We start from the raw sequence: 144,179 nt of genomic DNA on the forward strand, positions 1-144,179 counted from the left end.
CTTACAGGGAACTGTGGATGAAATTAATTTGAATAGTTAGATCCCTGTTTGAGGCCTTAAACTAAAGGAAAGGTTAAGTTGACACTCCTATGTTATATGCCAATAAGGTAGGGGCTCAGTAATTCATTCCACCATGTCCCCCTTTGGTTGCTTTCAGATTCAGAACTGATACATTTAATGTTACACGTTTTTGTCGTGTGTTTTCATGTTGTGCATATTAATTCACTCTTGTGTCAATGCACTGAAGTTTATTTGATGTGGGATATGTAATATATGACATTATATTTGTTACATGAAGATGTTGTTCCTCTGTCATTGACAGTTGCATGCAATATGGAATAATACTTTATGTACAATGAAAAATTAAAGGGTGATACCAATAATCAAGTTATGTGAGCAATAATTGAAATCATTGTGCTGTCAAATCAGAGTCCAACAATGAAAGGAAATGCCAGTACTGATACTCTACTTAAAACCAAAAAGTTAACACAAATGCATAGACTACAGTTCAATGCATCCAAGTGCTATTCAATAGCTTGTTTATTTGGAGATACTTGTGATAAATAATTTGAAGTTCAATCACAATTCAAACACAGTTGTGTAGCAACAATGAAAATGGACACAAAATGAACCAAAAAATCTCACATACCATCATACATAGATCTTCAACCGTTTCACAATCATACCTCACACATTCATTCAACCATGCACTCAAACAAATGGAGAATATATGCACCAATTTGTAGAGTACTAGGTCTGCCAACAAAAATGAAAATGAATGAATTACAATGTGTACTGTTAAAGAAAATACACCGTATCCATTTCAAATGAATGATTGCATTCAAACAATATACAACAAAAGTTCGGTGTATTATTGCCAACAAAATTGCAAAAACAAATTAGCAAAAGGGCAAATAGGCAGACCGAATGGCCTACGCGTTTCGAATCCCTTTGGATCTTGGGATTCTCCTCAGGACCAACCAAAGTCTGCAAAGGAAAAAAGAAGAAGACACTATATTTCTGACTAATCTTCAAACATAAACCTGAGAGCACTACTACACCAAAAAAAACACTCTAGCTTACCAGTGAATAACGATCAAGCCTTGTTAGCATTAAGCATGAAATGTCAAATCCTCCTATGCAGAAATAGAGGAAAGAAAAGACAAAAGAAATGGGGACAACCAATAAGTGTACCTATACCACAGACTGTTATCATCCAAGTCCTGTAATGGCAGCAAGGGCTTACCTCATAAAAGTCCAAAAAGATGTCCTAGTAGGGCTGATGGTTCAGGAATGGCACGGGCCCATTGTCCAGGGGGGAAGCAGATGGCCTGTCAAGTATTGTAAACAAAAGGAATTTATGAAATACAACTGGTACTAGACTAAAGGGAAAAAGACCTGTTAATAGCGACCAAACAGTCATAAAAAAAGGGGGGCAGAGGGGTGGGAAAGGGCTGGGGGTGCTTGAAGTCTCTTGCCAGAAAGGGCACCAAGTAAAGCTGGGGGAATGAATCGAGCTGCCAAGTCAGAGAACACGATAGACGGGGCTCTAATCGCCGCACTGTAAAAAGACGAAAAAATGTGAAGGAGAGCTGTCCATGTAGAAGAATGGGACCAAAGGTAGAATACCACAATGCTTCGGAAATCTTACCGGTTTCCTAACGAGTATAGGACGCGGTCGCAGAGTCAAACAGGACCGGGAGCACAGTGACGCTGCGTCGGTTTGCGTACAGGCCCCTCAGAGGATGCTGGGTAATGAAGTCCAAGTCATGCGCGTGCATGGAAGTGGTTCGCTATTCGAGAATTACGAAATCCAAATATCCCAAAGTGAATGAAGTTTAAACTGTGAATAACTGAAATGACTACCATTGGCAGGAAAAAACGAACAAACATAGTCCACCCAGTCAAAAATTGCCAGGCAGAATTCCCGGAACCATGGGAATTGTAGTTTCTTAATGGGGGCCCCAGGCACTTATTAAACGCGTGGTTGGAAAGGCAATAAACACATCAAACGTGATGCGGACTGGTTAATAGCACGACCACAAGTGGTGCTGGGAACAAATGGGTAAATATCGGGTTATAATGGAGGGAGCCCGATTCTTTAATAACTATTTTTTTTAAACATTTATTGAGCACAAAGAAAACCATACAGTGGTGTACAGACAGATCGGGTACAAGATTAAAAGGCACAATGCTAGAGTAAAATATTAAAGGAGATCGTTCTTCACTCTGGGCGGTATACATTACAATCGGGAATACTGGTCAGCATATATGGCAGGTAGCATCTCAAATCAGCGCTACGGATCATAAAAGGAAGGAATAGTACAGCCAATAGGATCCCAGCATAGCGCATCACACAATGCACATCATCAGTAGATAACGACAGACATCTTCAGCCAGCAGATATCTTTGAAAGGTACATAGTAAACGTGACATAGTACGCAGCAGTAGTCCATTACATCTCCAGATTTCAGCCAACAGTACTTATCACACATCCAGTAAGGCAATACGGATTATACAAAGTGCATATTGACAGTGCATGCCAGTCATTCACAGCAATACAAATTCAGCAAGAAAGGATAGCCCTCACACCAGGCCATCAGGACCCTCACTGTCCGAGTCTGCATGCAGCGCAACTCTGGTCAGCCAGTAAACCTGCAGCGGGCTCCAGAAATCCTTAGGCCTGCACCGCACAGGCATCATGTCAGCATACACATTATATTGATCTTGACAATACATCGTATCGTCCAGCCAGTCCTTACATTTCGGAGCCCTGCCTCTGCCCCAACTACAGGCTATCCTTCTTTTCGCTAGCAGCAAAGCCACATCTGCAAACCTGCGATAAGGTACCGGCACCTCCTTCGTGTATCCCAACAGCATCACCATGGGATCAAACGTCACTGCCTCCTCAGTCATGGTTTGTAGGGCATCGTGAACCTGAACCCAACAGTCCTGTATCGCACTGCACTCCCATGCCAAATGAAGAAAGCCAGCCCCCTGCGCCCGACAACGAGCACATCTATCATCTTCCGCCAGGCGGAATCTGAGTTTCCTAGCTGGAGTGTAGTAAAACCTCTGTACAAATTTATAATGAATTATCTTCAGCCGGCAGCTAGATGATATATTGGCAGTAACGCCACAACAATAGGCCCATTGCTCATCAGGAATATCGACGCCAAGCTCAAGAGTCCACTGTTCGCGCGCATGACTAGCTGGCACCTCTCGTTGCTCCCTAATGGTGTTGTACAACTTCGAGATCAAATGTCGACCATCAGACACCAGTAAAGCATGTAGCGGTAAATCCACCTCAGGTTCACCCGGGAACTGAGGCAGCAAAGCACGGAGCCCCTGTCGAAGCCGCACGTAATAGAAAACATCTAAGGGAGAGGGATTTTCCTCACGGAAGAATTGATCTCTCGCACGAAAATTACCTTCAAGAAACAGATCCCCCCGTGTGAACAACTTGTTCCGTTTGCACATGTTTTGGAATCCCGTTTCCCGCAGCAGTGACAATGTAGGGTGGTACACAAGCGGCAGCGCCGGTGAGTAAAGTAACTTTAGTCCCAACATCTTTGCAATACGAGTCCATGCATCTATCGTGCACGTGACCGTGGTGGGCTGCGTATCCACATCACTGACTCTCCCCAGTACCATAGCGTCAAGTGGGAGGGGATGAACAATCCATTCCTCAGCCGCTATCTGCGGCATAAACGGCGTGGGCCGCATCCAATGATAGGCATAGTGCGCCTGAGCACTCAGATAGTATACCTCGAAATCCTGGACATCAAACCCCCCTTTGTCATAAGGTAATGTTAAAGTGGACCACTTCAACCGCGGTTGCTTGCCCCCCCAGAACAATCGAAGGAGTTCCGACCTAAGGCGTTTAAAAAAATATGCGCCGGGGTGATATGGAATATTTTGGAACAAATACAAGAAGCGCGGGAGTACCACCATTTTCACCAACGAGGCTCTACCCGCCATAGAAAGCGGCAAGGACATCCATCGCGTAACATTGTCCGCCAACTTGGAAATAGCAACACCGTAATTGAGCCTAATCGTCTCTTCCCTATCAAGGGATATCACAATACCTAAATAGCGAAGATCAGTGTCGCACCACTCTAGGGGATAGTCCAGCGGAAACCTCTCAACAGCCGCAGTAAGCGGGAAGAATTGAGATTTTTTCCAGTTCATGTGTATGCCAGAAATCCCGCCAAAAACGATAAGCTCCCGCAATATCGGGTTGAGATTCGCCTGCGGGTCCTTCACATATACTGTGATGTCGTCCGCATACAGTGATACCTCTATTTGGCGTTGGAAGCATTTAAACGCACTGTGTTTATGCAATTGCCGGATGCGGCAGGCCAGCGGCTCTATGGCGATAGCAAATAAAAGTGGGGAAAGAGGACAGCCCTGCCTAGTACCTCTCGTTATAGGCAATTGAGGGGAGAGAATCCCATTAACTATCACTCTGGCCACGGGTTGGGTGTACAATAATTTTACCCACAAGATAAATATTTTAGGAAAGCCCATTCTACACAGTATATCGATGAGGTAATTCCATTCCACCGAGTCGAATGCTTTCGTAGCATCCAGAAAAACTGCGGCAACAGGGAGTTCAGGAGCTATAGTCGGAAGTATAGAGAAGAGAGTACGAAGGTTATGGGAGGTCGCGCGCCCCGGTACGAAGCCGGACTGATCCGGTAGCACTATAGTGGGCATAAGCAAAGACAGCCACGCAGCTAGGACTTTCGCTAAAATTTTTGCGTCGCAATTAAGCAGCGACAGGAGACGGTAGGAATCTGTTTCCAGGGGATCCTTGCCAGGTTTTAGTAGGGACATAATCGCCACCTCCCTCATGGATCCCGGCAGAATCCCTACCTCCAGGGACTCCTCAAAGACCTCTTTAAGCACCGGGGCCATAATATCAACATAACATTTGAACTCGGCAGGGAGTCCGTCCAACCCCGTCGCCTTTCCATTATTCAGAGACATAATGGCGTCTCTGATTTCCTCCACTTCCAGGGGTCTAGCAAGAAATGCCCTGTGGTCATCAGATAGCCAACACAATGCAAGATCGTCAAGAAAGCCCCCATACCTGACCTCCCCCGTCTGTTGTGTAGTGTATAGTTGTTCATAGTGGTGCATGAAGCCTTCTGAATCCCCGTCGCATCCTGACACCGGGGGCCGTCTTTTAGTACCAGTTCAAGAACCCCAGTGCTAAAGCGTTGGTGTCTCGTGAGTGCAGCAAGTACCTTACCCGGTCTCTCGCCCTCGTAGTATCTTCTCGCAGTCCAGTACTTCCCTCTATACTTCACTTCCCTAGCAGCCTCCTCTTCAAAGTCCGACAGTTTGCCCCTAAACTTATGAGTGAGCTCTGGGTCCGAATCAGCAATCATTCTATTCTCCAACTCTTTTAAGTCAGCCTCCAATTTCGTAATGGTCTTAACAATATCTCTGAGTACCCCACAGCATTTGGAGATTGTAATCCCCCGAATCGTCACCTTAAAGGCCTCCCAAATCATTTCCACACTGTCCACTGAACCCTTATTCCTGGTAAAGAACGCCTCTATTTCCTCCCCAAGTTCTGCCTTGAAGATGGGATCCAGCAGCACTGAGGGAAACAATCTCCAGGGAGGGCGTGGCTTATTGAGACCCGGCATCGACACAGCAACCCTAACCGGGCAGTGATCTGAGTAGGTTCTGGGGAGATGTTCCACTCTGTGTAGTCTCACGGCAAGCCCCCGAGACAGAAAAACATAATCCAACCGCGCCCAAGTGCGTGCATGTGTCGTGAAGTGTGTGCCCTCTCTGCCACCAGGATGAGTAAACCTCCAACTATCCACCAACCCTGCTTCCTCCAGAATGCCCCACAATACATCCCTCGCTTGAGTGTTATATTGATGGCTCCCATCAGACCTATCCTCCACAGCTCTCAGCGCTACGTTAAAATCACCGCCCCATATAACATGCGTGGCGTCCACGGCAATGACGTGGCCCCAGAGCGTAATAAAGAAGTCAGGCGTGTCCACATTAGGCGCATGACAGTTCACAAGCACAACAATATCCAAACCAATTCTTCCCCATAAAATCGCATACCGCCCATCAGGATCCACTCTCACCCCTAGCTCCTGAAAAGGGAGCATTTTCTTGATCAACACAGCAGTCCCACGAGCATAGGACGAGTATGATGAAAATTTCCGAACGGTGGCCCAATGACTAGCAAATTTAGGGTCATGTTTTGGGCGCAGATGCGTCTCCTGTAGGAAAGCGATCTGCACCTGATGTCTATAAAAGTATGCCAGCACATTCCTACACTTTCTGGCATCATTAAGACCCCGCACATTAAAGGACATAATCGATATTTTATCCAGCGCACCATCAGCCATAATTCGTGCAGAAGACCATCCACTCAGACACACCCACGCGCCAAAGTCGCCTCCCAGGCGAAGAACAGCGTAGTATAAAAACATTATGCACTCGCTTCCGCACCCAGTCTACACTACAAACACCCCTCTTACTCCCTCCCCCCTCAACTCGACAATCCCCACCCAGCACATACCAGTTACACACTGCCGTAGAACACAAGGCCGGAATTAGGAATATTGCAATCACTGCAGGGTCCTTAGGGCAAGTACCTACATCAAACCAAACACTAGGCACCCGACAGTGCCCCACCCCCCTCTGGCAGCAGGGTCAGGTACGAGCGCCAGGTACAGTGCCATCCCACAGCATATCATAACAAGAAAGGCTTGTCACGGCACTTGTATGTTCACACCCTCGGTCCAAAGAAGCAGTCAAAACCATAGCAGTGCAGCAACCAATGAAACAGCAAAAAACAGTCCCAAGAGTCCATCGCACTTCAGTACAAGTGCATCCCCCCACCACCCACCTGAGCAACCCCAACCTGCCAGGACCCCATGCCCCCCCCCACCCACATCAAAACCAACCCAACTAAACATCTGCATCAGAAACACCAAGGTCATTGGGGAATACCCTTCAGGGTGTAATCTAGAGGCGCACATATACACCCCCCACAACTCGCCTTTGGCCCTCATGTCACCAGCAAGCACGGCCCAGGTAGTGGGGGGGGGTGCCTGGAGTACATTACCACCGTAGTCCAACGCTCCTCCAGTGTCCTTCGTCCGCATGCATGAAAGCCATCTCACAGTTCTCCACAGCGGGATCAGACAACAAAAATGGGAAGGAGAAAAATTAAATAAATTGCGGGCACTGCGGCGCAGCCCCAGAAGTCCAAGTTACAAACGTAGCCCAGTCTGTGGCCAGCATCACTCATCTTCATTGGCCGAGTGGAATCCTTCCTGCCCCTCATCTCCGTGGCGTCGGTCCGCAGCACGCTCCCTCCTGAGTCGCTTCACAAAGTCCTCCGCCTGTTGCGGGTTCGTAAAGAAGTGTTGTTTCGCCTGATGCGTCACTCTCAACTTCGCAGGATACAGTATGGCATAGTCCACATGCAGCTCCCTAAGCTTCTTCTTGACATCTAGGAACTTACGCCTTTGTTCCTGCACCACAGGCGTGAAATCCGGATAGATGGAAAAATTGACCCCGTCATAAGAGAGTGTACGGGCGGTGCGGGCCGCACGAAGAGCCGCGTCCCGGTCCCGATAGTTCAGGAGACGGGCGATGATCGGTCGCAGCGGGGTTCCAGTGGCAGGTCGTGGCCCAAGAGATCGGTGTGCCCGTTCCACAATAAATTGCTTGGAGAAGGCCTCCGAGCCAATCGCGCCAATCAGAATCTTTTCCACATAGGTCTCCATCTTACCCACATTGGTCGTCTCCGGTACACCTACCACGCATATATTATTGCGCCGACTTCTGGCCTCCAACTCCTCATTCTTTGCATCAATGACCCGGAGCACATTGTCCATTCGGGCCAGTTGTGTTGTGTGGGTAGCCGCCGTATCATCATGGTCAGAAATACGCTGTTCTGCCGCCGTGAACGTCCATCTTTTGCACCACAGCATCCATCCGTGAAGACAGTTTATCCACCTTGTCCACAATGGTAGCAAACCCCTGTCTCATTTCTTGCATCATTTGCTGAAAGTCAGGGGTAACATGTTGGGGGACAGCGTCAGTTACAACAGGGGTGGAGCGGGAGCTTCCCGCGTCTTGCACAAGGCGCGAACCTCTCTTGGCCGCCATCGAATCAAAGGACAGCTTCGGCTGTTTGTTGTCCGGTTTACCCATATCAAATTGCCTGCGGTCGTTCACGGCAAGCACTGGGGCATTAAGGATGCACAAATTAGCCAGCAACCACAAGGCAGCGCAAGCCAAAAGGAGCTACCCAGTACTCACTGTCCGTAGGAGGTGTAAGGAAAGTCGCAGCACGCAGGCACCACCACCCTCACAGACGGAGCGTCCAGTCCACAGCGCAGTCCAGGAGCAGCAGAAGGATGCGGGCCACTATTACCAGCAGCAGGCTCCCCCTCACGCACACCTCTAACATCAGTAGGAGACCACCAGCACTATGGTCCAGGAGCCAAGTGGCGAGCACACCAATTTTCCTCCGCAGTCCGCTCCACAAGTGATAGAAAGAGAAAGCTCAGGGCCACAGGCCGTACACCCCAAGCACCAGCACTGTAACCAGCAGGTCCATCAAGCGAGACAGTGCCCCGCAGCATCGCCGCAGTACCCCCATGTGAGACGAGAGATAACGAAATACAGCAGAATGTACAGTCCTACACATGCCAATTGCGTCCCCCGCTAGCTCCGATAATCAAGGCCAGGAATGGCACCCTCCGCGGTGAGCGTCCCCGGACTCACGCAGCCCACAAGCATAGGCACTCCAATGCACAGGGGTCCCGCACCAGGAACACAAGAGAGTGTAGGCCCGCACAGATCGCCAAGGAAGGCAGGGCCGGTAGTCTCAGGTCATCTAGCAAGCAGGGGGAGCGGTGAGAGACACTGCAAACAGGGGCACGAGCAGGCAAGACACCCCGCCTCACCCGTCTACATAACAGCCGCCTCCTCTCACGGCCGTCGGCTCCGAGGGCAGCAACGCGGCTCCATAGGCTTTGATCCCTGCACTGCGGCACAGCGTAGCACCAAGTGCCCAGCGAGGGTCCCAGACAGCCGTCCCTCCGCTCCGGCGATGGTCGCCTCAGGGCAGCACCGGACCGGGAGGCCCCCGCCGAGGGGTGTGCGCGAAGGCCCTCTCACCTCGTGGTGCGCCGCGGGCTAAAGTAAAGCTGCAGTCCGGCCAGCAGAGCCAGGCGTCTCCAGGGCACCACACGGGGAGATCTTCAACCGGCTGTAACTTTGGCCAGGAATACCAAAACCGGCTGAAACTTGAACCGGAGGTGTATCAGGCCAGTCTCACCAAGGATTCATGGACAAAGGAAGAGCAGGCGATGGTAAAACAGTATAAATAATGGATTAGATCTCCAGGCTGCAGGAGCCTCACATTAGTGCGGCCATGCTGCTAGTGCGCCCTCTAGCGCCCGATCGATTCTTTAATAACTATGAGTGTAAGCATGTAATACAAGGCACTCATATCTATAGATGGCCCAAGCCACAGAGAAATCAAGTCACTCAATGAAGAGCGGGGGAGGGGGGATGTGAATAACGGGGGACATGAATGCTATGTGAATGGCAGGATCCAACCCTGGAGGGAAAATTGAAAGATGAAAAAGTCCATTTGAAGGTTTAAACGCTGGAGTAGCTAGGCAAGGACTGAATCTACGACAAAATTAGACCACAGACACAAAGACAAGTCTGTGTCACCACATTCTGCCCTAATTCAACCAAACTAAAAAAAGTCATCACACAAAACTGGCATTTAGTTAAGAATCTGGAAACCAGTTTAAAGTCACCACCATTGTTTGCATTTAAAAAGGAGAGCAGCATTTCCTACTATATTGTAATAGCAGCAGTTCCAAAAGAGGCGCAACCATCACTAAGACAATTAATGGGTCTTACTCCCATCACTGGCCATCACAAATGTGGCACATGTGTCTGCTGCGATCTAACAATGGAAGGATCACTGTTTCAACATAGAGGAATATTTTGGAAACACGAATCCTTTAGTAATTGCAAATCTAAATACGTCATCTATGGTATAACATGCCTGTGTGGACAACTATACATCGGCAAAACCAATCAGGAAGTCTGCCAAAGAATCACTCAACATAAATCTCGGGTTAAAAACAAGGTTGAGACTGCACCATTAGTAAACCACTGGAGTAGGAATAACCATTTGATCAGTGACCTCAAATGGACGGTCATAGCCAAAGTCAAACAAGATCCTCGGGGAGGGCACTTGGAGTTGAAATTATCCAAAAGAGATGCTCTTTTGATTGTTAAATTCGACACGGCTGTGTCAGGTCTTAATGAGTTGTCAGAAATATACAAACTGTGAACACTGAACCTTCTATACCCTTTAGTGCCCTTTGCTCTTCTGTTCTTGTATGATTACACTGATTTTATACCTACCTTTGTCGTAGATTCAGTCCTTGCCTAGCTACTCCAGCTTTTAAACCTTCAAATGGACTTTTTAATCTTTCAGTTTTCCCTCCAGGGTTGGATCCTGCCATTCACATAACATTCATGTCCCCCGTTATTCACAGCCCCCCTCCCCCGCTCTCTATTGAGTGACTTGATTTCTCTGTGGTTTGGGCCATCCATAGATATGAGTCCCTTGTACTACATGCTTACACTCATAGTTATTAAAGAATCGGGCTCCCCTCCGGTATAACCCGATATTTACCCATGTGTTCCCAGCACCACTTTTGGTAGTGCTATTAACCAGTCCGCATCACCTTTGATGTGTTTATTGCCTTTCCAACCACGCGTTTAATAAGTGCCTGAGGTCCCCCATTAAGAAACTACAATTCCCATGGTTCCGGGAATTCTAGGACATATTTTTTGACTTTTATGAGGTAAGCCCTCGTTGCCATTACAGGACTTGGATGATAACAGTCTGTGGTATAGGTACACTCATTGGTTGTCCCCATTTCTTTTCTTTCTTCTATTTCTGCATAGGAACATTTGAGATTTCACGCTTAATGTTAACAAGGCTTTATCGTTATTCACTGGTAAGCTAGAGTGTTTTTATGGTGTAGTAGTGCTCTCAGGTTTTTGTTTTAAGATTAGTCAGAAATATAGTTTCTTCTTCTTTTTTCCTTTGCAGACTTTGGTTGGTCCTGAAGAGAATCCCAAGATCCAAAGGGATTCGAAACGCGTAGGCCATTGGGTCTGCTATTTGCCCTTTTGCAAATTTGTTTTTGCAATTTTGTTGGCAATAATAAACCGAACTTTTGTTGTATATTGTTTGAATGCAGTCATTCATTTTGAATTGAATACGGTGTATTTTCTTTAATAGTACACATTGTAATTCATTCATTTTCATTTTTGTTGGCAGACCTAGTACTCTACAAATTGGTGCATATATTTTCCATTTGTTTGAGTGCATGTTTGAATGAATGTGTGAGTTATGATTGTGAAATGGTTGAAGATCTATGAATGATGGTAAGTGGGATTTTTTGTTCATTTTGGTGTCCATTTTCATTGTTGCTACACAACTGTGTTTGAATTGTGATTGAACTTCAAATTATTTATCACCAGTATCTCCAAATAAACAAGCTATTGAATAGCACTTGGATGCATTGAACTGTAGTCTATGCATTTGTGTTAACTGTTTGGTTTCAAGTATAGTATCAGTACTGGCATTTCCTTTCGTTGTTGAACTATGTTTGGCTCAGCCTTACTGATTAGAGCCTTCCCCATGCTTGTTATTTGTGTCAAATCAGAGTAAGCACTAGCGTTTGTTGGTTCTTTTTATGTTGTAGTGGCCTAGCCTTGCTAACGTTAAAAACAGTCCAACCCCTTGTAAGATTTTGCACTTTCTAAAAGTGGAATGTTCAAACATATTATTTAAAAAACAATTTTACTAAAAGATGTGTTTTTAAATTCTGAGTTCATGGAGCCCAAACTCCAAATCTCTATCTCTTCCCAATTGCAAGTTATACTTGTAAGAGGTTACAATGCAGCTTCACTGATAACCTATGGGAAAGCTAGTTCTTGCAATATTAAAAATCGAAATTAGCAGTATTTCATATCAGGACATGTAAAACATACCTGAACATGCCCTACCTTTCACATACACTGAACCATGCCCATGGAACTACCTTGGGCCTACCTTAGGGGTGTCTTACATGTAGTAAAAAGGAAGGTTTGGTCTTGGCAAATGGAGGCACTTGCCAGGTTGACATGGTAGTTTAAAACTGCACTCACAGACACTGCAGTGGCAGGTCTGAGACATAGTTGCAGAGCTACTCATGTGGGTGGCACAGTCAGTGCTGCAGGCCCACTGTTAGCAGTTGAGTTACGGGCCCTGGGCACAAGCAGTGTACTTTACTAGGAACTTAACAGTAAATCAAATATGCCAATCATGGATAATAAATCACCAATACAATTTAGACAGAGAACAAATGCGCTTTAGCACTGATCAGCAGTGGTAAAGTGCCCAGAGTCCTAAAGCCAACCTAAACAGGTCTGAAAAAACTAGGAGGAAGAAGGCAAAACGTTTGGGGATAACCCTGCAAAAAGGGCTAGGTTCCACATATGATAAATATGCCCCTCAATGTCATACCTGGGCAGGCCTACCCTCAAGGGCAGGATAAGCAACCAGGAACCACTTTGTGCTTTACTTGGAGCATGGAGATATGGACCAATGAGCATGGGACCATTTTCCTATAGGTCTTCGCTCAAAATAAATGCTGAGGGTGCTCACAGCGAGCCCCCAGCTCAAACCTAGTACTGAATCTATATCAGTATGCTGAGAGATTACTTGGAAGTTAATATGTTACCATGGTAGGTAGTTTGCATTCTTTGAAAGAAATGCCATTCAAATTTGCTGAACTCCTGCAAATTAAAGGGTTTGTGAGTATTCATAAACTACTTTTTGGCCCATACTTACCTTTGGTACCTACCCAGGGATTTACTTCTATCAAAGATACAAGTAAATTAAGAGCCTAGTGGGAATAGGGAAATACCCCCGAAAATAGCAGGGGAATGGGGTTCTCCACAGGCAAAAACATTTTCACAATTGAGAAAAAAAATGCCCACGTGCATTTTGCTAAGAATTCACACACATGTAAAATTACACTATATATGTTTGTGAGAACTCCAGGAAAGCTATGACCAATATAGCTTTCCTGGACTGCACATGGACGTTTTTGTGACTTCTAAATGTAGCTGCAAACTTGTAAACATAGATTTAAAGGAGCATATGTACATGTCTTTTGAGGCACAGGAGAAATAAGCAGATAACTAAGTCAGCACTTACTAAGATAAGAAGTGTTTCAGCAGCAGAAGGTGTCTGGCCCAGTTCCAAATTTGACAATCATGGCAACTAGCCTGTATTGCATTCACTATGGACTAGAGGAGTCTCTGGCAAAACTGCAATGTATTTGTGAATTCCAAGTTACCCACATATACAAAGCACTTTCACACGTACAAACAACTCACTCAATAGTATATTTGTGCAAAAACATTTTTTTATTTTGTAACATTATTTAAAAGTTTTCATTGCGATTTAAATGGGTGCCTGCAACGTGTAAAGCTATTTGACCATTTTTTATTTATTTATTTATTTGAGTGCTGGGATTCGGTGATATAGTTTTAACCTCTGCCCACATTGTTTTATAATTCCAGTGAGCACCTGTAAGAGGCCATGTGTGGCATGTGACTTACTACAAGGCTTAGCTACAATACATTTAACCGTGGTTGGGCTTTTGTATTAGATGTGGGTGTTACTTTTGTGAATTGCAACTGACTTAACATTTGATAAATATGTTTCTGTACTACCTCTTTTTCCGTTTTTCGTTTCCCCTTCCCATTTAGGAGAAGATGCTCTATTTTCCAGCAACTCCCTGTTGCCACTCCCACATGTACACTTTAAACTTGGAAATACATGTGCATCAGGGCTCGAGTCGGGGTACCACGCGGGTGGACAGCGTCCCCCCACTAATTTTACCGGGAGCTCGATAACTGGAGCAAATGGAGCCGCACATTCACTCTTTGGCCTCTCTGGGGCGAGATCGGAGCTCATTCAGAACGCTGCTCACGCGCTGGCTTCTCTGATGCAATCGTATCTAAGGGGTGAGCGAAGGGAGGCATTGAGTCTGATGGTGCAAGCCACCTTTCATGACGTCACTTCCTGCTGTGACATGAGCGTCCCCCCACTTCTTTTTTTAGTACTTGTGCCCTGAGGTGCATATTTCTTCAAACTCTCGGCCGAAAACTTGGAACATGAAAGTTTGGACAGGTGTAGGCATATCTTTACACCTGTGCCTAAGCAAATGTAATTTATGAAAAAGTGACATAGTACTTTATGAGTACTACTAGACATACTGTTAAATACCTTTTCAAACCACCCTCATTGTGTTTAAGGCTTTGTTTAAGGTTATATGCTTCAGACACTCGTTATCTTCCATCTATTGTGCCTCTTTACTGATATATGGTAGGACTCGGTGATATTAACAATCGCTACTATTTTGCAGAGTACTGTTTGTACCCAGTACAAACCTCTGTACACCCCCTACTAACACCCAAAGGAATTATCAAACGAATCTCTTTGTTGATTAGTATTAAGGGGGGTGACTGCACTTCTTTGTACCTATCAGTTTAACCTTTTAAATTAATCTGCAGCTGCCTTTGCTCTGGTTAGTAGTATGTGTGACTCAGAGTATTGTCCATCTGTATGTGCAGGGTCGTAGCTACTAGGGGAGGGATGGTGACATTTGAGGGTCCTGTGAGCATATAATAATCTGTGGCTCCCCCAATTGATCGAGACAGCTCGCATATAATAGAGGTACAGGAGTTCAGAAGGTGAATGAACAATAAAAATGTTTTAAATATAGTTGTTTGTCTTGCTACATTTGCTGCATATTCCACGACAGGTTAAATGTCAGGTTGTGCATTCTGACAAACTGCTGCTTGTTCTTTTAACGTGAAGATGCTTTTTAGTTTTTTTCATTGGACTGCAAAGGGAGAATAATTTTGTAACATGAATTATGTGACAATGTCTCTGGGGAACAGACAGGGCCACATGATTATGCACTGAGGAAGGCTTCAAATGTGCGGCAATGTTGCCAAAATTATGTGGCAAGAAAAGACAAATTGTGTGGCCTAATGCGACACATTGATGATATCACTTCATTATTGTCTCATTTCTACACGTTAGCACTGTTTGGGCAAAGGTTTCACTTCATTAGTATAAGTTCCAAATAAAGCTGTAAGTAACTAAACGATGAACAGCCAACCTTTGCAAAGGACCTTCCACTGCACTGAAGCATGTGCTGCAATATTTTAAGTAGGCCTTGATCTATTTAAGATTGAAACAATATTCGTTTTTTGTTAAAATCTACAGATGATGCAGCTGATGATGTATTATGTGTCAAATGTGTCAAATTCATAATTATGTGGAAAATGCCACAACCACAATATCACACAGGGAGGGCTAAAAGAAAAACTTTTGGTTGTCAATTTGTTTCTAAGTCACAAAACAATTAAATATCTGTAAATTAAATGTACACATGTTTCAACATATTCCAGCAGTTATAAAAACACCAATAGGTGCAAATGAAGCACATTTTATTTTAGAATTCTGAAGTGTGATGGAAACAAAGATTTTAATAGGATCAAAACAAATCTTAGTGATGCACAAATGATAAATGATATATTGTATTGCATTGCATTGCACACTTACATATTGCTCAGTACCCCTACATGTGACACTGAACTGCTTACCTATGGGGGAGCAAGCTACGCCATATAGGGTGGTGTGTGGTTGGAAGGGTATTGTCTTTGTTTTGCCATTCTATGTCGGCAGTGTTTCCATGTCCTGTGTGATGACAACTGAGATGCAGTTATCATGTTATGAGAAGCAGCGCTTTGCAATGTGGTGGATGATGAGGTGTGAAAGACAGATCGGCTCAATTTTTGTTTTTTCAGTGGGCGGATAGCTTTGAACAACTCTGAAGGTCCTTTTATCGCATTTCATGTGATTATAATCTGCTTACGTGTTTACCGCACTGCTTTGTCCAATCCCAAATTTGGGGGTAGAATTACTTACATTTCATGCAACGCAGCAGGGCCACTTGCTGTGCAGAGTTGCATGAAAGGCAGTCAGCAGAAATGCCCTATATTTATGAAGATTTGGCTAATTTCTGCAGCCTCCTAGCACTGGTGCACTGTGTGCTGCCTAGCGCCAATGCAGGCAAACTTGCACCATAGTTCATGGGTTCCTGCGTTCTGGGCATGATTGTTTTTGTGCAGGAAGGGACACCTCAGTGAGCAAAAACAATCCTTAGAGGCATGCTACTCATTCCCTGTGTGCTGCATAATGCAGCACACATAGAATGAGGAAGAACAAGAATAAATTAATATATTTCTCCTTGTTATACCTTACTGGGTAAGGTGTAGCATTTTTACGCATTCCTAGATTTTCTAACTTTAGTAAATCTGCGAATGCACCAAAATCCATGGGTGGATGAATGGCAATGCCTATGCTCATCCATGGAAGCCCCTTGTAATGCAAGATAATACAAGGCAGCAATATACACTGCATTGTATTACATTGTATTTTCAAAATCACCAAACATTTGCTTTGCATGGCTTAGTAAATGCCAAAAATGTTTTTGCGTCCCTGCTCCACCTCAAAAGTGATGCAACACCAGCCTTAGTAAATCTTCCCCCAGTGTAAAGTTCTGAGCAAGAGCTGGCTTTGATGGAGGGAGAGAGAAGTAGATAGATCTGCTGGGATGTGCATTGATACTATCATCTCATACCTGAAAGCCATTGAGAGATGTAAAGAAGCAACCATAGCGTATAGACATTTGGGACCTGCAGACAGGGACTAGATTAAAATCCTCTGATTGATCAGCAGTGTGTAACCGATCTATTCAGTTATCCTATACCGTTTCATTTAGTGATGGCTGATTTATTGACTGCACAGTGAAAAGATGCCACATCTGTGCAGGACATGGAGTCATGCTGTTCCTAAGCCAGCAACTATCATAAACTTTACTATTCCAGATAAATAAGTGGTTATCCCTACTTAAATCTACCCGCCAGTCAAAAGCAATGTCCTATCAGGAAAGTCCAGATTCCAATATGCCATGTGCTTTGATTAGATGCAGAGTTATCACAAGTCAGGAACAACTTACATTTGACAGATAGTGCTCTAGCCTACACAGGCCTCTTGTGAAATATAGCCTAGTGAGATATTGTTTCTGCTCCACAGATCGTTATTTTGTTTACAGGAGCCAGATGGTTTGTTAGGTTAATGTGCCTGCTTCCTGCCTCAAAGGGCTACAAATACCTTATCTAGCAGTAGTGTACATCTGAAATTACCCAATATAGCCTACCATGTCACAAAGCGTTGCTGTAACATAATATCTAGATAACCCTGCCAGTGTCAACACGCTGCGGATTCATCTCCTTGAACCAAATATTGTGGAAACTATAAACAGGGCATCTGAGATTGAAAGCATTTGTAGTATAATTGACCTCTCTAGACATCTTTGCAGAACATTGACTAACATTTTCAGATATTTGTATATTGTAATTTAAGATCTGTGTGGCATGAATCTGCTTTTGAAATCTGCAGACGTCTTTGAAATCCCGCCTTTCTTTATCTAATATACGGTCATTGCAAATAAATTGCTGTTATGAGGTCTTATGTATTTAATGTACTATGTGCCAGATATACAAAAATAGGAATAGTGATGACCTAATTGCAATTTTTTGCAAATTGCATTTAGGAAACTGCCATTCTTAATGTATGAAACTCTTTTGAGTTAGTGACTAACTTTGCGTCTGTTACCTTGGCGGTGGCGCTAGAGAGCAGTACGAGAGAGTTCGCAGAGGAGGGGAGGAGTAGAGGAGCAGGCGAGAGCTGCGGCGGCGGCGTTTTCACCGAGAACCGAGAACCGAGAGCTGTAGCCGTAGCCGTAGCCGAGAACCGAAGCCAAAGCTGAATTCAACCCGCTTTCCAAGCCGTAGTATGAGTCGCACTACAAAAGAAAAAAGAGGCCCCAATTAATCAGATCACAGACACCTCTACCAAAGAAGACGGAAACAAAGAAAAAAACACAGACGAAGCAGAAGAACAAACAAATTTTCCAGAGCAGATCAAAATAACAGCAAATACACAAGGAAAATCAAAAGATGAGGAAAAATTAATCACAAACAAAGTTAATGATAAAAGTGAAAAAACAAAAAACACAGGAAAATAAGCCAAAAAGGGAATGTGAAATATTGGCTCATAAAGGAGTACATTGGCACATAGGAGGAAATTCACCACATATCCAGAAAAAAATGGAAATAGAGCAAAGCCAAAAAATACAGGCAGACCAAGCGAGGGAACCAAATATTGGTCTGATTATCACGGTCGGAAATAAAGGACGAACTTGCAGAGACCACCACGAAACTGAGTCAAATGATAAATTAGGACAAAACACAAGCAATATACAAATAGGTCGAGAAGAAAGCCACCTCTTAAAAGAAGCATCCGCGGTAGATTATATCCGACCGGATTTAACAGCCACGGCCTGCCAGAATGATAACATAACTTACATTCGATTTGATCCAACTGAGGGAAAAAGGAGAGTTTATCAAACCCGACATCTCGAAACAGCAAGTATGGAAACAGAATGTAAATTGGTGGAGAAGTGTGGCTCAGGGGTTAGAGGCGGCAGACCCGGAAGCTGAGATCGGCCCTGGACCAGGGTTCAATTCCCTGCCTCGGCGGGTCTTGGGCTAAAAATTCCACGGACTCGATAAATCTCGCTCCGGTGCCTTCTCGACTCACGGGTTCACACTCTGAGACTCTGGGTAATAGCTTGCTTAATCTCCACAACTGCCCCTCGCGGCGGGATGCCTGGCTTTCACCTTGTGGATACCCTGCCGGGGTTATCTCACAGGGGAATACCAGGACTGGTTCCCTAAGCAAGCGCCGGGAAACCCTCTGCGGGTAGCTGTGCGCTATAAAAGCTCAAATACATTTACATTTACATTTAAATTACTATTCAAGCCGGAATTTCAAACAAAAGGAAATTCAGACACGCTGGACAGGGGAAATATTCTACGATTCATCAAAGAGATACCAAAACTAAGGGGAATAACAACAAGCGACCTGAAATCAGTAGAATTCATCCAAGGAAACAAAGATAAGGACACGGAAATAAGCAGTACCACCTGGGCATCTAAAGAAATAGCAGAGCTTATTTTCTCAACTAGGACTCATTTTACAGAATGGGGAATAACTTTAGAGCGTCAAACCCCAATAAAATATCCATTCCCCTTATTAAACAATAATATTCCTCAACCTAACTACGTAAAGGAAAAACTCAAACAATCTTGAAGGGAGCAAGAAAGAAATCAATTTCCGAACAAGACCTGAGTAGTACTAAAACAAAGCAGCAACACCAGGGTCTGAAGGAACACAAAGATTGGTCTTGGTTGGCACAGGCACTGAATTCCCATCGATCCTGACGCAGGTAAATTAGCACAAAAAAAACAAAGACAAAACATCAATTTAACCTCAAAATCAGAGAGGAAAATAAGGATCTGCTCATGGAACGTACACGGTTTTAAAGAAATGTCCCAAGACCAAGAGACAATAGACTACCTGAGTAAATTTGAAATAATACTACTCCAGGAAACATGGAACGTAACCCTGATGCAAATCATGGGTTATGAGGAACATCATATAATGGCAGGAAAATGTGCAAAGTATGGACACCCAAGGGGAGGTCTGTCCATCTTCATTACGAATGATTAAGACTGGAAAACCGAACTGCTCGACTCAGGGGAGAACTGGATACAAGTGATCAAAGTAGAGCCAAAAGCAAGCAAAAAGAGACCCGGATGGAAATGACTAATTATAAATCTATATATCCACCCAGACAAGGCCACAAAAATGAAAAAAGCTTTAACTTTTACAAATTTGATAAAAACCTTACACAAAACTCATCAATACCACGAGATATTTATCTCTGGTGACTTCAACTGTAACCTAATAAAAGCCAATCGGAACAAGGATAAAATCCATAATATTTGGAGCAATCTGGAACCCCTAGGTTTAACAATCCTAAATGGAAACATGGAGGGAGACATACCCGCCAAAACCACTTTCACTAGCGGCAAAAAGAACTCCACAATTGATTTCACCCTAGCAAGTAACGAACTAAAAAAGAACATAGATTATTTTGGAATACAAACTCGACCAGAGAGTGACCACTTCCCACAAGAGACAACAATGAGGAAAAATATCGAAAAGAAAACACAAATAGAATTTCTCACCGCAATCCCGGAAATATACAAACTGAAGAAAATCAAAAGCAAGGGCCCAGTAAAAAAGGAGATATTAGACTCAGTACTGGAACATGGAAATCATATGAAGGGCATTAAAAATCAATCACCCATAACAAAATGGGAGAATTTACATAAATTTGTGTTAGGAAAATTCTCGGTAAACACACCAGTAATCCATGGTCACAAAGCAAATAAAGAGCCTTAGTATAACACCAAACTAAGAGATAAGAAAAGGGAAATTGCGAAAAAATTAAGAATAAATGCAGCAGAAAAAAGGTTAGGAAAAGAAGTAGATAACAACGATATACAAAAAATGAGGAAAGAATACAAAGAGGATTGCAGAAAAGCAAAAAAATCTCACACAGAGGAAATCTGGGAAGATCTTTTAAGAATAAGCAAACTACCAAATAGTGGAGAATTTTGGAACATAATAAATAAATTATCGAAAGGAGCAGGCGGTCAACCTAACATAGGAATAAGTGAAACAACATGGGCCGCTTATATCGACAACCTATATAACATCCAGAGTTACCCAATTAACAAAGAAACATCTAAAAGCCCCAAAAAAGGTCAAGAACAAAATGAAGCAGCTCTTGGACAAAGGAAAAACGACCAGCAGGAAGGCACTGCCCAAGAGGAACAAGCGCCTTTGACAACTATCAAACATTTAACCACCCTAATAAGGAAAATGAAAGCGGAAGGGGCAGCCGGCCCAAATGGAATGCCTAATGCCTTATTCAAACATGACACCGACTTCTGGGCAAAATACCTGACACCACTATTTAATTACATTCATAAAGAAAAAAAGACCCCACTGTCCTGGCAAGGAAACATCTTCCACCCAATACACAAAAGTGGATGCAGAATGGAACCCGGGAATTATAGATTAATAGCTTTAATCGACGTGGAGGCAAAGCTTTTTTCATCTTGCATATTGTCTCTACTACGACAATGGATAAAGGACAATAAAATACTACCCAAATTCCAAACAGGTTTCAGGGAAGGCATGGGCTGCTTAACCCATCTTTCAGCTCTGTCATTATTAATCGAAGGAGCAGGGAAAAGGAAGACCGGATTAATAGCCTGCTACATAGACCTGAAATCCGCCTTCGACCGAGTTCCCAGAAAACGCTTAAAAAAAACTGGAGCTTTGGGGTCTTCCGCAGGCATTAATGGAAACAATAATGGCACTATATAGCGGAACATGGGCAAAAGTAAAATTGGGAGACGGAAGAAGAATATCCGCAGAATTAAGGGCTGCGTGCTCTCCCCAAGCCTTTTCAATATATATCTGGCTGATTTGAAAGACCAGCTCAAGAATGTGAACGGACATCCGCCAAAATTGGCTAATGAAAGCATCCAGTTCCTCCAATATGCGGACAATATTGTAGTCTTAAGCCAAACACCAATAGGCCTACAAAGAACAATATCCGAATTAACAGACTATTTCGAGAGAGAAGGCCTGGAAATAAACATCAAAAAAACAAAAGTGGTGAGATTGGCGGGCACTAGCAGAAGATCTTTTAAGTGGTTTACAAAAGGCAAACACATCGAGGAAACAACTGCTTACAAATATCTGGGGTTCACAATAAGTAAAAACATGTCCCTTTCAGACCAAAAAAGAATTATCGTTGCAAAAGCACAATCACTGAGCTTTGCGTATAAAGTCCTCCAAAATAAACTGCAATGTCCATCATACGACCACCTGCTAAAAGTAATGGCAGCCTAAGTCTTACCATCCCTCTCATATGGACTGGAAATATGGCATGGAAAAGAAGCAGCCATTCTAAACACCCTCCAGACAAAAATATACAAATCTGTGTTTCACCTATATAAAGGATCAGCCCCGGCCCAAATAAGGCTGGAATTTGGCTTGCAAATTCAAATATACCAAAGGAAAGCAGCCCTAGTGAAATGGGGCTGGAAATTGAGATCGGCGGAAACAGGATCTTTAAACAACTTATGTTGGCAAGAAATAAAAAAAAAATATGACCAACAGGAATCCAACTCATGGGGCGATGATCTGCGAGCATCACTAGAAACCCTCAAAATAGAGGAGATCTGGAAGAATCCACCAGAAGAATCATCCTTTAAAAAGATTTGCAATCTAAATGCAAAAGCCCTATCTTTGGTAGAAGATAAAAAGACTTTGGCCAAACGGCGACATGCATGGACCATTCTAAACTCGTACAAACGATTAAAACCTCAACCCTACCTCATGGCGCACTTCCGGCTATCTTTAAAAACAAAATTTATGGCCCTCAGAATGGGTGACCATTTCTCAAAAGACTTGATCCCGTCATGGAAGGACACACACCAGGGACCAAGATGTAGACTATGTGATTACCACAGTGAGACCTTGTGCCACCTCCTGTGCACATGTGAGTCCTCCAAAGAAAAGAGGAAAACTTTACTGAAACCAATTTTTAATATGTTACAGACTCGTACCTGCAGGCAGGCTGTGACCAGCTGGATGGGAGCAGGTTCAAACATCCTAATATGCCGCGGGGTAAAATTCATGAACTTCGTAGAGACTCAGCTTCAAAAAGTAGAAACAGATCACAGATAAGGTCTGGGATAAAGTCTTCAATTAAAGAATGAGAAAACATATTTTAACTAAATGAATTTTTAACCTGTTGATATTTTAAATCGAATTTTTGTATATGTATGCTTCATGGTTGTGACAAACCAAATAAAGTAAATTTTTGACTGTGACTCTGAAACTCTTTTGAGTTTCATTAACGATTTGTAGTGGGCCACAAATAGATCTACCTCATGAATATTAAGGAAGTAGCGTGCAATTTGTGACCCACACTGATTCGCTGCCATCAAAGGGATGGTGGTATGCTAGGGTCAGCAGACCACCATGTCTTATTTATTTTATTTTTTATTTTGAAAGTTTTATATAGCGCGAACAAGATCTTTGCAGATATCAGAGCGCTTTACAAAAACAAGTGGTAAGCACAAGAAAGTGATTAACAGACTTTTGAGCACAGAATAGTTGTAGGTAATAAATGAGTAGCAAAATAGGGTAGGTACATGAGGGAGCATAGGCAATCAGATAAACCAATAATATAAATAAACAATCAGATAAACAAATAGGTGCAAAGTCTCAAATAGATCCAAAGTAAAAGTTCAGGTGAATTTAGCCACGAGGATAGCTTTTACTTCTTTCTTAACAAATGTAGTGGAGGAGATAAGCCTGGTTTCTGGAGGGAGTGAATTCCAGATCCTGGGTGCCATTCCTGAAAAGGAGCGTTTATATGTTTTTTCCTTCCGGAATCTTTGAGGTTTCAGAAGAAGATTTTTGGTGCTTCTAGTGGTTCTTGAGCCACCAGATATTGTCAGCTTCTGAGTGAGGTAGCTGGGTGAGTTGAGGTGTACAGCCCTGTGTGTCATGCAGGCAATTTTCAGATGTATTCTGGCTTCAAAAGGCAGCCAGTTCAGAGATTTTAAGTCAGGGGAAATATGCGAGTGTTTTTTTGATCCAGTGATGAGTCTCGCTGCAGCGTTCAAAGAGGCTCTTAAGGGTGCAGTTGTAGATAGGGGGAGTCCGCAGAGGGCAACGCTACCGTAGTCTATGCGAGGGATGACTAGGGCTTGTACTGCAGTTTGGAAGTCCTTGGTTGGGAGGAAGGGTTTAAGTTTCCTCAAGGTATTGATTTGGAAATTAGCTCCCTTAGTTGCCTTGCTGATATGCTGCTGCATGTTGAGATTGGCGTCAAGTGTTATGCCTAAAGATTTCGCTGAGTCCACGATGGTAGGTTGGACATTGAGTGCAGTTAGGTGCTTAAGCCAAGTTTGAGTGGTGGAGATTTTCGCGGGAGGTGAGATCAGAAGGAACTCAGTTTTCAGAGCATTGAGTTTGAGGTGATTATCGGCAAGCCATGATTGAGTGTTTCTGATCGTTGAGTTCAGAAGTTTGATGTCTTTGGGGGATTGTAATTTGAGATATAGTTGGGTGTCGTCGGTGTACATGTGAAAGTGTACATTAGATCCTTGTAACAAGGTGGTGAGAGGTTCCATGACTAGGTTGAACAATGTTGGGGATAGGGAAGATCCTTGTGGGACGTCTAATGTTACAGGCACTGGTGGGGACATCAAGTTGTTGCTCTTGAATTTCTGAGACCGGTTATGCAGAAAGGAAGTGAACTACTTGAGAACAGTCCCAGATAGACCCATTCTGGTGTTTAAAAGCTCGAGTAAGTTCTCATGTTTGACGGTGTCAAATGCTGAAGAGAGATCAAGAAGGATGAGGAGGCAGGTATCGTTTTGATCTAGGATTTAGAGGGCGTAATCAATTATGTGCGTCATAGCATTTTCAGTACTGTGCCCTGCTCAAAAGCCTGATTGATGAGGGTTGAGGAGGTCAAACTGATCAATGTGTTTTGTCAATTGGAGTTGTATGCATTTTTCCAACAGTTTGGCAAGGGTGGGAATATTGGTAATAGGACGGTAATTGTTTAGGTCCGTAGGGTCAGCTGTTGGTTTCCTGAGTATAGGAGTGACTTGTCCAACTTTGAGGGAGTCGGGGATGAGTCCTTGTTGAAGTGAACTGTTAATAATTTTGGTCCAGAGTGGGAGGAGCAAAGGGATGAAGTATATTACAGCATTAGCAGGAAGGGGGTCTGTGAGGTGATTAGAGTGTCAAGGTGCCGAGCAGTTTGTCAATTGTTTCTTCTGAGTAGGTGTCAAAGGATGACCATGCAGCATTGTTTTTTGGTTCAGTGGGTATTATGCTGTGGGGGTTGGAGTATTCGGCTTGCGTCATTGAGGAGATCGCTCCTTATGTTATCAGTATTTAGATTAAAGAAAGAAGAGAAGTCTTCACAGGAAGGTATATCGCCCATTGTGCTATGTGATTGTTGGGGTTGTTCCTTGGATTGTGTTTTGATTAGTTCAAACAGTTTTCTTAGTCAGTTTTTTGCTTGGTCGAGCTGGAGGCTGAAGAAATCTGATTTTGAGCGCTTGATTTTCCTTAAGTAGGCATTTCTCTTTTTCTTCAGAGTTTTAAGGTGCAGTGCCGAAGGGGCTGATTTCCAGGTGCGCTCTGCCATTCGCATGGCCCGTCTATCTTCGTTGAGTCTACCATCGTACAATGGGTTGGAGTTCTTAGTGGAGACTCTTCAGTCTGTGATTGCTTTTAAATAAAGCAATCTTTTTTTCAAATAGATCCCTTTTTCCTTTGAACAAAACAGGCTGCATTTCAAAAAGAAAAAAGTTAAAACTTTGAAGTTTAATTTTTAAGAGTAGACAGTGGTCCTTTGGCCAAGAATTAGTTACCAAGCCGTTTGAGTTAGCTGTAAATTAGGAATGTTTTGCAAGAGCATTTCCATTACAAAACGTTTGTATGTAACACTCTGATTTGGTATTCGGAAATGATGCCCGCAACACCCCCTCTTCGCAAAACCAAATTGCAAAACCCAAATTGTGATTTAGTAACAAGTTACTGAATCGTGATTTGGATTGTGCACATCTGAAAAGGCATTTTTGCATTCGCAAATGACCTCAGTCCGTGACTAGGGCCATTTGTGAATTCAAAAATCCTTCATAAATCTAGCCTTAAATGTATAATATTTCGTGAACATTAGTAGTAGTACTTATATTGTGAGAAGTGTGGGAACACTGGGTCATAGAAATGTGATGGTTCCTTGCAGATTCCAGAATTTCCTCTGCAGAAATATGAGGAAAATCTGTAATTTAGCCAAAGTTTGGTGTTTGCAGGACATTCTGGGTAAGAAATGATATTGGGATCCATGCAATCTACACCTCCTCAGGCTACCTTAGATACCTTGTTTTCAGAAATGGCTGGGCCTGGCAGGTTTCCCTGGCTACTGACCGAGCCATAGCTCCAACATCGCTAGATGGTCAATTTTCAAAGCAAAATCTTGATCTTTTCTTGTGTGTTAGAGGCCTTAGGGAGGCTTTCCTTTCACAGACGATAGCTCAATCACACAATTTATCAGTAGAAGAGTAGGAACACAGTGTGATAGGATATTTGTAGATACCTGCTGATTCCATTAGCATTGTCTGCTTTCATTTTTGTTTTGCTGAATAACATCAATGCACACAGCGTGCTGTGCAATATAGCAAAACAAAATATCAAACCTGGGACTCATGGAAAGCATTTTCCTCGCATACTGACTTTGATTTTGGAAAAGAAAATGTTTCTGGTGTTTTTACCGGAAGCATTTTCTTTATCCAGTACAGCGGATGAACCATTAAATTCCACCGCACTATGAAAGTAGTGGGTTGGACGTCAACGGGTCGTCGCCTGCCCTCCTAATCCATGTAGTCTGATGTCCTGACCAACAACAATTAATAGCAAGCTGCAAGGATATGATGGCCACATTGCACTTACTTCTATGTTCCATGATGGTAGGGGAGATCTCCACGGCCAGGAAAGCTCCAGGATGTTAGGCTTCTGGGACTGGGTAACAGCAAAAAGAACATTGGTCAAAGAAATGCAGAAGGTGCTGCTAATGGCTATGTACAATCAAGATAAAGTTTCAGTTGCCAAACATGGTCTATGGAGAAGATGGTTAGAGAGAGAATACACATTTTGAGAAGTACAAGGAAGTCAGAAGGGAAGATAGAGAGAACAGGTTCTAAAATAACAGAGAAAATTGATAGAAAGAGGAGAGTAAATTGAAATGGCAACAGGAGACATGGGAATGGGAACATAGACGCAGCAGCAAACAGAAAGGGATAGTGGGGAAAAGGTTGAGAGGCAGCAGATTCAGAGTTTGGGAGATTGGGAAAGAATACAGAAAGTAGGAGAGAGCCTAAAGGAGAAAAATGAGAGCTCGGTACACCTACAGAAATATTTATGGAAGATGTAAGGGAAATGTATAGCTCTTCATGTTTTCCCAACATGATTTCCCAATGTGATTTAAAAGCACAATTTTGCACTTTATTTCTTAAAGGAATTTAATGTAAAATCCAAAAATCCTATTGCATAGGGCCTGATTATGACTTTGGTGGTCTCGCATCAGGCCAACAGGCAAGGGACCTACTACGAGACTGCCAAAGCCATCCGCACACTGCCCGCCAGATTAGGAGTTCCAACATGGTCTCGCGGGCGGTGCTTTGGCAATCCCATGGCTGTGCCTTTCTATGGTTCATATTTGAGCCTTAGAAAGTCCCTTCAATTGGAGTGCCAAAGCTCATTCTTGTATGGCATGGACTGTGTGGTCCAGGCTGCGAAGGAACAGGTGGTGCATACAGACAGTAGCACATATCATGTGCCCCATTGCATACACCCCATGGCCCTCTCTTCTGTCTTCCTTGTACTTCTAAATATTTTTCTTCTCTCTTTAACCATCTTCTCTGCAGACCATGTATCAATCAAGATTTTGTAGAGCGCACTACTTACCCGTGAGGGTCTCAAGGTGCTGGGGGATAAAGGGGGGGCGCTACTGGTTGAACAGCCATGTCTTGAGCAGCCTCCTGAAGGTCACCAGGTCTTGGGTCTGTCGTAGGCTCTGTGGGAGGGTGTTCCAGGTCTTGGCGGCGAGATGGGAGAAGGATCTGCCGCCGGTGGTTGTTCTTCAGATGCGAGGGATTGTGGCGAGGGCGAGGTCGGCGGAATGGGGCTGGCGGTTGGGGATGTAGAAGAAGAGTCGTCTGTTGAGGTAGGCTGGGCAGGTCTTGTGGAGTGCCTTGTGTGCTAAATGAGGAGCTTGAAGCAAATCCTCTTGTTGACGGGAGCCAGTGCTGGTATCTCAAGTGGGGAGTGATGTGGCTGTGGCGTGGAGCATCGAGGAACAGGCTTGCAGTGGAGTTTTGAATGCGTTGCAGTTGCTTGATGAGCTTGGCCGGGGCACCCGCATAGAGGGTGTTTCCATAGTCGAGTCTGCTACTGACGAGGGCCTGGGTGACTGTTCTTCTTGTATCTGTCAGGATCCACCTGTAGATCTTGCGGTGCATGTTGAGGGTTTTGAAGTAGAAGGAGGAGACTGCGTTGATTGGCTTGGTCAGGGAGAGTGTTGAGTCGAGGATGACTGCTAGGTTGTGTGCATGGTCGATGGGTGTGGGGGCAGCTCCCAGTGCCGTAGGCCACTAGGAGTCATCCCAGGCTGAAGGGTTGGAGTAAGTATGGGCGAATTTTGCAAATCAGCGGTTCACGAATTCGTGCAAATTCGCAAACAAATCCGTGAATTCGCGGATATTCCCGCAAAATCGCGGATTTTTTTGTGATTTTGAACCACCGCTAGTGTGTGTGTGGGGGGGCAAACTGGGGGGCTTCTATGCGAGTTCACATGCCTCTTGTGTGTAAAAAAGACAGGCACCAATCAGAGCAGCAGATGAGGAGAAAGAAGCTTGTGGTAACAGGAACTGCACGGGGATAGAGCTTGTGAAAGTCAAGGATGCAAAGGCCTCCTTCAAGCATCATAGCTAATTTTGGAAGGTAGATATGGGGAGAACACACACCTGCCCAGCCTCGACAAAGAGCACATTTTTTTGGGGCTGATTAACTTTGCTGTCGCGCTGAAGGGCGCCGGGGTCCCTCGAGTGAGCTGTCCATCATTGTGGCTAAACGGCGGGAAGACAGTGCACACCGCTAGTGTGTGTGGGGGGGCTTCTATGCAAGTTCACATGCCTCTTGTGTGTATAAAAGGACAGGCACCGATCAGAGCAGCAGATGAGGAGAAAGAAGCTCATGGTCACAGGAACTGCACGGGGATAGAGCTTGTGAAAGTCAAGGATGCAAAGGCCTCCATCAAGCATTATAGCTAATTTTCGACGGTAGATATGGGGAGAACACACACCTGCCCAGCCTCGACAAAACGCAATTTTTTTTGGGGCTGATTAAGGAGTTACTGAATTTGACCTTCAACTGAGGCACCTGCTTTATCTATATCTGTAAGTGCTTCCTGCAGGAGCCTCGTTGTCTACTTGTAACTATTCTCTGACCCTGCTTCGAGGGTCAGAGCAGGGTCAGGGAATAGTTGCAAATAGGCAAGGAGGTGCCGCTCAGGAAGCACTTGCAGGGTTACAGCAGGTGCCCAAGTTGAAGTTAATTTCTTTGTAACCATTTTGTAAATGGTTACAAAGAAATAAGCTTCAACTTGGGCACCTGCTGTAACCCTGTAAGGGCTTCCTGAGCAAAATTCGTCCCGTTCACGAATTTACAGATCGCAAAATCACGGAAAATCCGCAAATTCGCGAGGGGAACAAATTTTCTGCCCATACTTAGGTTGGAGCTGAGGATGAGGACCTCCGTCTTGTCCGTGTTCAGCTTCAGTCGGCTGATCTCCATCCAGTCGGCGACGGCCTTCATTTCGTCATGGAGGTAGGATTTGGTGGTGAGCGGGTCCTTAGTGAGGGAGAGGATCAGTTGAGTCTTGTTGGCATAGGAGATTATGTTGAGGTTGTGCTGTCGGGCGACTTCTGCGTGCGGGCCATTTAGATGTTGAACAGTGTCGGGCTGAGGGATGATCCCTGGGGTATGCCGCAGAGGATCTTGGAGGCTTCGGATCGGAATGGGGGAGGCGGACACTCTGGGTTCTGCCGGAGAGGAAGGAGGTGGTCTATTCCAGGGCCTTGTCTCTGATCCCTGCGTCATGGAGGCGTGTGCGTAGTGTGCGGTGGCAGACTGTGTCGAAGGCAGCAGAGAGGTCCAGGAGGAGGAGGGCCGTGGTCTCACCGTTGTCCAGCAGGGTCCTGATGTCGTCAGTGGAGGCGATGAGGGCAGTCTCGGTGCTGTGTTTGCTGCCGAACCCTGACTGGGATAGGTCCAGGAGGCTGTTTTCTTCAAGGTATCGGGTTAGCTGTCTGTTGACGATCTTCTCGATGGCCTTGGCTGGGAATGGAAGCCGAGAGATGGGCCGGATGTTCTTGATGTCTCTTGGGTCCGCCTTGGGTTTTTTGAGTAGGACGTTGAACTCGGCGTGTTTCCAGTTCTCTGGGAAGGTCACGGTCTCGAAGGAGAGATTGATGACGTAGCGCAGGTGGGGTGCGATGAGCTGATGGCTTTGTTAAAGATGGTGCGGGAGTGGGTCTGACGGGGAGCAGGAGTGGATGGTGCTCATGGTCTTGATGGTGTCATCTATGTTCACGTTGGCCCAGGCTGGCAGGAGGTCGTGGTCGATGGTGTGCGGGGTGTCTGGAGTGTCGATGTCTGTTGGGGCTGTCTGGGCATTGAAGCTGTTGTGGATGTCAGCGATCTAGCTGTGGAGGAAGGTGGCGAGGGAGTCGCACAGGGCTTGTGATGGCGGGAAGTTGTTTGTGTTGGAGCTGGGGTTGGAGAGTTCCTTAACAATGTTGAAGAGCTACTTGCTGTTGTCTCCGTTGTTGTCCAGGTGGTCTTTGAAGGAGGTCTTCTGGGCATACCTGATGAGGTGATGGTGTTTGCGGATGGCGTCTTTGTGGGCTGCGAGGCTGTCTGGTGTCTTTTCATTGTGCTGTTTCTTCTCTAGTTTCCGGCAGGTTTGCTTGGAGGCTAGGAGTTTTGGGGTGAACCAGCTAGCTCTCTTGCAGGTGTCTATGTGGGTGGGTATCTTCAGTGGGGTGAGGGTGTTGGCGCAGTCGTTGATCCAGGTTCTGAAGTTGCAGGCAGCGTCGTCGACGTTGTAGGTGTCGGTGGGTGGGCTGAGAGCGAGGTTTGTGTGAAGTTGGTATTCCGTGATTTTGCTCCAGCAGTGGCGGGGGATCTGTTGGGTGCAGTGGTGTGTGGTGGGTTTCTGGAAGGTGAAGTGGATGCAGCGGTGGTCGGTCAAGAGGAGTTTGGTGGTGTGGCTGAAGGAGACGTGTGAGCTTGAGGTGTAGACGGGGTTGAACGCGTGGCCGGCGGAATGGGTAGGTTTTGTGATGAGCTGCATCAGTTCGAGGTTGGCGAGGTTGTCGATCAGGGTGGTGGAGTTGCTGTCGTTGTTGTTCTCAAAGTAAAAGTTCAGGTCTCTGAGGAGGATGTAGTCGGTGGAGGTCAGGGCGTGCATGCTGATGAAGTTGGCGATGGAGTTGCTGAATCAGGGTCGGGGTCCGGATGGGGTCTGTAGATGAGGGTACCTCTGAGGGTGGTATTGGGATCTGTGTGGATCTGGAAGTGCATGTGTTCGGTGGTGCTGAGAGTGTCATTGGTTTTGGTCGAGACCCTGACGCTGTTCTTGTGGACGATAGGGATTCCTCCTCCAACTCCATTGGTGCAGTCTCTGCGGGTGATCTTGTAGCCGTCTGGGATGGCTATGGCGATGTCGGGTGCAGAGGAGTCATTCATTCAGGTCTCTGTCAGGAAAGTGACGTCAGGGAATGATGTGTCGAGCAGGTCCCAGAGCTCAACTGCGTGCTTGCGTGCGGAGCGGGTGTTCAGTAGGATGCATCGGAGGTGGTTGAGGTTTTTCTTGGCGGTCGGTTCGGCGACACTGAGGCTTGTGTTGCTGCAGTTCTGGTAGGTGAAGGGACCATGTGTGCATTTTGATGAGGCCTTGATGCAGGTGTGGATCCGTCCGGGGTTGAGGGCGTGCAGTGTGCGGGCATCGTGGTGGCAGCGGTTATTGTGGTGGGCGCGGGGGCCTGGGGTTCTGGTACTGGGCGCGGTCCAGGCGTGGATGGGCGCAGACGGGCTTGCCTTAGGAATGCCTTCAGCACGCCCCCGGCGCGCCAGCGGCACGGACGTGCTGCAGCCACTATATGTGGGTAGGTGAGAGGGAGGAGCAGCTGGGAGGCGGGAGGCAGGGGCAGCGAATGGGCAGTCAGGTGGGTGGGGCCACGGGGGACACAGCGGCGGGACAGAAGCAAGGACACAGAATCCTGGGGGCAATAGAGGGGACAGAAGGAGAAAAAGGCACAGAGTCACGGGGAAGTGAAGGGGGCAGAAGGAGAAAAAAGGCACAGAATCACGGGGGCAGCAAAGGGGACAGAAGGAGAAAAAAGGCACAGACTCACGGGGCAGCGAAGGGGACAGTAGGAGAAAAAAGGCACAGAATCATGGGGGCAGCGAAGGGGACAGAAGGAGAAAAAAGGTACAGAATCACCGGGGTACAAAGGGGACAGGAGAAAAAAGGCACAGAATCACGGGGTTAACGAAGGGGAGACAGACAACTGCGGTCACGGACACAAGAGAGTGCAATACAATGGAATGACAAATGACAAACAAACCTAAGGCCTACCCCTGGCCACCAGGGATGAGGCGCAGGTGGTAGCCTGCGGGTGGTGGAGGGCCTCGAACTTCCTCAGCAGCGGCAGCTGGGGCAGGGACACACAGGCGATTGAAGTACTAAAAAATAACATAAAAGGCTATACCTACCAACACCCTCAACCCCATTACCAAATAACCAGTCAGTTGGCAGTGAAGAAAGTTCGAAGAAGACTGTTGGCTTGCATTCAAAAATGAGGTTATATACTTTTCAGTTCAACACATATAATCACTGTAATAGGAAAAACACCAGTTGGCCCTTGAGCTCCAGGAAAGGACCATATATGGCACATATGATTAGTTCAAAGCTTAACTATTTATTACTGAGAAGGTCAGGAGGGGTGACTCCCTTTCGTCTTGGTGCCCGGGAGTTAGGCACGGAGCCTCCAGGAATGTGATTGTCACACCCAAAGCCAGATGCGATCTTAAGTCTCAGGACAGTCGAGTAGACAGCCTACGTTCAGCTGCTCGCAGTATTTCAGATGAACTGGGGCCTGACAATTGCCGGAGACTAACACGTGATCACAGCCCGTGTTCGAGCTTAGGCTCGGAAAATGGCGTCTGTATGGTTCCCGGCCTACTCTGCTAGCAATATATACGCAAGGAGCGAATAAACATTTTCCCCCTTGCAAGCGAATATAGATAAATATATATATATTTGTAAGAGAAAGAGGGGATGCATCATGCTAACATAATATGGGTCAGATACTCTTATGCATGGGAAATCTAATTTTTATCCCTCAGAACGGCCCTTTTAGCATGATGTAGCTAACTAAAAAAACTCAATCTTCAAATATTATCAATCATCATTAAATCTTTGAGCTCCTGCTGAACTAACTGAGCCTTTACTGCTGCTGGGGATGGACTGGCTACGGAGGAGGTGAGTTTAGTTGCAACATTCGCATTCGTATTCTACACAAAGGCAGCACATGAATATGAACGGAGGGGGCGGAGTCAGGAATATAAACGCAGCAGGAACTGCCGATCACACGGCATGCTCCTCCTCGATCTGCCAAGATAACGTCTAAAACCATACGGTTTTGAAGCAAAACGAGTCTCGTCGCTTGTAGCTCTACGGTCAGATTAGTCAATATTCCTGCAGTGGTGTTAATTACCCCTTCAACTACTCTGGATAAACGGCGTACTTCTTTGCTGGTGATTATGGGCCCCCAGATGGGAGATACTCCTTTTATAATGTCCTTAAAATGCTGTTCAGGAGTATCTGTCTGATCTATATCTGTAGTATCTATCATTCTTTTATTTCTCTTAACAGTCATACTTCGTTTATCTAAGCGGTGATCCTTGTGATAATTAGAAGAGGCAATATAGACTGGCGGGTACAGGAAGGACAGGTAGCAACGTCCAACCAACCCTTGTGGAAGCGAAGTATAGGCATTTTCTCCACAAACAATGGAGGGCTGCAAAAAGTACGTAATTGATGAGTGTAATTACATCGGCTTTCTCCTACTGATATGTACCCTACTCCCTGAACACAGAACGCAGAGGTACTATTTAGTATAGGCACTGGAATAGCCCTATCTTCAGTAACATTACGGTTTTGAAAATGTTAAAAATACTGAGTGAAACTAAACTCAACGAAATCTAAAATCTCATTTTTTCAACCAAGTGGTATTTTCATGTGTGTTGTATACATATTCATACATGCATTCAGATCTAATGTTCCCTCTCCATTATTCCCCTCGGGGTCGAATCCCTGATGAACCTCAATATGTGCTAAAATCATTTCATAATCTTTTACCGAAAACCTTTGAGTGTCCACAGTATAATGCATATACATCATTGGCAGTAATTTAAACCAAGCCTCACAACTCCCCAGATGAGACAAGGGTAGGGATATGAATAAGTTGTGCTTGTGCATAACAGATGGTAAAAGACTACAAACCCAAACATTTTGTAGAATTGTTGGCACTGTGCGTTTGGTGAAGCATTTCAACAAATTCATTTTTCACACAAGTCTGACGATGCCTTTCCTTATGTGGGGATAAAGTATGAAACACATGTTCTGGAGGTGGGGCAGTTGTTCCTAAAACAGTATGCATAGGGTGGCGAAATTCTAAATAGATAAATACTCCCATTAGTGTGATTAGTAATATTGCTATAATAACTCTAAATGCAATTTTAACTTGTTGGGCCCAACTAGAAAAAACAGGCATAAATGCAGGGAAATAACTCTTCAGGAACGAAACGAGCAAAGGGATACATTCTAACTAAAAGTCCAAAAATAAATTGGGCGATGCAGTTCGACCTGCCAGAGGGTGCTTCTTTCCTGTGCCCATTTAGAGCCTCACAGGCAGGCTCCTATCGTTCATCAAAGCAAGCTTCTAACGTTGGAGTTATGTTCTCACACAACCCTTGAATAAAACACAACCTGGGCCCTTTTAAACAAGAAATTCAGTCTTTTATTTCTGAACAGAGCAAGCAAATGTTCAAGGCTCTCAGAGCGTTCAGTCCAGTGTCTCGCTCAGTACCCCAGAAGCGCATCTAACAGACATTTGTGGATCAGGTCTGTACCCTATCACTCAAGTCTCTCCCTACCTCCTACCATATTCACCTGGGGTACCACTTTGTTTTCTGGGCCGCAGGTTGTATCGAGCATGGCCAGGCACTTTTTGATCAGAGAACAAAACAGAGGATGATGAATCCAGTGCAATAGGGGTACTGCACGCCTCTCGTTCACTTGTAGTGGCAACAAAACCTGGGGCAATCACTTGTGCTGATGACAGAGCCCCTTCTGAGCCCGAGACACCTTCTCCTTGCCCTTCTCCAATTACCTGGGCATCAGAAAAAGGGACAAAACGAGGAACTCTCTCACTTTCATGGGTCAGAACCCCTTCCTGGTTTCACTGATCATATGGAAGCGGGAGCGGTAGTTTTTCAGATGTGACACATGGATCCAGTGTCGCTTGCCGTTCACCTTTACGGCCGTCAGCGTGGCCAACAAGATTTGAAATGGTTCAGACCAATGGGGATCCAAGCTGGATTTTTGCTGATAATTTCGGACTAGAACCCACTGTCCTGGCTCTAAGCGATGTCTGGGAACCACCGGCAGGGGCTGCAAGACTTCTGAGACCTGCTTATGAATGAAACGAAGATCTTTAGTCAAAGCATACAGATAGTCTGTCAACATAGGATACTCTATATCACGAAACGTTCTGGGTCTCGGGATGCCCCACACATTTGCAGGGCACCCAAAAATGACCTCATATGGAGATGAGCTGCCAGAACGAGAATGTGGAGTAACCTGTATTGCCATTAATGCCAGTGGCAGAGCATCTGGCCACTTCAATCCAATATTTTCTTGAATTTTTGCCAGTTTGAGCTTCAGTATCCCATTATACTTCTCGACCAACCCAGTGGACTGGGGGTGTCGAGCCGCATGGAATTTTTCTCCAATCTGTAGTCCATTACAAATGTGACTGGTGAATTCTGCATTAAAATGTTTTACGTTATCACTCCAGATCATCCGAGGCAATTCATAGCGTGGGAAGTACTCCTTTAATAATGCTTTTGCCGTTGCCAAAGCAGTATTTTCTTTGGTCAGGTAGGCATCCACCCATTTACTGAAAGCGCACACCACAACCAGGACATACTTTAAATTATTTACGCGCTCCAGCTGGATATAATCCATTTGGAGCACCTCAAAAGGCAAAGATGGGGGTGCAAAGTTTCCACTCAGAACAGGCTCCCTGCCCCCAAGATTATTTTGTAAGCAAACCATGCAATATTGCACCAAATGAGCTGCAGTCTTTGGAATATTGAGATTGTACCATACAGGATCTAATAATGCACAAATGCCTTTCGCCCCATTATGAGCTGAACCATGCGCCATTGTTACCACCGCATTCACTAATGCATTGGGCAACAACCACCGTTGTTTTTCTGTCAAATCAATCCAAAAATCATCTGCATCTAATTTCCCCACTTTCTCTTTCCAGTGAACCAGCTCAATAGCGGTAGCTTCTTTCTGTATTTCTCGGACACTCTCCATGGTGTTATTAAAGATCTCTGTTTCAGCCACCCACCTAGCAGAGCTAGTCACAAACATTGAGGTCATTTTGGATTTCGCAGTTTCCTTAGCTACTTGATCAGAAAAGGCATTACCTTCACCCACTGCATAAACCACTGCCTTGTGTGCACTGCATTTAACTACAGCCACCATCTCTGGCAACGTCAATGCTGTCAGCAATCGCAAAATCAAGGGGCCATGCTGTATTCGCTGACCATGGGAGGTGAGAATACCTCTTTCGGCCCAAAGTCGGCCAAAACTATGAGCCACGCCGAAGGCATATTGGCTGTTGGTGTGAATATTTACTCTCAATCCTTCACTTAGCTCACAGGCCCGAAGCAATGCCACTAACTCAGCTGCCTGAGCTGATTGATAGGGTACTCGAGAAGCCTCAACTACAGTGTGAAGAGTAGTTATCGCGTATGCAGCAGTTGTCGTGCCATCTGGTCATTTGAAACAAGAGCCATCGACATACAACTCCCCTTGAGGGTCAGATAGAGGATTGTCTGTCAGGTCTACCGTCCCTTCGTCTCTTCCTCCACCCGAAATATACAATCATGAACATCATTGTTCTTTTCATTCGAAGGGAGGTGTAGTAACGTGGCAGGGTTCAGAGGGGCACATCGTTTATTCGCAATGTGGGGAGCAAACAAAGTCAATTCTTAACCTGTAAGACGCGCACTCGCGTTAGTAGGGTGGTGGCAGCTCCATTACTACGCTTGGCGTTTTTTGGCAGATTGCGAGGGGCTCCTCCTCTGCCACGGATATTTAGCGCACACAATTTCATTGACCCACATAATTTGAGAATTGTATTGGACAGAGAGCGTATTTCGAGAATTTATTTTAAAATCACAGGAAGCATTGTTTTTACATTGTATTTACCTCTGTGCTCCCCTGCACCGATCCACCGTGGCGTGTGCCGTTTGAGTGGCGGGCAGGGTCTCAAACTGATCTCGCAGGCTCCCGCTTCAACCGAACGAGTTAGCGTTTGAGTTGGGGGCGGGGCCTGGATTATTTAAACAGCTTTGTCTCCGAGTGCTGGGCGTTAGTAGGGTGGTGGCAGCTCCATTACTACGCTTGGTGTTTTTTGGCAGATTGCGAGGGGCTCCTCCTCTGCCACGGATATTTAGCGCACACAATTTCATTGACCCACATAATTTGAGAATTGTATTGGACAGAGAGCGTATTTCGAGAATTTATTTTAAAATCACAGGAAGCATTGTTTTTACATTGTAATTTACCTCTGTGCTCCCCTGCACCGATCCACCGCGGCGTGTGCCGTTTGAGTGGCGGGCAGGGTCTCAAACTGATCTCGCAGGCTCCCGCTTCAACCGAACGAGTTAGCGTTCGAGTTGGGGGCGGGGCCTCGCTTCGTCATAAAGATGCGCTTCACCAAGCGCAGCGGGAGCGCCTCCAGTGCTGCCGAAGCCGCGCCAAAGGGGTGCCAGTCTGCGCCAGTCCGCGCCGGACCCGCGCCTAGTGCCTTAATTCCTGGCCGGGTACTACACCATCCGAGTAAGTTATTGAAATACACATCATCTTACCTGTTAGATATAAAAAACATGATGGCCTCGGAAAAATGCACATACTTCAATTTAGAAGAGTGCTCTAACATGTCTCATGTAGCTTGCTCAAACTGTAATTTTAAATTCACTCGTTCCCTCACTCAGATACCACCTGCCCTTGGGGCTTCTTTTAATGAGGCCAAACGCATTAAATGCGCACTGGTGAATGCTAGATCTATGTGCAAACATGGAGAAGATGTGGCTGAATTAATCTCGGCACACAAACTAGATATCCTGTTTATAACAGAGACATGGGCCGATTTGGCTTCCGACCCTGACCTTGTGGCAGCCATTCCTGAGGGCTACTACATCGTCAGACAAGATAGACCGACAGGGAAAAAAGGGGGCGGCCTCGCCATAATTTTATGGTTAGAACTAGCATTAAAAACAGGAACACCAGATAGCATTCCCGCAGAAACACTAGCCTTCTCTATTACTTTGTCTCCCATCCAAATGTTTAATGGTGTTCTGCTTTATCGTCCCCCAGCGGCTCGAGCGCCTTTTCTCCAATCCATTAGTACCTTACTAGAACCAGTGGCAGAAGCCTCCGATTTTACAATACTTGAAGATTTTAATTTTCATTTAGAAAAAGTAACAGACAAAGATACATTGAGCCTTATTGAGGATTTTAAGGCAGCTGGGCTAAACCAATTAGTTACTACAGCCACGCATAAAGCAGGTCATGTTCTTGACGGCCTATTCACGAATAACCCGGCCATTACTCCCCCTACTGTTGTTCCAATTGTTTGGTCAGATCACGCAGTGGTGGTCTTTTATATCTGTGTTAAAAAACACAAAAATCAACACTTGCCTAAAAGGCAACTTAGGATGTGCAGGGACTGGAAAAATTTAGATATAAAAACACTATCTGAGAAACTAGAAAATAACAAACCATTTAAAGCGTTAGATTCTCAATTAGCAGCAAATAACTACAACCAATGGCTCACAGACACTTTTAATCAGGTAGCGCCTTTAAAGAAAATGCGTCCAAATCGCGCAACACCATCAGCCCCTTGGTTCTCTGAACCTTTAAGATTGGAGAGACAGAAATGCCGCAATCTAGAAAGATGTTGGCGAGTTAATTATGATAATAACGATAAAGAAAGGTACAAACAAGCACTATCAGGCTACAGGAAGCTGTTAAGACTGGAAAAGAGTAAATACTTTTGTGAACAGATAGAGAAGACCCAGAACTCCAGAAAAGCAATTATACCAGGTAGTGGCAACATTAACAAATATACCAACAGCTAATACTACAGATACCACCCAAGATTTCTGCAATCAAATGGCTGATTTTTTCAGGACCAAGTTCACAGAAATCTTTGATAAATTTAACAACAACATGACAGGGGAATCATCAGAAAGCCTCAAGAACACACAACTCACATCCTCCTCTTTGAATGAATTCCTTCCCCCATCACTGTCAGAAATAAAAGATATCATTAAATCTACAATGTCGGGTTCCCCCCTGGATCCCTGCCCACCTACCATCATAAAATCAACAACTGATGTGGTAGCTCCAATCTTGGAAAACATCTGCAGTACCATCTGCGAATCAGGAAACTATCCTCAAAGATTGAAAACAGCTATAATAAAGCCACTTCTAAAGAAACACACCCTTAACACCTTGGAATTAAAAAGTTATCGACAACAATAGAAGGGGGCTCCCCGTAGGGTTTCTTAGAGATCTAGGCAGGCCAGGGGGGAAGCACAACTGTATAGAAAAAATTAGAAGGTACCCTGCCAATTATTTATAGAGGTCCCAGCTAGAGGATCCTACTGTGATAAAGTGAGGGGGTGGTTAGCCCAGAGGCTGAGGCTGCACAGGACAAAACTAGGTCATTCCAAACAAATTCCACAACATGTTTTGAAAAAATACATATTTTTTTATTTTTCTCTTCTTAAATATATTCAAAAGACATACATGTATAAATTTAAATAATCAGTGATATTTCGCAAACCACATAGACAAAATTCTTTTCAGGATTAAGATCTGCCCACACTTCAAACAAACTACCACACTCATTCACACAGGGATTTTCCTAACTACGGTAGAAGCATTCAACTCTCATCCATCCATTCTTGTAGTCCTGGCGTAGACAACAATAGATCTTAAATAAGTTGTCTAAAACGGGGGGTTTTTTCAACCAGGAAGATGGTGTTAATACGGGTCCTGATGTGCTTGGAATGGGTTGCCGTATTCCTGGGACAACGTGCCGACGCGCGTTTCGGTGGAAGGCCAATATGGCCGCACCTTTGTCAGGGCCAAGGTAGTATGCAGGGCAGAGGTAAGGAGTAAAGATCTAGAAGTAAAAAAGTCATGCCTTAGTTCCGCATTTCTGATAAGCTCACACAAAAAAGACATCGCCCTATAGCAGCGCTCCCATTTCCTTCTAAAATACTTGAAAAAGTTATAAATAAACAGCTGGCCAACTACATTGACTATAATAACCTGCTAGACAACACTCAGTTCGGGTTTAGGAGAGGCCATGGAACGGAGACGGCGCTCATAAAGGCTTCTGAGATCAGACAGATCATGGACCAGGGTGGCACGGCAGTCCTGATCCTGCTGGATCTCTCAGCGGCCTTTGACAGGGTCGATCATAACATCCTGATCGACCGTGTCACTGCTATGGGCATACAGGGTAAAGCTGCGGACTCCTGGCTTCTTTCCTGTCTAACAGAGAACAGTCGGTAAAGATGGGGAGCTTCTACTCACCAACGTTTGTGCTGCCCTGCGGAGTCCCCCAGGGATCCTCGCTAAGTCCGACACTCTTTAACATCTATGTGTCGGACTTGGCGAGGGTCATTAAAACCCAAGGAATAGGAGTGACTTCGTATGCCGGCGACACTCAGTTGGTGCTAGCTATGCATAAAAATGGGAGTGAGGTGGCAGCCAACTTTCAGTCAGGTATGAGAGCCATTAGTCACTGGATGGACAGCAATTGTCTAAAATTAAACATCGATAAGACCGAGGTAATGGTGTTTGGAGACCTAAAACCATCTTGGTTCCCGATCTGGTGGCCACCAGAAATGGGTAACCCACCCACCCCAGTTTCAAAGGTTAGAAACCTGGGAGTGTTGTTTGATAACAAACTAAGTTTTACCAGTCATGCTAATGCGGTAGTCTCCTCTTCCTTTTTCACGTTACGAAAAGTGAAAAAGTTGTTACCTTTCCTTCCCCTGTCTGCGGGAAAAACCCTTATGTCCTCCTTGGTGTTATCCAAGGTGGATTATTGTAATGGGCTTCTGTTAAATGCCCAGGAGCAGGTTTTTAAAAAACTACAAATGGTGCAGAACGCTGCTGCACAAATTCTGACCAAAACTCCCAAGTTCGCATCCATCTCTCCTATTGTCCACCAACTTCACTGGCTCCCAGTAAAAAAGAGAACCAAATTTAAGGCTTTATGTATCATCTATAGAGCATTGAACAGCCTAGGACCTGACTTTTTTAGGGAATCACTGTTGGTGTATGTCCCTAATAGAGCTTTAAGATCTGCCTCATCTGCATCTAAAAGCATTCAACGGGTGAGAACGGTTACATGGGGAGACAGACGCTTCCTGGTAACTGCCTCGAAGCTCTGGAATACCTTGCCCCACCATATAAAAAGCAGTTCCTCACTGATGATTTTCAGAAAGCAAGTGAAGACATGGCTATTCATCTAATAATGCACAGGAGGTGCCTCTCTGTCTGCCCAGCGCCGAGACACCATTCGTGGTATTTGTTGCGCTTTATAAGTTTAAAAATAAATACAAATAAATAAGGTGCTGGGCCTTTGTTTTGTTCAATAATGTTTCCACAAAGTGCAGTACCATCACAGTGAGATCAGTGTTCAGAACGGGCCGTTCCGACTGTCGAATAGACACTGTGACCGCAGCAGTAGCTCTTAAACAGCTTGGAAATGCTCTGGCGACGTTATCCAACACCGCCGAGAAATAGGCACAAGGTCTCTGCTTACCACCAAAGCCTTGTGCTAACACAGAAAGCGAGCAACCGTCCACCTCGTGTACATAAAGCACAAAAGGTTATCAGCAGTCAGGGGTACCAAGAACGGGTGCAGAGCAAAGCGCAGATTTCAAAGAATCAAAAGCATTTTGGCAATTATCAGTCCAGGGTAAAGGTTCATGCACATCTTTAGTGGTTAAATACAAGAGAGGTTTAGTGAGAAGGGAAAAATTAGGGATCCATTGGCGACAGTAAGAAGTTATACCGAGAAATGCACGAACATCATGCTGAGTATGAGGTACAGACATATTAAAAATGGTAGTCACATGTACAGGGTTAAGTCTCCTCCCCTTTGACAGTAGATGACCTAGAAAGGTCACCACCTGTCTACAGTATTGGAATTTAGAAAGAGACACTTTATTGCCATTAGCCGCCAAATGAGACAATAATTGTACAGTGGCTTCCTTATACCCTTCAGTATCAGAGGCCACTAATAAAACATCGACATATTGTAAAAGCACATTATCAGGGGGTAGGACCAAATCATCCACCAATGTCTTCAAAGCTTGACTATAAATACTAGGACTCTCAGTGTACCCCTGGAAAGTGCGGCAAAACCGTAAGCTGCAGCCAGATAATGAAAAGCCGAAAATATGACGGCTATCAGTGTCGCGTTCTAATCTAGGACCCTGATCGATACTGTGACCTTATGCCCCTATACGGCTATAATCCATTTATTCCACTATATTGGCATAACCGATCAAATGCAATATTCAGAAACTCGTCTCTGGCCTCACACGAACAGAGCCACATTTCAGAATCGCTTCCTCTGCAACTTCCTTTGCAGCTCATTAGTGCAAATGACACAGCAGAAGCCACTATCTAAGATTCCTAGATTACACTCCGAGTTCTTCAACAAGATAAAAACTCAGCAACCTGGGAAAGCCCCGCTTGCTATGTTTTGATTAGTAATAGAACTCTAATGAGCAATGAGAGACGATCACTTCCTAGTGACATCTTTATTGATGTCGTATGTCCAAAAACGTACGTCAAACAAGGCACCTTTCAGGTATAAATATTACCAACGTTGCCTTAAGCAAACGCTGATGATACCATCGCTGATGCAACTGATCCTAACACGGCTGCTACTATCGCTACTGCTATCGCAGCTAACGAGCGAACGATGGTGTGGTGCACATAGGAGCAGAACAGCTGTCCCCTGAAGAGCCCAGCAGATGCAAGCTGCCCGCGGATGCTGCCCCTCCTCCTCCTCCTCCTCCTCGACGCGCTGAGAGAGACGCTGTCTTCTCTCCTGACGAGAAATCCAGCTCCGGCATTTCCAGTCTACTCTTGCGAGTGACTGGGATATCGAGTTCCTGGAAGGAGATATCAGACCTCCAACATTCTATTTCAGAGGTATGGTGTTGACTAAACCCTTAGAGAGAATTCTTGAAGCAAACCTTGGCAAAACCAACTTAACTAAAGCTACTTACTTACTCCCCTCCCAAGTATTAGGCTTATGTCAGTTGAGTACGTTAGCCTAATGTATATATGAATGTATATATGTTTTATTCATTTAAACCATTGTATGGCTAAGAAACCATATCAATGCTTGTACAGTATTATTTCGCAATCCTCATTTTACTGTACGCACTTTTTATGATAACAAGTCTTGCAATTGTGGCAATTCATTTCTCTTGTACGAGAAGAAAGACTGTTCAATAAATAATACCTTTTTATTGAAACCCCCTGTCTCTCTATTCTCTGCATATTGGTGAAAGTAATCTGCACAAAACTGACTGAGTAAAATAACTGTTTTTTGTTTCACACGACTCTAGAGATTGACTCTTATTCTAAGGAGCAAAGTTGTCATGTTTATGCAGTTGTTGGAAAACTGAATCCCTTCTTGTCTGTACCAGGGAAGCTGATCACTTCCTATTCAGAGAAGAAAGTTTCCAGTGACCTCTGAGCTAGTTGGTAACAAACCCAATTAAGTTTAGCATAGTCAATAGAGACCTGGAAGATCAGCACTTCTACGTCCATACTATTGTTTATGTTATTCCAATGCGCAGGGCCTATTGGGAAAATAGGAACTACACTACATGGCGCCCAACCGTTTGGTAAGGCGATAAAACTAACGCAAGACGTTAGAGTAACTCAGTCGTGCATTTTTCACACAGACCCCTTTCTCCCGTAAATACTCTAATAGACGTCTGGAGTGGGTGAAAGGTTAAAATCCGCCCGACCTTAGTAGGAAGAGATTCCTACGTAAAGCTCTGGTTTATTCAACGTTGAAGGATACAGTGTTACAAAATATTGTGCACCTAATCTTTGTCTCCTTGGAGACCTGCTCTGCAAAACCTTTCTGACAATAAAATGTCAGACAATGATGCCGCAGTAAATGCGACTCAGCAGGTTCCCGACGGGACTACTGAACCGCGTGCAATAATCATCCCGGCACATTTAAGAAAATCTATAACGTCAAAACTTATAGAAAATGGACTGACCACACAAGGTGGCACAGTCGTCTTCGTGATAGAGGCACACGAATATCGGCAGACAGAGGTATTCTATTCATGGATAAAATTTCCAGCAGCAAACGCTGTAACACACGAGTTCCACTATTATAAAATAGAGGATCCACCGGGAGAGTACGCTCTTTTTGAGGAGATTGAAATCCCATTAAAATTCCAAGAGCACCTGCTCTGGTTTAAATGGCGCCCTAAAACACAATGATCATATTACCAGGCTCGGTACACTAGGTAGACCAGCAGCAACGTGGCCGGTTCTAGCCAGCTACACACCACATCCGGACATTGAAAAAATGTCTAGAGAAGAACTTTTAGCACAGCTAAAAACATTAATTAAAATACATAGGCAATTAGTCCAATATGTAATGCGGACTGCTACAGTCCAAACAGCTGTTATTGTACCACAGCTGACCCCTCATCTGGGGAACACCAATAAAATTACACCACAGAACATACAGTCATGTCTGGGTAAAACACCCATAAAACGGGAATAAATTATTTTCTGGTTAGCGCAGAAAATCACTCAAATAGAGGCAGTATTTCCGAATACTACCCCTATAGAGAAACTCAGAAACTTGACTATCTGCCTTCCTATGGGGGTTGCACCACACGTGGAGGACTGTGACACTTGGGGTACAGTCTTTGCTTCTATTTACACAAAAACACATGGTGTTCCGTCTATGGCGGTAATACCAGAAGTGCTAAAACAGATTCAGAATGAATACGGTCCAGAACCTGCTTTAACTCTTGGTATGAAATTACTAAAAGACTTCAAGCAGGTCTCGGCTATATTGCTAGCCAATATAAAAGGAGAAGCAGCATCTGTGGCGATCCGCCAGAAGTTGAAGGAAACCGATATAACAGATCAACCAATTGAGCTTGCCAGAATCATAGAAAAATGCTATGAAGAACTAGGTAGAGACAGCTTGGGTGGAAAGCTAGTAAAGCCCCAACTGCTCGAAAATCCTGAAAAATTATTTATTAAAAATAATTTTAACGCTCCTAAAAAGAGCTGGGATGGAAATAAACAATCCACTCCCAAGGAAAATGTTTTCCAGTCCAGAGGAAGGTCTCCTCGACGGAGGGAAAGAAGTCTGACTCGAGAACACCAGTCTCCCCAGAGGGAGCCCTCTGAAAAAAGATATAACCTTAGAAATAGGGATAATTTGAAGAAGCCTGATAGATATCAAAGTATTGATACACGTCCCTCTCGATCTTTTTCACAGAAATCGGAAAGAAGAGGACGGTCAGACCCAGGAGAGCACACCAAGTCCAAAGACAAGGAACCTGCTCAGAGTAAAAAATCTCAATTTCCAAAAAAGAAGGTAGCCAGTATTAGAGTAATCAACCATGCCGAGAATACTGAGGACACAGTTGAAAAATGGGGAGTGGGCACAGACAATGTTAGACAGTGCAGCAGAAATCGCTATAGCCCGCAAGATCCTGATGAGTCATCTGGAGACAGTGGATACGAATGAATACATTCAAGTTGAAACTGCCGACACCAGACTTAGCGAGACCCATAAGATATACGAAATAACATTGCCTATAGAGGGTGATAAGACTAGGAAAATAAGGGGTCTATTGTGGGATAAACTCTCAAAAGGCTATGAAACATGCACCTCTCAAATGAACAATCCTTTGTTTCCTGTCTCCAAACCAGACAATTCATATTGTCTAGTTTTGGACTACAGACACCTTAATGCATGTTGCAAAACATTTGCAGTACAAAATTTGCATGGTGCTGCACTAATGAATAACATAGTTAGGAAAAAATATAAAACGACATTAGACATATCAAATGGTTTCTTTTGTCAAAACATTGCACCAGAAAGCAGATACTTGACCGCTTTCTCAGTAATGGGGTCTCAGAAAAATTTCTGTAGGCTCCCACAGGGATTCAAGAACTGTCCAGGACTATTCTCATCCAGAGTAACAGAGTTACTACAAATATATGATGATGAAGCATTATCTTACGTAGATGATATCTATCTCACAGACGACGACTTGGAGACTCACTTGAAAAGAGTGAACACCATTATACTTGGGTTCGCAGCAGAGGGTTACAAATTCAACTTTAAAAAGTCTCAAATTGCCCATCTGACAGTATTATTTTTAGGATATGAATTATCAAGTGAAGGAAAAAGCCTAGCGGACAACTTCTTAGAGAAGTGCGCTGTACTCCAAGCTCCAAAAACACTGAAGAATTTACAATCGATTCAGGGCTTTCTGAATTTCCGAAGAACTTACATTCTAAATTACGCAGAGAGGGTTAAACCTCTCTATGAACTAATTAAACCTGATTTTAAACAAATCAATTGGACTCAAAAACACACAGAAATTTTGAGATCACTGCAAACAGACATGTTAGCAAAAACAAAATTAGATACACGTGACAACACACGCAGTCTTGTAATCCGAGTCATCCCAGGAAGATCCCAGGATTCACGTACCTGACCTCTGATGAGGGAGAAACGGTACCAATAGCTTACAAATCTCACTTGTACACACAAGTAGAAAAACATTCAGTCTCACCGAAAATACTGTGAAAGCAGTGCAAACAGCTATAGCTAAAGAAAGAGAACTAGCAAAAGGTAGAAGGATCACTGTTGTCACAGCGGAATCCGCCTTCGAGGCGCTATTCAGCCCAGTAAATCTGCCTACAGTGTCACTGGATCCGAAATGGATACAGTGTATAGATTCTCTTGGAGCGGAAGATGTGAAATACTATTTCGCCCCGCAATTCGAAAAACTGAATGATTTAGAATATGAAGAAGAATATCCTCTGCCAATCGAACTTCTGACTCTCCCACCGTACGCCTGTATAATCTATACAGATAGATTTGTACAGCATTTTAGCGTAGAGAGCAAATCCTATGATGCAGCCTATGCGATTGTTAAAGGTCGCTGGCTGTGCGGTAGATTCAGACCGAAAATAACAAAAACTGAATCAGTAAAGTACTGTTCGGCTCAGAGAGCTGAAATTAGATCTTTAAAGATGGCGCTTGAAAATGCAGAATGTGAATTCCCGACACTAATCGTGTGTGATTCTCATTTATGCGTCAACTCTTACAATAATAAGTTGCAGAGCTGGATTGAAAACGATTACAAAGATGACACAGGAGCCACAATAAAGCATAAATTGCTCTGGAAACAGGTAGCTCTTTTACAGAAAGAACTACAAAAGACTCACGTGATACACGCACAGAGTCTTCAACGTGATGGCGTTCACGTTGCAGGGAATTCATTGGCTAATACAGCCACAGCGGAAGCAACTAAACCGGCTTCCGGAGCCACAAAAAAGCGTTCAGAAAAATACATAGACGGGGAAACCATGCTGGCAGTAAAAACGTCCGTAAAAGGTGACTGTGCAGCACTACCCGTAAACTATCCACTCAATTATGCATACGTAATCGATGCAAACTCCGTTCCTTTTGCTCGAATCCCTGGAGTGGGGGATAGGGTAATTCCAAACATGAACCGGAGAAAGTTATTAATAGCAGACGCACACATCGGTGAAGGTCCAAGGCACAATGCAATGAGGCAATCTCTGAAAGAATTACAATCAGTGTACTGGTGGCCAGGAATGAGCCTACACCACTACAAATATGAAAAGAACTGTCCAGACTGCAACAGGGATCGCAGCAATGAGTCAAGTGCATTAATGCCATGGTAGGCATAATGCTGTCTACCTGCCATCCAGCGTCCTATTAATCATTAAGGCTAAATCCACTTAAATAATGTGGCCCCAGCGCTCGGCTGACGCCAGAACGGTTATAAAAGATCTGCGAGTCTTTATCGGCACATACGCAATTTCCATGTTCCATTCTGACCAAGGTCCTGCTTTTAGCTCTCGAGCTTATAAGGAGGCCATGGCCAGCATGGGCGTTGGATTGCGGTATTCTTGTCCGTCACACCCCAAATGGGAACAGTGTGGTAGAAAGAAGAAACCGGGACATAAAGCAATCTATAACAGCGAAGGTATTAGGTTCAGGTGCTGGGTGGGTCAAACATTTAATAAGTGTCCAATTAAGCCTAAATAACTTGCCAAGAAATTCTCTAAAAGGTTTCAGCCCATACAAACTATTGTTTGGAACTAGAATGTTAATTCAGGACTTAGATAGTCAGGTATCAGTGGTACAAGATAAGAAAATAGACTTTGACATCAAAGATCGTTTGGCTGTTTTACAGGACTTGAATGAAACAAAAAAATCCTTAAGCAACATAAAGTTAAAGCAACAGCCAACTACCACTGACGAGGCACCACCAGCCCCAGCAAGGCCTGTCTGGATTCCAAAGATTGGGGATCTAGTCAGAGAAAAAATAGCGGTGAAGAAGGAATTTGGGCCTTCTTACAGAAAAGCTGTACCTGTCTTAGCAGTCAACGGAACAAGATCAGTAGTACTACCGCCCCTTGCTGGTAAAAAGGAGAACAGAGTTGTATCAATCGACCTGGTAAAACCACAAGCATGAGGCCTATAATCAACAGTAGGCCCAGTGGACTCGCGAGAAACAACAGAATACCCAAACTTGCAACAATCCAAGAGGTTCAAACTGAAAGACTAATCACATTCGATCAGCCTGCAGTGCACGAAGAGGGACTACGCAATAATGCCATGGAACTCGTGCCACTTGGAACACAGATTGAAACAGTTCGTCAAGAAACACCAGTCTACAATGATGTGGTATCAGAATGTGCTACCGAAAGACAAATTGAAAGAACAATCCCAACAATTGACAGAACTGCCTCTGGTTACTTCATCGACTTCGATAACTTTTCTGAAGATCAAAACGACCCAGAAGTGATGCCAGAAACAAAAAAGACTTTCAAAGAAAAAGCAACAGAACTCTTTCATCAACTCAAGGAAATTTACTTTATCTCTCCATGGTTAGAGTTCTGGTTTGGTCTAGGTGTATTTTTCCTCCTGCTTTGGCTCATCATGGTACTTTGTTTGGGAAAATTCATTGAGGGAAAATATAGTACAATGGACACAGCAAGTCAGAACATCAACTTAGTTCTCAAACCACACAGATCATCCCACGTGAAGAAAAGAGAACTGTCAACAGTAAATGTCACAGCCATTCCAATACCCGGAGGGGTAGTATGGGAGAAAACTGACTATGAAATCTATGGTCCGGTCGAGATCCTGAAGTATCCTCATTAATTCAAGGTTTCCTTAAGTGACTTTGTAAAACCTAGTACATTCTCTGATGATTGGGACTTTGAAAGTAATAATAATATGATGTCTGATTTAGTAATGTCAGCTAGATTTACAGATCATGATTATTTACAAGGTTCGTCTAGTTATGAACAGATGTTCTGCTACACACACTATGGTGATCATTACTTGCATAAATCTGCACAACCTAGAAATGTTTTTAAGTATAACCAATGGGAACATTGTGCTACACCACCTAAAAGCAGTTCTAAAACATTCTATGAGAAATTCAAGTACTTCTCAGGATTTAACACCAGTGATGCAGAAACGTTTTATTACAAACTGTTAGATAAAACAGGGTTGAAAACAATGCTGACAAATGCTAAATTGATATATTCAGAAGCATTTTATGAAAAATTTATGACATTTGGTTTTGATTATTGGAAAAATAACATTGAAACAAAAACCATCTGTGGTACAAAAGAATGGCAGGTACAAGGCCTAGAAGCACTATTTCGAGCCTGCATGATCCCAGAACAAATAATGTTTTTAAATGAAACAATTCAACAAACAACCTGTCTTGGCCTAGCTAAGATCAAAGACCTTAACAAACCGTCTATTCCGAAGCCAATACCTGATAATGCAACAACAGATATTGAGATAGACGTATCTAAAATTTTACATCTAAACAGAACACATCCTGATTGGAAAAAGTGGTTAATCTGGCCTACTGACACAAACAACTGTCAAGATAGATTCCTGAACAAAACACAGGGGTTAACAATGTCCAGACAAGACCCTAGATACTCCCAGAGACAACATCCAGGGATAGTAACAACATACAGTGTAGGGAAGCTGTGCCTTGAATGGCTCGAATCATCCACACTGGCTGAAATTAAGCAACACTTGTCTTTACTTAAAGATGGTGCTGATTTGCGCGATTTTATTATGGGACCACGCAAACAGCGTCAAAAGCGTTTCATAGCGACCAGTATCTATGCTGCTTACAACGAGGCTTGGAAAGTCACACAAATTGAAACAGCTGAAAAAATACGAGAAATTGATCGTATTCATTTGGAAAAATCACTTTCTGTAGTGGACAATGGGTTAATGACTCTGTCCTCCAGAATATATTCGTTGGACAATATTGTATCATCTGCCATAGATATAATAGACAAAGACTTGCTAACGTTACAGCATGGCCAGTCGCAATTGCGTTCTATTGTACAATTAGGCTGGACGCTGCAAAATCTTCGTTCAGGCTATGTGCCTTGGCGTTTAATCAACACAACGTCATTGTTTTCCATCTATAACCTTACTGATAAACAAATCAGCTTGGCACAGAAAGGAGCAGACTATACAATCCTGAGCATCGAAAAACTTGAGAGATTACCATTGACAATGTCAGAAAGTCCTGTCATTGAATGGATAATACACAGGATTATCACAATTCCGATAACAACTTTCCAATTTAAAAATTGCCTTGAATACATACCTACTGGCCAGTATGAACAATTAGGTAAAGGTTACATTAAGTCAACATGGAAATTACCATATACACATTCATGCTATAGTGACAGCAACAAAAATGTATTTCTTAGTGGTGAAAACTGTAAACGTTCACTAAGCGGTATACTTTTGTGCCAGGGTATTAATTTACACGGAGCCTGTGAAGGTAATTCAAACAATCTTTCATGCCACCAGCATGTCACACCTGCAAAGCAGATAGAGCCTTTCTTTATGCAACTCGCAAAAGGGGATTACATTCTAAGAACGGATCACAGATGTTATGGCCTTTTGCCAGGAAAAGCCTATCTCGTAAGCGTAACATCCATGGTCAAATGCTGTATGCAAGCATTGTTTCCGAACGGCCCTGGAGACACTGAGACTCCCACCTGGCCTCGTCTGAATTTCTCTTCTATACGAATTGATACTTTAAGCAGAATGAAGTCTGTGCTTTTGCAGACAACAGTGCCCATCACGTCATCAAAAGAGATGTATGATCTCCTAGTTGCAAGGACGGCTACAGAGATCCATGACCTTTTATCAACAAATTGCCCCGTGCATTTTGTAGAAATGCTTAGCCAAATTCTTAACTTGTCTAGTGCCATAGATATCCCAGGCATATTGAGGACGATTTTTATGGGACTGCTAACACCATTTCAAGCAATTCTGGGAATCATTCCTAATTTTGTCCATTCAGTCTTTGGCGGCATACCCCTATTTTTGGGACTTGTAGCAGGCATTTTATTTTTGACCCTCCTGCTCTGATATGGCAAGCCAAAGCTCAGACATGACTCCTACGAGGATGGAAGAAACAATCCTAGCAATACGCTACCGGGACAGAATAACTAGAGTCCTTGGATTGGCCAAGCTGAGAGATCTAAACATGACCTGGTTTCTTTCATTCAGACCGATATGGCAATCCTGCATCTTACCTGTGCTTCGATGTATGCTATGCGGAGATGAGTGCGTGTTGGACATCTGTCTTGCACTTCCATCAGCAGTACCAATGGATATCGATACTTTGCTAAGTCTGATAACGGCTCACGCATTGTGTTGTCCCCAGCGGCTACCAATCCTGATGACGGCATTCGTTGAGACTCCTGTGCTACGACTAGGTGGTAACAGTGGAGCGAGAAATAAAAGCAACATCACCCAGGTACGACCTTCTGTGAGCATTGCCTATCCAGACTTTGATGATAGCAATCATTCTCACACCTGCCAAGTTACAGCACTATCAAACTTGGTCAAACTGTCACCTGATTTTGTAGACCAATTCTTTGAGAGCCTGTCTGATATGATGTTCTCACCCGAAGAGAAACAATAACTTTAGAAAAGCATTCTGACACACAGCGTTCCCATGAACTCTGAATTCGGCCTTCAGTTTTGATCAACAAAAACTGCTAAAAAGCGTTGGAACTCTATTCCCCCGTTCAACAACAATTTTTTTTAATTGAACACTTTTTAAAAATATCCACCTTTTTCTGGCATGAAATTCTTTGCTTAAAGTAGACCTATTCATAAAGAACAGAAGCTTCTACTTCTATTTTTAGATAAATCTAGAGACATAATAACTTTACACCAGCCTCTAGCACATTTTACTGAAATGCATTTATATGTGATGAAATTATCTCGCCCTTCTTTTCTGTATTAAGAGATATTTCATGTGTAATTTCTGCAAAATCGTTCATTGATTACATATGCTATAATTTTGAATGATTTCTATGCTTAAAACCGTACTGTACCAAAATTGCCACGTATTACGAATACGCCATTTCAAATACATATATGTATTTTGGGGTGGGTAATGTTACACATGCATCTTTTGCTATAGTTTTAGTAAATTGATGGGCATAAATTCGTGGAGTGGGTGTTGCGTTCTAATCTAGGACCCTGATCGATACTGTGACCTTATGCCCCTATACGGCTATAATCCATTTATTCCCCTATATTGGCATAACCGATCAAATGCAATATTCAGAAACTCGCCTCTGGCCTCACACGAACAGAGCCACATTTCAGAATCGCTTCCTCTGCAACTTCCTCTGCAGCTCATTAGTGCAAATGACACAGCAGAAGCCACTATCTAAGATTCCTAGATTACACTCCGAGTTCTTCAACAAGATAAAAACTCAGCAGCCTGGGAAAGCCCCGCTTGCTATGTTTTGATTAGTAATAGAACTCTAATGAGCACTGAGAGACGATCACTTCCTAGTGACATCTTTATTGACGTCTTATGTCCAAAAACGTACGTCAAACAAGGCACCTTTGAGGTATAAATATTACCAACGTTGCCTTAAGCAAACGCTGATGATACCATCGCTGATGCAGCTGATCCTAACACGGCTGCAACTATCGCTACTGCTATCGCAGCTAACGAGTGAACGATGGTGTGGTGCACATAGGAGCAGAACAGCTGTCCCCTGAAGAGCCCAGCATATGCAAGCTGCCCGTGGATGCTGCCCCTCCTCCTCCTCCTCCTCCTCGACGCGCTGAGAGAGACGCTGTCTTTTCTCCTGCCGAGAAATCCAGCTCCGGCATTTCCAGTCTACTCTTGTGAGTGACTGGGATATCGAGTTCCTGGAAGGAGATACCAGACCTCCAACATTCTATTTTAGAGGTATGGTGTTGACTAAACCCTTAGAGAGAATTCTTGAAGCAAACCTTGGCAAAACCAACTTAACTAAAGCTACTTACTTACTCCCCTCCCAAGTATTAGGCTTATGTCAGGTACACTGGGGTAGGCGTAGTTAGAAGCACCAGTTGAGTACGTTAGCCTAATGTACATATGAATGTATATATGTTTTATTCATTTTAAACCATTGTATGGCTAAGAAACCATATCAATGCTTTTACAGTATTATTTCGCAATCCTCATTTTACTGTACGCACTTTTTATGATAACAAGTCTTGCAATTGTGGCAATTCATTTCTCTTGTACAAGAAGAAAGACTGTTCAATAAATAATACCTTTTGATTGAAAACGCCCGTCTCTCTATTCTCTGCATATTGGTGAAAGTAATCTGCACAAAACTGACTGAGTAAAATAACTGTCTATTGTTTCACACGACTCTAGAGATTGACTCTTATTCTAAGGAGCAAAGTTGTCATGTTTATGCGGTTGTTGGAAAACTGAATCCCTTCTTGTCTGTACTAGGGAAGATGATCACTTCCTATTCAGAGAAGAAAGTTTCCAGTGACCTCTGAGTTAGTTGGTAACAAACCCAATTAAGTTTAGCATAGTCAATAGAGACCTGGAAGATCTGCACTTCTACGTCCATACTACTGTTTATGTTATTCCAATGCGCAGGGCCTATTGGGAAAATAGGAACTACACTACATCAGGATGCATCGGAATGCTGAAGAAAGCATTCTTCAAATCGATCACAGAGAAATATTTTGCAGTGGTAGGAATCATAGTAAGAATAATAGTGTTGTCAGAAACCACAGGGTATTGGGGCACCACTATTTTATTAATTACACGCAAATCAGTTACAAAATGATAAGTATCATTATAGTCAGGATCACTTCCAACAGGGGCCTTTTTTAAGATTGGTAAAATGGGGCTGTTGCATACATTAGCAGCCTTCTCCTCTACCACACCCCTTTTGAGCGGATCTTGAATGATGGGGAGCAAAGCTTTCTCGCCCGCCGGAGAAATTTTGTACTGAGGTATACGTGGAAGCCGAGCATTTTGTTTCAGAGTAATAGAAACGGGTGGAATCCTTAATATTCCTACATCTGTGTCTCCAGTGGCGCACAGCGTCTCTGGAATAGCAGCAAACTCAGGAGGGAGGCGTTCATTTTTGGTGAAACACTGCAATGTATGCCTGCCCAGGGAATTGATCGTCAAATAAACACCATCAGGTGAACAATGAATTTTTGTATGCAATTTCTTCAACAAATCCAAGCCCAATACATTTTCACCACAACAGGAAGTCAAAAGAAATGGGGAGTTTACTGTAACTGGACCAATTGTGAACGGAATAGGTTTGGAAATGGGGCTTTTCACCGGAATTTTTGAGAATCCCACCGAGAACATTATTGTGCCCGGACAGAGCAGCCCCTGGGACCAGAGAACGAGAAATAGAATTATTCATCGCACCCGTATCCACTAAAATCTTTTCAGATGTCCAGATCAAATGCGCCTTTACATAAGGACCTTGCAGATCAACGGGTACTGACACCTGGCCCCCACTCTGTCCTTGGCTGTCCTACGTATAGGCATACCCTTCGGTTGCATCCATCGCACAGTCCTCATTACAGTACTGCCTACCTCTCGGATTATCGAAATTGTTATTTTCTGATCTGACGCCTCTTCACGTCGCATATCACTGCGATCCACACCGCCTCGACCTCTTCCTCCTCCTCTCATAGCCCCATTCTGAACCAGCAACAATGGACACTAAAATCGCCAATGCCCTTCCCCCTTACAGTAAGCACACTGGTTTATTCCCAAAGCAACAGCCGGCCCTCCGCCTCGTCTTGTTCCTGCCCCCCTCGGGACGAACCCTCTACCGCCTCTCTCTCTGCCTCGTCCTTCTAATTTCTAATTTAAAACACTTATAGAGCGCGGCGTACACCTTGCGGTTTCTTGGCGCTGGAGGTTCAGTAACTGAGGGAGAAAGACCATGGAGGGGTGAAGTGAGTATTAAGCGGGGAAAGCCTGGCTGAAGAGGAAAGTTTTCAGGTCTCTACGGAAGGAGGGATACTGAGTTGCAGAACGGAGATTGTCTGGAAGTGAGTTCCAGAAAGTAGGGGCCAGAGTTGAGAAGTTAGACCCGCCCCACTTTTTGCGTGAGAAGCGGGGGATCTGGAGGAGGGACTTGGAGGAAGACCGGAGATTTCTAGCGGGGACATAAGGTTTAATTAGTGAGGCAATGAAAGCGGGGGCAGTGCCCTGGCGGGCCTGAAAGACCATGCATCCGATCTTGAAAAGGGAACGTTGTTTCACGGGGAGCCAGTGAAGCTCTTTTAGAAGGGGAGTGGAGTGGTGATAGCGTGGAAGGCCGTATATCAGCCTGGCCGCCTGGTTCTGGATGGTTTGGAGTCTACGCAGGCTGTACGCTGGAATGCCATGATAGAGGGCGTTGGCGTAGTCCAATCGTGAGATTACCAGGGCGGCTATGATGATCTTAAGTGCCTGGGGAGAGAAGAAGCGGGAGACAGAGCGGATAGTTCGGAGAGTGAGGAAACAGGAGGAAACCACGGAACTGATTTGAGAGTGAAGAGTGAGCTGATTATTCATTTTAACACCCAGTGTTTTGACCACGGTGGAGGGGGATGGTGCAGGGCCAAGAGAGGGAGGCCAGAAAAGAGAGTTCCAGGGGCTGGATGAACCACCAGTGAGAACCAGCTCGGTCTTGTCAGGGTTCAGTTTAAGATGGTTGTGGTTCATCCAGTCCCTGATGAATGTCATAGTTGACTGGAAATTAGAGACCGAAAGAGGAGAGGGGGACAGATCAAAGATGAGCTGGAGGTCATCCGCATAGTTGTAAACAGTGACCTCCAGCTGCTGGAGTGCATAGATAAGAGGAAAGATATAGAGATTAAAGAGTAAGGGAGAGAGAGAGGAACCCTGGGGAACACCGCAGGTGACAGGGAGAGGGGTGGAGGTGAAATCGCCTAGTCGGACCGCCTGAGTGCGGTCCCTCAGAAAGGAGGAGAGCCAGACCAAAGCTGATCCCCCGATGCCGGCCGCCTTGACACGGGCAAGTAAGATGGTATGGTCCACCGTGTCAAAGGCGGCGGAGAGATCAAGGAGGACCAGTGCCTGGTGGTTGTTGTCATCCATACCCCTTCTGAGGTTGTCTAGGACTGAGACTACGACCGATTCGGTTGAATGCCTGGGGCGGAATCCTGCCTGGCGAGAGGCCAGCCCCCCATTCGCCTCAATGTGAGCGCTCAGTGCCGCGGTGACATGGCGTTCCATCACCTTGCCAGGAAGGGCAGCAGGGAGATGGGGCGGAAGTTAGCCGAGATGGAAGGGTCAGCGCCGGGTTTCTTCAGCAGAGGCACTATGGTGGCGGCCTTTAGTGCAGGGGTCACAACACCCTGAGCCAAGGAGCTGTTAAGGAAGGCGATAGGGGGTTCAGGGCAGCTAGAGTTTATTTGCTGTAAGATGCGTGCGGGGCAGACGTCCGCCGGAGACCCCGACTTTACTTTGGGGAGTATTGCCAGAAAAGATTCCTGAGTGAGGGGAGGGATGAGGGTGAGAGGGTTTTGGACGGTGGGGGGGGAGGGATCAACAAAAGCAGACGAGGGTAATGGGATATTAGCCTTGATAGTTGTGATTTTGTCCAAGAAGTAGTGATTGAGCTGATCACAGAGGGGCTGGGAGGGAGGGATTTGGGACGAGGTTTGGTCAGAGAATGCCAGGTCGTTCACAATGCCAAAGATTACCCTGGGTTTATTGTCGGCAGACGTTATTTTCGTGGAGAAGTAGTCGGTTTTTGCAGCCAGGATTGCTGATTTATATTTAGCCAGTGATGCCAGGAAGTGGGTTTTAGATGAAAGGCTATAATCTTTCCTCCACTGCCTCTCCGCCCGTCGGGCGCTCAGTTTGAGTTCTTTTAGGTGGTCGTTAAACCATCTATTGGAGTCCTTGAGTCGACGGATGGAAATGCGACGTAGGGGAGCCACTGAGTCGCAACCTCCAGCCAGCCAGGTGTTAATGGCCTTGGCTTGAGAGGCAGATGATAGGCCAGAGAAGGAGGGAATGGAATTGCGGAGCAGGGAGGTCAAGGAGGGGAGATCCAGCCTGTTCCAATTCCGCGCCCAGATGTTTTTGGCACGCGGGGTTTTGGGAAATGGGTTATGGAGGATGGAGAAGGAGATGAGGGCATGGTCGGACCAGGGGCATGGAGAGACAGCCACCGAGGCCAATGGAAGGTTGAGAGACCAGACCTGGTCGAGTGTGTGCCCGTGAGAGTGAGTGGGGACAGTTATATGTGACACGAAGTTGAAAGATAGTAAGGATTCTGTAAATTCTTTTGAGGCAGGGCACTCGTGTGGGTCTGAGGGCCAATAATTAAAATCCCCCAGCACCAGAACCGAGGCATAATTGACCACCAGATTGGCCAATAGGTCTTGAAAAGCAGATAAAAATGAAGGTGAGGGCTGAGGAGGGCGGTACACGAGAAGGCAAGTGATGGGAGGGGAGGATAAGAGGGAGCGGACTACTAAAAAGTCAGCAGGGAGCATAGGGGGAAAAGGAAGTGATAGTCCTTGCACAACTTGTTGTAACAACACCCGCGTCTTAAGATCTTTCGTTTTCTTTTCCGTCTTATCCTTACTCTCTTATCTTTCTTATCGTCTTATCCTTTACTCTATGTTCGTAATATCGGGCCATACTCAATATGATCGAGGGCTTAGACGTAGTCCAAGAACTTTCAGCGGCTTGTAGCCGGGCAGAAACTTCCGGTAACAAGTTGGTCACAAAACGATTAACAAATAATCGTGTACCACCATCCAATGATAAATCCTGTCCACTAAAATCAATGAATATGCCTTCAAATCTAGTGAAGAAATCAGAAACACTTTAGTCTTTCTTCTGCATACATGCTGTCAATTTATCTCAATCCACCTTACGATGCGGAATTAAAGAATGCATGTAAGTAATAATGTGGCCAGGTAACGCCAATAGTTCAGGTTTTGGTTTATCACCAGGCTTACGTTCCTTATCCCAATCTTTTATCTGTTCCAATGATCCGCCCAACTCCTGAACATGGACCTAATCATGCACCTGATGCCATACATCAACAGGGACTAGCAATGCAAAAATTTGCTCTATGTCAGCTAGGGTCATAACATCTGAGGAAGCTGCTTCTGTGAGTTCTTTATAATAAGCCTTGGGATTCTTACGCGGGTCAGGTAGTTGTGATTTTAGAGAGAGGACTTCACTACTCTTCCAGGGGGTGTAAACCCATTATTCCTGCACTCGTGCCTCTATACGAGGTCTAGTCAGTACATCTTGATCATTTTTAAATTCCGGTATTTCAGGGTGAAAGATAGGATGGAATTCTTGCATAGGGTGCTGAGAGTTCCATGAGGAACATTTTAGGTGCATCCGCTCTCGATAACTCAATAAAACCTCAACATTTTCATACACACCCTCTGGTATTAGCTCAGACTTATGAGCCCTGTCCCGATTAACATACATCTCTTGGGGGGCCATCCCTCCCGGAAAACACTTTTCCCATAAAGTAAAAAGACATGTGGCCATGTGTTTCAGGGCATGTTGCTGCATAACAGGCTCAAAGTCTCGAAGCGTGCTCGATATATCAGTTATAGTATAAATAGGCTGTCAAATCCACTGAGATGACTGATTTTCAATCATCTGTTTCTCATTTAGTCCTACAGTCGAACGAGTAAACAACTTTTGTGTGTCAAAATCCCCCGGAACAGGAGACGGAGTTGGAACTGCTAATGATGGAGTCGTGCTTGCAGACTGGGGAGCCCATGCAAGGGAAGGGGAAGACAAAACAGCTGTGGACATAAAAGAAGATGGCAATGTAACAGACCATAAAGTAGCCGTTTCAGACACAGAGGGAGATAAAACAGAGGACGTTCCCAGAGAGACAGGGGAAAAGGAAACAACAGGGGGCGAGGCTGAAGGGACCTGTACTGGAGTTGGGGGAACAACAGGATATATACGTTTTGGAGCATAAGGTGGAGGGGGACGAGTATCCAATAAATCCTCCATCTTATCCTCCGCTTCAGTCCTAGCCACATAGGTCTTATCCACTTGCAATCGGAATTGTCTATCTGCACAATCAATTCCCTGTTCGGTTTTATCTTTATCATAAGCAATGGTTTTCTGCGTAATCGTCTGACCTCCCTTCATTCTACATACTTTCTCCTCCCGTATACGTCTACTCTTTGCCTACTTCTGCCATAGGTTTAGGGAAACAAACATTTAATGTTGACTACGTTTGGAAAACAATCGATCCTGCAGGAAATGTATCTTTTTCTCATCAAAAGACTCGGTTAAAGGCCATTGCAACATTATCCTTAGTATATTTATGCCATAGTGTGTTAAACAAAATAAGTGTAATACCATGCTTTACATACATATCATAACTCGGGCTGCCCTCAGGTGGGGCAGGTTGACTCTCAGCCAATCGTGTATCATTAGGGCGGCAACAACATCCAAAACAAATCAACTTGCTAACACGCGGCATAATGATTGTTGTCACGTATTCCTCATTAAATCATAAAAACGTACTTTCAAACATGGCCATGTTCAAACGTTCACAACACATTCAACCTTGCTCTTATTCGAACACACACAGAACAGTAATATATGTACATACAAAGATATTCAAAATGACATGTCTTTCCAAACGAAGAACAGAGCCCGTCAACTCCTGTTCATGGAGAATCAATCAATTCAGATTCCAGACCAACAGATACCAAAATCAAGCAGTCCAAAGACTACCAAGAACCGCCAGACAGGTATCACCACAGACTTGATACGGACGACCAGGGGCACTAACACCATATTGGAAATTGTTGACCGAGAAGGTGAGGCCTGTAGGGAAAATGATCGCATCCTGAATGCTCTTCACACACACTATTCACACTTATACACTACACAATCTGAGGGGGAAGTTGATCTGGACGTTTTTTAGGGGAATTGTCACTGTGCTGGTTGAGCGATGTGCACAGAACATTCCTGAGTGCCCCACTGGAAGTGGATGTAATAAGGGAGGCCGTAATGTCTCTGAGTAACGGTAAGGCACCGGGGCTAGATGGAATTCCCACTGAAATCTACAAGTCCTACATTGATATTATGGCGCCGGTGTTGAATGAGGTGTTTGAGGATTCTCTGGAGATGGGAATACTTCCCCGGTCAATGCGGGAGGTAGTGATCACTTCCCTATTGAAGCCGGGTAAAGACCCTACACAGTTTGACTCTTACCGGCCACTGTCCCTCATCAACTGTGACGCTAAAATCCTGGCTAAAGTGCTGGCCACACGGTTGTCACTACTCATGACTAAGATAATACTACCCGATCAATCAGGCTTTGTCCCTACGAGAGCGATGTCTCACAACCTCCGTACGCTCTTTTCGCTCATACAAACGGTTGCTCCTGAGATCCCACTTGCAGCAGTGTTTTTGGACGCCTCCAAAGCGTTTGATTCGGTGGAATGGCGCTATCTGTTTCCTGTGTTGCAAAATGGGGTCTCCCTCGGTTTTTGTAGCATGGACACAGTTGTTGTACACTGATCCTACAACGACAGTCCTTGCCAATGGGCATCTATCAGCACCCTTCCGGATTACGAGGGGCACTCGTCAGGGGTGCCCTCTCTCCCCGTTACTTTTCGCTATTGCGATTGAGCCTTTGGCGTGTCGTATCCGGCAGTTACATCAAGCCAGCGCGTTTGGGTGCTTTCAGCGCCAGTTGTCTATTTCATTGTACGCTGATGATGTTACCCTCTATGTCAAGGATCCTCAAAATAATCTGAATGCTTTGCTGCGTGAATTCGTTGTCTTTGGCAAGCTATCGGGAGTTGCCATTAATTGGGGAAAGTCCCAGTTCTTCCCATTGACTTCCGTGGTGCTTGAATTTTCCTTGGACTTCCCGCTGGAGTGGTGTCACTCTGATTTGCGCTAATTGGGGATTCAGATCTCCAGGGATAGCGAGGAGACTTTCGATTAAATTATGGTACAGCTATTATGAAATAGTCTGACACTATCACACGTTGGATTGCTCTTCCCTTATCGATGGCTGGCAGGGTTTCCCCTATTAAGATGGTTGTGTTACCTCGCTTCCTATATTATTTTCTTAATATTCCTTATTACCCAGGCGCTTCTTTCTTTAAGACTCTGAGGTCCGAATTAATTAGACTAGTATGGGGGGGTTGTCAGCCGAGACTTAAGTGGGCTGTTATGGCGCAGCCATATGATAAAGGGGGCTTTGACATACCAGATTTTGAAGCATATTACCTCAGTGCGCAGGCTCATTTTCTCTATTCCTGGGTTAAGCCTGTCCGCTACATGCCCCAGATCGCTGTGGAAGATTGGATTGCTCATCCTGAACCCCTAAATAGAATCATTCACAGGCCTGTTAGTGTATTGGAAACTCCGCCGACCACAGTATCGTGCACGATGGATGCTTGGCGAAGAATTTCGAAGAGTACAAGTTCCTTTGCTTTATGCCCCTCGACTGCCTCTTACTTATCATCCCAGTATAGAACTCCTGCAAGAGGTAGAAATTTCAGAAAATGTGCCGAGTGCTCCACATGGCTTCATTGGGGGATCTGTTCATTGGAGGAGAGTTTCGCTCTCGTGATTGTTTTTTTGGGGAGCACGCTCCTAACCCACTGGAGCTGTTTTATTATATACGTTTGAGGGAAGGTATGAAGGCTCTACTTCCAGACTACCTAAAGGAACCGATCAGTCTTGCCCCCTTAGACATTGTTTTAGGCAGCACTGATACTGCACACATGGTATCACGCATATATGATAGCCTCCGCACCCACACATTGGAAGTGACTAGCACGGCTAGGGGACACTGGAGTGAGGATTTGTCCATTTAAATTACGGATGAGTAATGGGAATATTGTTGTGAGGTCACGGGACACATATCGTCTGGCAGTCGTTTTAAAATCATCCATTACATATTTTTACACAGAATATATTATACTCCTGCGTGTAAATACCGTTTTCATCTCACTGACTCGGACTGCTGTGAGCGATGTAGGTGGCCTGGGGCCGGGTTCTTGCATTTAGCATGGGACTGCCCTCAGGTTGTGTGGTATTGGGAACAGGTACATGATGCACTAGATATGATGCTAGAAGTCAGTATTCCCAAAGACCCGTTGCTGCTTTTGTTAGGTTACACGGCACAGATACCCAAGAGCAGCAGGAAATTCCTAGATGTGTCATTGCTGGTGGCCAAACGACGACTGGCCTGCAGGTGGGGTAGGGGGCGAGCTCCTAAATTTAAGGAATGGGTTCAGGATATGGTCTATTGTCATGACAGAATAGGATTCATGCAGACATTCTACCCACAGCCTCTAAGCCTAGAGATATATGGGGGCCCTTGCAGTCCTACTTACTACAACAAGAGACAACACCAGATGGGGGGCGTTCCCCAGATATACCTGAACTAGACACTGCTGCTGACTGCAATACTGTCGAATAAGGTGAATGTTGCCAGCTGGGATTGTATCAATCAGGAAGTATGCTCACACGTTGGGAGTCAGACTGCATTTTTCTGGCGTTATTTTTTCCTCAATGCGTATGTTGATTATGTTCTGAAATTATATATGGTGCCTCCTGTTTACACTGTATGAACAATTATATGTATGGATATGTATTGCATAATCATGGGCGCTGCTCTTGTGTTATGTTGTACACCAATGATCACCGATTTACTTTTTGTTCTGCTGCCTCGCACCTGTTACTCTGTACTGTTACTGTTACTGTTACTCTGTATACTGACTGTATGTACCCAGAAACTCTCAAAAATAAAGTTTAAAAAAAAAAAAGGTCAGGAGGGGTGACTCCCTTTCGTCTTGGTGCCCAGGAGTGTAGGCACAGAACCTCCAGGAATGCGCTTATCGCACCCAAAGCCAGATGCGACCTAGAGTCTCTGGACAGTCGGGTAGACAGCCTACGTTCAGCTGCTCCCAGTATTTCAGATGAACTGGGTCCTGACAACTGCCGGAGACTAACACGTGATCACAGCCTGTGTTCATGCATAGGCTCGGAAAATGGCATCTGTGTGGTTCTCAGCCTACTCTGCTAGCAATATATACGCAAGGAGCGAATAAACGTTTTCCCCCTTGCAAGCAAATATAGATAGATAGATATATTTTTAAGAGAAAGAAGGTATGTATAGATGCATTATGCTAACATAATATAGGCCAGATACGCCTTATGCCTGGGAAATCTAATTTTTATCCCTCATGGTGCTGTGCGGAGGGGGAGCGACCTACCTGGTGGGGTCAAGGGTCGCTGTCCTCAACGCGCAGCGGGCAGCCTATATCGGGAGGTGGGAGGGAGGAGCAGCTGGGAGGCGGGAGGCAGGGGCAGCGAATGGGCAGTCAGGGGGGTGGGGCTGAGGGGGACACAGCGGCAGGAATGGAAGCAAGGGCACAGAATCACGGCGATAACGGAGGGGACAGAAGGAGACAAAGGCACGGAATCACGGGGGCAGCGAAAGGGACACAAGGAGACAAAGGCACAGAATCACGGGGGCAGCAAAGGGGACAGAAGGATAAAGGCACAGAATCATGGGGCAACGAAGGGGACAGAAGGAGAAAAAGGCACAGAATCACGGGGGCAACGAAGGGGACAGAAGGAGAAAAATGACACAGAATCACGGGGGCAGCGAAGGGGACAGAAGGAGAAAAAGGCACAGAATCACCGGGGCTAGAAGGAGATAAAAGGTACAGAATCACGGTGGCAGAAGGAAAAACAGGCACAGATTCACGGGGGCAGCGAAGGGGACAGAAGGAGAAAAAGGCACAAAATCACGGGGGCATCAAAGGGGACAGAAGGAGAAAAAAGGCACAGAATCACGGGGGCAGTGAAGGGGCCAGAAGGAGAAAAATGGCACAGAATCACGGGGGCAGCGAAGAGGACAGAAGGAGAAAAAAGGCACAGAATCACAGGGGCAGTGAAGGGGAGAGAAGGATAAAGGCACAGAATCACAGGGGCAACGAAGGGGCCAGAAGGAGAAAAAAAGGCACAGAATCACGGGGGCAGAAGAAGAAAAAAGGCACAGAATCAAGAGACAGAAGGAGAAAAAAGGCACAGAATCACGGGGCAGAAGGAGAAAAAAGGCCCAGAGTCACAGGGCAGGAGGAGAATAAAGGTACAGAATCACGGGGGCAGCGAAGAGGACAGAAGGAGAAAAAGGCACAGAATCACAGGGGCAGAAGGAGAAAAAAGGCACAGAATCACGGGGCAGGAGGAGAAAAAAGGTACAGAATCACGTGGGCAGCGAAGAGGACAGAAGGAGAAAAAGGCACTGAATAACGGGGCAGTGAAGGGGACAGAAGGAGAAAAAAGGCACAGAATCACGGGGTCAACGAAGGGGAGGCAGACAACAGCAGTCACGGACACCTAGAGAGTCCAATACAATGGAATGACAAACAAACCTGAAGCCTACCACTGGCCACCAGGGATGAGGCGCAGGTGGTAGCCTGCGGGTGGTGGAGGGCCTCGAACTTCCTCAGCAGCAGCAGCTGGGGCAGGGAAACACAGGCGGTGCTGTGCTGAGGGAGAGCGACCTACCTGGTGGGGTCACGGTTGCATATACGGCAACAGAAAATTTCTCTTGATTGTACATAGCCATTTGCAGCATCTTCCACCTTTCAGAAGAGAAGAAAGAGAGAAAAGGTTCTAGAAAAGCAGAGAAGATTGATAGAAAGAGAGGAGAGTAAATTGAAACGGCAACAGAGAGAAAGCAGGATACGTGGTAATGGGACAATAGATGCAGAGGCAGTGGGATCAGAGATTGGGAGATTGGGAAAGAATGCAGAAAGTAGGAGAGAGCCTAAAGGAGAAAAATTAGAGTTATTTCAATGTTTACTTTTATACAATGAAATCACAACTCAGAGCTTTAGAGGTAGTACTGCTGCCTGTCTAACTGGATATGGAACTACTGTCGCCAGCCAGGTCACAGGCCTCAAATGGACCCATCCCGGGCTCACACAGTCACCTATTCTTGAACTTGCCTACTTGTCTTGCTGGTCAATGTCTAGCGAAGATCTACTTTGTACAGCACCTTTGCACTACCTACCTGTAACTATGTGGGGTGTATGCCAATATTAGAGCTTGCTTCAAGTCCTTGCAGTTTTGACCGGTGCTTTTGATTAAATGTAATTGAACTGTTCATCTTTTGTCACATCCTTATAGTGAAATTCATCACGGGATCTTCCCAACTTCCCCTGTAAAATGACATTTAAATTCTATTGTCACTATTGTTGCAGCCCTAAAATATTTAAAACACACAAATTGTCATTAATTTTCCCAAATGGTCTTGATAGATAGGCTCTGTAGAGTTACTTTAAATTAGTAGTGAGTTAAATTAAACCTTTACTTACAAAGTTGGTCAGATTTAGGAAACTCCACACTTTATGAAGCAGATGAAGTTTCCTAAATTTACTTGAGGTAAGGCGGTGTTTTGGACAAAATATTGAATAAAAAACACTGTGATACAAAATATTGGGCCTGATTCAGAAAGGTAAAGTGAGATGAAAGTCTATCTTTACGACTTTTGGTATTCACAAATGGCATTTACTACTATTTACTTTCTGACGAGCCAACCTTGGTGGTGGGACCGCCTGCTTTGAGTCATCCGAAACAAAGGATTTGGGGGCATGCTCATCCATTTCCTTTTCTTCCCTTCAGTCCCTGATGTGCACCCTTCCTCCAGAGCCCCCCACCACAGCAGCATCTTGAGCCCAAAGAAAACTACTCTTTTGCCGCAAAAATGCAGGTAAATCTGTTTTGTAGTATTTATGCATTGACTGGACAGGGCACATATTGTTAAGAATCCAGAAATGGTTAGAAGGCATTTTTTCACATGTGCCATGCATATGTGTACATTCGACTCTTGTGTAGATTTACCGGCATGCATCAGCATATCTGAAAAAACTGTCATCACCGTCAGACAGAACGCCGCTGTCCCATCGGAAACATCATAATACGGCGAGCGGGAAAACGCTGCCGCAGCTGTCTTATTTTGACCGCCGCCGCAGCAGTACAGCAGTCCGATTCTGTGACCAGAACTTGAAAACAGAAATATATATATCTCAATAACTGCCTTGCAAAGTAAGTAAAACTTAAATTTAAACTAAAACTGGCTTTTAATTAAAACTGAACTTGTAAAACAACAAATAATTAACAAACTCCCCTACAACTTCCATCTCTTTACATGAACTTACTAAAAAAAATACTACAACAATGAGAAAGTGTTAAGCAAGCTAAAAACAACATCAATCGCAAACCAGTTAAAAGATATAAAAAAATGATAGGTACATTTTTATCAAACAGATACTCGCCCGAAAACTGAAAGAATAAAACCTCACAAACTGACCCTATACAAATTACCAACAAATAAATATATAAAATAAATATGATGCTCTTTTTTTCTACATACAGAAAAGAACACCTTTTTCACATTACAACACCCCCAATGAAAAATCTGCAAAAAAGTGTGAAACAGCTAAGAAGAATATACATGTAAGTGTAAAGCAAAATATGTACTGCATAACTGTATTTGTAAATAACAAATGTATATATATTATAAAATAGTAATTTTATATACTATTGCACTATTTTCAGACACAATGACAGAAAGATCAAGATATATAACATTACAAGAAGGAAAGTAATTATTGAGTCACATGGGATACATCTATAACTAAGAAAGTACACCAATGGAAACTGTGAATTGGAAATGTACTAAATATTACTTTACTACATGCTTTGAGAGGGCCACTACAAAAGATGATGTTGTAATTAATGTAAGGAAACACAACTACCCCCTAAATGTAACAGAAACAGAAGTAAGGGAAGTATTGCAGGTTATAATAGAGGCAAGCATTAGTTCCCAGGAGCACACAACAAAATACCTAAAAGATATACTCACTAACGTCCTCGAACACATCACAGGCCAACTACCAAATATACACACTTTAAAATGCTTAAATGTACAAACAAAAAAAAGGCCCTAGCAATACCCTCAAATGCCCCTAAAAGACCCCAAGATATAGAAATACCTGAACACTTAAACATAACACATGGTGAAAACCCTTCCTTTTATATAACAGCCTAAACAATGATAGGCGAATCCTCAGATTTTGCACACAGAAAACTTACTAAAACAAAGTCATTGTCAAAACTGGATGATGGATGGGCTCTAAAAATGTGCCCCAAACATTTCACTGAAATATACACCGTACAAGGTAAATATCACAACTCAAATATCCCTTTTATATTTACCCTACTACCAACTAAACATAGTAGTACTTACTACAAACTCCTAAGCAACATTAAACATAAAAGAAATAACTACTACTCACAAAAAATAATCATAGACTTTAAACAAGCCATGATTCAAACCATTTTAAAGGTTTACCCACACACAGCCATATACAGCTGTTACCACCATTTCAATCAAAGCATTGAGAGATAGCTCCAACAAGTTGCACTAAGGCCTAACCCCGGGCGTAGTTGGCATAGCAGGATTACGCAGTGGTCCACGGAGTTGGGAACAAACTCTGTGGAACTCTGCTATACCACCCCCTCCACCATCCTATTAACAATAAATTCGATTTCAATGAAAATTTAAATAAAACCCACTTACCTAACCGCGGCATACCCGGGCTGCCCTCCTCCTCGCTGTCTCTGGATAATCCTTGCGAAAACTGCGCTTGCGAGTACTTCTTGTGAGAAATGCGCATGTGCACAAGCACGCGCATCCATAGTTTTTGCAAGGATTACCCAGCGACAACGAGGAAGAGGAGGGGGGCAGCTCGGGGACGCCGCAGTACAGGTAAGTAGTTTTTATTTGTATTTTCATTAAAGTCCAATTCATTGTTATTAGAGGGGGTGAAGGCGGGGGATGATCAACTCCGCTCCGCTCCATAGTGTGAGGAGATTTGACTACTCCGTGTTCTCCCCGGAGCGGGGAGTAGGTAAATCTCCGCACACTCCGCAGGCGGAGCGGAGTTCTCCGCCTGCAGTTACTAAGGGCCTAATTACGAGTCTTGCAGTTCTCGGACCGCCAGCCTCATGGTGGTGCGGCAGTAGCTGTCCATCTACTGTCGCACCGGGGATCCAATGGCCTCATTACCAGTTTGGTGGTCAGACCATCCTGGGACAGCCAGTGGCGCCAGGGTATCCCCATTACCTGGAGGTTGCGTGGTGGTCAGGAGGCCATATTATGCTCTTCGTTACTGCAGCAGTCCCGCCAGCCTATTAAGTTTCCTCCCCTCCAGGGTTTACATAGCGGGTCCTCCTCCATGTAAACCCTGGAGGAGGGAAAACAAAGCGGGCCCTACAGGGCCCAATGTGCCTTCTACGCTTGTGCATGCACATGGGGGGTAAAACATGTGCCACCCTGTGTGCATGCAAAAAAGTTCCTGCCGCCATGAACTTTCCATGCCACCTGCACGCCAGACTACAACTAACTTGCAATCTGGCAGGTGGCGCGAGTCTCGGAGGTGTGGGGCATGGCGGTAGAGTACCGCCTGCCCCATACCACCAAAACTCGTAATCAGACCCTAAAGGGGCAACATTTACTATTCCCACTCCAACCTAAACCAATTTGGTGGATGGTGTTGGATGCTAAAGGGGATACATTTACTGTTCCCACTCCAATCTAAATCAATTTAGAGAAGGTGTTGGACACTAAAGGGGTGACATTTACTATTCCCACTCCAATCTAACCAATTTGGAGAAGAAGTTGGACACTAAAGGGGCAACATATATAGTTTCCCAACTTTAAACTAAACCAGTATGGGGTAGGGGGAAACAACTATTACAATGTAGGCATTACAACATACAGCCTTTACAACGCAGGCAGTATTACAACTGCAAAAAAAACAATTGATGGACAACTGTGTCATTACCTCGAGTTCCACTCCAATGTGGTGTTGGACTGGTGACACCTACTATTCCCACTCCAATCTTAACCATTTTAGGGAAGGTGTTACACGCTAAAAAGATTGTAATTCGTAATTCGGATGGCAGAGAAACCTTCTCTGTACCGCACTATGGCAGCTTCTTTCTCCAATGATTCTGCGGCAGTCAGCGAATGGCTGTCAGTGTCGGCGTTGCTCTGGTGGTCTAATATTCTGAAATCTGACAACATCGTAAAACATCGGGCATAGTGCTTAGTCAGCCATAGTGAATTGGTGAATTGGACACAAATGCGACTGTGGCTATTGGACTGCCAAACTCATTATCAGGCCCTTAGTTATTGAAATTTGTGTGCCTTTCATGTTGTTGATTTATTTGTGTGATTTTATTGATTAAGTTTATGTATAATATAATTTTGTTAGTGTTGCTCCAGTTTTTATCAGTTATGTCCTTCTATGGTAAACAGCGACGGCTCGTGGAGGGAGTTACGGTGGGGCAGGAGGGCGGGGAGGGGGAGGGGCAGGGCGGAGGTTGCTAAAAACCGGCATATGGATAATTGCAGGTAAGTAAACAATTTAATTAATAAAACGAATTTCGTAGCTCGCACTGCATTGCATTTTGCGATGCAAGGCGCACTACGAAATTCGTTTTATTAATTAAATTGTTTACTTACCTGCAATTATCCATATGCCGGTTTTTAGCAACCTCGCGCTGCCCCTCCCCCTCCCCACCCTCCTGCCCCACCGTAACTCCCTCCACGAGCCGTCGCTGATGGTAAATGCTAGTTTATGTTTTATTTATGTTTAATATGTAGATCAATACTTGAGTTTTATTTTATATATATATATATATATATATATATATATATATATATATATATATATATATATATATATATATATATATATATATATATATATATATATATATATATATATATATATATATATATATTACTAACCCATTTGCCGGCCGTCACTTGTCACGGTGGGTGTGTGCTAACGACGGCCGGGGCCGTCCAAATCCCGCCAACTCATTAATTCTCCCACACAGCAGGACAATTAACACCGTGCTGAAGGGGTTAATATTTAGATAGTTGTAGAAATGTTCGCAGTTTATGTAAATATTTTTTATAACTAATGTTGCTATGTGTTTAGCTATATTTTTATTTGGGGTGATTTATAATACATTTGATGACAATATATTTTTCGTAAAAACATGTATATATGTAGTTTAATGTTTATTTCAATAGATTTTGTTTAACATACAAATGGCTATTTTATGTTTATTAATGATTATGTAATTATTTTGGTCCTATTATTGTACTTGCTATTGTGTGAGGTCATATTTTTAACTAATCATATGTTTAGTTAAAGGTAGCAATATTTTTGATTCCAAAATGTTTGTTTTTGATATAAGTAAAAAGGGATATTTCTGGTCTTGATATTTGTGGTTTTATTATTTAAGTATAGGGAGTCGATATTTTTGTTAATGATATTTGGTTTTTTTATATTTTTGTATATCAATATTGTGATCATTGATATTGTGTTATTGAACCAGGTAAGGTTTATCATTTGTGACCTTCCACTTGGGATGATTTCCTGATGCAGAATGACAACTCGCCATGCTGGAGGCATTCCCGCTCACTGTATTATGATGTTGCGGCTGGCAACATCTGAAAGGACTTCGAGACAACCGTATTTGTGGTATACCGATTGTGATGTTCCTGATGGGCTGGCGGTCTCTCAGCAGCGGTGTCCCTGACGGCAGGGGACTGAAGTGGGATGCAGTCAGCAATTCATAATATATAGTTCCATATGTGTCATTTCAGATGTGTACCATATATATTGTATTTTATGTTTATTAATGATAATGTCATTATTTTTATCCTATTATTGTACTTGACATTGTGTGTGGTCATATTTTTAACTAATCACATGTTTAATTAAAGGTAAGAATATTTTTTATTCCAAAATGTTTGTTTTTGTTATAAGTAAAAAGTGATATTTCTGGTCTTGATATTTGTGGTTTTATTAGTTAAGTATAGGGAGTCTATATTTTTTATTAATGATATTTGATTTTTGATATTTTTGTATATCAATATTGTGAGCATTGACATTGTGTCATTGAACCAGGTAGGGTTTATCCTTTGGGACCTTCCATGTGGGATGATTTCCTGATGCAGAAGGAAAAGTCGCCATGCTGGAGGCATTTCCGCTCACTGTATTATGATGTTGCGGCTGGCAACATCTGACAGCACTCCGAGATCACCGTATTTGTGGTATACCGATTGGGATGTTCCTGATGGGCTGGCGGTCTCTCAGCAGCGGTGTCCCTGATGACGGGGGACTGCAGAGGGATGCAGTCAGCAATTCATAATATATAGTTCCATATGTGTCAATGCAGATGTGTACCATGTACACATATGCATGATACATGTGGAACAATATATTGTAAGAGCACTTTTCAATTGCTGGAGTGCAGACCATATGTGCCTAGGCCAGTCAGTTGGAGTAAAGGGAGAAAAGGACTTACATGAGTTTCAGTGACAGCTGAATCGTTTTCTTTGTGGTCAAGTTGCTCTTGAGGAGGGGGAATTTGGATGAAGGGTCCATTGTCCAAGACTTTAAAAAAAAGAAGGAAATGGGTGAGTTTGCACCCCATTTCCTTCCTTTCCGCCTACTAGAAGCAAGTGGTCTCCCCGCCTTAGTCAGCTTGACGAAAATTCACTTTATAATTCGGAAGGCAAAAACCTTGTCTTTTCCACCCTCTGGTAGCTATTTTCCCTATGCGTCTGTCGAGGTGGGTGGCGATGGCCAGTGGTGGCGGCTGTGCTTAGGTGGACTTTCCTTCTGCAAACTATCAACATCATAATATGGCGGGCAGACCGCCAACTGCGCGGCGGGGTTTCCAATGCCATTTCGACTATGGTTCCCTTACTGCCGAACTTGTAATTAGGCCCCAAGTCTAGACCAAAAGTATAACTTTACTACTTTTGGTATTCACTGAGGGACTTATGAGTAGAATCTTTACGCCTGCAAAGATTCCGCACTCTGGGCGGAGGCTCTGCACTCGGAAAGGAATCTCTGTCCTGAGTGTGGGATCTCCACACTCTGGGTGGAACCTCCACTTTCGGGGCAGGGTAAGTTTAAATTCATAAATCTGCAGACTATTTATGCAACCTGCAACCCATGCATTGCAAACCACAAAAAAGCAGCACACACCCAAGGCGCTGTTTTTTTCACACCTATACTTCACCTGCCCGCTCTTTGCCCTGCCTTGCCTTCCGCCAAGCATAAGCATATTAAATGTGAGGAGGAAGAAAAACTTCACAGGGGAGGAGACCCAAACGATTGTCAGATTGGTGGTTGGGAACTACAAAAAACTACATGGCCTTCCTCCATTCCTCAGCAGTGCAACACAGAAGGCAGGCCTATAGCAGCAGTAGGCAAATTCAGTCAGTAAGTAGGGGGAGGATGTCCGGACCATCACAAACATCAAACAAAAGTGGCAGGATGAGAGGAGGCGGGTAAAGGAGAAGTTCAGCAGGATAGAGGTGACCATAGCTCTCCCTGGTGGACAAACTGGACCCCGTTTCCATCTCACACCAATTGAGAAGGATGTCCTCTCTACCATGCATCCCCACGTGCTGCATGGGCTGCCTGTGAATGAAGACCCTAATGTGGTGCAAGGTAATATGTGATGATTAAAAAATTACTTTGTTTAATAAACGTTTAATATGAGCAGCAAATTTTATTATGGGAGTCACTACAAGTTTGTGCAAATATTCTTGGTGAATTGGACTCTCATGTGTTTCATTTTGTCTATCACACTGCAAGTCCCAGAATACTAAGTAATGCACATGTTAACTTCCAATTTCTTCTTCACAAACAGTGGCCCATCTTGGCTTGTGAGTTCAGTGTAGTTTTGTAACTGACAAATGAAATTGTGCTTGAATCAGTAACCATCATAGTTTTATTGTCAATGCAATTATGTAACTATGTAAAAAGTGTACATAATCATAATTTGTTGTATTTGCCTGTTGAGTTCTTTATTTAATTTCCAAATGCAGCCAGAGGATATCCGTCCACTGGGGCAAGGGAGCAAGGGTTCCTGCACTTGTAGGAAGTCAATTTCAGATCAAGCAATACCTCTGGCACAATCTAGTATGTGTAAATGGCAAGGAGTGGAGCCCATGTACTATATAATCATCAGACAACCAATAGATATTTTACATGAACCCCATCATCAGTCTCACACAGGTGATCTTGATTAGTATATCTTGATTTTAACATGTGTCAACTTGATTGAAAATAATGTTCTACTCACATCCTTTTAGGCACTGTGACATTGCCCAGGAAATCATATACTACAGTGACCAGGTTACCGTGCCTGACATATGGTCAGGCACTACAACCTGGGCAGATGGTAGACCTTGGTAAGGTCACTGACAATAAACCTTTTTGATAGCTCATAGTCTGTTATATTGGATGACGTTAGCAGTATGTGGTGTGTGTCAAATATCCCTGCTGTCACCCATCTCCGTATGCTCAGATAAGGTTCACAAGAGTGTACCACTTCATAAAGTTTTGGCTAATGAAAGCATGACTTTACATTTAAATAATAAAGTATGTACCAAAGTGCTTATACTATTTATTCTAAAGAGGGGTAGTACTAAGTGTGTTGAAAGTGTATTCTAATGACACATACCTGTCAAATAATATAGATCATCCTTTCTATCGAAAAATGGTTTTGTTTGTGTCATTAAAGCTGGTGTCAGGAGTAACTTGTCTAAAATATCTCATCTTGGGATGTGGGGGATATTCTTGCTGCAGCAGCCAGACCCACTAGCATCTGTCTAGGCTAATCAAAAAGGGGGAAGGATCACTTGTCCTGCTCAACCTTGAGTGTACAGGACTAGCAAGGGGTGTCCCAATAAAAAGACCCTCATACACGTGATGGGTAAGGTGGGTTCAGAGCGGTATATCTTGATTCTCCGCTTTGTTATCACGTGTCTGCATAATCATAAGGTCTAGTTTCGGTATGCAGCCTCCACCCGGAGGTATTTTACCCAAGGTTGGTGCAGTAGTGAGCCAGAGATAAAAATATATTAAAAAGACCAAAAAACTCAGATAAGGTAAATTTATTCAGTCTGGTTTATGGTCTGGTACACTCTGTTATAGTGCGACTTGTTTACTTGGTAATGGGTAGTAGTTGCACTTAGAGTTAGAAAATTACAAAAATAGGGAGGGGAGTGACTGAACATAGGTCGACATGTTTCTGCCTTGATTGCCTGGTTTCTAGGACTTACGGGCATTCATCAGGACCGGTAGTGAGTGAGGTGGGGGTTTAGAACAAAATAAGTGCTCAGAATAGTGATAATAAGAGGAAAAAGGTTATTGACCTGTTCCTATGTTTGGAGGTCTTATGGTACCTGTAACGAGTAAACACAAGTTTGCAGCACTCATACAGGAAGGGGAGAAGTGGAGGGACACACGTTAAGCAAGAGTTTGCTTCTCATGCACATCAATTATAAACAACTATAAAATGACAATACTTTACATGACCGGTTACTGTCTGCGACAATTTCAACTTACTCTACTACTTTCCTGTCTCATGCAGTTGACTACAGCATGCTGGTGGATAGATAAGCATGCACCTCTTGTGAGTATCACATCGTTTTATGTAGCAAAATTGTGCTCGTAAAAGTTGCTACTAATTGTGATCAACTCTGTAGTGTTTTCTTTTACATTGTGAAAAAACACACTTAAAACACACTTAAAAATGTACAGAATCTCGGTGGGCATCGCGTATACTATAAGTGGAACTAGGTGAAATAATGCGGAGATACAGCGCGGTGCACGATAGACTGTTTCACATGTGGGTGGAAAGGGCATTGTGACCGTCGGCGTGTTTTGGTATTACCTCGCGCTAATATTAAGCACACTCCAATCGGTGGTAAGGCTCTGAGGAGGGGCTATGGGGAGAGAAGAGAAGGCAGAAGGGTTCTGAATATTAGACAGAACATCGTTCAATACTTGCGGTTTTGATGAGAGCGCATTCGCGGTATTTCATGGCGTGTACCTATTGCGCCCGTCCCGCTGCTTTCGAGGTGATGCGCTGTGCTGCTCTTACCGAACCGGAAGCACTAAGCATTGTTTCCGGTTCATATAAATGGGCGTTAGTTGTGTACTTAGCGGCTTCCTATTGGTCTAGAGACTTTGTCAACGTTACTATGGAGACCGAGTATGTTGATCTCGGTGTTAGAGTCCGGTTTTCAGAGGGCAATGAATGCGTTGTTGGGTTCATTAGGTCGCTGGCTTACTTAAAGATAGAAGGAGGGCTTGGATAATTAAAAAATGGGAATATGTGCTGGCATTTTGTATTTTGTTCCCTCGTGTTTTTTTATGTATTATAATATTCCTCATTAGGGCACAGATTCGTCTTGCTTAGTAGAGGGTGAGGGGGTCATCGTGAATGCTATGTATATTCTCATTTTGTAGTAGTATATCTAGTCTACTGACTGATTGATCACCTTCTCACTTAGCGGCTTCCTATTGGTCTAGAGACTTTGTCAACGTTACTATGGAGACCGAGTATGTTGATCTCGGTGTTAGAGTCCGGTTTTCAGAGGGCAATGAATGCGTTGTCAGGTAAGTGTGCCACTGAGTATTGTACACTTTTATTGACCAAATAGTTCTCAATAACCAAGTCATTGTGAAAGTAAATTTACAAATATCGCCACTTTTTCTAAGCATCTAATATTGGTGTGTGATATGTTCCCAACACAATAAGTGATGTCTGTGCTCATTTTGCATCTTCACTTATAATTCGTGCTGTATGTTAAATAAGGTGTCACTTCATTCTGAAGCTGCTGGACTGAGGACCATGTCTTCTGCTATACAATCAAGGAGCCAAGTTCAGTAGCGGACATCACAGGGGTGATCACAGAGCTGTGTCTGGAGCTGGTGAGTGTGATGCTGCATTGCACATCTTCATTGAACAGCACAATGCTACAGCGTGAGCTGTCACATATAGATTTATACACACCAGAATACATGTGGAACTTCGGATTGATACAAAGAAAAATGTTTCTAATCCTTGTGTTGTAGCAAGCACACGATATACTATGGCAAATACCTATCATGGTGCAACTTCTGTCTTTCAGGTGCTTCAAACAATGAGTCATTTGATGAAGCTGAACCATCCACCAGTGGAGGGCGTCAGGCAATCAAGGGAGAGATCCCGATCGTCCTCCAAGTAGCAATGCCAGGGGCCAGCACTGCTCAAGAAGAGGAAGAAGAAGTTGAGCAGGTGCAGGTCGCAGAGGAGGACCTGGATGAGGTGGAGTGAATTGTTGCCCACTGGCCAAAAGGCTGAAGTCAACATTAGGTCTGGCCAGCATTGCACCTCCCATTTCACTTCTGAGAATTGTCCATTCCCAGCAGTCAGCCAACCAGCCACAGCGTTCACCTCCCCCAACTTAACCATCAGCTCCTCATAGCCCTCATGTCCAAGGCTTCTACTACACACTCCTCCCAAGATAGTACAACCCAGGCCTTCTCTCAAGCATCTGGAGGACAGGACACCCCGGGTGATGAGCAGGTATCCTATAGGCTTTAATCTCTTCCCTGCAGTTTTCCATGTGCCACCCCTCCCCATGCTAGTGGACCAACCGATTATATTAGAGGGCGTCCTTTATGGAGGCTGATGGCAGATGCTCATGATGGACAGTGGAAGGAAGATTTTTTCCAACAACAGTGTGATGTGGGGCAAGATATTCCAGCAATAGTTGCTACTCTGTCTGACATTTCATACTCACTACAGGCAATCCCTCAGATTATCTTGCCAAGACATGTCAAGAATGCAACATGAACTAATATCAATCTATAGGGATGATAGTGCAAGAAAGCATGTCTTGGCAATGAAGATGATGGAGGTTATGATGAAAATGCTTCAAAGTCTTCCTTTTGGCGTGCCCCCTGTACACCTACCTGCACTCAACCCTGCCACCTATACCACCACCTCCACATGCACTCCCTCCACATACACAAGCTGCCCCCATGCACATGCCCCCATGCACAGGCTCATCCCCTACCTGTACAGGCATGTCCCCCACCATTACAGGCACGTTCCCCACCAATACAGGTGTCCTCCACACCTGTAAGGCAGCCCGGTGCACAGGCATGTCCCTACATGTACAGGGATATCCTGTGCCCAGGCACGCCCCCCACATGTACAAGCAACCCTCATGCACAGGAAAGTGCCCCACTTGCACAGGCACATCCCTCCTACACAAGCACACCACCCAAACAGCCTACTCACCCCCTGCACAGGCACACCCACCAACTGTACAAACACCCTTACCCCCTGTATAGGCAAATCCCCGACCTGCACAGGCAGATGCACCACACCAATGAACACATCTGCACCAACACAGAATATGGACTTACTCACAGAGATCCTCACCATATTTGCGAAGTTGCAAGAGCGATCTCCCATGAGCACTGTGAATATGTAAATACTCAAAAAAATTGTAAATAAATATAATGTTTCAGAATTTTTACGTTCAAAAGAATTTTATTTGATTGTCATAAAAAGGGAAAATCAGGTGTCAAAACAAGTTACAATAGAGTACCAAGTTAAAGACTCTTAAGCAAAAGAAAAAAAAAAAAAAGAGAACATAATTACACAAATGCATTTGCAATAAGAGAGAAATCTGGGTACAGAATAAAAAAAAATAATGAAGAGATATGGGAAAAATACATGAGCGTAAAATATGGCAAGCATAAAAACATTGGGAAAATTGAGAGAATGATACAATGAAGGATAAATGGAATGTATCGGGCGATTAAGGAGGTTTAGGAACTTCTTGTTGTAGAGGCAGAGGGTGAAATAAACGTTTACTGCAAGAGTCCAAATAAAGTGTAACTGGAGTCCATAAGTCCATGCGTTTGACAGCCAAACATGCCGGGAAGACATGAGTGGTGTCGAGCCTGTGGTTATGGCAAACATTAAACCACCATGCTTTGAAAGAGATTTTGGAGAAATCCTTCCAGTTAACTGTTAATTGTTGGAAAGCAGCAGCAAGTAAAAGGTCAACAATCTGGGGCTTCAAGTCAACATCATCCCAGCAGGGGGAAAGGCTACCCATAAAAATATGTGTGTGGGAGAAAGGGATAGAAGTGTGGAAAATCACATTAACTTCAGCCCAAACCTGTAACCAAAAACTACGTACATGAGTACATAAAAATAACATGTGAAATAAATCAGCTTGTGGAGATGAGCAAGACCAGCACATGTGAGGAGTGGTAGGAAAGCGTTTGTGCAGATCCGAAGGTGCGAAGAGGAGTCTATTATAAATAAAAAATAAAGTCTGAGTGAGTGTTGCTGCTCTTGAAGATTTGCATAGTTTGGTCCAAATTTTGTCCCAGAAGGGGATTGACCAGGAGACAGATAAGTCGTGCTCCCAGGACTCCTCAACTTTGGATTTGGTCTTGGAGTTTCACTAGCGTGAAGGTATTTATAGATAGCAGTAGCTTTTGGTGTAGTGCGTAAGAAGGAGTGGAGTGAGGAAGTAAGAGTGGATTGAGGGGAAGGAGGGTCGGGCTGAGTGAGGAGATCGTATTTCAATAAAACAGCGTTTTTAAGGGATTGATATTTGCGTGCAAAGGAGGCGGGTAAGTCATAAAGAATGCGAAGTTCATGAAAAGATAGAAAAGAGGAGTTGGAAAAAAGTTGGGAGATCCATTGCAGACCTCGAGTATGCCAAGATTTCCAGAAAAAGGGTCTGTCCCGAATGAGTAGGGAGGTGTTATGCCATATGGGGGAAGATAGGAAATCGGCAATAGTGGTAGGGGGCGGATGAGAGGAAGAGAGGAGTATTTTTGTGGTAAACTTATGAATCGGAGTAGAGATAGATGCGGGTTTGCGAGAGAAGGAGAGGTATTCGAAAAAAGAAAAGGGAGATAGAAGAAGGCGTTCAAGTTTGGCCCATAAGGGACATGGGGTGTCAGGATCTTGGAGCCAAAAAGAGGCTAGTCTCAATTGGAACGCTTTGTGATAGGCTGGAAAATCAGGGCAGTTAACTCCACCCTCTGATTTAGGACGAATCAAGCGTGCCAAGGACATTCGTGGTTTCTTTTTGTTCCAAAGAAAGGAGATTAGAATGGAGTTGATCTGTTTGAAAAATTTGGATGGGATAGGGACCGGAATATTGGAAAGCGTGTATAAAACAATGGGAGATAGCATCATTTTTATAGTGTCTAGACGGCCCCACCAAGAGAGGAAAAGAGGATGCCATTTGGACGTGAGATCCGTCAATTTTTGAATACAGTTGGACATACACAGGGAAACGGTATCTGGGATGGTAGGGGCAATATACATACCAAGGTACTTGATATGGGAAGGTTTCCATGTGAAATTGGAGGCGACAAAATCTGGCTTGAATGTAAATTTGGTTAGAGGAAGGATCTCGCATTTGTCATTGTTAAGTTTATAACCAGAGATTTGTGAGTAAGCACGGACTTCGGTAAGAAAAGCAGGAATGGAGATAGAGGGGTTAGAAACAAATAACAGAATGTCGTCCGCATAAGCAGCTAGTTTGATGTGGGAATCTGATAATTGGTAGCCATGGATGGAGGGGTTTTGACGAAGCTTGGATAGGAAAGGTTCTAAAGCCAAGTTAAAAAGAAAAGGGGATAGGGGACATCCTTGACGAACACCCCTTTTGAAATCAAAAAATGACGAGATTTGACCATTAGCACAAACCGCTGCACGTGGGTTAGAATAAAGAAGTGAGATGAAGGACGTAAAAACAGGACCAAAACCAAACCATTGGAGGGTATGAAACAAATAAGTCCACTCAACCCTATCAAACGCTTTTTCAGCGTCCAAAGCAATGGCCGCAAGAGGGTGAGATAAAGGGCGGGATTTAGAGAGAATGTTAAATAAGAGTCTAGTGTTGTGGGTGATAAAGCGACCTTTGACAAAGCCGGACTGTTCTTCACCCAATAAGTCTGGGAGGAGAAGGTCGAGTCAAGCTGCTAGGGATTTTGCAAAAATTTTGTAATCAATATTGACCAGAGAGATCGGCCTATAGTTTTTGCAGTATTGAGGATCCTTCCCCTCCTTGGGTATAAGGCAGATATGAGCGTCTGAAAAGGAGCCGGAGGAAGAACCCAAGGAAAGGAAGGTGCCAATAAGGGAATGAAGTCTGGGTATAAGAAGCTTTGAAAAGTGGAGAAAGAATTCTACTGTGAAGCCGTCGGGTCCAGGGGCTTTGTCTTTCTGGAGGGTTTGAAGTGCTTTGAGTAATTCTTGTTGGGATATATCGTGTTCTAATTGAGAAAGGTCAAGTGGAAAATTGGATGGTTTTTGTATGGTTTAGAAAAATGCGTCTAGTGAGTGAGAAGATGGTTGAGTTTCAGAAGAATATAAAGTTTTATAGAAAGTAGAGAATGTAGTGAGAATGTCTGCATCTGTGTGTTTAAGGTTCAAGTCAGTATCGTAGATAGATTCAATGTTTAATTTGTTGTGTTTCACTTTCAGATAATTAGCCAAGATCTTACCAGCCTTGTTTTTGCCCCCATAGAACTTGGCACTAGATTTTAATAAATATAGTGATGCATCATCTGTAGATTTTTTGTTAAATTTCACCTTAGCACTGACAAGAGCAGTTAGAGCTTGCTGTGAGCGGGAGGTAAAATAAGAATGCTCCAATTTCTTAATATCTAGAAGGATGGTTTTAGTAGCTTCTCGAGCAGCTCTACGTTTTTTAGCAACAAAACCAATGATAAAGTCCCTCGCTGCCGCTTTAAAAGCATCCCAAATAGTGTGTTTAGGGACAGGGGAGTTATCGTTTAGGGCAAAGAATTCATGGGAGAAAGAGATGAAGGCGGCAGTGAATTTGGGGTCTAGGAGAAGAGAGTTGTTAAAACGCCAACGTTTAGGGCCTGATGGCTTGGGTAAGAGATCCAATTGAACTAGTGTAGGGGCATGATCAGAAAGTAAAATTGGACCTATTTCTGCATAAGAGAGAGTTTGGGCAATATTGTGGGTGACAAAAATGTAATCGATTCGAGATTGGGAATGGTGACATGGGGAGTAGAAAGTAAATTCTTGGAGACTTGGATTACGAAGACGCCAAGCATCAGTGAGTTTATGTTGGGAGATGGTTTGGGAGAAGGATTTGTGAGGCTTGTTAGGAATGAAATGTGCTTTGGAGTTCCTGTCTAAAAAAGGATCTAAGGGCTGATTGCAGTCTCCCGCTAAAATGAAATTATCATCAATGAACCTGATGACGTGCTGGGAGAATGAATGCCAGAAAGTGGGATCACCAGTAGTAGGGGCATAAACATTTAGGAGAGAAATTGGAACATTCTTAACAGAAAGTTTAACATAAGTCCAACGGCCCTCAGTATCTGACTCTTGAGCAATCATAGAAGGAGAAAGAGCTTTGTGACATAGAATAGCAACTCCATTGCGTTTACCATCCCCTGGAGAAAAATAAACATCACCCACCCAGCTTCTTTTCAACTTAGTAGATTCTTCAGCAGACAAATGAGTTTCTTGCAAAAAAGCAATGTCCACATTTAAACGCGAAAGATGAGACAAGATTCTCTGTCGTTTGATAGGTGAATTAATGCCCTTAACATTCCAAGTGATTATTTTAAGAGACATATCATATCAGAGAGAGGAAAAAAAGAAAAGCAGAAGAAGGTAAGAAAATTCGAGTGAGACCCAGAGGAGTAAGAAAGGCAAGAAGAGTGAGAAGGTCAATGAGCGTCAATGCATGATAGTAATGAGCGAGAAGATGAAAAAGGGGGAAAAAACGTGAGGAAGATAAAGATAGAAGCGAGTTGTGTAGAGGAGAGGATAAGGTAGTCCAAGAAGTAGTCAGAGTAATAGATATAAGATAGCAATAGAAGAGTATTCGAAAACTAAAAAGAAGTGACACCTGTGAAGCAAAGAGAATCGGGGGACATAAAAATAAAAAAAATACAAGGAGGAAAGTGAACAACTGGGGGGAGAGGGAAAACATACTTACGAAGGGTAGAGATGGGGAGGGTTGATCACCAGGGGGAGGATACGTAAGGAGAAGAATGAGGGGGGGAGCGCCAGGCAAAGGAAGCAAGCGTCCGATGCAAACGAACCAACAGGTCAAGGGAATGACGCCAAACATGTTGTAAAACCTGCAAAGAGAAGGGAAGTAAGACAATAATAAATGAGACGGATGAGAGAGGGTGAGAACAAGACACTAACGAATAGCAAAAAGGTACGCAAAAAGGCGGCAGCGAACAATATCAATTAACGAACAAGGAGAGAAGAAAAACGAGGGGGAATAAGGGGGAGAACATGGGGACATGAGAACAGGAGCCGCCTGAGAACATAACAAGAATGAGCAAAACTACATTCAACCATGCACGGCAAGCATGCAAAATTACTGAAATTTCAAAGCTTTAACACGCAGAAATCATGGTGGAAAAGCTGATGAGGAGCTAGAGAAGTCCATATCAGAGGCTTGAGTTGCATTCAGAAAGCTTCGTAGGCGAACAGGATCTTCATACGTCGTGGTTTTGTTGTTGTAGGTCACTCGGAATAGGCATGGGTGGAAAAGACCGTATCTAGCTCCAATAGCACGGAGTTCTGGTCGCATGTCCAAGAAGGCCTTGCGTCGAGTAGCTGTAGCTCTTGCGTAATCTTGTGCAAAGAAAAGGTTGGAGCCTGACCATTGCAGTCGAGGTGAGGCACGGGCCGCTGAAATAACTTTGAGGAGATCAGTATATTCTAAGAAGTACATGATGACCCCTCTTGGCCGTGAAGAAGGAGAGGAAGTTGAAGGGGGGCAACCCAGCCGGTGTGCACGTTGAATGTTAAGCGTGGTGTCCTCAGGTAGGTGAAGGAGCTTGGGCAGAAATGATTTGAAGAAGGCAATGGGATCAGATCCCTCGCAATTCTCCGCAAGGCCGTAGAGACGAAGATTGTTGCGACTGTTACGATTTTCCAATTCTTCGACTTGCTTTTGAAGAGAAGAGACTTGAGATTGCATATGTGTTACTTTAGAGGATGACTCCTGAAGAGCTGTCAGGGAATGTTCTACTGTAGTCACTCTGGCATCCATTTGAGACCAATTGTCCGTAAGAACCTGCAACTTAGAGTTAGTTTCTTCCATGAAGGGTCTGAGGGCGCGTATTTCTTCCAATAGCAGCTCCATGGAGACAGCCGATGTGGACCCCGTTGGCGATGGAGGATCTTTTTTAGGACGTTTCGACGTGACCTTCCCTGGAGACTGGATGGGCTTCTCCGAGTTAGAGTGCGAAATTTGAGTGATTGTTCCTTGAGAGGCCTCCAGGTGCGCCAGTGCGGAGAAGACTTTGGAATTTTTAATGAAGATGCGACGTGGAGGTTTGGAGGTGCGAGATAATGCCTTCTTTTCCATAAAGATGTAGAACAATTATGTCCACTACTAGTCCGGAGGCAGTGAAGAGTAGGCGTCGAAGCTTTCAACTGAAATACTGCGCAAGGTGCAGGTATGCCATGAAGTATGGAAAATGGATGAAACAGCAATCAAGACTCTAATTGGAGGAGGTAGGACATAAATGACGAGAACAGAGAGCCATCGTGGGGACGAAGTATAGAGCAGTGGCACCTTGTGGAGCAAAGAAGGTCCGTCAATAAGAAGACCACATGAATATAAGGGAGGCGGATGAAGGAGAATGCTCAAAAAACTGTGTTTAGCCCTGCTTCAAATTGTAAATAGCGCCAGATATGCAACTAAGGAAGAAAACAGCGCAGTTGATGAATAATGGAGTCAGTATGAATACTCTTGCAGGGTGGCTGAGGGGATGAGAGAGCATTTGCTCAAAATGGCCGCCAAAGAAATAAGAAGGACAAAGGAAAGTTGCCAAAATTCATGTAGATGCAGCTCGCAGCATACATAAGCAGCGGTGAGATAAGGAAGCAAAAATCACGTCACCAAGAGTAATTGGCGTTGCGCAGGGCTCCTTAGTGAATGTGCATCGTCGTGAGGCAGAAGCGCCGCAGTCCGCGCTGAATACACATAAAATGGCGGACGCAACTTTCAGTCAGCCGCGTCCGCGATGTAAACATGAATTACGGTCATACTGCCGTCTGAAAAGGACCGCCGACAGGAGCCCCGATGTCGCTGCAGTCTCCGGTGGCAGGAAAGGAGTGTTGCAGGGACAGGCGTGTCCGTAGAGGCGGCAAAATCCCTCGACGACCGGGAGCGCCTACATCCGCGCTGCCGTCCTCGCCGGGCGCCAAGCCACGCCCCAATGTTTCAGAATTTAATATTTCAATCCTGAGTGTATCATTAGTTGTTGATGGTGAAATGGTTACTCTGATTCTAGGACATATATGTGACTATAAATGTGTGTGAACAAGACAGTTTGGTTAGCAGGACTATCTGTGTTACAAAATATCATGTTGAAAGCATAGCGAAATACAGGGAGATGTAGACTTCCCTACTTTGAATCCAGCATATGAGGGAAAATGCAAGATGGAGAGATGGTTTAAACAAACTATTATGTAGGAAATTCATTTGTCATTAAAATACATTGAAAATAAATACTGTTCATTGTAAAGGGAGAAAGGAAACAAAATCAAATCTTCTCTGAGAATGGGCATAGGAACTTGGAGGAGGTTTGGAAGCTTAAATAAAACACGTTAGGAAGCATCAGGGAACCAGTCTATGTGCACACGGAAAATTAAACAAAGTCCTCAGTCAAAACATTATCCTAATAGAAGAATCCATGGTTAAAGTAAAAAAATATCTTGCCCTGCAAGCCACGTGTGCTTCCCGAACAAGGGTCCAGGCTTGGGGGTACACAGTCATTGGCCATCCTCACTGTCCTCCTTGATGGCAATGTACAAATCCTCTGCATCTGTGGGATCACTGTGGCTAGCCGATTCAGGACCAGACACTCTATAGGGCTGGATGTAGAGGTTTGGGTAGAACATGAGGAGTGTGGGTTGTCGAGGGCGGATGTCTTCCTCAGCTCTTCTGGGCAGGCACTTGGAGGAGGAGTAAAGGCAGGGGGTGCAGCTTGAGGCCCCATTGGAATGGAGGACACAATAGTTAGAGAGGGGTCAGATGCAGGCCCAGATGGTGTTGGGGACTCTCAAGTTCTTTTCAAATCAAGTTCTTGTGGGCCAGGGAAAGAGACACATTCATCTTGGCTGGTGGTGTCCCTCTAAATGTCCCCCCTCCAATCTCCTGTTGATGTGGCTTGTAATGTACTTACTTGATCTCACTAACCAATAATATTTGGAGTGAAACCAAAAATAGGTATATTGTCACTGTAATGTCCAGAAATTAACTAAACAATAACTTATTTTTCAATTTTGGTGAGTATGCTTCTAATTATTTAGCACCCCTCACCTTTAGCATTTGTGCCCTGTACCCTTACTGACACTTAAACATAGTTACGGTCCAATGCAATTTTGCAAGTGTAGAGAGTACACAGTCTGGACGGATATCGCCACACCTAAGGGTGGATCCGGATTTATGCTGTTATGCATACCAATGCATGGTCTCAACAGTCTTACACTTACTATCAACTGTCATCTGTTGTGTAGCATAGCAAACAAGGCCTTGGATATAACTTTTGCAAAGATTTGGTTCCAATTGTTTGCATATCCCTTGGAAACATCAGACATTCTACATGGCAAGGGCCACATTTTACATGACAAGACTGCTTTGATTGTACTGTACGTTGGAAATCATATGCACTTTCTTTGAACAGCTACCTATATATTGGAAATGACATATTTGACACTGTTGAGAATGTGTGTGTATTTAGAACACCTTGGATATGTATCAATCATTTTGAGTGAGACAAGTGACACAATGCCAGCTTTTACTTTATTTTGCAACAAATAATAGTTGTCATGGAAAAAACACACACATAAAGCATCCATGATAGAACATACAACATACAAAACATCAATTACCAACCATAAACATTGTCCAAGACATTCATTCAACATAGCATACAACAGGTATATGGCCCTTAGGTAAATAGTCATGATTATGCAGGTGCATTTTTCCCCCAAAAGGCAATTGTAATGGAAGTCTACCCAGTTGTGTTTTGAACACTACACATTTCAAAATGCCCTCAGAAAACAGCATTCAGATAGCTCCACTGATGCACAGACCTTATTGCAGCCATTATTCAGATAAAGTGAAGGGTGATCAAAACCACACGATGGTACATCTCTCACGCTACTTACATCATACTTTGAGATACATAATGCAGTTCAATCAATTAATCAGTCAATCAATCAGGAATCATATAAGGCAGCAAATCACCCGAGAGGGCCTCAACTTCAAGGCACTGAAGTAGAAAGCTGCTTCATAAAGAAAGCAGTGAAAAACTAGGCAAAGCAGGAGAAAGCACTCAGACAAACGGAGGAGAGGAAGGAGAAAGCACTAAAAAGCAGTATAAAAAGAAGACAAAGGCAGGAGAAAGCACTCAGAAAAACGGGGGGGGGCAGCGGAAATAAGGCAAATGTAGAAGAATGCACAGAAAAATAGGGGAGTGGAAGGAGAAAGCAGTAAAAATTAGACAAAAGCAGGAGAAAGTACTCAGAAAATGGGGGAGATGAAGGAGAAAGCATAGAGACTAGAGCAGGTTAAAGCACTCAGAAAAATGGGGTGAATGGAAGGAGAAAGCAGTGAAAAATGAGGAAAAAGCAGGAGAAATCACTCAGAAAAACAGGGGGAAAGGATGGTGAAAGCAGTAAGAAATTACGCAAAAGCAGGAGAAACTAATAATAAAACAAAACGGGAGGAAAGAAAGGAGAAAGCAGGGAAAAATGAGGCAAAAGCAGGAGATCTAACTCAGTAAAACAGGGAGGAAGCAGAGTGGTGCAGCAGCATGGAAGAGCTGGGCCTGGGGCCTGCTCCCTGCAGTTTATGCTCTTACCAGGTCTCTGCTGCTGAAACTCATCCAGCTGCACTTGGAGCTATTGTGAATGGGGCTGTGAGGACACACCTATGGTGTACTGGACCTTAAAATGGTCCCAGCACCTGTATTTAATTTCCTGTATGCCACTTTTGGTGTATTTTCAGTAGGTTTCGGCCCGATTGCAGAGTCTCTGCTCTGATTGCGGACACTCCGCCCCGAGTTCAGGACCTCCACTCTGAGCGCGAAGCAGAATCTCCGCACAACTCATCTCGCCAGAAACCAATGAAAATTTTTATGGTCATTCAGTGCCATCCTCACCTAAGAGCAACATCCTCTGCCATCTTGCTGCTCTGCTTATCTAACTTGCCCCAACGTGGCTGAGGGACTTGAGGACAAGGCAACCCCTTTCGTTGAGACAGAATGGAACATACTTACTGAGGGTTGGTTTCCTCAGCTAAATGGGGGACCTGATATCCAGTTGAGCAATGCATTGCACGCGCACAAGAATCTGGCATGCTATTGCTGTGCACTGCAGTGCAGTGGGTGCCAACCAGCGGCGTGGCAAGATGTGTCGTAAGGGCTGGTAGGGCGTATTGGTTCACCATTTACATCTCAAACAGTGGTATTCACTCCTTGCCAAATATTTAACATGCTACCTGAAAGTATTTTTAAGAGAGTGACAAATAATAATAGATGGACATCAGACGTGTGTGATATGCTCTCAGCATGACACACACAACACTTAAACCTTCTATGTTTTAGTTGGGCTCATTAAGGAGTGACTTTCTGAGCATGGACAATACAGGTCATTACACACCTACACTTGCAGCATGGTGTATGTATGGCAGACATATAGCTACATTGCTACATGAGTAGCAGCACACATAAATATAATACATATTCCCCTAACTGGACATGCATATTTTTAATGATTAGAATCCTAAACACAACTACAATATATATTCCCCTAATTGTACATATATATTTTTAATTATTAGAATTCTAAACAACAATTCCACACAGATAATTACTATTATGTATTCCATACTGTCTGAGTGCATAACACATGCCACATGGTGATAGGAAGAAGAAGGACGAGTGTGTAGTACGTTACTATAGCATGATGCCAGCCTTCATGTTAAAACATGGGTAAACAGTAGATCATGGCCATTCAAGCTTTGAATGTTCCTAGCCTCACTATGTCAGCACCCACAAGTGGCTCATACACCGACATTACATTCCTATTGTATTTAACAGTATATTGATTGTCACATATTGATTATTAGTTGTCCATAAAATGTACAGTGAGTGGACCAATACGTTTTTGAAACTGCCTGTCACCCCCACTGTCAGTCCTGCTACTCTGACAATCTGCCTCCGAAATTTGGGGTGCCCCGGTCCCACTGTCTTCATTCAACTTGTATATGCCCCCCCCCTGGCTGAAATTGTACGATCCAATGGGCTGTAATTGTGCTCCTATGCTGAATACACCCAACCAGTCATGTCAATCTCCCCAGATACCCAGCTCGAATCACTTCCAATTGGCCCCTTGTTTATAAAAAGTGGCCAGCTAAATGGCAAAATATCAGCTGAAACTAAACAAAGAGAACACAGAGGTCATGCTGCTGGACAACAACACCAGAAAAAAGTGGCTGATTCTGTGGCCCAACTATCATGGAAGCCTTCGAGTCCATAAGCCAGATAAAGAGCCTGGGGATGTCGCTGGATAGCGACCTCACTATGGACCATCAAGCAAAGAAGCTTACAGCTAGCTGCTTCGGCGTTCTTAGAAAGCTGAGGAAGGTCCTCAACTTCCTTCCCTTTTCATCCACAAGGATGATTGTCCTGTGCCTTGTAATCCCATGCCTTGACTATGGCAACGCCTTGTATTTTGGTTCTCCCCAATATGTGTTCAAAATGTCACTGCTCGCCTCCTCTTGAACACTTCAGTCTGCCAAAAAGGCTTCACTGGCTCCCGGTGGGACATCCAACTGATAAAGTTACGTGGATGGCACCAAGAACTCTCTTTTCATAGGGCCCTGAAAACTTGGCTGTTTAGGAATTAGCCCCTCCCATTCTGTGGAAATATGGCTTGCGCGATGTTGATTCCAGTGCTAGTAGGCCTGCGGGTAGCCATGTGCTTTACAAGAACTACAGAGTAGAATAGATGTTGTAACAAATATACTTGTGATGTTCTTGTTGCTACTTGAAAGGTCATATGAATAGGTTTATGGTATTGTTTCTTACATGATATATCAACACTGTTGCAGAGGTGTGTGTTTTGCCATCATATTTACCCCTCCAATGCACTCCTTACACATAGACATATTTAACAGCCTAGTGCCGTCATATAGTTGTTTTCTATTTTGAACGAGGCATTTTGTACGATGTTGGTTGTTCCACTAGATATCATGGATCTCATACTATCTTGATCTCGGCATATGTGTTGAGGCACACACCATTGATTGCCCTCTTTATTTCAATGATTTGTGATCCGTCCCTAGTGCGGAGATCTCACAATTGAGGCGGAGATTCTGCCAGAGTCCGTTACCTCCGTAGGCATAAAGATACTACTCGTAACTCAGATTTTTGGTTTAACTTTTTTTTTGTGAATCAGACCCTATGTATTTTCCAATTATAATAATTGTGATCTGGTAATCCACTGTTTAAAATGTAGATTTCAAATTTGTTCTCTTGGTCTTCTGTGCTGTGCCTCACTTCATTGGCCATCTTTGTTAAAGAAGCATATAAACTGCTATTTTGGGTCTGCTCATGGGAACCATTTTTTTTAGTGTTTTCACTCAATGGTTAGAGCGGCAGACCCTGATGCAGAGGTCTAGCCCGGGACCAGGGTTCAATTCCCGACGCGGCAAGTCTTGGGCCAAATTTCTCGGACCTGATAATTCTCGCCTCGGTGCCTAATCTAATCATGAGTCCCACGCTGCAACTCTGGGCAATAGCTTGCTTAATCTCCACAACGGCCCCAACAACACTTGGATGCCTGGCTTCACCTTGGGGGTGCCCAGGATTGGACATCTCACAGGGAAAAGCCAGGAAGGTTTCCACAGCGGTATGAGTACAGCGCCAGGACACCACAGCTGGGGTAGCAGTGCGCTATACAAGTACAATATTTAATTTCAAATGTTTTCAAACCCATGTATCATACCACCGTTTTCCCAAGAAAAAACCATACCTTTAGAGGCAATGGACATTCATTTTTTGTTCTTTTCTTAGTTTTTAACAGTCATCCTATGCTATGTCACAATTTTAATCATTTACCCTCTTGGCTCATTCAATCTGGAATTCACTACTATTTTCCATGCATCTCTTCCTAGCTCACATTGATTTTAGAATTCACCTTAACCCCTTCTCTTTCCCTCTTTCCTCACTTCTTATTCCTCACAAACTATTCAAATTCAAAGCAATTAGCATGTTATTAACCACATGTATATGCATCATCTTGTTTAGAGCACTAAATATCTATACTACTATTATAAAGGAAGAACTTTGAGGCTTTAAGGCGGGTAAACTCGGGAACCACAGCGCCAATCCACACACCCAATACATCGTTGTAATCCTCAGGGTGTGCAGATGGACATAGGCTATATAAATTAAAAATAAATACGTTATTAAAAAATATAAGTTAAAAAAAAGTAGTCCCTTCAAAGTAGCGCCAGCCGCGACGTGCTTGCTGACATCAGAAGCGGCGTAGACGCGAGGAGCGGCGTACAGGAGCGGCGTAGAACAGTGTGGGGAGGAGCGCGGAGATCAGCGCGGGGAGGAGCAGTGACGAGGAGCGGCGGAGATCAGGGGAGCAGCGGACATGACCGGCGGACAGGCGGTGAGGATCGGCGGGCAGACAGTGAGGGGCTGCAGAGATTGAATATTCACTGTACTGTACGGCTCTAATAATTTAGTAAGAGCTGGTACCGGGGCCTATCGCAGGAGCTGCACTTGCTCTCCTATTAAAGGGCCCGCACCGGGGTTTTTAAGGCTGCAAACACAGCGAGCTCTTACGCTTTCTTCCCCATGGCAACCACTGTACCACTGCCATCTTTTCAGGCCCCCGCTGCAGCCGTCCGGACATCGCCACCAGTGCTGGGAAGGTACAAGCATGCCATCTCTGCATTGTTTTGGTATGCTGTTTTATGTTAAGGTAGAGGCTGTTTGTATAGCACCTGTGGCAGCCATGGATTGCTTCTAACCGCTGAAAATCATGTTGTGCGCCAGAGTGGAGCAGCTGCTGTGTTCTTCTCATATGAGAGCGTAAGGTGCTGATAACATGGAATTGTGAAACGCGCAGAGCATTGATATCAGGCCCATGAGCACAGTGAAATAAAGCGTGTCTGCTGTTTAGAAAATGCATTTCCTTTGAAATTGAGAGAGCGCAATTTGAATGAAATGTATGAATACAACATAATTATAAACCAGTAGCGTAAAGTTAAGCTAAGGTAACTAGAGATATGAGAATATGTATCCGCATTTACTCACGATTGCTTTGTTAGAGATAGAGAGCACATATAAAGTGTGGGCCAATATAGAAATGTGTGGAAATGCTTAGAAATGTTAGGTGTGTTAATTAGGTTCCATGTTATGTAGCTGCTAAATGAAGAAGGATGTAAAATGCAAAACGAAGAAACGTGCAGACTACATGGCACTGTATAAAAACGAAATGTATCATTGCATCTTTCACATGACATGGTTTCATTATTATTCAATGATTTTGCTTATATGTTAAAGGCTATGTTTTATAGATGTGTTTGTGTAACTAGAGAGTGGTGTGTTAGCATATTATTTTAAGTCAAGAAATAAAGGGTTCACAGGATGCAGGCTATTGCACGTAATTTAGTGGGCCTGGAGAGATAAAGAGTCTTTTTGATCTGCACGTGTTAGTTAAAAGTCAAAGCCTCGTTAAAATAAATTGCCAATGCTGGTCGAAGTTTTACGGCCTAGTCTGATAAGGGGAGGTTGGAATTTGGGGCCCTGTTTCGAAGTGTCTGTTTGCAGGTGCGAGGGGGGTACCAATCAAAGAGCTTGATGAATAGAGCTCTGTTCGAGGAGATAGGCACGGGTCCGGAGGAGTCTACTGGAATGTCATGGGGGTACCAGCACGCTGGAGACGGAGCCTGGGAAGCAAGGTCAACTTAAACAGACGGTCCGAAGAATCGAAACTATGGAAAAAAACAGAATCAAGACCACGTGAATTGTGTACGTGGTGGGCATCTCAGAGGGGCGTTCCACCCATACTGTGATTTTGTATTAGGGACAGCACCCCGGGGAGGGGATAGAGCAGACGGCCTGAGGACCCTTAGAGAGCGGATGGGTAGGCAGAAAGGGTACTGCTACAATGCTTAGGGTTTCCATCTGAGACTAAGAGCGAGAGATCGGACTTCTTTGGAAGTCGACAAAGAACTTGCTAAGTAGGGATGTCATCTAGTTTAGTGTAGGGTCAGTTTAACCTGATTTGTTTCTTTCCTACAAATGACGCTAAAGATTCATCTTGTGTCAATAATCTTTAACTTACTGATATTTGAATTGGTCTCGGTAATTTTCTTCTGTCGACTGAGATCACTCAGAGAGTTCATGTTCATTTTACTGCCTGTGTATCTTTTGAACCTTATATTGAGATGTTTGTACTTGCAATTGAGTTTGGCTTTATAATAAATCTTTAAACTTCCCCCGTAGTAAGTGGTTCTTCAGAGTTGCGTCAGTTTTGGGTTGATTTGACCTACGCAGGGGTTGCCTTTTACTCAATGACAGTCAATAATCGATCCAAAAGACTTAAGTGAGATAAGAGTCAGGGTGATCTGATAATCGATCAAAAATCTCACTTTCCCAGTTGGTAGCAGAGTAAAGATGGTTGGCTACTTGAGGAAGGCAACCTAGATTAGGTTAAGATTACCCCAAGGCCCCTAGTCATCGATGACCAGAAGAAGAGCCACCTGCCGAAGAAGGTGCTGACGGTGCGAGAGAGAAAAGCAGCAGAGTCGGTCGAGAGTGAGTATAAGGGTCATGCGTTGTCAGATTGCGGTGTTTTGTGTTGTACCTGTGTTGTAATGTCAAGCGGAGTTGAATGCCTGTAGTGTGGTTGTGAGACGGTTGTGAGCACGCGCAACCTCGTGAAAATCTTAAGTTCAGAGAAGAGCTTAAGTGGTTCGGGTGTATCGGACATCCAGAGTAATTGTCTACCATTGTGAAGGGGGTCATGAGGTACCATTGATCGCCCGTAGGACCGTGATAGGGGGAACGTAAGAGTGAGTGTATGAGTAACGGACGCTGGTCGGACGTTTACTGTGTGTAAGTAACCTATCAGTTAAGGCGAGCGTCTGAATGTTTACGGAAGACGCTTCGTCAGTTGAGGTGACAATTACAGTTAGACTGTGGACGTACAGTCAAGAAAAGTGATCGCTTGGTCGGAAGTAGTCATTTTTCAGTGTATGAATGGGACGCATGCATGACCAGGAGACGAGCTGAGAAAGGAGGGGAACTGCTGCAAAGGGGACGAGTGACGTCAGAGAGAGCCGCGCTGTGATAGGCCGGTTGGTGTACAGCCGCGCTGGGATAGGCCGGTTGACGCAAGCCGCGCTGTGATAGGCCGGTTGGTGTGGAGCCGCGCTGGGATAGGTTGGTTAGCGAGAACCGCGCAGGGATTGGTAGATTGTCATCAGGAAGTAAACAGAAGAAGAGAATTAAGGGAAATCCTACAATATTGAACATGAAGTGTTTTAAATGTCTAAGGGCGATCTTCAAAAGAGACAGGGGGAATTCTTATGATGGGGAAGAGGCCCCGCCGGAGGGCACACCCGCTCATTATATGGCCGTGAATGTTGGGTTACATACTATATTGTGGATCTCTGAATGGAGCAAGATAACAGAGGGAAATGAGGAACTAACGTTCCCGAGATACGGAATGTTTAGGTTAGAAGCATTGAACCAGCTGAAAGCAGTAATGCTCGCGACGAGACCTCTACCCAGACCAACACAGTTTGAAGCCCTTAATGCATGGTTTAGGGCGGCGTACGACCGGAGCTTGAACAGGCGCCAAGAAAGAGTGAAAAGATCGGTAAGAGCAGTGCAGGATGCCAAATGGGATGAAGAAGCTAAAAAATGGAGAGTGCAGAGAATAGAAGCAGATAAACTGTACCCAGTGATAGAAGTCACAGGAGATAAGAAGCCTTCAGTGGAGGATGATGAGAGCGATACGGATGACAGCCTGATAGATAGGTTATTGTTGGACAGACCACCTCCGTACAATCACGAGGCTGAACGTCCCGAACTCCAAAAAGGAGACGGGACCGGAAAAGGGGAATATAGACCGCTCCCCATAACAGGTTGGGACCCCAAGAAAGGCGAGGAAATACCTCAACCTAGTCCAACACAGAGAGTAGTCGGAAGGTTTGTGGTACAAAAAGTACCGGAAACTGAGTGTGCCAGGTCGTACCAACTGCCGGACGCCCTTCAAGTACCTGTTACCATAGGTCCTGTAGTATCGATTTACGATCCAGAAAGGGCGCAAAGGGAGGAACAGGCACGATGGGACAGGGAAAGAACAGAGATGGAAAGCCGGAACAACACGATTAATTCACAAAGGCAGTTGCGAGGACCAAGAGGTCAGAGCACACCGTTGAATTCAGTAGTGGAGCCCATAATAGATCAAGGGGGTCAGAGAGGGCAGATGGATCTGAGAGGACCACGGCCGAAATCCTTTAGGGAGTTGAGGGAGTACTTGAAGGAATGTGATGCGGCCGTAGGAACTCAAAACAACAGATTAGAAGCGGAAGCAGAATGGGGAAACCAAGAGAATGGTACCCTGTCTCACTGCGGAGCTGGCGAAAGCGGTCCTGAGTGGGACGGGAAGAGTCAGGACGGTAAAGGAGACACTCGCCATATCGGGAATGGAAGTAGACAGGAGTATGAAGATAGGAATGCAGGATGTGGAGGGGTGCCTCGCCTCATTCTCAGTGAGGGAGATCGAAGAACGCAGGAGTACCGGAACAGTTACAGGTGCACTCACCACACACCGGGCGAAGATGTACAACATTGGAGTCGCGGGAGTATGGAGAGTCGTGAGGGGTCTCACCATGCATTCAGTGATCACGGACGGGATCGCGGGAACATGGAGAGCTGTGAGGGACCTTATCGAGTATTGAGTGACACTAGACAGCAAAGGAAGGGCGAAGGCTTAGAGAATAGTGGAGGATCTTATTGTGTGCCTAGTGAGACCGAACAGAAAAAACAGAACGGGATGGTGGGAAATAGAGCATTGTTTCACCATACACCGAGGGAAGATGGAAGAGCATGGGATATAGAGAGATGGGAGCAAGGAAGAACTCCCCTTAACTCACCTGCATCTAGGCGTAGGACTCGGAGTTGGGACGGGAGGAATGTAGATGGCCCATCTAAGAATGAAGTACTGAGAGCTGAGGTAAAAGCAAAAAGACTTGATGTAACCAGTTTAAAATCGGGCTTAGACGAAATAATAGACGGCACATTGCCAATGGAGAGGATCGACCTGTATGAACAAGATGAGGTACTGTTTATAGCAAAGGACGTTACTCGGAAGACGAGGGCAGTACATGAAAAACTATCTGAATTGGCAGGCAGATACATGATAGACTTATCAAGGACTAAAGCATTACAGGGTAACCATAGACTGCATTGCACGGATCAGGATTTAGATGAAAGGAGAACAATCGGATTGAAAACACACATAAAAGAATTAATCATGGGCATAAGAACGTGGAGAGATTTGGATAAATGGGAGGAAAGATGGTCCAAGAGAGGGACTGTCAGAAGGAGCACAATTGGGGTGTCCCCCGAGGGAGGGACACAGAGAATGGAAGCATACCCTTTGCGAGAAATCGCAAATGGAAGTTATGTCCATGTGCCCTGGAGTAGGGGGGACTTAGCAGCATTTACCAATTCTTTCCCTAAGCTGAGAGAGAACCCTGTGGAGTGGTATAAGCAGGTAGAGAGGTTTGTAAAGATATCCAAGGTACTATGGGTTGACTTGAACACTCTGTTTGACATTGTAGTGCCAGGAGATTTGTGGACAGCATGCAAGGTTAGCGTTGAATGGCCAACATCCGAACCAGATAGGGGCGCACAGACAAACGGACCATCAGAAAAAGTCATGGAGAAGAACGAAAGGGTAATGACATGGCTGAAGGAGAAAGTGCCGTTGCAGGACATTGACTGGGTTAAGATAGACCGGACCACCCAAGAACCTAAAGAGACAGTTCATGAGTATTATGAGAGATTGCTGAAAACATTCAAACAGTACAGTGGGTTGGATTTAATGGATCCTAAAGACATAGGACAGTTTGTGTCAAAGTTCGTTCTGGGTTTGAGACCTGATATTAGTTTGATGATCCAGCAACACTTAATTTGTTGGCAGAACAAGCCTTTAGATGAAATTTTGAGGTATGCCAGGTACTGCAGTGATGAGATAGACTCCAAAGCAAAGAAACTTAAAGAGAAGCTGATGATGGTGCAGATGCAGTCGGCTGGAAAGGGTGGACAGCGACAACAGGGAACAGGGACATTAGGAAGGAAGCAAAATAATCAGAATAAAGACGATGAGGAAAAACAGAGACCTAGAGTAGATATTGCTACATTGAAAAAGACGACCAGGTGTCACCAATGCAATGAGGTGGGGCACTGGAAACGCGAGTGCCCCTATAATATTGAGACTGGAGAACTGGAACAAGAGGAGGACGAGGTCCAGAGCAGTCTGGCGAAGGGGTCAACGTTACAAAAGGGAAAGTTTATCAAAGGGGGGACCCCGACTCCTCGAGCCCAATTCCCTCAACCACCCAGAATTGCGACCGGGGGAAAGACCTATAAGCAGATGCCTCTTTTTGTAGGAGGAGAAGAGTGCTATTACGTTGATCCCCTTATGGGACAGCGAGTACCCTCGGGGCTGCTTTAGAGGTGGATCAGAGGGGACCATACGTGGAAGCCTAAGTAGCTGGGTGCCCTACAACCTTCTTGGTGGACACGGGGGCCACTCGATCCACTATGAGGTCAGCAGTGGTCCCGGGTCTGCCAATGTCGGGAGAAACAATACAAGTGGTAGGAGTCGCAAATAGGAGAATGACTAATCCCCTGACAGAACCAGTATCGGTGAAAATAGGGAAATACAGTGATGAACATCAGTTTGTAGACTGCGACTCCAGTCCTGTGTGTTTGTTGGGAAGGGATTTGCTGTGCAAACTGAATTGTACGATATACTACACGCCTCAGGGAGTGGAGGTACAGAGTAACGATGATGACGCTGATTTCAAAGTTGCAAATTCAAGGGTGTGCGTGGAGCTGTATCCCACCTTGACGGTGGAAGAGCTTCCATGGGACTTAAGAGGTTCAGTGTCATCTGAAGTGTGGGATTTCACTGGGGAAGAAATAGGACTGATCAAAGGGGTAGAACCAGTGAAGATCATGGTAAAACCAAATGCTGAGTATCCAAGAACCCCCCAATACAAGTTGACCCCGGAGACGATTGCGGGAATAAAGCCTGTGATCGAATCCATGATTAAGCAGGGAATATTGAAGGAAATTGTGGGAAGCCCATGTAACTCCCCGATTATGGGTTTGCAGAAGCCTAGTGGGAAATACAGAATAGTGCAGGACCTTCGAAAGATTAATAACATAGTTGTTTCATGTTGTCCTGTGGTACCGAATCCATCAGTGATATTGTTTCAGATACCATTCCAAGCCGAGTGGTTCACAGTGATAGACCTTTGCCTGGCCTTCTTCTCCATCCCTTTAGATGAGGAGAGCCAGTATCTTTTCGCTTTTAAGCTGGAAAATCGCGTTTTAACATGGTGTCGTATCCCACAGGGGTATACAGAGAGCCCATCGACCTTTAACCAGCTGTTGAAGAAAAATCTTGAAAGTCTGGTACTGCCACGGAACTCGGTTCTGGTCCAGAACATAGATGACCTACTTGTGGCGTCAGAAACTGAGGAAGCTTGCAAATTAGACACCATCACCTTACTGAATCATTTGGCTGAGAACGGACACAAGGTGTCTCCGAGCAAATTACAGTACTGTTTGACTGAAGTGCAATATTTGGGTCACAGAATTGAAAAAGGGAAACGGAAGGTGTCACCAGACAGAATAGAGGCAATCATGAAAATGAATTCGCCCACAACACAGAGAGAAGTCAAGATGTTCCTAGGAATGGTCGGTTATTGCCGGCAGTGGATAGCCAACTTTTCACTGAAGGCAAAACCTTTACAAAAGCTGACGCACAAGGGGGTGAGTGATCCGGTACCATGGGACAAGGATTGTTTGATGGCGTTTCTGCAGCTGAGGGAGGACTTATGTCGTGCCCCGGCTTTAGGAATGCCTGATTACGAGAAACCTTTCTTACTTTATTGCTGTGAAAGAGAAGGCTGTGCTTTGTCAGTTTTGGCTCAGATACACGGAAATTCCCGTAGACCAGTTGCATATTTCTCGGCTACTTTAGATCCAGTAGCCGCAGCGTTGCCCGGATGTCTCAAATCCGTTGCTGCAACGGATGTCAGCATTGAGAGGTGCGAGAATATTGTAATGGGACACCAGTTAGTGGTGTATGTACCGCATTCTGTTGAATTGTTGATGACCAGGACCAAGACTCAGCATCTGACGAATAGCAGGCTCACGCGCTATGAGCAAGTCATTCTGGCTGCGGAGAACATGACCCTCAAGAGATGCTCCGTTTTGAATCCTGCCACTTTGATGCCACTTCCAAATGACATTGATGATGATATATGTACAGATCATGACTGCCTTGATGTGACTGAACTATGCACCAAACCCAGACCAGATATCGTAGATGAGCCCTTGACTGACCCGGATGAAATATTCTTTGTTGACGGCTCATGTGTAAGAGACGATATTGGTCAGCTGAGAGCAGCTTATGCCGTTTGCACGATTACCGGAGTGGTGGAAGCCGCTTGCCTGGAAGGAGTACACTCCGCACAGGTAGCTGAAATCATTGCATTGACACGTGCCTGTTTAGCAGGTAACAAAATTCGAGTCACCATTTACACCGATAGCCAGTATGGTTTCGGGGTAGTTCACGACTATGGGCAGTTATGGTCTCAGAGGGGTTACATGACCCCTTCAGGTTCTCCTATTCGAAATGGGGAATTCGTTTGATTATTATTGGAAGCATTACAAGGTCCAGCAGCTATTGCCGTTGTAAAATGCACAGCCCACACTAGAAACACCGATTTTGTGTCACAAGGTAATAGATATGCCGATGAAGTTGCACGTTATTGTGCAGAACAAGGATATTCTTTTACAGAGGTGGAAGTGAATGGGATTCAGGAAAGGACAGAGTTATCAATGTTGTTGGAAACTGTAGACACTTGGGATGAGTTGAAATGTATACAAGAAAATGCACCTGACATGGAGAAAAAGACATGGGAGACTTCGGGTTGCACAAGGAGTGAAATGGACTTTTGGGTCTCTGCAGATGGGAGAGCAGTACTACCAAACGAACTAGTTAGTCCAATGGCAAGGAGAATACATGAGCCCACACACTTAGGTAGAGATGCCATGGTGAGGGTATTCAGACAAACATGGTACAACCCCAAGTTTAGAGTAGCGGCAGAAGCAGTATGTCAACGTTGCGTGACCTGCCAACAACTGAATGTAGGAAAGAGAACACCAGTCACATTGAGTCACATAGGGAGGTCTGGGGGGCCATTCAATAGGATGCAATTAGACTTTATAGAAATGCCGAGGTGTAACCGCCTCAGATACGTCCTGGTGGTTGTCTGCATTTTTTCCAGATGGGTTGAGGCTTACCCCACACGCAGGTGTGACACACTCACAGTAGCAAAATTGTTGCTTAGGGAATTGATACCGCGCTTCAGGGTGCCGGCCTCTTTGGAATCAGATAGGGGAACACATTTCAACAGCGAAATTGTGAAGATGCTTTGCTCAGCCCTAAACATAGATCAGAAGCTGCATTGTAGTTATCGACCAGAAGCTTCAGGGATTGTGGAACAGATCAACAGCACGATTAAATCCCGAATTGCCAAAGTTTGTTCATCGACATCCTTGAGCTGGCCTGATGCACTGCCTCTGGTCCTTATGAGCACACGTAGCACACCAGACAAAAGGACAGGTCTCTCTCCACACGAGGTGTTAATGGGAAGGGCTATGAGACTGCCATCAGTTCCAACTACAGCACTGTTGAACATTACAGATGATTTGATCCTGGACTATTGTAAGGGACTCTCTGACGCCATTCATTCTGTGTCCCTTCAGGTGCAGGCAGCAGAAGTTCCATCATCTCGAGATTTGTGCCACGACCTGTGCCCTGGGGACTGGGTCCTGGTGAAGAAGCACGTAAGAAAGAATTGCTTAGACGTGCGCTGACGTGGGCCCTACCAGGTCATATTGGTAACGAACACTGCAGTGAAGTGTGGAGGCTTGCCCAACTGGATACACGCCTCACACACCCGAAGAGTTCCAGCACCTCCAGAAGAAACAGCTCCTCCCTCGGATGAAAATCCAGCTGAAGATGGAGAATCCACAGAGAGGACCAGTCAAGCTGTAGAGGTGCCGGACGAAACAGGGAGTGTGTCTGACCAGGCTGAGGACGGCCAATACACCAGTGAAACTGAAGTGGCCACAGAAGGAGAAAGTAGCTGGGAGTACGAATCAGACACTGATCAAGCTGCAAGTGGTCAAGAGTCGAGTGCAAGAACAAGGAGCAGGAGAGCAGGAAGAGGAGAGGCTAGCTGGCCAGAGAGAAGGAGAAGGCCAAGTCTGAGAGCCAATCCAGAGAGAACTCTTGTTCCGATTTCTGAAGACTCAGACCTAGACGAAGGTGCAGCGGACTCAGACTCTGAGGGTCCGAGAAGATCAAGGAGAGTACGCGTGCCCTGCAGAAGATACGCCACCCCTGAGTGGACCTACCTGGCAGCAGATGTCTTGGGGACCGAGATCCGGGAGGGTGAGGGAAGTGCAGGTGACCAACCTTGATCCAATCGTAACAGTGGAAGTAAGACTGTTGACGCCCGGAATTGAGACCGAAGGGTTGTTAACGTTCACACTCCCCGTCCCTCTGTATTTAAGCCGGATTAAAGACCTGGTGCTGAACAGATTAGAATTTCCAACTTTGGGTCATCCAGTACCAGAGCACGAAGAAACCATCCTTCGTTTGGAATTGTTGGAATATGCTATTAGAGCTGCCGGTACCAGATTAATTGTAGATACCTAAAGACTTTGTAAATCAGCCAGAGAAGAAGAGATAACCTAGCGCCTAGTGGAAGAAGAAAAAATTTAGGGACGTTTCATTTAGTGGATGGAGAAGGGCTAGGGTTGTCTGTTGTTGAAATTTAAGAGACTGAATTGTAAAAAGGACTTTTATCAGCCTCCAAGTGTGGTTAACAGACTGAGAAAAGCAAAATGAAAGCAGAGTGAAGAAACAAAAAGAGACTATTCGGAAAGAGACTACACTGTTTGATAACATGGAGGCCGGTGGTTCGAACCGCAAAGCAAAATGTATAGTAGGCACACTTATAGCAGTAGTGATTTCCCTTATAGTCATAGTAGTCACTGTATGATACGTAGTGGGACATGCGAGCATAACGAAGACAACAGATGTAAAACCTGTAGCGACATTGAAACCTGCTGTTGCTGGTACAAAGGAGGATAATGTAATACAGGAGAAAGCGATACTAGCAGCAGAGGCACGTAGGTTACACATAGATGAGTCTCAGGGGAACTTTAAATCCAACGCTTATGCTAAACTATTGTATGAATACATTGACGCCATGGAGGCCAAAGATTGCTACGTCTGCATGCAATTGCCGGCTTCTGTAGATGAAGGCATTCGGTATCATCACCTACCATTGACTTATGGGATTACATGTAGTTTATCGCTTAGTATATTTTATGGACGTGATGGGTTCGAGTATTATTTCTCGAACTACGATTCAGTGTTACCAGAAGTCCCGAACTATAAGCAAATGAATAAGTGGGACTATTACAAGAAGGAAGATAGATTGGCGAAATTCTTCCTTCCTTGGGATACACTGGATACTTCATATGCACGTAGAAACAATCTGACTTGCAAAGTATCAGAGATTGAGAAAAAGTTTATAGGGCAAGTTGACGACCGTTACAGAAGGCAGAAGATTCTGAAAATGTCAGGACAGTGGAAGACAGATTGGACCAAGGAGGAGAAGACCCATAAAAAGAAGGGTAGTAACGGTCCAATAGCTTTAGATAGAACGCAGAAAGGGAAGTTATGTCTAACCAGAAGCAAAACTTACTATGAGAGTGTGTTTGTAGGTGAAGTTAGTTGTGAACATGCTTTCCGATTAGAGTACTACACAAAGGATTTCTTAAAAGGAATGCAAGTAATTCCTAATGTATATTTTGTATGTGGAAGAAATGCCTATGTGAAACTGCCTGACAATTGGTACGGTTCATGCTATCTGGCAATTGTTTTCCCCAAAACATATCATGCACAGGATTTAGAGATCATTGAGGGAAAGGCCTCAGTAAGGGGGAGAAGGGATGTAGGTGACGCTGAGGTAGTTGGAGATGTATTTGGGGCTATGTTCCCTCTTTTAGGATTGATACTTAATGATGTAAAAATCAGGAGATTAGCTACAGTTGTAGACAGATTGTCTGCAAGTACTGCAAGATCACTAATGCTGGTAGAAGGGGAGATGCAATCGATAAGAGCAATGGTTCTTCAAAACCGTCTTGCTTTAGACGTTCTGCTAGCAAAAGAGGGCGGAGTCTGTAAGGCTTTGAAGGTCCAGGAATGTTGCACTTACATTCCAGACAACTCAAAGATTCTTGAAAAGGGTATACAGAATATTACAAAGATACATGAAGAAATTGAGGACCTAACAAGGGTAAATGTCTGGGAAAAAGTAGGTCATGGAATGGGTAAAGTTGGAGGTTGGTTTGCCAATCTCGGGAAGAGTTTTGTCTGGTATATTCTGAAACCTATCATCATAATTGTGATTTGCGTAATCATATTGTGGGGTTTAGTGAGACTGTACAAATGGTACAGGTCGAACAGATTGCAAAGGTCTATGAGACAACAGGAGCAGAGGTTAGCTGCTATGCAAGACCATCAGTATAGGAGTCTGAGGGCTCTAGAGACGATAAAGAGAGGGAGCCTTGCAACAAGTTCTATTTGACTCATTCAAATTGATGTACTAGTGATGACCCCTAGAGGTCATCAAAGGGGGGAACTGAGAGAGCGCAATTTGAATGAAATGTATGAATACGACATAATTATAAACCAGTTGCGTAAAGTTAAGCTAAGGTAACTAGAGATATGAGAATATGTATCCGCATTTACTCACGATTGCTTTGTTAGAGATAGAGGATGATTCAGAAAAGGGGGTGGTGATGATGAACAGAGTGTCTGAATTAAGCAGACCACTCTTACCCAGTCCAAAGATCAGGGTTTGATCCATCACCGTTTTTTAGCTCACTGCACCATCCCAGCTCAGAAATTGGCTATATGCAAATTAGTCTAACCCTGGCCCAGTGCATCATGGGAACAGGGCAGACCAAACTACCAAGCCAATTCTTATACTGGGAAGGAAACAAGCTACCGGGGACCGGTTTCTGGCATTTCAGCCGTCTTCGGCCCGGCTTGCTTGAATCCTGATGGTGCAATGAGCTAGGGACTCACATCTGAGTATACCCTTCCACGCTTATGGTGGACAAAAATGATTCAGAAAAGGGGGTGGTGATGAACAGAGTGTCTAAATTAAGCAGACCACTCTTACCCAGTCCAAAGATCAGGGTTTGATCCATCACCGTTTTTTAGCTCACTGCACCATCCCAGCTCAGAAATTGTCTATATGCAAATTAGTCTAACCCTGGCCCAGTGCATCATGGGAACAGGGCAGACCAAACTACCGAGCCAATTCTTATACTGGGAAGGAAACAAGCTACCGGGGACCGGTTTCTGGCATTTCAGCCGTCTTCGGCCCGGCTTGCTTGAATCCTGATGGTGCAATGAGCTAGGGACTCACATCTGAGTATACCCTTCCACGCTTATGGTGGACAAAAATGATTCAGAAAAGGGAGTGGATCAAGCCCTGATCTTTGGACTGGGTAAGAGTGGTCTGCTTAATTCAGACACTCTGTTCATCACCACCCCTTTTTCTGAATCGTTTTTGGCCACTATAGGTGTGGCAGGGTATACTCAGACATGAGTCCCTTTCTCACTGCTCCATCAGGATTCAAGCAAGCCGGGCCGAAGACGGCTGAAATGCCAGAAACCGGTCCCCGGTAGCTTGTCTCCTTTCTGGTGAAGAATTGGCTTGGTAGTTTAGTCTGCCCTGTTCCCATGATGCACTGGGCCAGGGACAGACTGATTTGCATATAGCCAGGTTCTGAGCTGGGATGAGGCAGTGAGATAAATAACGGTGATGGATCAAGCCCTGATCTTTGGACTGGGTAAGAGTGGTCTGCTTAATTCAGACACTCTGTTCATCACCACCCCCTTTTCTGAATCGTTTTTGGCCACTATATGTGTGGCAGGGTATACTCAGACATGAGTCCCTTTCTCACTGCTCCATCAGGATTCAAGCAAGCCGGGCCGAAGACGGCTGAAATGCCAGAAACCGGTCCCCGGTAGCTTGTCTCCTTTCTGGTGAAGAATTGGCTTGGTAGTTTAGTCTGCCCTGTTCCCATGATGCACTGGGCCAGGGACAGACTGATTTGCATATAGCCAGGTTCTGAGCTGGGATGGGGCAGTGAGATAAATAACGGTGATGGATCAAGCCCTGATCTTTGGACTGGGTAAGAGTGGTCTGCTTAATTCAGACACTCTGTTTATCACCACCCCTTTTTCTTAATCATTGTTAGAGATAGAGAGCACATATAAAGTGTGGGCCAATATAGAAATGTGTGGAAATGCTTAGAAATGTTAGGTGTGTTAATTAGGTTCCATGTTATGTAGCTGCTAAATGAAGAAGGATGTAAAATGCAAAACGAAGAAACGTGCAGACTACATGGCACTGTGTAAAAACGAAATGTATCATTGCATCTTTCACATGACATGGTTTCATTATTATTCAATGATTTTGCTTATATGTTAAAGGCTATGTTTTATAGATGTGTTTGTGTAGCTAGAGAGTGGTGTGTTAGCATATTATTTTAAGTCAAGAAATAAAGGGTTCACAGGATGCAGGCTATTGCACGTAATTTAGTGGGCCTGGAGAGATAAAGAGTCTTTTTGATCTGCACGTGTTAGTTAAAAGTCAAAGCCTCGTTAAAATAAATTGCCAATGCTGGTCGAAGTTTTACGGCCTAGTCTGATAAGGGGAGGTTGGAATTTGGGGCCCTGTTTCGAAGTGTCTGTTTGCAGGTGCGAGGGGGGTACCAATCAAAGAGCTTGATGAATAGAGCTCTGTTCGAGGAGATAGGCACGGGTCCGGAGGAGTCTACTGGAATGTCATGGGGGTACCAGCACGCTGGAGACGGAGCCTGGGAAGCAAGGTCAACTTAAACAGACGGTCCGAAGAATCGAAACTATGGAAAAAACCAGAATCAAGACCACGTGCATTGTGTACGTGGTGGGCGTCTCAGAGGGGCGTTCCACCTATACTGTGATTTTGTATTAGAGACAGCACCCCGGGGAGGGGATAGAGCAGACGGCCTGAGGACCCTTAGAGAGCGGATGGGTAGGCAGAAAGGGTACTGCTACAATGCTTAGGGTTTCCATCTCAGACTAAGAGCGAGAGATCGGACTTCTTTGGAAGTCGACACGGCTGACACCTTTTTAGGTAAAGAACTTGCTAAGTAGGGATGTCATCTAGTTTAGTGTAGGGTCAGTTTAACCTGATTTGTTTCTTTCCTACAAATGACGCTAAAGATTCATCTTGTGTCAATAATCTTTAACTTACTGATATTTGAATTGGTCTTGGTAATTTTCTTCTGTCGACTGAGATCACTCAGAGAGTTCATGTTCATTTTACTGCCTGTGTATCTTTTGAACCTTATATTGAGATGTTTGTACTTGCAATTGAGTTTGGCTTTATAATAAATCTTTAAACTTCCCCTGTAGTAAGTGGTTCTTCAGAGTTGTGTCAGTTTTGGGTTGATTTGACCTATGCAGGGGTTGCCTTTTACTCAATGACAGTCAATAATCGATCCAAAAGACTTAAGTGAGATAAGAGTCAGGTGATCTGATAATCGATCAAAAATCTCACTTTCCCAAAATTGAATCAATTAGTTGTCGAGGGAAGTGATGGGACAGTACAGGAACTTCTGAGGGGCAAGCAGGTACTCTGTGACGCTAACTACCTGCACTTTTCCATTAAGGAGACAAAGGAGGCTCAATAAAAAGAGCATTTATAAAAAAAAAAAAAGCAAAGAATGTATAAAGAAAGAAGAGAAAGCACACGTAGACAATCTGTTCTGTTATGTTAATCACTGGCAGGTGGATGGGTAACGTTCAACACAATGAAAATAGAGGGGATTAAAAATATAAAAAGGTAGTGGACAGAGCCTGTGCGTCACGCAGAGCACCCGGGTCACCCCTCTGCGGAGAACAGTCAACAAGTCCTAATAATGTGCCTCATGGGCAGGTATCAAACGGGGCATTACAGCAGGAAAAAGTGACATGAGCAGTGGCGTGGGCAGGTTACACAACGCCAGGGCGGGCGGGGGCCCTGAGCCATGATTGCTCCTGGACAACGTCGGGACGGGCTGCTAGTCTATGATAAACAGACACACAACAGTCAGAACTCAATGGTCTAAATGGGATCTTAAGATATTGTAGACCCATCACTGGGCCAGCGACATATGTTATGCCTATTTCACTGCAATCTGTACCTACATTTTAACATTTTACCTCTGAAGCTTATTGTTTGCTGGAATCCACTTTTTGTCCTCTGCCCACTCCTGGATGCATCCTCCCTACAACAATCACAAACATGTCCATCTCCTGCAATGACGGTGACAGGTCTGTTATTTCCTTTCGAAGACTGCACGTTTGCAAATTAGGTCTACTGGGGATTGCTGTTAGCCTCCTTGGCAGGTAGTCTATATTGACACACAGTATCTTGACAACCGATCTGTCATCATTGGCTGGTTGTGTTGGCTAATCCCTTTGAGGATGTTACCACCGACCTCATGTTATGCTAGAGTAATCTTTGTTCTGTCTGGTTGCTTCTACATCCCATCAACAAATATACTGGCATGCTAAATAAAGGTGAAGTTATTGAAATGTTACCAATGAGTTTTAGTAAAGCAGGCTGCAAGTTTCACCGATTTTCATGAACATGCAATTGTCTCCATTTGCCTATTTTGCAGTGTGCCATTCAGCATTATGATCTTGGTCAAACGCGTGTGGTTTTTACAACAAACTGTAGAGAGCACGTAATATATAAATTGTATTATGAACACATTAAAAACTACGAAAATTGGGTATAGCTTGCATGTGTAAGTTTTATATACATTGTTCACGCACAAATAGCATATTAGATCAACAATTTTTGCAGCTTTTGAAACTCTAACGTGAGAATACCAAAAAGAAACATAAAAATGCTACATGAACAATTTCTAGAAAGTAATGAGCTGGTTTTATGGCTAGTAAAATGCTACGTGAAAGTTTTTGGTATGTAAAGGAAGCAAGGCGGAAATATTGGGAGCATTGATCATAAAGACAATTTTAGTGTGCGTTACTCCTCGAAATTAATGAATAAACTACACCTCTCATACCGGAGTATATCACAACCACTAAGAGTAGAAGCTTTGTGAATCGAGTCTTGGGAGGTTAAAGGCAGTACAAAGCAACCTCATATATTTCATATCTAGTTTTAAGGGCATCGGCCAAAAATATGTATGCACTGCTGATGAATATGAATTTTCTTATTGGGGTATACTTGTGTTAATGGCATTTTAATGCTCTGGAAAATGACATTCAATGACCCTGGGGAGTGTGGTGGCTCAGCCATAAACAAAAAATTAATACTTGGTCTTTTTGTAATAACATACAGAATAATCAATATATGATACTGTTTTCAGAAAAGCCACCAGTGAGCTCTGGGAGCAGCAGTGGCAATCAATCTTCCGCGGCCTTCCGGAGGGACGTTTATTTATCTTTAAACGTTTGTCTATTTCGTGCATGATGCTAATGTTAAGTACTGACGTGAAATAAAGAAAAATCTTTAAAAAAGAGGCACACCTTAACATTCTAATAAGGTTAGCTCCGGGAAGTCCTGGGTTCAAAAACAAAAAGTGTCCTTGAAGTTACTCCAAATCCATGCTCCATCCAGCCAAGATATGCAATATGGAAATGTTATTTTCGTTTGATACACAATTTTCCATGTAACAATGCAAGGAAATTTTGCCTTAATGCAGCTTTTGCATTATTTTAATTGGTAAAAATTGTATGCAAGCAAAACATTTTTTCCTGCAAAAACATCACCTTAAAAATCAACAAAATAGCATTCATATTTTTTGTTTGTGATTTTAATAACAATTGTGCCAGTGCAAAGAGAACAACACCAATAAGTGCCCTCTTGAGCATATAAAAGGGAGAGGATAATTTCCAGGGAGGCCTTCTGGTTTTATTTTGATGCCGTTTCCCTGGAAAAAAATGTAGGCATCATGTCAAATGTAAGTTGTATGTAAGTTGTATGAATGTGCATTATGGCAGACCTGCAGCTCATTAAAGGCATCTGTTGTGCACGGAACTCATGTTGATAAAACACCCTTCGTGTGCCTCAAATTCGGGTACTTCTTTGCACTTTTGTTAATCACGGAAGAAGCAGGATGAGGCAAAGTACAGGAGCAAAAGTATACTCTTTTGATGAAATATGGCTATGTTGCAAACATATTGAAGGAGGTATCTAGTTTGATACAGTGTAATAAATAAATTAGTGCAAATAATGTAGTTAACCTTAACCATTTTTTCTGGTCGTGAGAGTGATGGAGCGAGGTGGAATTGCAAAATGTTGTGTACCCCTTGTGAAGTCATACTTCAATAACAATAATTCGTGCTAATGGAATGCTATATGTGATTAACCAACATAGAATAAAGAAACGCACCTACACAAATACACATGGGAAACTAATTTTGCTTTTGTTGCAATCATAATCAACTAATTATGTGTGGTAAGTGGGCAGTGGCAGTGTCCCTACCGCTTTCATTGAAGCGCTTCCAGCGTATCAGTGAGCAATACTTGTATGCTGATTTAGCGCGTATGCTATTTTAAACATTTTAAAACTTTCTTCCTCACCTGGCACTGTGGTGAGCCAGCGCGTGCAAGCCTTTTGGCACTGCGTGTTGTTTTGTCATTTGCATTCTGCTCGGCTGAGTTCCTGAAAGCAGACTAGCAGTGGACGCTACCTAGCAACGGAGTGCTGGACTCGCCCCTCCCTCCCGCCTCGTTCTGACGCCGGTGACTAGCACCGTTCGAGCAGAGGGCGTGGAGGGTCCGAGCCAGACACTTCCGGCAGACACCTGCAGCGCTCTAGTTGTTGGGACGCTGAGGGGGATATAAGGCACTGGATCCTGGATCCTCGCATGGTAAGTGGGCAGTGGCAGTGTCCCTACCGCTTTCATTGAAGCGCTTCCAGCGTATCAGTGAGCAATACTTGTATGCTGATTTAGCGCGTATGCTATTTTAAACATTTTAAAACTTTCTTCCTCACCTGGCACTGTGGTGGGCCAGCGTGTGCAAGCCTTTTCGCACTGCGTGTTGTTTTGTCATTTGCATTCTGCTCGGCTGAGCTCCTGAAAGCAGACTAGCAGTGGATGCTACCTAGCAACGGAGTGCTGGACTCGCCCCTCCCTCCCGCCTCGTTCTGACGCCGGTGACTAGCACCGTTCGAGCAGAGGGCGTGGAGGGTCCGAGCCAGACACTTCCGGCAGACACCTGCAGCGCTCTAGTTGTTGAGACGCTGGGGGGGATATAAGGGACTGGATCCTGGATCCTCGCGTGGTAAGTGGGCAGTGGCAGTGTCCCTACCGCTTTCATTGAAGCGCTTCCAGCGTATCAGTGAACAATACTTGTATGCTGATTTAGCGCATATGCTATTTTAAACATTTTAAAACTTTCTTCCTCACCTGGCACTGTGGTGAGCCAGCGCGTGCAACCCTTTTCGCACTGCGTGTTGTTTTGTCATTTGCATTCTGCTCGGCTGAGTTCCTGAAAGCAGACTAGCAGTGGACGCTACCTAGCAACGGAGTGCTGGACTCGCCCCTCCCTCCCGCCTCGTTCTGACGCCGGTGACTAGCACCGTTCGAGCAGAGGGCGTGGAGGGTCCGAGCCAGACACTTCCGGCAGACACCTGCAGCGCTCTAGTTGTTGGGACGCGGGGGGGATATAAGGCGGATGTGTTGTAGGCAGCGCAGCGGACGAGCGCAGCGGGCGCGACGAAGGCGCGCCGGAGTTGCGCCTGAGTTAAGCCCGTCTGCGCCCGTCCGCGGCCGACTGCGACCCGGGGCCAGACCCCCTGCCTCTCCTTCTCGCCATGTCAGCTGGAGTCGAGAGGATCTTCTTCTCCTCCGCCGTGAGCATTTTGGTCCTTGTTCACATAGTATGGAGGCAGAGAACAATGTGGGTTGCAACCACTGCAATTTCGCCTTTCACACTGGGGAGGTCCCAAGCAGATATCAACACACCCTGGTATGTGGCTTGCTGAACGTACGCTCCCTACGTAAACACTGTCTTGACATCCATGATCTCCTTAGCGGACAGCAATGGGATCTGCTCTTCCTTACTGAAACTTGGTTAGACCAAGACTCTATGCCGGAAATCATTGAAGCCATCCCAGAGGGCTACTGCCTGCAGAGATTGGATAGACCACTAGGGTGAGGGGGCGGCATAGCTATTGCTGTTAAACAGGATTATCAATGTCAGCTACAACGCACCACCATTGAGGGCAGTGAAGCCGGTGCTTTTTCTGTTTCGATAAATGGCAATTTCACCCTGAAAGGCCTTCTGATTTATCGCCCACCTGGTTCCTCTACAGCCTTCATCGAGAAGCTACTCGAAGGCGTCACAGAAGCCGCACTAAGCACTGATAAATATCTAGTCTTAGGTGACCTAAACTTACACTTAGATACTCCCGCTGACAAGGTGGCAGGTGAATTTTGTCAAACTATGGCAGGTTTGCAGTTTGATCAGAAAGTACAGCACCCCACCCACAAGATGGGCCACCTTCTTGACCCGGTTTTCGCAAACTGGAGCCAAGTGGAAGCTCAGACTCCAGTCCCCATCCCATGGTCCGACCATCATCTTATCCCATTCACCATTACGATGCAGGGAGCGCGCCCGACCGAACCTCCTGCTGATAAACACCCTAGGCGGAGATGGGCGGCGTTCTCCCAAGCCAAATTCAATCAAGCGCTAACTGCGAAGGGTCATCCTGGGGGTGATGGGGTGGAAGAAATCAACTCCAACCCCTCCCAACGCATTACGGAGGCCTTGGACCTGGTGGCTCCACTTGGTGTGGCAAAAACGGGGGGCCGAGCCCCGAGGTCGGCTCCATGGTACAACGAGGACATGCGGGCGGCCAAAGCAGTGTGTAAACGTGCTGAAAGGCAATGGAGGATTGCCTACTCGTCCCATGCCAAAGCAGAATACACTGAATGTAGGCGCAATTATCATAAACTGATAAGAAAGGGTAAATCTCTGTACTACTGCAATAAGATTGAAGAAGCTGAACAGTCCACTAAGGAACTCTTCTCAATCTACAAATCTATTGCGGTAGGGAAGCCCGCGGTGGTGCCCAAAAAACTCTGCACCACGGAGGGTTGCGACCGGATTGCAGAGTTCTTTGCAAATAAGGTTACCAACATATACAATTCCTTCCCTCAGAAGGCAGATAATAGTCCTTTACATCAGGAGACCACTACAATCCAAGGGGAACAGCGATTAACCATCTTCATCACCCCTCCTATGGAGGAACTCCTCCACATCTGTGGGTCGATAAAATCTAGTTCCCCTAGAGACTCGACAACTCCTAGTCGGTTGAAGGGTAGCCTGCAAGTACTTGAACCCTATGTTCGCCACCTATTAGATACCTCCTTCAAATCCCAGCGTGTTCCCAATGCCTGGAAGCAGGCAGTTGTACTTCCCCTGCAAAAGAAAGCAAATGTCAGTTTAGAAAAACTTGACAATTTGCGCCCTATCTCCCTCCTGCCCTATATGGCCAAAGTGGCGTAAAAAATAGCCAACTCACAACTGATGCAGTTCGTGGAGGTGGCCTCGCTACTCCATGACTCACAATTTGGCTTCCGCCCCCGTCACTCGACAGAATCGGCGCTTCTGGTGGCGGTCGAAGCACTACGCCAGGGCGCAGATAAGGGCCAAACTATGGCTTTGATCTTGCTCGATCTAAGCGCAGCATTCGACACTGTAGCACATTCCACCTTGCTGCAGTGTCTGAATGAAGGCGGGGTCACTGGAGAAGCGCTCGGCTGGATTGGGTCCTTCCTATCCGACAGGCGTTTTCAGGTTCGCTTGGGTGAAAGCTACTCGAAGGAGATTGAGTTGGGCCAGGGCGTGCCTCAGGGCTCGTCCCTGAGCCCAACCCTATTCAATATCTACATCTCCCCCCTAGCAGCCATCGTGGAGGGCCACGGTCTTCGCCTGATATCCTACGCTGATGACACGCAGCTGGTCATCTCCCTATCACGTGCTCCCGGCCTTGCAGCGGACATCTTCAGGAATTGCATGCAAGACCTAGCAATCTGGATGTCCGCAAACTGTTTAAAGCTGAACGGTAGCAAGACTGAGGTGCTCGTGGTGGCGGGAGGTCCGTCTGCGTGGTCGTCGGCGTAGTGGCCACCCTGCCTGGGTGAGATCCCCGTTCCTTGCCATGAGGCCAGGAACCTCGGCGTGTGGCTGGATAAGGACCTTGCCTTTGGCCCCCAGATCAGCCGGGTGACGGGGGTGTGTTTCGGTGTCCTGAGAGCCTTAAGGAAAGTTTTAGATCTTCTTCCTATTTCTGCTCGAAGGACGCTGGTGCACGCCCTGGTCACATCACGGCTCGATTACGGGAATCTGTTATATCTGGGGGCCGCGAAAAAGGTCCTGGGCCGCCTGCAAGTGCTCCAGAATGCCGCGGCACGGCTTGTGCTCAGGCTCCCTAGGAGGTCACCCTCCAAACCAGCTTTACTAGCCCTCCACTGGCTCCCCGTGGAGAAGAGGATAGAGTTCAAAGCCCTCTCCACATGCCACCGCATTCTGAGCGGTAAAGCCCCCGCTCCCCTCCAGAGTTTGGTGACCCACTATGAGCCCACACGTAGTCTACGGTCCTCACAAACGGGACTGCTAAAGATCCCCAGAGTTAGGAAGGCGCGTATGGGAGGAAGATCTTTCAGACACCTCGCTCCCAGATGCTGGAATGCCCTACCGTCAGAACTGCGACTTGAACCATCTGAAGTCCTGTTCAGGAAAAAGCTTAAAACACACCTTTTCAGCAAGTAGTCTTCGGTGGGAGGGGGGGACAGCCACCTCACTTACTACAGCGCGGGGACAGGCCAGTGGCGTAACCAGGCGCTCTACAAATGCCCAAAACTAAACTAAACTAATTTAGTCATGTTCCAAACTAATGAGCAGCTTTAAGATAACGGAATGCAGCATAAACTTGCTTTTTGTTATGTGTTTTTGTGGCAAAACGCGAGTTAAAGTCAGTATATCGCGTTTAATGTGTGGCTATTTGCTAGGTAACTATTAACAGGGAAAACCTTAGTAAGTGGGAGGTAAACAGAAAGGGTAAATCGCTTAAAATTAATGTTTATTTGTGTTTGTTTCTATGATAGTTCCCATTTTGATTTGTGAGGCCTAAAAGAAAATGGAGTCACTCGATTATTGTGGCCACGAAAGAAATACGCATGCGCGATTCTGAAAGCGAGCTGCTTGTGCCTGGAGTGACTATGGTTCAAGGACATGTTAGCCTGGAAGTGCAGATGGCTGCCAAAAGGATGAGCACAGTGCTACAGAAGGTGGGAGCGTAAACCAAAGTTACAACTAGGGAACAGGACTAGGCCAGACTCTTGCTAAAACAATGGACCCATTAGAAAACTGCGGACAGACGTAAAAAAATTAATTTGTGATGATGAGATGGTGCTCATCCACCCCAAAACTGTCCAATCAGGACTTGAATTTTGGTTAAAAGATACATTTTTAGACAGCTAGAGCTAGAGAAAAAGGTATAAAAAGTGCTGGTTTTATTGAAGAGAAGCGCTCTTTTCGATTTCCTCCAGAGATTCTGTCGGAATGCTGATTTTTTTCTGATATGTAAGATTTCAATAGCTCTTGATTCTTTCCACAGGGAGATGCACTTTAGATTGAGAGCCTAGTTAGGGATGTTAGGAAATAGATGATTATTTGGGAACTATCTGTCTTTGCTAATCCTTTGCTATACCAAACAAATGAAAATGTCTTTCTTTGAGTTTTCTTAAATAAATGAATCTAACCGTTCTGAATTTAAACCTTCTATCAAAAGTCGTATTTTTGAAGTAAAGAAATAATTAAAAGTAAATCTTAGACATGCTGAATGTGCTCCTAATAAAATTAGATAAAATTGAGAATTAAAGCTGGTCTTGAGTTTTCCTACGCCTAATTTTCTACTAGCAGATCCATTGATCTCAATGGTGGTGTGTCTAAACAAAGACCTGTCTTATTAAACAAAAACCATGGTAAATGTATTTTAAACTGCAGGTGTAAATAGTATTAATACTAAATTCTAGTTTTTATATACTCCACTATCATACAGCTGCTCTTCTTTGAATTTCACCGATCCATGAAGTAGAGTGTAAGTGGTCACGGAACATTAGTCTTAGCAACTGCTCTGAAGTTGAGAAGTGGACCCTATACAAGAGACCTAAGGATATCCTTTGGATTGGGTGAGGTCAAAACATGTTGCCATTGTCATGGGGAGTCTATGCTCCCTCTTAGTAGGCAGGACATGGGTTCCCAGGTGCAGAGAGAGTCTGCGCTGCTCATGACATACAGCCTGTCACTGTTCCTGGACCGACCTGGCCAGATAACTTGGGATGGGAGAACTCCCAAAACCTTTCTGCTGCAGACAAAATGCAGTACATAGACTAGGAGAGCTTCATTCTTCAACCCCCTGATGTTCTATAGCAGCCTACTATGTGTTTTTGTGAGGGAAATTGAGGCAAGCTTACCAGACCTCCCTCATTTGCACAGGGCATACACCCTCGAAAATCAAGAAACTCCCAGATTTGGCTCAGCAGCTCTTCAACAGCACATGTGCATTCATTTTTACAGAAGGGGATCTATATCCTCTTCTGTATATCCTCTTCTGTAGAACCAAAATGAGCATCACTCGAGACAGCTTTATACTTATGTTGTATGACTCAAAGAGTCTATTGAAAAAGACCTTGACCATTTTCAGGGTCTAGTTCCCAAAGCTATTTTCACATTTTACATTTTTGGAGCAATGTGGCTGGATTTCTTTAAAGTCTAGGCCCATTTACACAATTCTACCCAGAGGTAACGTGTCTTCCTAGTAGAGTGAGAAGTGAAAGGAATCAAGTCACTGGTTATTTCAATACAGTGCAACCAATGTGGGTACACATTAATACACTCATCTCTTTGATATGAATTTAGTAGGTTTAAACATTAGTTCAAAAACAAATCAATATAGCTTGGTCTCAATATAATCATATAAAAATACAAAAAGATCAGTAAGTCCAATTCTTCTCAAGAGATGTACCCTATATAGTACAAAGCAAATGACTCACTCTAAAATAATGATGCAGGTAATCAGAAAGAAGAACTGACTTTGCATCAGATGATTCTCTTTAAAGAACATGAATAACTTAACTGACCCCTTTTTAGGGCAACCCTAAACTAAAGCACTTAAGTAAGGACATAATCAAATAAGGAGAGAAGAAAAGTGTCAGCCATTAGAGTGTTCAATAGAAAAACTCTGACAATAGGTCAAGTAGCTTTAAGCCACGCAAGCAGTAGCATCAGTGGCGTAGCAAGGGGGTGGACTGCCCCGGGCGACATTAGTTTTGGGGGCAACAGCCTCCCTACAACCCCCGCTTGTACCTGCGGCTGCCATGGGGCGGCAGACGCACGGGAATCGCCAGCCCCCACTCTTACATGTGGGCCATTTTGCGGCAATCTGCCAGCACCCCCCCTGCTCCTATATCTTACATGCAGACTGCCCTGGGCGGCAAACGCCAGGTCCACCAACAGGCTGCCAAAGGTCTAGCTACATCACTGAGTAGCATAGGTCTGCTCCCTAAGGAAACTCAAGATGGACTCTCTCCCTGACTAAACATAGCAGATAATAATGTCTGTCTGTCGTCGACTTGACACTCTCATGTGGCTCCACCTTGCAAAATTTCCATAGCTCTGGCACAACTCAATTCTTGCAGCACCTTTACCTGCCAAAAAGCACCTTATCTCTTCTCGTCCTTGGCAATTCCTCTCTCAAGAGAACTCCTTGCCCCGCTTGTTTCCACAATTCCCTCGGCCTACTTCTCCTTCTCATGCTTTGCTATCTCTTTGTATAAAACTCCTTTATTCTAAATGATGAGGCTTATCCACACCCACAATAGAAACAACTCAGCAACATGCATTCCATAATGAAGGCTGAATGTGAATTATGCATATGAACATTAAACATAAGTTGCACACATCCTAATTAAGTATCTCACAGTATGACATTTCATGTTATTTTGTCCTGTCGTGTTAATACATAACTTGTCATGCAACTTTATTAATCACATTCTAAATACATGTATTTAAAACAAAATACTCTTTAGCATATAATACTCTCCTCCATTTAGTACATTAGTCACAACAGAGTATATTTGAGTGCTGACTATGTGTGAACATGGTGCACTCCTACATTCTCTCCAGATGGGATGAAGATTACACTTCTTCAGTTTAAGTTCACAAATATTACATTTACTATGCTTATGGGTGCACAACTGCATACAATTACTGAAGTAGTACACACCTTGCAGGCAGATGTGGTGTTGGGTCAAGGAGTGAATGCACACCAACTCATGAATTCTTGAGCATTCACAAACTGCTCTCCCATCCCATTCTGTCCCTGGAAATAGGGTGAGATGTAGGAAGGGGAGCAGAACACCTCCAAACTTCATGGGGTGTGGAGGAAAGTGTATCCCCACCCTTCACACAAAATCCTGTTTTCTGTTTCTAGAACACATACCATGCACTGTTCTTCTGCCTCAGGTTTCTGAGGCTCACGTAAATATATTTCTTACTATTATTGGTAACTACGCTAGGATGCTGCTGTGTAAGATGCCTGTCTGAGCAGACGCCCCATGCTCCTGCTCTAGCTCTCCTCTTCACACTTGTGCCTCTTCGATCACTGTCGGATACTTGTGTTGACAAGGTGGGGTCGGTTTTAACTTTATCTGAAAACATGAATAACTGGGGAATTTAAAAATGGCCATGCTCCAAATGATGCAGTTATCGTATTGGCCCAACAGGTTGCAGGCATCAAAATGGCTACTCTGCGGGACCTTTGCTGTTCTTCACATTACACATAAGTGGAATCGAAGAGTGTTAGATATGGCCCTTTATGCAGGGTCATCCCTGAGCTTTTTGCCTTCCTCCTAGCCTTTTTTCTAACATTGTGTTGGTGATTTTAGGACTCTGTGCACTTTAGCACTGTTTAGCAGTGCAACGTGTGTGTGCTCTCTGCCCTCCGTAGGCTAACATTGCTCCCCCCTTATGGGATAACTCCTAAATGGAACAAAATAAGTATGTCATGATTGGTATGTGTGGAATGGAAATATTAAATGCTGCGCAATGGTGTGCGCAGATGTATTTTCACTATTTTAGGAATGCCACTTTAAGAATTTATCATTTCTGTGTGCGGTGTGCCTGCCTGCATGTCTGGTTCTAGAAGTGACCGGGGCTTGTGAGGTGTGGGTGACTCCAGGGAGGGCAGGGTGAGTCAGTGTCAGGCTAACTCGGAGATCTGCAATTGGAGCAGTCGGAGGAGTAGTCCCCTGTCCCTGAATAGGTCTGTGCCTGCCCTGTACAATGCTGACTCCGCCCTCCCCCCTGTGGTGTGTCTGATTGCCAAGTCCCAGATCACAAAGGGAGGAGGGAAGCCTGGTAAACAAAGTGCTCTACACTCCCCCAAAACCGTTTTGAACTGGAACCTCCAGGGCCCTTCCAGAAGCTTCTGACCCCTTCTAGAAGCAGGGAAGGAGGGTGTACAGATACAGGGGCTGTAACCCTATGAGAGTGTATGCTTGAGTGCTGGCCCCTGTGTCCAACTTTGCTCCTCTGCCCTTTAACAGGGCCAGGAAGAGACTTTTGTTGGAGTGAAGTCTGCTGGGCCAGGAGGATTACCATACTGCTGGATTTTACTGTTCCCAGGAACTGCTGTTCTGCTATGCTGAGCTGCCCTACTGCCTGCTGATCTTGCCCTGCATTGCCTCCCAAAATCTTGGCTTCTAGCACCTCATGAGCACTATATTCTAATTACCCAAGGGAATCCCGGCGTGGAGGATTCCCTCTGGGCTGCCTGCGGAACAGCGTGAGCCCACCCCGCATGTGGACACCTTTTTAAACTCGAGCGGGTCCCTCCCCACGTTTTCTGCATCTTTAAAAAGAGCGGGGGCCCACCCGGCGTATTTATGCTCTTTAGCGAGAGTCTATCCCGCTTTATGCTGATTCCAAAGAGAGGGTGCACAGCCCCCATTTTGAAACTTTGGCGGATGCCCACCCCGCATTTCTGTCTCTTTAGCGGGTGCCTACCCCACACTGTGGTGTCTTTCAAGGTGGGTGCCCACCAGGCTTATTGTGGAATTGAAAGGTGCCCACCCGGCATTACAGTTTCGTTTAACGGGTGCTCACCCAGCAAACTGCCACTGTCGAGAAGGAGGAGCCGCCGAGAGGAGTAGCGACCCGGAAGCCAGGCGCCTGCTGCCTGACTCGGGCCGGATCAAGAGCAGGAGGTGGCCGAGGCGACCTATCCCAGCGTGGCCGAATGAGAAAGGACCCGGAAGTGATGCCTGCCAGAGTGGGGCTCTCGTGAGTCGGGAGAGCCCTTCAACCACCCGGAAGTTACAGCAGTGCGTGCTCCATCCCAGCCGACCCACCCCACCCCACCCTCCAAGTTCAAGTTCAAGTTCAGGACTTTGTATAGCGCACTACTCACCCAGAGGGTCTCAAGGCGCTTGGGGGAGGGGGTGCATTATTTATCGAATAGCCAGGTTTTAAGTTCCTTCCTGAAGGAAATGTGATTCTGGGTAAGGCGAAGGTGAGTGGGGAGGGAATTCCAGGTTTTGGCCGCCAAGTAGGAGAAGAATCTTCCCCCCGTGGTGGATCTATGGATGCACGGAACTGCGGCGAGGGCTTGATTGGAGGATCATAGTTGGCGGGTCGGTGTGTAGCAGGACAGTCGTGTGTTGAGGCATTCGGGTCCTAGTTTGTAGAGGGCCTTGTGTGCGTGGGTGAGGAGACGGAACGTTATTCTCTTGTTGACGGGAAGCCAGTGGAGGTCTTTCAAGTGACTGGTAATGTGAGCTTGGCGCGGGATGTCCAAAATGAGTCTGGCTGATGCGTTTTGGATGCGTTGGAGTTTTTTCTGTAATTTGGCTGTGGTTCCGGTGTAGAGGGTGTTTCCATAGTCCAGTCGGCTAGTGACCAGTGCGTGGGTGACAGTCTTTCTTGTTTCGGTGGGGATCCAACGAAAGATTTTTTTGAGCATACGAAGTACGTTGAAGCAAGAGGATGAGACGGCGTTGACTTGTCTGGTCATCGAGAGGGAGGAGTCTAGGATGAAGCCTAGGTTACGTGCGTGGTCTGTGGGTATGGGTGCCGTGCCCAGGGCCGATGGCCACCATGAGTCGTCCCAAGCAGAGGGGGATGATCCTAGGATGAAGACTTCCGTTTTGTCTGAATTAAGTTTTAGACGGCTGTTTTTCATCCATTCGGCCAACTATTTCATGCCTTCATGAAGATTGGTTTTGGCAGTGTTAGAGTCTTTGGTAAGGGAAAGGATCAGCTGGGTGTCGTCAGCGTAAGAGATGATGTTAAGGTTGTGTTGTCGCGCGATGGACGTGAGGGGACTCATGTAAACGTTGAAGAGGGTGGGACTGAGTGATGATCCTTGTGGTACTGCGCAAATGACTTCGGTGACCTCTGATTTGAATGGGGGGAGTCGGACTCTCTGGGTTCTTCCGTCGAGGAACAAGATGATCCAGTCCAAGACTTTTGCTTGTATGCCGATTTTGCTGAGGCGTTGTATGAGGGTGCTATGACAGACTGTGTCGAAGGCGGCGGAGAGGTCGAGTAGGATGAGGGCAACTGTTTCTCCGTTGTCCAGTAGTGTTCTAATGTCGTCTGTCGCTGCAATAAGGGCGGTTTCTGTGCTGTGTTTGGCTCGAAAGCCGAACTGTGAGGAGTCGAGGGAGTTGTTGCATTCAAGGAAGGCGGCGAGCTTTCTATTGACGGTTTTCTCAATGACTTTGGCAGGGAATGGGAGGAGGGAGATGGGGCGGTAGTTTTTAAGTTCGGAGAGGTCCGCTGTGGGTTTCTTCAAAAGGGCGTTAAGTTCGGCGTGTTTCCAGCTTTCTGGGAAGGTAGCGGAGTTGAAGGAGCAGTTGATGACATCACGGAGATAGGGTGCGATGATGGAGTCTGCTTTGTTGAAGATGTGGTAGGGACAGGGGTCGGTTGGTGAGCCTGAGTGGATGGAGTTCATTAGGCGGATGGTGTCTTCAGTGGTGATTGGGTTCCAGGCGTTAAGGATGTTAGAGGGCGGTTTAGGTTCGGAGGTAGGTGGAGTGGACTGTTCTTTGGAAATGTTCTCAAAGCTGTTATGTATGTCGGCGATTTTGTTGTAGAAGAAAGAGGATAACAAGTCGCAAAGGTCTTGGGAGGGAGTAATGTCGTTTGAGGCTGCGGTGGGGTTGGTAAATTCTTTGACGATGTTGAATAGTTCCTTGCTGTTTTGGGGGTTGTTGTCGAGTCGATCCTTGAATGCTAATTTCTTTGTGGATCGGATCAATTGGTGGTGTTTGCGGGTGGCTGTCTTGAAGGTGGTCAGGTTGTCAGTGGTTGGGTATTTTCTCCATGTTTTCTCGAGAGTACGGCATAGTTTCTTGGATTTCTTAAGGTCCTCGTTGAACCAGGGGGCCTTTTTGCTATTCTGTTTGGTTTGGTGGTTTTTCAAGGGTGCTAGTTCGTCAGCGCTGTGAGTGATCCATTGTTTGAGTTTGGTGGCCGCTTGGTTTGGGTCCGATGAGAGTCCGGGAGGGTTTTGTTTGAGAGATGTGAGGAGTTGCTCGGTGGTGATTTTGTTCCAGTTCCTTCGTGGAATAGGTTGTGGGGGGTTGTGGGTCGAGGTAGTTTTGTAGCTGAAGTGAACGCAGCTGTGGTCTGTCCAATGGAGAGCTGTGGTGTGATCGAAGGAGATGTGCTTGCTGGAGGTGAAGATTGGGTCGAGCGTATGTCCGGCTATATGGGTGGGGGTGTCAACAAGTTGTTTGAGACCAAGATTGGCCAGGTTGTCCAGAAGGGTGGTGGTGTTGCTTTCGTTTTTCTTTTCCAGGTGGAAGTTGAGGTCTCCCAGTAGAATTTAGTTCTCGGAGGCGAGGGCATGTGGGCTGATGAAGTCAGTGATGTCTTTGCTGAATTGTTTCCGGGTTCCTGGTGGTCTGTAGATGAGGGTGCCTCTAAGTGTGGTCCTGGGGTCTGTGTGGATCTGAAAGTGGAGGTGTTCGGCGGTTGCAAGGTTATCGTCGAGGCTGGTCGTGATTCTGATGGTGTTCTTATGGACGATGGCGATGCCTCCTCCTGTTTGATTGGTGCGGTCTTTTCGGATGATCTTGAAAGTGTCCGGGATGGCTATGGCGATGTCGGGCGCTGAAGAGGCGTTCATCCAGGTTTCTGTAAGGAAGGCGATGTCCGGTGAAGCAGTGTCCAGCAGGTCCCATGGTTCAGTGGCGTGTCTGTGGATTGAGCGGGTGTTCAGCAGGATGCACTTCAGGTGATTAGGGTTAGATCTGTGTTTGGAGTTAGTGGATTTGGTGTGGGTCCTGATGCAGGCGAACTTGCAGGAGTGCAGTCTCGTAGCATTGTGGTGTGCGTCCGGGGTTAAGGGCTAGGAGGGTGGCGGCGTCATACGTTATGCGGGATGAGTGCGGTTTGCGGGGGCCAGGGGGTCTGGGGCTGGGCGCGGTCCAGGCACGGACGGGCGTAGACGGGCTTACCTTTGGCGCACCTTCGGCGCACATGGAGCGCGACCGCTGCGTGCAAATGCATCTGTCATAAATGGATGGTGGAAGGGGAGGGGCAAGGGAGGGCCTGCTGGGAGGCGGGATCGTGGTGGAGGGGACGGGCTCCGATGCACAACAACAAGATGGCTGGTGAAACAAAACTGGAAGAGGCCGGGGCACACACAGGGTTACGCTGTCGGAGGGGGCGCTGGGACAAATAGGCTACACACTTTTGAAGGCAAAGCGGGCAAACTTTAGGTAATAACAGCGGAGGCAATGCGAAATTAATATAAATATGGCCCAATAAAGCGAGCAGCCCACTACGCCAAAAACGGCTGAATAGTTAGCGCTATAATGGCGGAAGCAGCTGAGGAGGCAATGCAAGCAACACAATAACTTTAAAATGCAGAGCAATACAGTGGCCGGTGGGATAGTATAGTAACGATACCCAGGTGGACCAGGGGTCGTGGGGAGCGTCCGCTTCCGAAGCAGTCAGGGCGGGCACAGAGCAGCACAGGACGGAGCGATGTTAGGCACACAGTGGGAGGGAGGGGCTTCTGGGAGGCGGGATCGTGGTGGAGGGGACGGGCTCCGATGCACAACAACAAGATGGCTGGTGAAACGAAACTGGAAGAGGCCGGGGCACACACAGGGTTACGCTGTCGGAGGGGGCACTGGGACAAATAGGCTACACACTTTTGAAGGCAAAGCGGGCAAACTTTAGGTAATAACAGCGGAGGTAATGCGAAATTAATATAAATATGGCCCAATAAAGCGAGCAGCCCACTACACCAAAAACAGCTGAATAGTTAGCGCTATGATGGCGGAAGCAGCTGGGGAGGCAATGCGAGCAGCACAATAACTTTAAAATCCAGAGCAATACAGTGGCCGGTGAGATAGTATAGTAACGATACCCAAGTTGACCAGGGGTCGTGGGGAGCGTCCGCTTCCGAAGCAGTCAGGGCGGACACAGCGCAGCACAGGACGGAGCGATGTTAGGCACATCGTGGGAGGGAGGGGCTGCTGGGAGGCGGGATCGTGGTGGAGGGGACGGGCTCCGATGCACAACAACAATATGGCTGGTGAAACGAAACTGGAAGAGGCCGGGGCACACACAGGGTTACGCTGTCGGAGGGGGCACTGGGACAAATAGGCTACACACTTTTGAAGGCAAAGCGGGCAACTTTAGGTAATAACAGCGGAAGCAATGCGAAAATAATATAAATATGGCCCAATAAAGCGAGCAGCCCACTACACCAAAAACGGCGGAATAGTTAGCGCTATGATGGCGGAAGCAGCTGGGGAGGCAATGCGAGCAGCACAATAACTTTAAAATGCAGAGCAATACAGTGGCCGGTGAGATAGTATAGTAACGATACCCAGGTGGACCAGGGGTCGTGGGGAGCGTCCGCTTCCGAAGCAGTCAGGGCGGACACAGCGCAGCACAGGACGGAGCGATGTTAGGCACACAGTGGGAGGGACGGGCTGCTGGGAGGCGGGATCGTGGTGGAGGGGACGGGCTCCGCTGCACAACAACAAGATGGCTGGTGAAACGAAACTGGAAGAGGCCGGGGCACACACAGGGTTACGCTGTCGGAGGGGGCACTGGGACAAATAGGCTACACACTGTTGAAGGCAAAGCGGGCAAACTTTAGGTAATAACAGCGGAGGCAATGCGAAATTAATATAAATATGGCCCAATAAAGCGAGCAGCCCACTACACCAAAAACGGCTGAATAGTTAGAGATATGATGGCGGAAGCAGCTGGGGTGGCAATGCGAGCAGCACAATAACTTTAAAATGCAGAGCAATACAGTGGCCGGTGAGATAGTATAGTAACAATACCCAGGTGGACCAGGGGTCGTGGGGAGCGTCCGCTTCCGAAGCAGTCAGGGCGGACACCAGAAGGGGAGGCAGCAATCGCAAGTAGACCCAGGACTGGTAGTGAGTGGGGCCGGCCTGGGGGCGGGAAGCCAACGCCCGGAGAGGAAAAAAAAGCCCACAACAGAAGAACCCAGTGAGTGGGGCTGGGAGGAGACCTGTATTGGTGCCAGGTGCAGCACCAGAAGTGTCCGTGTTTGGTGGTCTACACAGCGGCGCCACAGTTACGGGCCGTTGCAACGTTTGGGGCATTTTTGAATTCTAGAGTCCAGGAGGGCGCTCCAACGAGGCCGTACTTGTTGGTTACCCAGCTGCACAGCAGAAGCGGGCAGCTGCAACGTATGGGGAACTTTTCCTTTCTTTCAGAGTCCCAGTGTAGGGACTCCCCGAGGCTAATCTACAACATGGGTCATGGTTGTTTTAAGTGTCAAGGTTGGCCCTACAGGTATCCTAATGCTAATGTGATGATGGTGCCTAATGCATAAGTTTATGCCTAATGAGATGCCCCGTGTTATACCTAATGTCATTATTAGTTAATGCCTCATGCAGGTATAGAGTGTACATGGGGTTACTGCGATTCATTAGTGCTATAATGTTTAGGGCTCATTATGTGTGCATAATGTATTTAGGCTAATGCTTGCCACATGCGATTTATGCCCCATGATTGTTGCATAATGTTTTTTATGCCTAATTATATTGCATTTATGCTTATGAGGATGCCTAACATCAGGTTATTAGGTTCATACCTGAGCTAATGAGTTTATGCCTCATGCTAATGTGACGTTGTTAAGTTTATGATCTTGCCAGTAGGTACTGGTTGTTTTACATTGATTACTTGTGCTTTAGTGATGGTTCTGGCAGTGACCCGATTGGTGCTGCCATGTACATAGTCCCCTGTAAATTATGACCTGGTGCCTGTGATTGTGATTGTGATTCTAGTTTATTTTACATAATACAAAGGCTATTATTTTATAACCTTGTGTGGAGTATCTTTTGTAGTGTGCCGAATATGTCGCCGCTGTGTGTGTGTTGCGCAAACGCTTTACACATTGCCTCTGGGATAAGCCTGACTGCTCGTGCCAAGCTACCAAGGGGATGAGCAGGGGTTAACTTCATTGGGTAACTCCCTCGCCCTGACTAGAATAGGGGTTCCTGCCTGGCTTTGGTGCATGCCCTAGCCTACCGGGAATCCCTGTGTCTAACAAAAAGTCACAGAAAAGAGGGATGCAGCATGCTGCAAATATAGGAGAAATCGAATCTGAGGAGTGGTTCAGGCTTTGTCGTGCTTGTGTCTGTGAACACGCAAATACATTAAGCATGGGCGAATTTTGCGAATCTCGCGTTCGCGAATTTTGCGGATTTGCGAACTCGCAATCCGCAAAATCCGCGAATTCTCGCGAATTTGCAGATTTTTTTTTTGTGTTCGCGCGGGTTTCTGCCAGTTCGCGAGGGTTTTGTACAATTTCGCAAAACGCGAACTTACCTGTCGGGTCGCAAGTTTCGCGAACTTGTTGTTTCTACGTGTCCAGCCTGTTTGGGACACTCTTCTTCATCACTGCCACTCTCTGTCACCACTGCCACTCTCTGACTACTCATGCCACCCTCTGGCCCACCCATGCCACCCTCTGTTTCATCACAGCACCCTCTGGTTGTCCTGTCAGTGTACATTATTGTGGCAACGCAAGCACACCTTCCCTGCCTCAAGTGACCTGAATTAATTTGGGGCTGATTAATGTGTCACAGAATATTTTTTTAGCTGGCACCTGCTTCCTTAGTGCGTCCTGATTAGTGATCTTTTGCACTTGCTAAGTGCTTTCATTGTTGCAAAATTAGTTACAACACCTGCCCTGCCCCAACTGACAATAATGAATTAGGGGCTGATTAATGGATTTGAACCTCCAGCCTGGCTCCTGCTTGTCTCCCTTAGCTGTAATTCAGGACCTTTGTGGCATATGTGTAACTATTCTGAGGTTCAGAGCAGGGTCACATAATAGTTGCAACTGGCAACTGAACTCTGGAGGGGCCCCTCAGGAAGCACTACAGGAAATGGCTACTAATGATGAGCCTGAACTTTTGAACCTGGTAAGTAGTTTCAGTTTTGCTAAGATCGTATTTCTGCAATTTTGCGCTTATTCGCGGGGCGCGAAGTTGTACTGGGAAGCCGCGAACTCACGCGAACAGTGCGAGCAAGCCATGAAATCCACTGCTCGCGGATTTGCGGATTTTGCGGGAGATTCGCAAATCTCGCGGATTGCGAATTTACCGAAAATCTGCAAAATCCGCGAGCGAAACGGATTTTCCGCCCATGCTTAAAATACATGTGAATTATGCACAAACGGCACGTTCCATATATTGGCTGTTTTTAGGTGTCAGCTACGAGCAGCTTTAGATTTCTACTGGGAAGACCTATTATTTACAATACATGTGATGTTCTTAGAGTGGACTTTGAGTCAGCCCTTTATCATGATTAGATGATTTTGTTGTCTGTCTCTCGTGTCTGGTTCTGATTCGAAGGCTATCCTACCTTATCTTGTATTCGTTCCCCACCTAGTACAATTGTTGTATCCACCAACATAATATCCTGCAATGAAAATTCTCTACAGCTCTCTCAAGGTCCTCTGGAAGAAGTAAAACGTGATGAATACAATTTGAGAAGCTCCTTTAATGTACTCTAGTTTTCCTTTGATATCTGTGGTGAAGCAACAATAGACCGGGGTACAATTTACAAACTGCTGCTGTTGAAGGTTTCACTCAGCCTACCAGGCGCAGTTGTGATATGGACGAGGAAGATGTTGGAGAATGTAAGGAAATAGTGTCATTGATTATTCCAGAGTACTATTCATAATTTCTATGTCAAACTGAATCACATAGGGTTTTGCGTTTTCTGCAGGATCCACTGTTGGGAAAGATTTCAATTCTACAGCTCCTATTAAAGCAATATGGAGTTCAGGTGTGCTACACCTTTTAATTAATGTAGAAAATTAGTACTATAGTTGTTCATTGCAACTCTGTGGTCACAGCCTACTTCTCCTGTGGGAAGTACATGTTTTATATAGCTTATCACACTTTGCAACATATGGCTCTGGAAGATATTTGAGATTTTATAGTAAATGTGCCCGCATTTTAGCACCTGGAACACTTACAGTTATTTTCAGGAGAACATCATGTGACAATCATTTCTCTCAAACATAGTTCATCAAATTCTAACAGAGGTTCTGCTTTTTAAACATAGTGAAATCGCTATATAACTCACATTTCTTAAAATGAGTGTGTAACCACCATCCTTTAATGGACTATATTGTGACTAAAATGTGTTATTACCCTTTATATACCCATCTTTTTGGAAACCTCAAATCCAGGCTTTCACTACAGCCTTGTCACCAAATTAAACCATCATATGTGCTTCTTGTAACATTTCATGTAAATAGTCCCATTGAAAACACACCATTGAAAACAAACAATTCTGTGAATTTCACCCCAAATTTAAATTGTCTGATTTACAATAGCAATATTATCCAAAGTGGTTGGATTAGGGCCGACATAGATAAGAGGACGGTGCAGAGACAATGGGAGTTAGAGCTCAGGTCCAAATGAAATTCCCTGCGATGCTGAAGATCATGTGAAGGAACACAATGTATAACATCCGGGACCCTGAGAGGTGGATACTTTCTTGGACTACGGTGGGTGCGGGATGTAGTGTGCTTGCATCAGAGAGGCAGCACCAGCACCAAAATACGTAAGCTCCCCTAAGACATCTTGTAGATTACAAAATATGATGATTGAAATATATTTATTAGATATCTGGCGCAGGAGGATGGGGGCAGCTAGAGATTTTCCCTTTTATAGTAAAAAGTATGGCCATCCCTCCTGCTTAGACTACATTTTGGTCAACCAGGCTCTAAACAATGAGCTGGAGCCAGTTGTCCATGTCCCTGCAGTACCCTCAGACAACTCTCCTGTGGTCCTATATTTAGAGAACTGTAAACAGATGGTGCAGAGAAGGTGGACCTTGGACAGAACTACACTGCTGGATGAGTAGGTGGTTGTAGGGTTGGTGAATAAGACAGCTTATTTCTTCAATTTTAAGAAAGATTCTGCTAAAGCACAATTAGTGTGGGATTCGTACAAGGTGTACTTAAGGGCAATAATAAGTGCCATAATGATAGGTAAGATGCAAGCTACTCAGGTGACAGATGAGGGTGTTATAGCAGAAATTAAGATGAAAGAAACTGACCTTCAGAAGGTCTAATTAGAGGGATTATCAAGGAAATAAATGCTCCAAAGAGAACTAAAGGATCTACAGCCAGAGTATGAGGCCCAGCTCGCAAAAAGAAATCAGGACAGATGGAAAGTCAGCAAGCTGCAGTCTTTCTACTATGGTTAGAGGTGTAGCTCACTTTTGGCTTGGAAGGTTAAGGTAGAGAAGGCCAGGCATTCCATACAGCATTTGGAGCCTGGGGTGCTCTTAAAATCGAATACAGACATTAGAGCAGAAGCATGGAGGTATATGAGCAGTCTATATAAAGAAGATCTACAGCCAGGAAAGGAGTGTTTAGTGGCCTGGTTAAGGGAGTTAGATTTTCTTTCCCAACATAACAAGGGAGCAAGTGGACCTATTAGGGTCAGAGATCACCAAGGAGGAGATAATGGCACAATGTAGGAAAAAGAATGTCAGGAAAGCCGCTGGCCCAGATGGTCTTCCAGTAGAGCTCTATAAAGCAACCATAGAGAAGCAAACCCCCTTTTTAAAGGGTGTTTTTAACACAATATATTTAAAGGGAGAAGAAGCCCCAGCATCTTGGTCAGAGGCAACTGTGGTACTCTTTCTGACACCTGATAAAGTCAGGTTCCAGACTTTATCAGTAAATAAGCCCCAATGTCCTTATTGAACACAGATTATAAGATCTTCTCTGGGATATTAGCCTCAAGGGTAGCACAGGTTATCACAGGTTTTATCCACACAGATCATAGGGGTTTTATCCCGGGCGGCATTTAAATGAGCTTATATATTTGATGAGGGTGGTTAATGATATGGCAGAAGTTCCGAAATTTCCCTTAACAGTAGTGGCAGTAGATATGGCTAAAGCCTTTGAAAGAGTACACTGGAATTCTCTTTGGGAAGGCCTTAAAAGCTTTGGATTTCCTCAAAATGTAATAACTGCAGTACAAAAGCTGTATAGGCTGCCCATAGCGAGGGTGTTGGTTAATGGTGAGCTCTCAGTCTGGTTCCACATAACTAGAGGTACAAGACAGGGAATCACCCATCTCCTCCACTGTTTGACCTATATATTGAGCCTTTAGCACATCAGATTGGAGCCGATACCACGATACCTCCCTTTAAATCAGCAGGGTTAGAGGTTAAACTAGCTCTATATGCAGACAATATGGTGCTATATACAACAAATCTACTGTACACAATACCCAGTTTGATGGCGAGGGCTGAGTGTTTTGGCAAGGTATCAGGATTTAAGATCAATGTGGGCAAAGCAGCAGTTATGGATTGGAACCAGGGAAAGATTAGTCAAATGGCAAAATCCCAAATGAGATACTTGGGCATTTTAATAACTCAGAGGTTGGGAGACATTCCACGGGGCAACTGGAAAAAAGTGAGCCAAGAGGTGGGGAGACACTTGGTAAAATGGGATCATTTACCATGAAACATCTAAGATAGAGTAAAACCTAATTAAGATGATTATTCTTCCTAAAATCACATTTCCCTTTAACTCTATATCCATTCCTTTTGATGTAGAGAATGCGTACCTAAATTGCAGGGCAAAATTGGGAGTTTTATTTGGGCGGCGAAGGGACCTAGGATCGCCTGGAAAAAAATGAGGAGAAAGCTTGATGCGGGGCACCAGCTCTCTCAGATCTGCTGATGTATTGCTATGCATTCCATTTTAAGAACTTTAGTATGCTAGCTAATTAACCAGATAGATCTCCAGTGGGTAGATTATATGGGCCAATGTTTAGCGACCTGGGGCAGAGTTACTTTCTGTTTACATATGGTGACCCAAACTATTTTAAAAAGGACAGGTTGAAGGTTTTGAAAATGGCATTAAATACATGACTATATTTCTAAAGCAGGTTAAGTATACCCTAATATACGTCTTCAGCACCTATTTGGCATTCCCAGGGCACTCCAGATTGCTTGGTACACTAGCTCAGTCAACCCTTAAAATCAGCTGGTTTAAGTTATTGGGCAGATCTCAGAGCAGGTTCGGGCTTGGTGGAATGGGATGTGTTAAGGGAATGCTCTAATGGTCAGCTAACAAGATTCAAATACTTTCCAAGAGTAGGCTGAAGAGGACGATGAGCCATGGTGATGAAAGTCGGCCCCCTCAAGAAGGAAGTTTCGATCTGGTATTGGGCCTTTTTGGAGGCTGAAGATAAGAGCCTGTCAGATATAACCACTACGTGGAAAGGGGAAAGTGTGGATGGAAATCTCAGGCAAATATGGTAAGTATCTTTTTCTACTTTTTGCACAGTGGTGAAACTTGCCTCATTAAAGAGAAATCATCTGTTTACCACAGACAGGGTATATTGGTTTCCCGCCAAGATCTCAAGAGCCACCTAGAAAGAAATCGGATGTCCGAAGTGTAAGTTTCGAGCGGCGGACAACATACATATGTTTATGCAGTGTCTGATGATTGCTGCCTATTGGATATTAGTATGCAACTTTATCAGTGAGGTGACTGAATATCAGATAGAGGTAAGCCCTCAACTTATATTTTTTGGGCTACATCTGGATGCAGGTTTACGGGAAGCTCTCCCATAATGAAATGTGTCTTTTATGTGGTTTTGCTGGTGAGACAAGAGATCAGTAGGCTCTGGAAATCCATAAATCCTCCACTTATAGCTGACTGTCTTAACCCCTTCGATGCTGATGACAGAACGGTTCCGTCATCAGCATCGGCTGAGCTGTGCTGATGACGGAACCGTTCCGTCATGACTCCGCCCGCGCAAGGCGGAGTCAGCATGGGCGGGGAATTCGCGCTGCACGGATGCGGTTAAAAGCATCAAGCACACAAGCCAGATCGATATTGCTAGCAACCGTAAAAGCTTGGAGAGGGTCTGGGCATATGTGTAAGCTGGCAACAAACATGTGGGTCCAATGATTAAGCCATATATGCTGGAGGTCCCTCCTTCTCCTTCTCCTTTCTATGTATTTGAGGGAGATTACTCTGGAACAGCAATATCTTTGCGTGGACTGCTTAATCCTCTCCCACTGCTGAGATGAGAGATGTACCTGCAGAAAAGATGGTGGGATGAGGACAAAAAAAAAAGGATTAGGGTCAGAAAAGGTGTTAAAAAAACGTGACCCTCTCATTGAATCAGTGACACTTGCTCACCCTACTATCTCTTCATCCATGTTTTGTATTGGAATCGACAGACTCAGGAGCACCGGTCAGTAAAAAGAGCATCATGACAAACCCTGACCCATGGTTGAAGAGACAAAATAGTTGATCTCGTGATTCTGCATTCATTGCAGTAATAGACATGTTGATCCACAATATAGGAAAATACAGCCAGGTGTTTCAGAATCTGAAAATATGTGCAAGTAGCTTAAAGAAAAATCTGTATACATAAATGTTCCTCATACATTTCATTGCTAATAATCTGAAACACTGACTGGATTTTACTATTCAGTGACTCAATGAAATAGGCACTCATCACTGAATTTGTAACGCTCGGTCTCAGAATTATCTTATCGTCTACAGCAGAACAGCTTTGTAATGGTTGTGCTTCAGATGTCTTGGTTTGTAATGAACTGCCACATATATTTGTGATCCCAACAAATGGGCATCGTAGCAGATATGCCATTTTGAAAGAGTGTTACTAAGGTATCCAGAGCCTCTTTTGGGAATTGGTAAAATTAACCAAAAAGAGAATCTCATTTTTTTCTATGTTTTTGAGGTGGCAAATATTGAGAACAATGTTTATTTGAAAGTAAAACAATGCAAGTCACCTTGCTGTGCTGCATTACAGGGAAAGGGCAAGAATGCATCGTATTTATTACAGTACAGCTCATGCCTGCTCTTTCCCCAGTGCTGATGCACCATGACTGCCTAGCTTCAACCCAAGCACCTTTCCAACATAGTGCAAGGGTCCTTGCATTGTATACAGGACTGTTTTTGTGCAGAAGGGGCATCCTCCTGCACAAAAACAATCCAGTGAAGCATATTCTTCCATCTATTTGTGCTGTAGAATGCAGCACACATAGAAAGAGGCAGTAGCAAGGTAAAATGAAGATATTTCTTCTTGTTACACCTCCCCAAGGAAGGCGAATCAGTTTGGCACATTTCCAGTTCTACCAGTAATGGCAAATCTGGGAATGCGCCAAAATCCATGAGAGTTGCATGGGAGGACCCATGCAAAGCCCATGAAACGCCTTGCTGGGGTAGAGTAATGAAAAACTGTGATTTGCGCCATGTTTGGTTACTACTGATTTATCAAGCCACTCCGAGCCACACAAAGTGGCCTTGAGTGGCTTGATAAATCCCATTTCTGGGTTTGCGTTGCGCATGCACCACATTGCGTGGCGCAAACCCTTGATTCATATGCCTCCTACTTTTTTAGTAGTAAGGGTAGTTCAATATAACATGCTCTACATAGAAAAGGATGGAGTATGTGTGTAGTGTAGACTGAATCACAGGACAGTTGAGAACAAGAGATGGGAGAAGTGCATTACTTGGCTGGTATCTGCAGACTAACATTTATCTGGGTCGAACTGGGGCAGGAAATAGGCCCGGACACCAAAATAAAAGTGGCCCCACTAGTGATTCAGATAGGTAAAAAAGAGGCCCATGTTTAGAAATGAGTACACTTTTGAGCTTGAAAAGACACAGGGCCCGATTCACAAAATGAATTTAAGACTCAATCCTAAACTTACTACTTTTTGTATTCACAGAAGTTAGGATTTTGTCTACAGTAATTGTGTGGATAGTAAACGTAGTTTGTCTTTTACATTTCAAGTGAAAAGATTAACCCCACCACCTCCGGCCTTACAGAAACTACAATAAACTAACAAACAAGAGCTCTCAAATTAACCGATCCCAAAACAATCCTTATGTTATCTGGATTGTTTATTTTATTTTTTTGTATTGCATTCCGGAGTTTGCAAACAACAGTTCCATAAGTTCTGAGTTTTAAAAAAATTATCTGGAGGAGCTTCTTTAAAAAAAAAGCAGCTTTGCTATGGAATGAACCTGTCAATTCGAGGTGTTAGTTTCAGTTTTACCGTTTCTGTGCAACATTAATAATCTCTGAGGTGGTGGCATGTTCGAAAATGTGAAAAGTCTTGGAAAATAAAACATTTTTGTTTTGCTCTAATGCGTTTACCAAAACAACGTTGTGTGTGACTAGAAGCACATCTACCGGTACCACTTTAAAAAAAAAGAAGGAATATTCAAAAGTCTGTGTTGGCTCAGAAACACCTACCACCCTTTAATTGATTTGAGTTGAACTGTTTACTTGTATAGCGCACTACCTCTTCCAAAATACCTTCCTGGCGCTATTGCGGAGACTAGGCTACTCAACACGTGCACGATCAAGCCTCGGAGGCAACTGCCTCAGATGATCAGAGAGTAGCATAGTGTTACGGGGGCTGCAAAGATCCACATATTTAACTGCTTTCTGTACGTTGCTTTTGAATCAATGAATCTTAAAGGACTAGTAACGTGATTCCGGGCCCTGGTGCCTAGACCTGCAAAAGATTTTCCCCCTCTAGTTCTTAATCGGAAGGGGACTGGCTTAACCTCATAGATGCGGTGCAAATATCCCTCCCCAGTGCTGCGCTGTCCATTGGAACTAGTGCTGAATGGACGTCCAATGGTCGTGCGCAGCACTGGGGAGGTAGTGCTGCCGTCGGCCAACGCCCCGACGCAGCACTTAAGGGGTTAAGCAACTTGGCATGAGTAGATCTCAGGTTTCACTTGAAAACATGGCTCTTCCCAAACCCTTAGCTTTCTATTAGATGGCCCCCTTTCAATATGAGCTTGTTAGCGCCAGGATGCCTTTTTTAGATGATAGTGCGCTTTAGAAGTGAAGTAAATAAATGAATAAATAAATAGTGTAGTGAGTAAACCTCGCCGATAGGTATTTCGGACCCATAGCTGTGTAGGCTCTATAGTTATCAGGGAAATTCTGAACAGCATTCTCCAATGAACTGGCAACCAGTTGTAGTTCTTTTCAGAGCCGCCGAACCAGATGATATTCTGGGAAGATTCAAAACCAGCCTGGCGGCTGCATGCTGATCAACCTAGAGTTTCTGAACAGTCTGTTTTGAGGATCCAACTACTGTTACAGTAGTCCAATCTGGAAGTGATAAGTGCACAGACATCTGTCTTTCTGGCCGTCAGTGGAAGAAGATCAAAAACATTTCTCAAAGATTTTATTATTTAAAACACATGCAAGCGATAGCAATGGCCTGTGGGTGAAAAGACAGGGTGTCAAATTTTCTCCTAAATTCCTAATGATCTCCACAGTGACAGGAGGAGTGGTGGTGGGGGGGACTGAATCTGGCCACCATTTGGCTGGGGCAAAGGAAGTGGACTTGACAATGGCATTATTTCATTTTTTCAGTATTCCATTTTAGGTGGTTAACTTGCATCCACTGAATGACTGTGGTGAGACAGTTCTAATAATGCAGATCCAATCCGAATGCTACTTTATCCAGCAATAATGTCAGCTGTGTTATCATCCGCATGTGAGGTAGTATCTATCCCAAAAGGAGTAATAAGAGACATCAGAGGGGACATATATTTGTTAAAGAAAACTAGGCTTAGAGCTGAACTGCGAGGAACCCCTAAGGTTACTCCTGTTTCTGTGGAAGATAAAGGCCCCAGCCCGACTGTGTGTCTCAAATCTGTAAGAAACGATTTTATCCAGGAAAAGGCAGATCCAGAAACCGGACCACTTTAATCTGATTAAGCAAATGTCATGAGAGATGGTGCCAAATGCCGCGGATAAATCTAACAAAATCAACATTGCATTATTCCTTGCATCCAGTGTCAGTTTTAGAGTGTCAGCTACTTCCAACAGCCAGATTCGGTGGACTGTTTTGGGTGAAAACCTGACTGCCGTAGATGGAGTACAATTGGGATTTTCCAAAACTCATTTAATTGGCCGTTGGCACATTTGTCAATAATTTTGCTCATTGCAGGCAGTAATGAAATCGAGCACAAATTGGACAATTAAGGTGCCGATTAGGATGGCGTGTATCCGCATCCTCCGGGCCAGCGGAAGCCACCGTCGGCCTGGAGGATGCAGATTCACCGCCTTGGTATGTGAAAACATGTGAAAACACCACCCACCACATTACGATGGCGGTGGGATCAGCGGCGGACGGCAAGTCCGTCCGCCGCTGATCCGCGGTGGTTGGACGCAAATATGGTGGCGGTGTCTGCAAGACACGGCCAGCCATATCACGATGCAGGCGGAAACATGCTTTTCCACGGCGGCTTTTCCGCCGTGGAAAAGCATGTGGTCTTTTGGTTTTGGGGACCCGTTGCGAGCCTCCAGGGTGTTGAGGGGTGAGGGGTGCACATGGGGGGTACCTATGGTAGCCCCCTGCTTTGGTATGCACAAGGAGGCAGGCACCACGCGGTGCCTGCAAAGTTGTGCATGCCAAAGGTAAACATGCATATTTTACATTGCGGCGGGTGCTGCTTAAAGCAGCACCCGCCGCTATCCATACTAATATAATAAAGAGGGAGCCCAAACCTTTGAGGCGGGTAATCTCAGGAACCACAGCACCAATCACAACACCCAATACAGCGTTGAATAGGGCAGTTGCAGCAGAAGGACATAGGCTATGCAGACGCCCACCATATACATTTAAAAGGTAAAAGAACCTTGCCAGCAAAGTAGTCCGTTGTGGGCGTATCTGCGTTGTGCTGAGGGCGTGTGCTGGGGGCGTGACAAATGCTGGGGGCGTGTGGTACGTTCCGCTCTTCATGCCATGTCTCATATTGTGTGCTAATCCCACCCTGCTCCCTTTAAATACCCCTGCACCCCATAATCATAACCCACCCTTACTCCTTAAAATACCCCAACACCCTTAAACACTAACCCATCTTAACCTTATAAATATACCCTGTACCCCAAAACTCATACCTATCCCTAAACCCTAAAAATACCCCTGTACCCCAAAAGCCAAACCTAGCCCTGAAACCTATAAATACCCCTGTACCTCAAACCCCAAACCTATCCCTGAACCCTAAAAATACCCCTGTACCCTAAAACAAAAACGTAGCCCTGAACCCTAAAAATACCACTGTACCCCAAAACCCAAACCTACCCCTGAACCCTAAAAATACCCCTGTACCCCAAAACCAAACCTATCCCTGAACTCTAAAAATAACCCTGTACCCCAAAACCCAAACCTACCCCTGAACCCTAAAATACAGCTGTACCCCAAAACCCAAACCTAGCCCTGAACCCTAAAAATAACCCTGTACCCCAAAACACAAACCTACCCCTGAACCCTAAAATACAGCTGTACCCCAAAACCCAAACCTAGCCCTGAACCCTTAAAATACCCATGTACCCCCAAACCCAAACCTACCCCTTAACCCTAAAAATACCCCTATACCCCAAAACCCTAACCTAGCCCTGAACCCTAAAAATACCCCTGTAACCCAAAACCCATACCTATCCCTAAACCCTAAAACTACCCCTATACCCCATAACCCAAAACTATATCTGAACCCTTAAAATACCCAAACACCCCAAAACATATACCTCAGTACCCCAAAACTTATACCTCAGTACCCCAAAACATATACCCCTATACCCATACTTACCTTATCCAACCAATAAAAAAAATGCTTTTACCATTCATGCATTTACAACGAATTTTGTTGTAAATGTATGCGTGGTAAAAGCATATAAAATGTATTGCCATGCGTTATATTGGCATTGCGGAGTCATGGTACTTTCGTAATGAAAGTTTGCGGAGTGATGGTATGCGGAAAGAAAGTTACGGGATAATGGGTGTTAACCCTCCCCCGGTAAGTACATTGGTGGCACGGCGGCCCACATCTCCAGCAACATACTCATATTTTTTCACCACCCATTTGAAAAATGCACAGGTCTCTCTCATTGATGGCCAGCACCGACATACACTTTTAGACACACCTCCCGCTACAAGTTCTAGAATTGTGAACTTTATTCTATTCTATTCTATGTTTGGTGAAGCGCAACAGCTACCCCAGCAATGGGGCGTCCCGGCGCTGAGAGACAAAACACACACCTTCCTGGACAGGCTGAGAGATAACCTATGGGGCAGGGAAGAGAAGGGTCTTAATTGCCTTACGAAAGACAGAAAGAGAATCTATGGAGCGTATGCTGAGAGGAAGATCGTTCCAAAGTTTGGGACCGAGGACGCCGAAGGAACGGCCTCCAGTACGGCAGCGCTTTGTTCTGGGTACTTTCAGGAGAAGTTGGTTGGAGGAGCGTAATTCACGGCCAGGGACATAGGGGCAGGCCAGATTTCGTAGCAGAGGGGGGCTTCCCTGTTTGGCAATTTTAAAGATCGTAATGAGAGCTTTAAATTTGACTCGGTGTTCCACAGGCAGCCAGTGGAGTTTGCGGATGGTGGCTCTGGCTGAACATCTGCGTGGGAGACCGACTAGTATTCTAGCTGCCGCATTCTGGATTCGTTGGAACCTAGCCGTTTCTGCCTTGTTTGCTCCCAGGAGGAGGACGTTCGCATAGTCAAGGCGTGACAAGATGGTTGCCTGGACAATTAGCTGTCGAGCCTTAGGCTCAAAGAATCCGAGTATAGGCCTAAGATTTCTAAGGAGACCTATACAGGTGGCAGCCACCTTTTTAGTGTGTGATTGAAAGCTGAGGCTGGCATCCATCCAGACTTCCAAGTTTTTTACACAGTTTTTGGGGAGTGGGGTGGTGCCAAGGGATGACGGCCACCAGTGCTCGTTCCATAGGCTGGTGTTTCTGCCAAGGAGGAGCACCTCGGTTTTTCCGGCGTTGAGTTGGAGGTAGTTATCCGTCATCCATTTTGCCACTGCTGCCATGCCCTCTCTGAACTTGGATGCCGAGGTGGACGGGCTTTCCGTGAGGGTGACGACCAGCTGGGTGTCGTCGGCGTACGACACCAGCGTGAGCCCCCACTTTTGGCCACATCCGCAAGCGGCTGGACATGCAGGTTGAGGAGGGAGGGGCTCAACGCTGAACCCTGGGGTACTCCTTGTGCTATAGGATGGGACTTTGAAAGAAATGGGGGAGCTGATACCTTAAAGGATCTGTCCTTAAGAAAGGAGTGGAACCAGGCGAGCGCGAGGCCAGACACGCCGGCCATCTCCAGACGTTTCAGAAGGATACATGAGATACCGTGTCAAAGGCTGCGCTGAGATCTAAAAGGACCAGCGCAGCACTTTGACCGGAGTCTAAAATCGTCCGGAGATGTTCAGTCGTGGCCAATAGGGCGGATTCGGTACTGTGACCCGCTCTAAAGCCATTTTGGGATGGGTCCAGGATTCCGTTTAGGTCCACATGTTTTGAGAGAATGCCATTGACATGGGCTTCTGCTATTTTAGATATCCTGGGGAGGAGGGATATTGGCCGAAAGTTTTCTGGCTTTGATGGGTCCAGAGTGGGTTTTTTGATTATAGGAGATACCCACGCTTGTTTCCAAGCTATGGGTACAGAGGCGGAGGCGAAGGAAAGATTGAGAATGTCCATCATGGGGGGCAGAAAGAAGTCAATCGAGTCCAGAAAGTGAGAAGGGCTCATAGGGTCCCCCGGGGAGCCGGATTTCACTTTCTTACAAAGTTTAATCAGCTCAGTCGTCGTGATGGCAGGGATTTGGGTAAGGGGGGTGTGGGTGGAGGCTGGGTTCTTGCATTCCTCAGAGTGCGGAGAATTCTGCAAAAAAGTTGCATAGATTTTTTGAACTTTCTCCACAAAGTATGTGGCCAGCTGCTCGCATTGTTCATTGGATGAAAATTTGAGGGTGGGTGATGTAGTTCTTTAACAAGTTTAAAGATCACTTTGGATGGATTCGGGTTAGAACTAATTTTCTCAGCATAGAAAGCTGCACGGGTAGTGCTGATGGCTTTGTGATAGGCTTTAAGCTTGGAAAGGTAGTTAGCCCTATCCTGACTGTCAAAGTTTTTTCTCCATTGGCGCTCGGCCCTCTTACAGTCCTTACGCATGGCTTTAAGTGTTTCATCATACCAGGGATTAGAGGGTGTGAGTCGTCCCTTAGTTAGTTTAGCTGGGATGAGAGTGTCAAGGCCGTCTGTGATCCAGGAGGTGAAAGAGGTATAGGTCGTATCTATATCCTGATTGGTTTCGCAGTGGAATCCTCCTCATGTTTCGTGAAGAGTGGGGATGGAGAGTTTGTGCCAAGGTGAGGTAGTGGTCCGTCCATCCCATCGGGGTGGGGGTCTCAGTGACAGCCTCTTGGATATTGGTGAAAACCGGATCTAGGGTATGACCGGCTATGTGGGTAGGACCATGGATGAGGGAGTTAAGCTGCAAAGCCGAGAGGTCTGTGAGGAGATTCGCAATTGTGTGATCGTTGGAAAGATCAAGGTGCAGGTTAAGGTCGCCCAGAATCGTGAAGTTGGCGGTTTTAGTAATGAGCGCCGTAGATGTCTCGAGAAGGGCGTCAATAAACCTGGAGGCAGGGCCTGGTGGGCGATAGATGTATAAACCCGACATCGTGAACTGAGGGCTAATGCTAATTTTAAATTGGGCACATTCGCAGTCAGGGAGAGTTTCCTTAATAAAAGAGCAGATGAGGTGCTTTTTATAAATTACTGCTATGCCGCCGCATCGAGTTTCGCGGTTTATGGTGGCCAGGTGAAACTCCTCTGGGAGCGTCAGGTTAGGGATGGTGGATACGCCGTCTCGTAGCCATGTTTCGCAGAGAAAGAGGATGTCAGGGTTTTCATCTAGTAAGAGCGAGTTTACCTCTAGATGGTGTTAAGAGAGGGATCTGACATTCAGCTGGAGTATCGTCAGAGGCGGGGTTGTAGTTCTGCCACGGTGTTCCCATACGCGAGAAGGAATATTGGTGAAGAAATGGCAGCGGTTGCAATGGAGTTGCGAGTGGCCCAGGGTGCCAGTAGTATCGGGACATCTTTGGCTAAGATTCATGGCAAGGAGTTTCTCACGGTCATACCGTATGAGCCTGTGGGGCCTGGTTGGACCAGGGGGACTGGCGACTGGCGAAGTCGTGGCGCAGACGGGCGCAGACGGGCTTGCCTTAGGCACTCCCGCTGCGTTCGTCCGCTGCGCTTCCGGTGACAGCACATATTGTAGGGGGTGGGGGGGGGTGGCCTTCCGGGGGGCGTGGCCTCCATCCTCGCCGAGATCGGCGTTTTTGCTCAGCTTTGTTTACCAAGGACCAGCGCTAAATCCACTGCTCGCAATGGCATGAAGCAGGTGAGTGCCCTGGCGCTATGCTAGCGCGTGATGAAACTTGCTTTTAAAAGTACAAGAAATACAAGAAATACAAGTGACACAAGTGAAAATATTTAGCCGATTTTAAAAGACTCCCGGCTTCCGCCTCAGGAGTGTGCAATTGTCAGGCTTAGGCGCTCGTGTATCAGCGCTTAAGTACGCGACAGGGGGGGCGTGGCCTTCCGGGGGGCGTGGCCTCCATCCTCGCCGAGATCGGCGTTTTTGCTCAGCTTTGTTTACCAAGGACCAGCGCTAAATCCACTGCTCGCAATGGCATGAAGCAGGTGAGTGCCCTGGCGCTATGCTAGCGCGTGATGAAACTTGCTTTTAAAAGTACAAGAAATACAAGAAATACAAGTGACACAAGTGAAAATATTTAGCCGATTTTAAAAGACTCCCGGCTTCCGCCTCAGGAGTGTGCAATTGTCAGGCTTAGGCGCTCGTGTATCAGCGCTTAAGTACGCGACAGGGGGGGCGTGGCCTTCCGGGGGGCGTGGCCTCCGTCCTCGCCGAGATCGGCGTTTTTGCTCAGCTTTGTTTACCAAGGACCAGCGCTAAATCCGCTGCTCGCAATGGCATGAAGCAGGTGAGTGCCCTGGCGCTATGCTAGCGCGTGATGAAAGTTGCTTTTAAAAGTACAAGAAATACAAGAAATACAAGTGACACAAGTGAAAATATTTAGCCGATTTTAAAAGACTCCCGGCTTCCGCCTCAGGAGTGTGCAATTGTCAGGCTTAGGCGCTCGTGTATCAGCGCTTAAGTACGCGACAGGGGGGCGTGGCCTTCCGGGGGCGTGGCCTCCGTCCTCGCTGAGATTGGCGTTTTTGCTCAGCTTTGTTTACCAAGGACCAGCGCTAAATCCGCTGCTCGCAATGCATGAAGCAGGTGAGTGCCCTGGCGCTATGCTAGCGCGTGATGAAAGTTGCTTTTAAAAGTACAAGAAATACAAGAAATACAAGTGACACAAGTAAAAATATTTAGCCGATTTTAAAAGACTCCCGGCTTCCGCCTCAGGAGTGAGCAATTGTCAGGCTTAGGCGCTCGTGTATCAGCGCTTAAGTACGCGACAGGGGGGGCGTGGCCTTCCGGGGGGCGTGGCCTCCGTCCTCGCCGAGATCAGCGTTTTTGCTCAGCTTTGTTTACCAAGGACCAGCGCTAAATCCGCTGCTCGCAATGGCATGAAGCATGTGAGTGTCCTGGCGCTATGCTAGTGCGTGATGATAGTTGCTTTTAAAAGTACAAGAGATACAAGAAATACAAGTGACACAAGTGAAAATATTTAGCCGATTTCAAAAGACTCCCGGCTTCCGCCTCAGGAGTGTGCAATTGTCAGGCTTAGGCGCTCGTGTATCAGCGCTTAAGTGCGCGACAGGGGGGGCGTGGCCTTCCGGGGGGCGTGGCCTCCGTCCTCGCCGAGATCAGTGTTTTTGCTCAGGTTTGTTTACCAAGGACTAGCGCTAAATCCGCTGCTCACAATAGCATGAAGCAGGTGAGTGCCCTGGCGCTATGCTAGCGCGTGATGAAAGTTGCTTTTAAAAGTACAAGAGATACAAGAAATACAAGTGACACAAGTGAAAATATTTAGCCAATTTTAAAAGACTCCCGGCTTCCGCCTCAGGAGTGTGCAATTGTCTTTAGAACTTTAGAGCTGGGGAGTTACGTTCGAATCTCGGTATCAGCTCAACATCCTGTGATTCCAGGCAAATCGCTTTGTCTCCCCGTGCCTACCACAAATGAATGTGTTCTTCTGTATTGTAAATTGCGCTCATCCCATGTTGTTGAGTTTGCGCTATATAATATTGCAAGGAAAAATAAAGTAGGGAAACTCGAGTTCACACACTACTGAACGCGCACTCTTAAGTGCATCAGCAGTGCACTGTGAATCGGAGCGTTTCACAGACCTGTCACAGATAAGAAATGCTATCAAAAAGAAGTCCTACAAAACAATATACTACTGGCCGGCAGCAATTCATACCTGGACAACGTCGGGACGGGCTGCTAGTGTAAAATATACGACATGTGACCGCAAGGGTGGCGGTCACATCCTAATTGCAACAGAGGGACCTGCGGTCGGTCCCTTCACCTCGGGGGTGGCGGACGGACCTGCATCCGTCCGCCATCCTAATCAGCACCATAGTTAGGTCCGCAAGAGGCTATGAATATTTTTTTAAGGGGCCTTCCTGAATAGAGAAAAGCAATTGTTCTCTTTACCAGCCCTGCACCTCTAATGATCAACAATAAGCATTCTTTGTTTGATGCCGTCATCTGGGGATTTTCTGATGTCGTTGACAGGGTGGTCACTTTTAACAGCTACATTTAATTGGGATCTAAACAAAAGTGTGTGTGCGCATGTGCTTATGTTCTATATTTGTATGTCTGTGCCCACGTGTGTGCCCTTGTGTCATAGTGTTTGTGGGAGTCCTGTGGAGTGGAGGGCGAGAAGGTGGCAATATTTGTATGCAATATTGTAGTTAAAAAAAAAAAGACATTTTGAAGCCCAAGACACGCTTAGCTACATCAAATCAAGTACCCTCCCCTTTTCAAGTTAAAAGTAGCACAAATAATTCATATTGGATGACTTTTTAATGAGGATATGGCTAAATAATTATGATAAGGTATTAAATGATTTCTTAATTGAGGCAGGAACCACATTCTTGCTGGAAGGTGCTTGAAGACTGTGAGGCATTTCTCACATCTCTGGTCAAGCAGACACAAGGAAAAGGGACGACCCCCTTCAATCCGAGATGTGCTGAAACATTTAAGCAATGAGAAAGTCTATAGTCAGCAGTCAGCTGATTCGTGGTCCGTGTGGTGTCCGGAGACACGGGGGCAAGGGATGCCTAGGCCGCGAAGTGGGGCCTAACTATAACTGGACAAATGACGCAACACTAACTGACAGTTAGGGCCAAAGACCACGAGCGGTCTTCCG

This window comes from Lissotriton vulgaris, chromosome 1_1, assembly GCF_964263255.1.
Source record: "Lissotriton vulgaris chromosome 1_1, aLisVul1.2, whole genome shotgun sequence".
Classification (NCBI taxonomy): Eukaryota; Metazoa; Chordata; class Amphibia; order Caudata; family Salamandridae; genus Lissotriton; species Lissotriton vulgaris.